Source organism: Mauremys mutica, chromosome 24 (assembly GCF_020497125.1).
Source record: "Mauremys mutica isolate MM-2020 ecotype Southern chromosome 24, ASM2049712v1, whole genome shotgun sequence".
Taxonomy (NCBI): domain Eukaryota; kingdom Metazoa; phylum Chordata; order Testudines; family Geoemydidae; genus Mauremys; species Mauremys mutica.
This window is the reverse complement of record NC_059095.1, coordinates 11,273,505-11,394,227: the sequence shown is the minus strand read 5'-3', so window position 1 is coordinate 11,394,227 and position 120,723 is coordinate 11,273,505. Positions and strand designations below refer to the sequence as shown.

Genomic DNA, 120,723 nt, shown 5'->3' with positions numbered 1-120,723 from the left:
AGGTCACAGCTGACACATCAAGCCCTCAGCTACACACAGGTCTATCCACCCCCGCGGTGGGTGCCTGCACACACCGCTCCCACGGACGCCCCCTCACACGGCCCTGTTCACACAAACGGACCCCTCGCCGTGCCCCTCAGGGTGGGACAAAGCCAAACGCCCCCCGGGCCGGCAGCATGTGACGCGCTGGGATGCTGCCCTGGGCTTCTTCCATCCCCGAGCTCCCCTTCCTTTCTGAGGCGAACCGTTCGACCCAATCCGAGCGAGGGGTGGGGGGCGGTGGGTATGGAGCGAGGCCAGCTGAGAGCGATGCCCCTCACCCACACCCCATGTGTCTTCCCCTCCCCAAGCGCCCCGTGTGCTCTGTTCATACTTGGGGGGTGAGGTTCTGTGCACATGCCTATGTCTGGGGGGCGCTTTGTACCCCGGATTCCTAGTAACACGCCTGTGGACTCCCCAAAACCATCCCTCCCCCCTCCCCCATGGCACTGATACACTCAATTCCCCCTTGTCTCAGAACTGTCCTTGGGCATCGTTGCTCCAGGTGACGCTTTAGCCCTGCCTGGCAAACCAATGATCCACCCACCAGCTCTGCTGCACTTCTCTGCTCTCCAGCCAGTTCTCCAAGAACTTCCTGTGGCGCCCGGGGCTGTAGACAGGGCACCTCCGGGCAGGGGAAATCTAACCCTGACGCTGGGTGGGTCCAGCTTCAATCCCCTGCTCCATCACAGGCTCCCCGTAGGCCCCTAGGGTATGTCCACACTGCACACCCAGTCCAGGCTCTGACTCTGGTTTGAGCCCGAGCCCTCCCTCTGTCCACACACAAGTCAGCTGGGACCAGGGCCTAGGACCCTGTCAGTGGGGTGGGTCAGAGCCCAAGCCTCCCAGCGAGTCAGTCCGAGCCCTGCATTTCGCAGTGTGGACACAGCGCAATCTGGACGTTAGCGAGACCCGGGTCCAGCGACTGAGAGCCCAGGTTTACAAAGCAGTGTGGACGCTCAAGCACAGGCTTGGAAACCCTGATACCACAGACCCGGGTTTACAATGCAGGGTAGGGTACATCCACGCTGCGAAAAACCACAGCAGCACGTCTCAGAGGCTGGGTCAACCGATTCAGGCTGGCAGCACGCGGCTAGGACCAGCCATGTGGGCCATCCTGAGCTCTGAGCCCAAATGAGTTGACCCGGGCTCTGAGACGTGGTGCCGCGCGGGGTCTAGTGCAGTGTAGACGGCCCCTCGGTGTCTGAGCTCCTCTTCTGAGACGTGGGAAGAGCAGCGCGTCTGGAAACGAACCGTTGCCTCCCTGTTTTGTTCGATAAGGTACCGACGGTGCTTCGCGGCTCCCTTTGGGCCAAGCGCGTTCAGATGTTTCGGTTGGATGAAAACACGGACGTAACACGACGCTGTCTTTACAGAGACCCTGGTCAATGTTCTTCCCAGCACGGGGCAGCGTTTCCGCATTATCGAGAGGTCCAAATCAACTTGGTTTGGGAATTTCAGTTTTGCTGAAAACGTCGACGTTTCATCTCGATTCCATACGTAAATCCCCATGTCCAGCCGGCTCTAGCGCTCACACTTCCTACCACACCCCCCACGGCCCCCCCCATTTAAAGGGCCAGTTTTCCACCGCAGCAGCTGTCACCTGCAGGCCTGAGCCGAGGCAGCCGGAATAGCGAAGGGGGCTGGCTGGCCGTGGGCAGCCCTACTCCAACGTAGAACCAACGCAAGAGGAAAGGCCTGGGCTCCCGGGCTCCCATGGGGATAACGCTGGGCTACCTTTTACCTCTCGGTACCCGGGGCCCGAGTCTCCACTGACCTGCGGCCTGTGCAAAGCATCACTGTTCTGCTCTGGAAGCTTTCACACTCACCTCGCACTGCTGTGCTGGCGCACGGCCGCGAGCACCGGAGAGGCAGCTCCCCGGCCTCTCTGAGCCCAAGCGGCTCAGGCTGAAGGGACGTCAGCAGAGCTGGGCGGGGGAGGCTGGATCAGGAGTGAGGAGCATCAGCAGAGCTGGGTGTATGGGGGGAGCCAAGGGAGCCCCCGCTAACCCATGCTGGTTACAAAGGGTCGTTTTTCTTTCGGCGCATCGGCTGCTCCCTGCCCCACCCTCCCTCAGGCAGGGGGGAGTCCAGGCCTGTGTGATCAGCACCCGCCCTGGGCGCTGGGCTGCCAGCTCTCTCTGATCTCCCTGCTGCTTCCTGCTTCCTGCGGGCTCTGCTGACAGTATCACCCCCAAACACCCCTGGGACCCCCTGAAATCTCAACTGAATCCAATCACCCTGCAGGGCTCTCTCACCTCTCCCGACCTGTCCAGGAAGGACGCTGGCCTCCTCTTCTCCCCACGACAGGGCCCCAGGGCTTTGGGAACCACGGCCAAAACTTCTCCCAACTTCTCTGCCCTGGGCTATTTAAGAGGGAGCAGCCTGGGCACCCCTCCGCCTGAGCGGCCACCAGCCAATGGGGCTGGAGGAAGCCTCGGGCCAGATTAGGGATTTGGTTTTCTTCCTCGCCAAAGGGACTCGCAATGGTTTCTAAGCTGAGCTCTGCTCACAGGGGTCCCATTATTCCCCATTCAGGCTGTGGATTAGATGCGGGCAGGGGTGGAAGAATGCAGAGGCTCCTCCCCACCATCCCCTCCCCCCACACCCTTTTCCTGGTTCGGTTGTTCAACAGACGGCAGGTGGCATTGCCTAGTGAACGGGGCAGCCGAGGACTCCTGGGTTCTACTCCACTGGCCTCCCATGTGACCTCGGGCAGACCACTTCCCCTCCCAACCCCACACACCTCCAGGCCTCAGTTTGCCCAGCTGTGGAATGGGCACGGTGAGCACGGGGCTGGGAGTTCGTGTCTGCAGCGTGCCGAGCATTGAGCCCCCTTCCCGGATGTGCTGTGGGGAGAGGGAATGTAAACGCTGCCCCCACACTGCAGGGCCCACGGCAGGGGTGGGGCTGGACTGGAGGGAGTCCTACCAGGGTCGCACATACAAACAGGGACACACAGACACAGGCCGTCGCAGCTAGTGAGGATTTCCGGGTTGGCTAATGAAACAATCGCCCTTCCCCTTCGCCAGCCGCTTTCCACGCAGCCTCTCGAAGCGCCGCGTCAGTCTGACGTTTTACAGTCGTACGTAACAGCCCAACCAAGCCCAGGCGCTGCTCAGGCCCAGAGTGAGACACAGCCCCCACTCCCCCACCCCTGGATCTTCCCAGCCACACGGACAAGACAAAGGACTCACTAATTCACTCCTCTCCTTCGAGGCCAGCAGGGGAACCCCAGGTCCCACGGTGAGTTAGCAGACAGTCCGGGAACCCAGCACCCCTGCTTCCTAGTCCAGCGCCCACACACCCCACATCGAGCTCCCCCGGGCCCCACAGGCATCACCAGCTTATGGAATTTCATACAGAATTTTGTGATGCTTCTTTTTGCATGATTTTGCACCCCCTGAACAACCCTACAATAACAAACCCGTGTACTCAACCTAGATCCCACAAGCCACCCTACAATAACAAACCAGTGTATGGAGGCCACGTTCTTATGAGCAACCCTACGATAACAAACCAGAGAACACATGCCTAGTTCTTATTAGCAACCCTACAATAACAACCCAGTATGCGCAGCCTAATTTTCCTGAAAACATGATGACGGCAAACCAACGCACACAGCCCTGCACACACGACTGACCCTACAATAACACACCAATGCACCTCTGGTCATCTGGGGGCAGGGGAACGGGACAGGGGCTGAACTCAGGGAAATAGATTTGAGTTTCTGAGCTCCACGGTTATTTCCTTTTTTAATAACAATAGACCCAGGGGGATGCACAAACCCCAAATACCTTGACAGCCCCCCCGTCCCCCAAGTGCCCTTTGGAGCTGCCCACACGCCTGGCCCGGCCCCGGCCCCTTGGGCAGCTCTCAGTTCCTACCCACACGCGCTGCCCCCCGCCTGGCTCACGGCGGCTGTCCAGCGAGCCGCTTTCGCCGGCCATCACGCCGGGCGGCCGCTCTTTGGCTGTCAGAGCAAATTAGCTTCCAGCTAAATAATCAATTAGCTGATCCCCTTCTTGACAATCCCTGGCCCTTAGTGAGAGGTGGGATTAGGGGCCAAGGAGCCTTTGTCTGCCAGCCACCCTGGGGGATTAGCAAAGATTTGCTGTTTAAAACGGGGGTGGGGGGTTTACAGGATTTCATCCCAACTTCTCCCTCCTCTGCTGGGCTGGGGGAGGGGAAGGACTCAAGCCACAAAGGTTCTTGTGGGGCAGCACCTCTCCCCTGGGGTGGCCAGGGCAGCCCTCTGTATTCACCCCCCAGCCCCACGCTCTGGGGTGAGACCCCTCCGAGGGAGCAGGGATATTGCGCCTGGCCGCTGAGCTGCTCCCAGTTTGTCCTGCAGGACTTGGTGCAGTGCCTGTGTTGGGAGTGTCTGGGAGCCCTATGTCTCCCGAGCTCCTGACCCAGAGAGAAGCAGGGCAGTGAGTTTTAAGGACTGATACAACAATGGCTAGCACAGTGGGAAAGGACCTGGCTGACAGAGGGCTCAGTCATAAGAACATAAGACCGGCCACACTGGGTCAGACCAAAGGTCCATCTAGCCCAGTATCCTGTCTGCCGACAGTGGCCAATGCCAGGTGCCCCAGAGGGAGTGAACTTAACAGGTAATGATCAAGTGATCTCTCTCCTGTTGTCCATCTGCACTGCTACAGACTAGGGACCGAATGGCTGGGCAGCAGCTCTGCAGAAAAGGACCTAGGGGTTACAGTGGACGAAAAGCTGAATACGAGTCAACAGTGTGCCCTTGTTGCCAAGAAGGCTAATGGCATTTTGGGTTGTATAAGTAGGGGCATTTCCAGCAGATCGAGGGACGTGATCATTCCCCTCTACTCAGCACTGGTGAGTCCTCATTTGGAGTACTGTGTCCAGTTTTGGGCCCCACACTACAAGAAGGATGTGGATAAATTGGAGAGAGTCCAGCGGAGGGCAACAAAAATGATTAGGGGGCTGGAGCACATGACTTATGAGGAGAGGCTGAGGGAACTGATTGTTTAGCCTGCAGAAAAGAAGAATGAGGGGGGATTTGATAGCTGCTTTCAACTACCTGAAAGGGGGTTCCAAAGAGGATGGATCTAGACTGTTCTCAGTGGTAGAAGATGACAGAACAAGGAGTAATGGTCTCAAGTTGCAGAGGGGGAGGTTTAGGTTGGACATTAGGAAACACTATTTCACTAGTAGGGTAGTGGAATCTCCTTCCTTAGAGGTTTTTAAGGTCAGGCTTGACAAAGCCCTGGCTGGGATGATTTAGTTGGGGTTGGTCCTGCTTTGAGCAGGGGGTTGGACTAGATGATCTCCTGAGGTCCCTTCCAACCCTGAGATTCTATGATTCTATGATTTGACAAACAGAGGCTAGGGACACCATTCCTTACCCATCCTGGCTAATAGCCACTAATGGACTTAACCTCCATGAATTTATCCAGTTCTCTTTTAAACCCTGTTATAGTCCTAGCCCTCACAACCTCCTCAGGCAAGGAGTTCCACAAGTTGACTGTGCGCTGCGTGAAGAACACACAGACAGGTGGGTACCAGCTGTACCTGCTTTGTATTGAGGTACATGAGTTGTGAGGATTAGGAGCCAGGAAGTGCTGAGTTCTAATCCTGGTTCTGACGCTCCAGGACCTTAGTCAGTTACACTCACGTTTTCAGAAAGGCCTGGTCCACACTTCAACGTTTTCCTGACATAACTATGTCTGTTAGGAGCAGGAAAAAACTCCACATCCCTGCCCGACACAGCTACGCCAGCAGGAGCTCCAGCGTAGACGCAGCTAAACCAGCCAAATGAGTCCTTCTGTCGGCATAGATGAGTCTGTTCGGGGAACTGCTTTGAGCTACACTGGCAGAAGCTGCATCTCCCCCAGGACAGCTTGTCGCTTTAGCGCTCCACAGGCTTGGCAGGATTCGATGAAATGTCGATTTCACCGAACACGCACACACAAATATCTCCATCAATAACAATCAAAAGTTAGAGAAAGTAAGAAAAATGCTGTTTGAGAACTTAGGGGAGTTTGATTGAAGGGCATTTGCTTTGTATATTTTGCCATGTGATGTTGACAGTTTGAGTTTTAGTGGCTACAGTGTTAACTTTTTGGATCTCAACATCTACTGTTATTAAATCATGATTGTCTGCCCCCCCCTTTAGTAATCTGAACCCCCCCCCACCCCGCCCTAATTTCCCACAACTGCGAAAATTAAAATCCATACAAATCGGGCAGGGTGCGGGTGCTTGAACCCCATAATTTTGCACAACTGTGAACATTTAAATCAGAAAAAAAAGCTTCAAACGGAACGTTTCTATCTGCCAAAATGGTAAAAGATAGAACCTAAATTCTGCCCGGCCTGGTTCTACGGGCGACCCCTTCTAGTGTAGACAAGGCCTCGCGTCAGAGCCCCGTAGGGGACCCAACATTAGACCCCACTTTCGGAAAAGTTCACCTGCTACTACTTTAACCATCCACCCTCTGTACCTCAGTGTCTCTGTGACCAATGACGGTGGGGGGAGCTCCCTTTGATGGACACCCAGCCAGCCAGTTAGCTGTAAAACCCCTCCTGGGGGCTGGTCTCTGCTTGCTTTCCCTGCAAAGGGTTAACAAGCCCACAGGTAAAAGAAAAGGAGTGAGCACCTGACCAGAAGAGCCAATGGGAAGGCTGGAACTTCTAAATTTGGGAAAGAAACTTTCCCCTTGTCTGTTGCTCTCAGGAGAAGGAGCCACAGAGCAGCAATGCTGTGTAAGGCTTGAACCAGGTATGAAAATTCATCAGCTCAGACCTAGAATTACTGACTTGAAACCCCCCCCCAAAATGCAAATAAATCAGGGATGTTTAGCTAGACGCGATCAGGTTTATTTTCTTTATTTTGGCTTGTGGATTCCTCTGTGCTCACCCCAGATGCTTTTGTTTGCTTGTAACCTTTAAGCTGAACCCCCAAGAAAGCTTAATTTTTGTAATTGTTTCTTTTAAGATCTAGCAAAAAGCCTAAGTTCCAGCTGTATTTTTCCCCCTTTTTGTTTTTAATAAAATTGACCTTTTTTAAGAACAGGACTGGATTTTTGGTGTCCTAAGAGGCTTGTGTATGTTGTTTGATTAGCTGGTAGCCACAGCTAATTTTCAGCTCTTCCCCGAGAGGGGGTGAGGGCTTGAGGGTACCCACAGGCAGGAATTCCCAAGTGCTCTTTCCAGGCTTCAAAGGGTTGGTTTTTTTTTCGCATTTGGGTGGTGGCAGCGTTTACCAAGCCAAGGTCAGAGAGAAGCTGAAACCTTGGGAGTTTAATACAAGCCTGGAGTGGCTGCCCAATGGCAGAGTTCACAGGGGGCAGGCGAAGGAGGCTGCACTGCACTTTGAGATCCTTGCCTGGGCATAGCAATGGCAAGACTAGGTCAGAGCAGGGTCCATCCAGCGCAGGGACCTGTCTCCAACAGCAGCCAGCATCAGCTGCTGGAGAGGAAGGTGCCGTGATGGGGTAACCTGCCGCCCAGGACTTTCCCCCACTTCCTTGTACTTAGGGGTCAGCTTAAAAGGGACCATAGGAGTATAAGAGGCAGCCCTTGTGCTGTTCTCTCTGGCACCCTCAGCATCACAGCATGCAAACACCTCCAGGCCCTGATGGGGCTGAGCTGCGTAACCCAACCCTGGGAGGCAGGGAAGTATCCCCCCACTTTACTGAGGGAAACCAAGGCACGGGGCAGCTGGAGTGACTAGGAGTCTGTGACAGAGCCAGGAATAGAAAAATACTGGTGATAATCAGTCTCAGGCTTCAGGGCTGTCTGCAGGGGTCAGGAAGGAATGTTTTGCCCCAGATGCACATTTGGCAAGCCGTATTCTGGGTCGCCTTCCTCTGAAGCATCGGAGATCGGCCACAGCTGGAGACGGGACACCTGCGGGTGGACCCATGCTCTGAGGTGGGACACAAAATCCTCTGTCTAGAGACCTGGCTGCTGGGTCTTGCTCACATGCTCTGGGTCATGTTGATGGCCAGATCTGGGGTCGGGAAGGGATTTCCCCCAGGGTCAGACTGGCCGGGAGCTTGGAAATGCTCTGGTCTGACTAAAGGCTTCGGGGTTAATACAGAGGTTCCGGGTGAAATCCAATGGCCTGTGTTATACCGGCTGCCAGACTAGATGGGCTGATGGTCCTTTCCGGCTTAAAACTTGTGCAGGAGGTCAGACTAGAGGATCATAATGGTCCCTTAAAGTCTATGAGTCTTTGAAACAATGAATCCCTGGGCCCAGTCCACTAAACTCATCCTTCCTCCTCTGAACTCGAAAAAACAAAGCCAGACTTTGGGGGGGGAGGGGACCCACTGAAAACGAAGGGCCGGAGGAAGACGACTGCCTGGGCTGGAGGGTGGACGCAGCAGCTCGCCTGGCTGCGAGGAGGGACAGCAGATGGGTTTGGGGCTCCCAATCAATGGGAGAATGGGCCATGACACACCGGTGTCACTCGGTAAAGAGCTTACCCTCTCCGCCACGCAGGGCAGAGCAGATTTCTCACCAGCCCCTCCAATCTCTGATCAATACTCTCCCGTCTCCCCCTCCCCTTCTGTCACTTTCACGCCCCGGCGTTAGCGGGGCCCCTTCCAGCCGCTCGCGCTTCTTAAGGGACCGGACAAAACGAGCTGAAGGCTTTTTAAAGACGGGATCGATCATCCCCGCTCACCTCTGACCCCGGGAGCCGGTTGGCTCTATGGAAGGAGGTCAGCTGCACAGACGCCCTGTGAAAGCAGCGCGGCGGGGATCCGGCTTCACGCTGAGCCAGCAAGGCCAGCTCTTTCTTTACCAAAGGAGAAATGACACCCCCCCACCCCCCGCCCCCAATTAACCAATCCAGGGAGGTGACAGCAGCGTCCGTCCGCGTGTAACAAGGGCCCCGGGAAGTGCTCCCTGCTCCCTGCCAGCCAAAGGCACTTGGCAAACGTTCTCTGCTTTATAATCCACTTGTTAATCCAATGCTGCCCCCATTTCACGGAGGGGACCCCGAAAGGACGCGGCTCACCTGGCTGGACGCTGGTAGAACCAAGCATTGATCTCCGAGCTCTCTGGAGTCCCAGCCCCCCTGCTTCAGAGGCAGAACCAGTGAATCCACAGTCGTGTACACCGTCATCGCGAGGGAGCGCACGCCCGAGGTCCAGCCCCAGAGCGGCGAGTGGCTATTGCCTGAGCTAAAGCAGCATCTAGTGGGTGGCATCCCTCCGTTAGCTGCTAGCAGTAAAGGGGCTGTGACACACGGGATCGGTTCCAATGCCAGGCAGTAGAGAGCCGCGTGTTTCTCTCTCACTCGCCCCCCACCTCCCCATATAGACAGAATCATACACCCTGTGCTGCATTTGACTCCCAGCCGACGGTTGCTCTGGTGTGAACGACCGCGCAAGGTGCAGGACGAGAGGAAACCAGACTCCGCGTCCCGCAGGCTGGTTGCTAGACAGCGTGTGCCAAGCTGCTGGGGCTCAGCGAGCAGCATTCGCACCACGAAAGGGGAGTGGCACTGACCCCCACTGGGCACTTTAAACGAGGGGCTGAGTGGAAATCGAAAACTCTCCTCCCCTTACCTGCGTCACTTGTATTGCACCCGTCACTACAGCATCCAGAGGCTGCTGCGCCGGGGCAGTTTATGCTGCAGCTGAGGAGAGCTCCGTCTGTCTGGCCACTTGTCCTCAGCTCGCCGGGGGTCAGATTGTATTGATCTCCCCCCGGCACGGTGATATCCAGCACCTTAGAGCTTTTGATGTGTTTATCCTCACAGCCCCCACAGGAGGTAGAGCAGGGCTGTAACTAAGGCATCAAGAGGCAAAGTGACTTGGCCAAGGTTACCCAGAAATCGGTGGCAGAGCAGGGCCTCGTCCCAAGTGCCTAGCTTTCCATGGACACAAACAGCAGCTCGGCCACCACTGAAGCCAGTAGGCTGTGGGCTCCTGGCTTCATCCGTGCTTTGGAAACTCTCCTCCCAGACACACTTTAAAACGATATTAATTCTCTATGCACGGTGATTAACCAGGCAGGAGGGTTAATGACATCCCCAGATCCTTTCAGTAAGGGACACTGTCCCCTTGGATCATGTGCCAGCCCCCCGCCCACCCGCACACGCCGCAGAGACGAGCCCTGACAGCACGATCAATCCCCCAGCAGGTCGCTGCATCCGTGACAACCCCGCGGACAGAGGGCTCCCAGTGGCACGAATTGGCCAGTAAAGAACTTACACTGGGAAATGAACTAAAGACAGACTTTAAGACAGGCTCAGCCTCCCTGATCGATACTCTGCACACGGCGAGGCTCTGGGAGCGCCGGCACGACAGGACAAAGGGGTGGGAGGTTAATGCCGGGGCTTCCCGATCAGCCGGCCTGATCAGCTCCGTCACCTCTGACCTCAGAGGGAGCCCTGATGCCACAATCAACAGGCACAGACACGGGAGACAAGTAGGTTTGTTTTAGCACCTCTTGTCGGAAGACGACACAAATCCTTTCTCCGAGACCCTGTGCTGCGTCTTCATCCTGGCAGGTGCTGTTTGGCCGTGAGTTTAAAACAAGGCAGGCTGCTCCTGTGGTTAACCGCAGAGCCAGGACTCAGGAGATGTGGGTCCAATTCCCAGCTGTGACACAAACTCACTGCGTAACCTTGTATTAGTCTTTTAATCTCTGCACCTCAGCTGCCCACCAGCGAAATGGGAAGAAGCAGCTTTCCTTTCTCTATTCAGCCAGCCAGCTCTTTGGGGCAGGGCCTGGCTTGCCTAGCGGCTGCTGCAAGACACATAATAAATTATTATAACGGTGACTTGGAAAAGGGAGGGTAAAGATGGGTGGCTCTATGTATTTTGCCGCCCCAAGCACGGCAGTCAGGCGGCTTTCAGTGGCGTGCCTGCGGGAGCTCGGCTGGTAACGTGGATTTGGTGGTATGCCTGCGGGAGGCCCACCGGTCCCGTGCCTTCAGCGTACCCACCGCCGAAACCAGCAGACCTCCCGCAGGCATGCCGCCCCAGGCACGCGCTTGGTGCGCTGGTGCCTGGAGCTGCCCCTGGGTAAAGAACTGCTGGAGTTAGGTCTTTTTGTGGGTGGCTTATGAAGAATACAGAACCCCTGACTATATCTGCTCCTGCTTTTTGAACTTAAGAACAGCAGGGAGGTCAGGCCTTCCCTTCCCGGCTCTGCTGGAGAGCTCACTGGAGGACCCAGAGAGATGCATCTTGGGAGCTGCCTTTATCCTTCGTGGAGAGAGGGGGTTCTGGAGGGGTAACAGAGCCCCTTGCTCCCAACTGCTACTCAGGTATTTTGAGTTAAAGGAGTTCGGGTAAAAACAAGCAAAGAACGACAAAGGGTTTTCAACAGCTTGAGTGAGCTCTCCCTTCCCCGCCCACTTAATTGGGTTTTGCAACCACCCAGCACGAGACAGGGTGGACCAGGCTTCTGTTTCTAACCCACATCGAGAACGAGAGCCTATGGACGGTTTGTAAAGCAGGACGGGCTGTTTTTCTGCTCTAGGAGTTACTGGGGGGGGCTGGGCGATGGTCCCAATCCCCCTCATGACCCCTGCTGACAGGACCAGGGACCTTCAGCATCCAAAGCACCAGCCTCTGCCTTTGAGCTAACAGCAATAGAAGGCTGTTCTCCACCGCAGGAGGGTGACCCACTCCATTTGCCCAACGTCATATATAAAGAAGCAAAAAAGGGCAGACTTGGGTTTTGCAGGTCACCTGTAACCCTGACCTACCCGCCCTCACCCCAGGGACACGGTTTCGGTCTCACACGTAGGTAGGCGAACACCCTTCCGTACAATCGGCTTTCTGGAGAGTCAGCCAAGAGCAAAGTACAGACCTGGCCTCGGCTTGAAAAGCTTCTCCGTAGGGGCTAGGGGAGACGGAGTTAGTGCCAGACCCATGAAGGCTGACAAGACGGGGCGAGACACAGACACGGGGGGAGGGGGGGCCCGAGCTCGAGGTGAGCCGTGACTTTTATGGCACCCTAAGTAACCAGTGAGATTATCAAAGCCATAACGAGCGTGTTCAATAAAACGCATTGCCGGTGAGGTCATCTAATGGCCTATTATTTTTAATTCGAACTTTTTGCCTTAACCTTTTCTCAGCGCTGAATCAGCCTCCCCAGCCGGCACTTTAATTTCGCCCCCATTTGGGAGATTGATGGGGCAGGAGTAAGGGAGCGTGGTCGAGTGGCTAGAACAGGGGCAGGGGCTCCGGGGTGAAAACTCCTGGTTGCTCAGCCCAGCTCTGGGACTGGGTGTGAGCGAGTGGTGAGCACAGGGGACCTGGGAGGAGGGGGTGGACTGGCAGGCCGGAGTCCTGGCTTCTATTCCCTGCATTGGGAAAGGGTCTGGCCCACAGCTTAGAGGAAGAGGCAGTGAGGCCGGGCTCCTGGGTTCTGCCCCTAGATCTGGGAGAGACGCAGAGGCCTGGGAGGCAGTGCGCTGGCCTGGTGACCCAGGCAGGGCTAATGGCCCAGCAAGTGCTTTGGGATCTTTGGCTGACGGGGGCAATTCCTTTGGCTTTGATGCTGCAGGGTGTGGTGCGGTGCACGCGGCGGCTGTGTTACACAGGCACCAGTGCCGGGTGGGTGAGTGTCAAGGCCCTGGCACACCGGTCTCCCTATGGCCCAGGGTAAAATCAGGACAGGGCCTAAGTGCAGGACAGGGGCATCTGAGGAACCAGGGGGTGATGCGGGAGCCTTATGCTATGGCGGCACTGAGCTCCACCCTCCCTTCGCCCACGCGGTAGGACAGCAGCACTCCCACTAATACAGGATCGGGGCCCCCGGCAGAGCACCCCACCCCGTGCTGCCCAGGATGACGCCCTCGTGCACAGCCGAGCCTTCCCCTCATGCTGGAGCGCATCACTTAGGCCGTGGTCCCCTCTTATGAAACAGGAGTTTGATGGTGAGGTCAGGGACACCCCACTTCCCAGCTCTGCTGAGCTCCCCTGGGCCAATCACACCCTCGGATTTCAGAGCATTGGTCACTACCGCCTGCAGCTCAGTCCCTCCCCTTCCCCCTTGCTCTCCTCCCCCCAACCCGGGAAATAGCAAATCCCTGCCCCTTACCGCAGAGCCAGGGCCCTTTCCAAACACTCCTCCTCCTCCCAGCCCTCTGTCATCACCCCTTCCATGGTACAGACAGCAATGGGGCTACCCACAGGCACACGGCCGGCCTGGGGCAGGACTGGGAGGGGGACCCAGGAGTCCTGACTGCCAGGGCGAGGCTGGACCTAAAGGCCCAGTGTCTCTGCAGGTGGAAGAGCCGCCACACTCTTTGTACTGCAGCCAACGGTCCTGTTGAAACAGAACCCTGCTCGCCGGACCCCTTGCTCTACGGAGCGCCTCCCTCGCAGTCCCACCGGCTCCAGCTGGGCTCAGAAGGTAGCAGCACTGGCCACAAGTCAGACCCATGTGAGAGGTAGAAGTAAAATCAAGCTGTTGGGAGAGTTAATGACAGAATGGAGCCCCGGGGCCTGAGGTATGAACTGAGAGGGGGAGGGGGGCGCTCTGCTGGATGGGACAAGACATGCTGACCAAACAGCCTACAGGGGGGTTACGGGCAGTTTCTGCTGTTTACTAAATATCATGCCTGGAGTTTCGATTGGACTCTGTGTTCTTTGCGTTTTAGCCGAACCTGTTGTGTGCTGTGCTGAGAAAGGACATTCCACCCCAGAACTGGCTGCATTTCAATCATGGGTGAAACAATCCTTCACTCCATACAGTTCGCCTAGTGATGAAAGCTAACATCACCTTTTATACTTCAGCAAGAAAGAAATTAAACTCCAGGCAGTTTATGGGGTGGACAGTCTCTCAGAGGACCCATGAGAACAGGTGCTCGCTACAGCCACCGAGAGCCCTAGACATACTTAGCCTAGTGGCCTTGGTCAAAATTTACCCTCTTGTGCAGAACACCACATGCTGGTTACCTTCCCTCCACCCACTGCTCTGCGTGGTGCGGAAAGGACACTGTTTGCAATGTACTTTGCAACCCCAGGAGATGACAGATGCTATTCAAATATGCAGTGGTGCCAACTGCGTGACCGGATCACCTCCAGGGATGCGCCGCAGGAGAAGTTCAGCGAGCAATGGGCGGGGCTGTTGGGCATCTCCCACCCATGGTATTGAACTGACAAGAACACAGCAATGGCAGAGGAACAGTTCAGTTTGGGGAGCACATACCCTCCGGGAGCCCCAGAGCAATCAGCCCACGGGTCTATTCAACACCTTTTTATTAAAAAGAATTACAAAAAGGAACAGGTTACAATGTTTATATACAGTCCAAAAATCTATCCCCTTTGCTGTTACAGTGTCCCACGTGCTTCAAAGCATTACGGCAAGGGGGGAGACCCCCATGCCAGCCGGTTACCTGCAGCAGCATCTACAGTATGCCACGTTTCCGGGCGGGAGGTGGGGGGCAGAGAACACAGATGGGGGGGGAGGGAAGAGATAGGGTTAGTAACAATACAGTGAACAAGAGGCCTGGTTTTAATCAGCACAGTGATGACTGGCACCCCAGAGCTGCTTCCTGAAATGGACAGAGCGGGAGGGAGGAAGGAAAGAGAGACTGCAAACGATATAAAGCAATGTGGACTATTCCAAGCCCCTATAACGAACACAGCCAGAAACCTCATTTTAGACCGGCGTCCAGCACGGGCTACTTTACAACTGAAGCCCATCACGGTGGACTGAAAATTGAAGGGAGAACGGAAGATTTCTGCTGCTGGAAACCTGGCGCAACAGGCCCGAGGACTCCATCCTCTAGCCATGAGGGCAGCTCATCCCAGCAGATGTGCCTTCTACCCCTCCTCTCACCCACCCACCCCGCCTCCCACTGCTACATGGGCCCACACGAACATTGTGCAGCCGGCCCAGCTGGGGAATCACCCCTTGGGCCATTTGCCCGCACGGGATGGCGTCCTCTGAGGGGTGGGGATGTCCATTGCCCGGGCCACTTCTGCTCTGGAACAAAGGCACTTGGGCCTTTCTGGGGGAAAGCAGCTGGGGCCAGTTCCCAGCTGGGGCGTGAACGAAAAGCGGAGGTGTTCCAGCCTAAAGGAAAAGCTGACTGGAAAGACGTCCTGAAGGCAAGAACCTGCCTCGAATCCTGCACTGCTCCAAGCTTTATTGCTAAACAGTGCGGTTCCCGGCAGTAACGGGGGCTGTGATGCTCGCCCCTTTCTAGAGCCAGCAGAACAGAACCAGACGGGTAACAGTTCGCACTGGCAATCCGGAGGAGAAGCTCATTAGCAGTAAAGATGGTGCAACCTCTAAGCTGCAGTTCCTAGGAAGTACCTCTGGTGGGGAGAGGGCAGGAGTGGTGAAATCCATTCCTCCCCAGTAACTTCCTACACGTCCCTACCCACTAGCAAAAGACAGGCCTTGCCAGTGCCTCAGAGTCTGGAATAGCAGGTGGCAGGGACGGGGGACAGCCAAGGGGGACTGAGGACACCCCTTTACATGTCCGCCTCCCAAAATGCAGCAAGAATCCAATTCAGCAAGTCCGTGCTCAGCAGAGGGGTCTGCACTGAGGGAGGGGCTGGGACAGGGCCTGTTAGCGACAGGGGAGATGGGCAAAGTGGACTGGCTGAGCCACTTGGGGAGGGATCTTCAGAGAAAGTGGCTCAAGCCCCGTGAGCCTGCTTCCACCACAAGCAGCTGGGAAGGGCGGGGAAGTGATGCAGCCTCTGGCTGATGGCTTTGCTCAGGATTGCAGGTTTCTAAGGGCATTGCTGCAAACGAAGAACCATTGTCACCCCCACCAACCCCCAATGCAAGCAAGGACGTGGGGAAGATATGGGAAATACGGCAGAGGCTGCTGTAGTCGCAGGGAAGCAGCAGGGTTATACAGGCTGCAGTGAGGTTATAATCTATGAACGGCAACTGAAGCTAAAATAGAGAGACTTTACGTGGGGCGGGTGGAAATACATCTCACAATGTATCGGTGGCAAGTTACTCCTTCGGACAGAGTTCATCTGTCGTATTCACAGCAAGCCACTCTATAAAGGGAACAATGCAGCAGGATGTACTGTAGTAACGCAGTCCCACACATCAGCCTGATCGCCCGCAGCGCTATGGCCTCCAGGGAGCAGACGGTCTGTGGGGTAAGGCCCAGCGTGGGAGAACCAGGGGAAGAGAGGGGGTGCGGTATTCACTCTAGAACATACCCCCTGGGGCTGCAGAGGCCTGGAACAAACGGACGGCAGCTAGTGGAAGCGATTTTCCGTGCTGGTCGCTGACGGAGGCGGGGTAAGCAAGGCAGCGTTCTGCCCTTCGAAAAGCCAGCCCTGGCTGGGCTCAGCTGCTGCGCCCACCTCAGCTCAGACAAGATCCTGAGCCAACGACCGGTTCTCTCTCTGAGCCCTGAATGCAAAGGGACTAGAAAGGGGGCGCCATGAATGTGGTACATTTAAAGTCAAGCCATCAAAGCCCTTGCTATTCCTGTGCACTATTGGTTTAGAGTTACTATTCCTCAATAAATATTGATAGTGTATTGAGCAAGTATAGAAACAGATGGGGTGGGGAGGGCTGTAAAAGAGGAGAGAGAGGAAGAGAAAGTGAACTGGGGGATTTGTTTTTTTTTTTTTAAAAAACACCCCAATTTCCGTGAAAACCAGTTTAAAAAGCTCTATTTTCACCTATTGCTTTGATCGTGCTAAGTCAGTCTCCCACTAAAGGGACCCCTGAACATTTTCCTACCCAGTAACAGCCAGTGCTACCACCACCCAGCTCCCATTGGCAACCCCTGAGCCTTGCTTCTGAACACCACAGTGGAGATGCTCTGGCAGCTCAAAGGGTGACCCTGGAGGGAGCCGACTCCTGCCATCCTGCAGTCACCCAGAGGATACAATGAGGCGCACTTGCTGGATGCCACAACCTAGCCAGCCAGAGTGTAAATCAGCCCCTTTAACATCACCTGCCCACCCACCCAGTCAATAAGTGTAAGTTCCTCCTGTCCTTGACAGCTGTAAGTTGCAATATGGCTTCAGAGCCTTCCTCACAGTCCTGTCCACCTTCCTGCTGTAGCACTGAAACTGACTGCAGCAGCAGGTGGTGACGGCTTCCTAGCTGTCCATGGAGCATAAGACACTTCTGGCTTCTTCACCTGTTGCCACCCAGGATCTACAGAGCCCTGCGCTTGTTCAGAAGGATCTGGGCACAGCAACTGGGAGAGTCTGGTGAAAGTCATCACCATCCCTCCTCCTCTTCTGCCCAGCGTGGCTGTTTCTATTCGCTGCCTTTCAGGGGCATGCCATACTCCCTTGCAGCGGGTTCTTGCTACGATCCCTTCTGGGCGACCCAATTCTCTACTCACCAGCCTGTCTGCAATTCACATGCCAGCTACCAAACATTTCCCGTTTCACACCCTTCTTACCCAACTTTTCTGTCTGTTTCCCACTGTCCAGCCACTGGGGGCAGCTGTTTGCTTCAGAAGACAGAGGCAGATGCTGTGCCACCCTTCAAATCTAAATCAGAAATAAGAGAGAGTTGTCTACCTTTAGCTTCATAGAAAAGATCATTTCAGATGTATCCAACGTGCCTCTGAACGCTTCTCCTAGAGAATAAAGAGCCTCTCTCTGGCTGTACTACTCAAAGCAGCCTTGCCATGCCTACAAGGCAACTACCACATCACAGAGCATCTCTCTGGTGGAATCGAGAGGATCTCAGAGCCACTACCCGGCCACGTGACCATTGCCCGCTGAGAGCCTGTACCCTGTAGCTGTGCCAGCAGCAGTCTCTACGTTCCATAGATACCAGCGAGTGCATAGGGGATCTGGAAGAGGGCATGCTGCTGGGTACAGGTGAGCAGTGTTACTCTGAGTATTTATTGCACTGCTTCAAGGAGGCGGAGGAAGAACAGGAGAGAGAACGAGCGCAAGTCATCGTTTCACTTTAGCATCTTCTTTGATCTTCCAGATCATCAGCTCCATGCAAGCGCTGGCGTCCTCGCTGGAGTCATGACCTTCCACTGGGAACGAGAGACACAAGTGCCACAGTTAGCCACAGCGGGACAGAAGGGACAGGCGTCCTAGGCCCGGCTCCTGGGCACAGATTCTAGAGTACATTAGGGGTCCGGGTTCTATGAGAAGGTTGGGGGATTAACTCAGAGACACTTAATTGGGAGCTAGTGGCCTCAAAAGCCCCTGCAGTTACATCATGAGCATTGCTCTAGTTGCACTGGGGCTGGCCAGATTCCATGGTTCAAACAGAGAAATAACGTTGTTGAGTGACAGCTGTTCTACGCTGAGCTAGCCCATCCTTGGAGCACCTTGTGTCAGAGGGAGGCCTCAGGACGGTCTCCTGGAGGAGTCCGGAGCAAAACGCAGCAGAGACAGTTACACTCCTCAGGGGACACTCTGAGCTGACAGATGCCAGCAGGAGTTTCACACACCCGAGAGCAGGGCAGAAGTACAGGGGGGTGGGTATATGGCTCACGCAACTGAATTCCCCTGACATCTCAGCACCACCATCAGCTCGGTTGACCCCTCCGCACAAGGAGAAGGCAACCGCTGACACTTGCCTTTCAGAAACTGGATGTGGGGCCGGCAGACATCTCAGAGGAGCAGCGCCCTCTGGAGCCTGCACCCGCCCCATCAGAATGGCCTGACTTTGGCACCAGAACAAGGCTCAGACTGAGGCATTCTGAGCCTGACAAAAGCGGAGGAGTGGGAAGGGAAATTTAGGACCAGATCTCACCCCTGGCTCCTCAATTCTCCCCTGCCTGAAAGATCAAGAGAGCGCTCTGAAAAACGTCCTACTGCTCTGCCCTGCAAGGTTATTTATGTAGTGCTGAAAACATACAGAGTACTTAGCAACTGCCAGCCCTGATCCCTACTCAAAGGAATTGACAGTCTAGAGACCCCGATGGCTCCCGTGCAGTTAGACAGACCTGTGAACATGGCTCACGAGCAGGCTCGCTACGGGGCTTTTCAGAAGAGGCGCTGCTGTGCTTTAGTCAGTAGGCTGGTCTCAGTGTGAATGGGGACATGACTTGCAGCTTCGAGACAGGGGAACGGTGGCTCAGGAGACGTGGGATTGAGTCCCGGCCCTGCTACAGGCTGCCACTGGCCTTGGGCAGGTCACTTACTCTCTGCCTCATTTCCCATCTGTAACGGAGGGACAGTAACGCTTCCTTTCTCGCACCCTTTGTATTGCCTTGTAACAGTGAAAGGTGTTTGGGGCAAGGACTGTCTGACTAGGAGTTTGCACTGCACCCAGCACAGCGAGGCCCCAATCTCAGCTGTGCAGAGGCAGCTTGGTGGGACACACGTGGTGGTACGGGCAGAAGGGGAGACAGGAGCGGAGGAGCTCGCAGTGGAGGTGGAATTAGATGGGAAAGCAGCGTTCCCGTTTCCCCCGTCTCTGAAGTCTCACCATTGTCCTGGATGATGCGCTTGAGGTAGTCGGCCATCAGCGTCCGGAGTGCTCGTTTGTAAGGCAAACCCAGCCGGTGGGGAAAGACAACGGCAGTATCCACCACTGTGTTATGGATAAGCTGGGGGAGGGAAAACAGGGTGGTTTGTTTTCCCTCCTCGGAGCAGTCAGTGCATTAACTGAGATTAACCACACCCCCCAGGTAAGACCTTGAACACCCTCAGGTGCCACCTCCACAACGCTCCCACCAAACCAGCTCCCCAGGTGGCTCTGAGCTGAACCGAAGTGTCCTGAACAGCACCTTCTGCCAGCCAGACTGCCTGCCCGGCCAATGCACGAACTCCTCTCCACAGGCAAAGCTGCTTCTCTCCAAGTCTCAACTCAGCCATTAAAACTCCTCCGAGCAACAGGGCAGCTAGTCCACTTAGCCTGGCACCAGAGACGCTCCCATGCTTCCAGAGGAGTCTTTTCACAGCTTGTTACACAGTCAGAGCAGCTCCTTGAGAGGGGTCCTTTTACCCAGAATGAGCTGTGCTTCGGAACAGACTTGGACTTAACCCATTACCCGCCACACCTCTGCACAAGCAGACTCTTGCCTCTTTTAAAGACAAGTCCATTGATTTCTAAGTTGGGGCTGGAGTTTTGCAAGGGAATCACTTCTGAGAGTTTCATATTAGCTTGAATGGTTCTGTTCCTGCTCTGTCTGCAGATGGATTTGAAGAGGGCTGGATACTCCGATCATGTGTCGTTTGTAGTTAATGTAGGATGAGACAAGGTGAGCAGATCTTATGGGCAGGGCACAAGCAAATCACTGCAGAGGCCAGGAAGGAATTTCCTGACACACACACACATAACAGGAGCAGAGAGTTCACTTGCCTCTAGTATCAAGCATTGGCCAGAGCTGGAGTCAGGATAATGGCTAGATCAGGGGTCAGCAACCTTTCAGAAGTGCTGGGCCGAGTCTTCATTTATTCACTCTGATTTAAGGTTTCGCGTGCCAGTCATACATTTTAACGTTTTTAGAAGGTCTCTTTCTATAAGTCTATAATATAGAACTAAACTATTGTTGTATGTAAAGTAAATTAGGTTTTTAAAACGTTTAAGAAGCTTCATTTAAAATTAAATTAAAATGCAGAGCCCCCCGGACCGGTGGCCAGGACCCAGGCAGTGTGAGTGCCACTGAAAATGAGCTCGTGTGCTGCCTTCGGCACCCGTGCCATAGATTGCTTACCCCTGGGCTAGATAGCGGGGTGAGTGGTTCAATCCAGCATGACAGAGCCCATGTGCTTTTGAAACAGCACGTGCTCAAGTTTGCTATGCACTGGAGAGCTCCCACGTTCAGTCTCTGTGCTGGCCAGAGGAGCGTTTAACAGGGGCTATGAAGAAGCCAGGGTGAGAGAGAGGTTAAGTATCATAGGGACAGTGCAGCCCTGAGACCAAGGTTAATTTGTACGTCTGGCCAGCGAGGGCACTTCCTGGAGGGCTCTCTTCTTTAGGTTTCTGATTCATGACACAGGATGACTTGAACGGGCCTTTGACTCTCCAGCCGCCCGCCTGCCCCTTACTTTGTCTAGGCGCTTGCTAATGTTGCGTGACAACTTGCAACTTACTCGTTAATCGTTTCATAGCCGAGCTATGGAAATGCTTTAGAACAGCTGCAGTTTAATGGAAACAACCTGCCGCGCTCTTTGAAGTGTAAAACTGCCAAACATTATGGATAATCTCCTCTCTGGCACAGTCAAGTCTGGCATCAGCCCAAGCAGAATAATTACTTATGTAGATCAGGGAGACTGAGGAAAGGGGATAATACAGCTTTAAATATAAAACTGAAATGCTATTGCTATTTGAAGCTTGCTGTGGCCATTATTGGGATGTCTTCTTTACTGCCAGAGCCTTTAGAGATTATGACTTTGCACAGCACTGCCTGTAAAGTTTTGCTATATTGCTTTTGGGTTCGTTCTCTTGGCAGTTGCTGCGATGCTAAGAGAAAATAATGACTTTAAGAGGCCAACCCCGTCATCTTGTGCTGATGAGACCGTAAATGATTTTTTTATTGTGATCACTGATACTTTGAGATCTTGGGAAGGAGGGTGGTATAGAAAGGCAAAGAGCTTACAGGCATGAATGCAGTAAACTTCCCAACGCCCCCATGAGTCGGTAACTATTACCCCTTTATCAAATAGGGCTACAGGGATCAAGGATGGTTTTGTGATTTGTGGGCTTGAACCAAGTGCCAATCCCCTGACCTTGGGGGAGCCACTTAGTCTCTGTGTGTTTCCATTTCTGTACAGTGGGGCAATAGCCCTGCCCTGCCACACAGGGGAGTGGTGAGGATGAAAGCCTGAGGAGCTCAGATCATAGAATCTCAGGTTGGAAGGGACCTCAGGAGGCATCTAGTCCAACCCCCTGCTCAAAGCAGGACCAACCCCAACTAAATCATCCCAGCCAGGGCTTTGTCAAGCCTGACCTTAAAAACCTCTAAGACTGGAGATTCCACCACCTCCCTAGGGAACCATTCCAGATGCTACAGTGATGAAGGCCAGAGAAGCACCTTAGGGCTCGTCTATACTCAAAATGCTACAGCAGCACTGCTGCGCCGATACTGCCTATCCATCGGCATAGGCAACCCACCTCCCTGAGAGGCAGCAGCTCAGTCGACAGGAGAATTCTTCCGTCAACCTAGCCCCGTCTACACTGGGGGTAGGGAAGTTTAACTACACTACTCAGGGTGCGGATTTTTCACACCCCTGAACGACATCGTTAAGCCAACTTAATTTGCTAGCATAGACCTGGCCCCAGATAGACAGAACGGCTAAAATGATTTGATCAGGGTTACACAGGAAGCCAGTGGCAAACCAGGGGCTAGGATCCAGGAGTTCTAGTAGCCAGTCCTCTCCCTCCCGCCCAAAACTCTTACCAAATTAAATAATTCATGTGAACGCAGTCTTGGTTTCAGGAGACAGTTTGACAGGCCAGCCTGTCTCTGGGGTGGTTCCATGACAGTAAAAGAGGGGTTCTCTTTCCACGGCTCATCCAATCCCTGACCGCACTGCTGAGCGCATCAACAAGGGAACAATCTGGGCCACTGGGGATGGTGTTTCTCCTTTCTAACGATGCCTGTCAGCTTAGAGCTCACTCAGGGGCTTAATGGCATACAACCAATCCCCTCCAGCCTCTAACCACTACACCATACTACAAAGCTGCCTCATGGATAGCTCACAGACTCGCAAAGCAACCCCAATCAGTCAGACAGAGCTAGACGGTATCCTTTGGTACAGATCACTAGTGACTTGAAACACTGCTTGTGCCCCTGCTCAACCGATCTAGCAGCCTCCAATGGCTCGGACAAGGCTGTCCTGTGATCTTCTTGCTCTCATGAAGGCAAACTCTTTCTGTAATGGTGAAACGGTAAACACAGATTCAAGGAAAGGAAGGAGGGGGCAGGCTTTGTTACCTTTAGTGCAAATAAATCACTTTCCAAGCTGTGTCCTATCAAAATCGTGTCTGCGCTGAACATGTTTAATAGAACAGCTTGCACGTCTCGCAGGGTGATGCTTGCATTCTCCAGGTCCTCCTCCGTCACACCTGAAAACCTGCAGTGCGACAGCAACAGAGGGCTTCTCCTTAGCGGGGCTGAACCTTCCACGCCCTAGCAACACCCACACGTTTGAGGCAATGAAAACTTTCCATTCTCAAAGTTCTCAAGAAGCTTTCAGCCAAGTGATTCAGACCATTGAGATTTGTAGCACGACATGGTGACAGAGGCACCTTTTGGTACCTGCCCCCATTACTGAAACGGCTCTTGGTTAAGACTGCAGTTCTGGTGCGGAGGTCCTGGTCTTTGTGCTAACTGTGATTCACGTCTGAGACGCTCACAGTGGCAGCTCCTTTGCCCTCAAGGCCTTGCGACTTGGCCAACATGATCACTGGGCCACTTGGGTTTGGTGCATCCCCCACCCAGAAGGAGATGGGCAGGCGGATGCACCAAACCTGAGTAACGTTGCGACCTCATGGGCCAGGTGCAGCCCCACAGGACAGGAGCTGCTGTGGCAGGGTGGGTTCACTCTCCACACCCGTGCAGGACCCCTGTTCCTCCGCTTTCCAAGACACATGCTTGTTTTCCCACACCTCTGCCATGAAATGCAGTAAAATTTTTGTGGATAAAATTGTAGCCTCACTCATGGTTTCTGGGCCAGTTCAGCACAGCTGCTGGTCTGTTACGACAACGTGATCCACTGAAATCAGGGCTTCACCTGAGTGGCAGCCACAATAGTCGGCATAGCAAGTAAGTGGCTGGGCTTGAGGGGAAGTCTTCATGCCCTCCGTATGAGAGGAAAAGCAGCCACAAATGAGCTTTGCAATTTCAAATTCTAATCATAAGCCACACGCTGCAGAGGCAGCGAACTCAGCTGCTGGGGAGGAATAGCTGGAGGGGACTTGAGAAATGGCTTGTCATCACTTCTCGAGCCAGCTACAGAGTGGTGCTGACAGGCTAAGGGGGAGAAGCCATGCCGAGATAGCAGTGTTGGGCTGCTGAAGTCATTTATTATTAAAAACTCTCCCCAGAAAGCAGAGTCGAAAGCCTTTTTAATGGCTCTGGCCACACTCCATCCAGGGGAGGGGTTGCTCTTACCTGGTGTTGTAGTCGACCACTTTGTTGTCAGGTTTGACAAAGGTGTCATAGACCACTTTCAGGTCAGAGCTGATCACGGTTACTCTCGTCAGCTCCAGTCCTTGCTTGGTGTAACACTGTCAACCCCAAACAAGCAAAGAGAGCTGGTCTTAGCATGGTGTTTGCAGCCCAGGTCTTGGTATTTATGTACCACCCATGCGTGTTAGCACTAGCATGTCCTGAATTACGACAGTTACGCTGCTGCACGGCTGGCTGGCATGCACTGGCTAACAATGCCAGGGCCGCCCAGAGGGGGGGGCAAGTGGGGCAATTTGCTCCAGGACCCACAGGGGCCCCCACGAGAGTTTTTCAGGGGTCCTTTACTCGCTCTGGGGGCCTCGGAAAACTCTCGCGGGGCCTGGGCCCTCGGAGCTTCTTCCGCTCCAGGTCTTCAGCGGCAATTCGGTGGTGGGAGGTCCTTCCGCTCTGGGACCCGCCGCCGAAGTGCCAGGTCTTCAGTGGCAATTTGATGGCAGGGGGCCCCCACTGCCGAAGACCCCAGGCCCCCTGAATCCTCTGGGCAGCCCTGAACAATGCTATTTTTTAAAAGAAATTTATCATCTTAAGTATGAACAGCAGCTGACCAATTAAAAATACATCTCCCACTAACCCCCAGAATGTGCTGTGACATCATACAGCCAGATAATCACACTGTCTGCCAAAGGAAAAAAAGAAGAGTCTTCTTTGATGCTAACTATGGCAGGTGAAGGAAAAGTATCTAGGAGTTGTATATGTATGCCACAGCATGGCCTATAGACAGGCAGGTCTACAGTACGTGAGCTCTGAAGCACAGCATCAGGGGAGAATCAGTTATTCATACAGCAAGGGAACCTTCTGGTATAAATATTAATAAGAGTTCCACAAAGAGGATATCTACAATTTATAATCCACTTTTTAAAATAACTTGATACGCGGTGATCCTGAACAGGCTTGCTCTTAATAAACCGTATCAAAAGGATGCTTGAAAGCACTGGATTAGATCGTCCTGATCAGTTACATCCTGAGTCCTGGCTCCTCTTGCAAATGGATTAGAATGTACTGTTCCCACTGCTGATGGATAAGACTCCCACTCAGAGAGTAACTGTTGAACAACATGCAGCATCCCAAGTGCGGCTTTTCTTCTTCTGGGAGACTGACAAGCGGAAACAGATCTCTACAGGAGAGCACCACAGAGAGCTGCCCTGTTCCACCACAAGCTTCCCACCAGCCCTATTTCATGCATGTACCCCTTTCAGTTAGGATTTCTGCTCCCGGATACCCACCATTTCACAGTCTAAAGCATAGATCCCTGGATAGCCATTGGTAGTAGGCAGCTTCTCAAAAGTTTTCACAAAACCCTCCAGGTTCTCCTTCCGGCCATCTTGGACATGTTGCTTTAAAAAGAAATCCACACACACTTGTAAGACAAAAGAAAGTACCTGAAATCCCATCACAAGCCAGACACAAAACTCAAAACTAACTTTCCAACAGATCAAATCTCAGATTCAAATTTCTTTACATTTCCAACAATTACAAATGAAGAATAGTATTGGCTGGCAAAAGGTTTCAACCAAGCAGGTACCCTGTAGAAAGGCAGCAATTACACAACAGCCAGCGATTATACAATTGTACAGGAAAATGTTTCATAAAGCAATAAGCGACCAGCTTGGCTTAACAGTGAAATCCTTGCTGATCTTAAACACAAAAAAGCAGCTTACAAGAAGTGGCAGATTGGACAAATGACCAGGGAGGAGTATAAAAATATTGCTCAGGCATGTGGGAGTGAAATCAGGAAGGCCAATTCACACTTGGAGTTGCAGCTAGCAAGAGATGTGAAGGGTAACAAGAAGGGTTTCTTCAGGTATGTTAGCAACAAGAAGGTGCTCAAGGAAAGTGTGGGCCCCTTACTGAACTGGGGAGGCAACCTAGTGACAGAGGATGTGGAAAAAGCTAATGTACTCAATGCCTTTTTTTTCTTTTTTGCCCCCGTCTTCATGAACAAGGTCAGCTCCCAGACAGCTGCACTGGGCAGCACAGTATGGGCAGGAGGTGACCAGCCCTCTGTGGAGAAAGAAGTGGTTCGGGACTATTTAGAAAAGCTGGACGAGCACAAGTCCATGGGGCCGGATGCGCTGCATCCGAGGGTGCTAAAGGAGTTGGCGGATGTGATTGCAGAGCCATTGGCCATTATCTTTGAAAACTCATGGCGATCGGGGGAGGTCCCGGATGACTGGAAAAAGGCTAATGTGGTGCCCATCTTTAAAAAAGGGAAGAAGGTGGATCCGGGGAACTACAGGCCAGTCAGCCTCACCTCAGTCCCTGGAAAAATTATGGAGCAGGTCCTCAAGGAATCCATTTTGAAACACTTAGAGGAGAGGAAGGTGATCAGGAACAGTGAGCATGGATTCACCAAGGGCAAGTCATGCCTGACTAACCTAATTGCCTTCTATGAGGAGATAACTGGCTCTGTGGATGAGGGGAAAGCAGTGGACGTGTTATTCCTTGACTTCAGCAAAGGTTTTGATACGGTCTCCCACAGTATTCTTGCTAGCAAGTTAGAGAAGTATGGGCCAGATGAATGGACTATAAGGTGGATAGAAAGCTGGCTAGATCATCGGGCTCAATGGGTAGTGATCAATGGCTTCATGTCTAGTTGGCAGCCGGTATCAAGTGGAGTGCCCCAAGGGTCGGTCCTGGGGCCGGTTTTGTTCAATACCTTCATTAATGATCTGGAGGATGGCATGGACTGGACCCTCACCAAGTATGCAGATGACACTAAACTGGGAGGAGTGGTAGATATGCTGGAGGGCGGGGATAGGATACAGAGGGACCTAGACAAATTAGAGGATTGGGTCAAAAGAAATCTGATGAGGTTCAACAAGGACAAGTGCAGAGTCCTGTACTTAGGACGGAAGAATCCCATGCACTGCTACAGACTAGGGACTGAGTGGCTAGGCAGCAGTTCTGCAAAACAGGACCTAGGGGCTGCAGTGAACAAGACGCTGGATATGAGTCAACAGTGTGCCCTTGTTGCCAAGAAGGCTAACAGCATTTTGGGCTGTATAAGTAGGGGCATTGCCAGCAGATCGAGGGATGTGATCATTCTACCTCTATTCGGCGTTGGTGAGGCCTCATCTGGAGTACTGTGTCCAGTTTTGGGCCCCGCGTACAAGGAGGATGTGGAAAAATTGGAAAGAGTCCAGCGGAGGACAACAGAAATGATTAGGGGGCTGGAGCACATGACTTATGAAGAGAGGCTGAGGGAACTGGGATTGTTTAGTCTGCAGAAGAGAAGAATGAGGGGGGGAATTGATAGCTGCTTTCAACTACCTGAAAGGGGGTTCCAAAGAGGATGGAGCTCGGCTGTGCTCTGTGGTGGCAAATGACAGAACAAGGAGTAACAGTCTCAAGTTGCAGTGGGGGAGATTTAGGTTGGACATTAGGAAAAACTTTTTCACTAGGAGGGTGGTGAAGCACTGGAATGGGTTCCCTAGCGAGGTGGTGGAATCTCCTTCCTTAGAGGTTTTTAAGGTCAGGCTTGACAAAGCCGTGGCTGGGATGATTTAGTTGGGGATTGGTCCTGCTCTGAGCAGGGGGTTGGACTAGATACCTCCTGAGGTCCCTTCCAACCCTGAGATTCTATGAACAATTAGTGCTGTTATACTACAGCAAATACACAAAGCTGAAGGCATGGGGGCAGCAACAGACTGGAAAAATGCAGGTATTCTGCAGTCTCACACCACATGGTGATCCACTGCTTCTGACAACTTTACCACAGATGGCAAACCTGGTCATGTACAACCAGAATCTCACATCCACATGGATCTAGAAGTTCAGGCATCACATCCCTAGCTCATGTTTGAGAGACAAGTTACACATTCGGGAACAGGTATTAAATGAGGAGGAAACTCTAATAAATAACATTTGCTCTTTCTCTTTAAAGAAAAAAAGTTATGCAGGGAAATTCCATAGTGAGCATCTCATACTAAACCACTCCAGCTTCAGGCTCATTAGATCATCCCTAGAATCCGTTCTATGGCATCATATCCCTATCTTGGGTGGCTACCGTCTCGATTTAAAGCTATGCATAACATATAAAGAGCCAAGGAGAGGAGCATTCCAGGTATAAGGGAGTGCAAGGAAATCAAGATACTGTGCTCCGTCAGTGCAAATAAGTTACCTTCCTTCAAAACCAGGCCATGCAGACCAACGCACAGAAACACTGACCACGTGAAAAGCAAAGAGCTACTGCCTTCCATTTATCTTCTGGGCCTTAGGAGCAAATTTCCAAAGTGTTAAATTATTGTCCCATTATGAAGCAATAAACTTATTCTGAACTAAAGCTCTAAGATCAAGCAGTTTTAGCCCAGAATACAGTTATTACTGAGTTAGCAGGAAACACCTTCCCTCAAATTATATTGACATGAACATAAGAACAGCCAGGGTCAGACCAAAGGTCCATCTAGCCCAGTATCCTGTCTTCTGACAGTGGCCAGTGCCAGGTGTCCCAGAGGGAATGAACAGACCAGGGAATCATCAAGTGATCCATCCCCGGTCGCCCATTCCCAGTTCTGGCAAACAGAGGCTAGGGACACCATCCCTGCCCATCCTGGCTAATAGCCATTGAGGGACCTGTCCTCCAGGAACTTATCTAGTTCTTTTTTGAACCCTCTCATAGTCTTGGCCTTCACAACATCCTCTGGCAAGGAGTTCCACAGGTTGACTGTGCATTGTGTGAAAAAATACTTCCTTTTGTTTGAACCTGCTGCCTGCTAATTTCATTTGGTGACCCCTAATTCTTGTGTTATGAGAAGGAGTAAATAACACTTCCTTATTTACTTTCTCCACACCCGTCATGATTTTATAAACCTCTATCATAACCCCCCCTTAGTCATCTCTTTTCCAAGATGAAAAGTCCCAGTCTCATTAATCTCTCCTCATACGGAAGCCGTTCCATACCCCAATCATTTTTGTTGCCTTTTTTTGAACCTTTTCCAATTCCAATATATCTTTTTTGAGATGGGGCGACCACATCTGCACACAGTATTCAAGATGTGGGCGTACCATGGATTTATATAGAGGCAACATGATATTTTCTGTCTTGTTATCTATCCCTTTCTTAATGATTCTCAACATTCTGTTCGCCTTTTTGACTGCCGCTGCACATGGAGCGGATGTTTTCAGAGAACTCTCCACAATGACTCCAAGATCTTTTTCTTGAGTGGTAACAGCTAATTTAGACCCCATCATTTTATACGAATAGTTGGGATTATCGTTTCCAATGTGCATTACTTTGCATTTATCAACATTGAATTTCATCTGCCATTTTGTTGCCCAGTCACCCAGTTTTGTGAGATCCTTTTGTAGCTCTTCACAGTCTGCCTGGGACTTAACTATCTTGAGTAGTTTTGTATCATCTGCAAGCAAATTTTGCCACCTCGCTTTTTAACCCTTTTTCCATATTTATGAATATGTTGAATAGGACTGGTCCAAGTACAGACCCCTGGGGGACACCACTATTTACCTCTCTCCATTCTGAAAACTGATAATTTATTCCTACCCTTTGTTTCCTATCTTTTAACCAGTTACCGATCCATGAGAGAACCTTCCCTCTTATCCCATGACAGCTTACTTTGCTTAAGAGCCTTTGGTGAAGAACCTCGTCAAAGGCTTTCTGAAAATCTAAGTACACTACATCCACCGGATCCCCCTTGTCCACATGCTTGTTGACCCTCTCAAAGAATTGGTGAGGCATGATTTCCCTTTACAAAAACCTTGTTGACTCTTCCCCAACAATTTATGTTCATCTATGTGTCTGACAATTTTGTTCTTTACTATAGTTTCAATCAGTTTGCCCGGTACGGAAGTCAGGCTGTAATCACCAAAATCACCTCTGGAGCCCTTTTTAAAAATTGGTGTCACATTAGCTATCCTCCAGTCATTTGGAACAAAAGCTGATTTAAATGATAGGTTACAAACTACAGTTAGTAGTTCTGCAATTTCACATCTGAGTTCCTTCAGAACTCTTGGGTGAATACCATCTGGTCCTGGTGACTTATTACTGTTTAGTTTATCAATTTGTTCCAAAATCACCTCTAATGACACCTCAATCTGCAACAGTTCCTCTAATTTGTCACCTAAAAAGAATGGCCCAGGTTTGGGAATCTCTCTCACATCCTCAGCCGTGAAGACCGATGCAAAGAATTCATTTAGCTTCTCTGCAATGGCCTTATCGTCCTTGAATGCTCCTTTAGCATCTCGATCATCCAGTGGCCCCACTGGTTGGTTAGCAGCTTCCTGCTTCTGATGTACTTACAAAAATGTTGGCTATTACTTTTGGAGTCTTTGGCTAACTGTGCTTCAAATTCTGTTTTGGCCTTCCTAATTATATTTTTACACTTCATTTGCCAGAGTTTATGTTCCTTTCTATTTTCCTCACTAGGATTTAACTTCCACTTTTTAAAGGAGGCCTTTTAGCCTCTCACTGCTTCTTTTACTTTGTTTAGCCACAATGGCACTTTTTTGGTTCTCTTACTATGTTTTTTAAATTGGGGTATACATTTAAGTTGAACATCTATTGTGCTGTCTTTAAAAAGTGTCCATGCAGCTTGCAGGGATTTCACTTTTGGCGCTGCACCTTTTAATGTCTGTTTAACTAATCTCCTCATTTTTGTGTAGTCCCCCTTTCTGAAATTAAATGCTACAGTGGAATTTTCCCCACCACAGAGATGCTAATTTTAATTATATTATGTTCACTATTACCAAGTCGTCCAGCTATAGTCACCCCTTGGACCAGATCCTGTGCTGTATTTAGGACTAAATCAAGAATTGCCTCTCCTCGTGCGGGTTCCAGGACTAGCTGCTCCAAGACCAGGCCTTTAAGGTGTCAAGAAACTCTCTGCATCCTGTCCTGAGGTGACATGTACCCAGTCAATATGGGGAGTTTTTATTTTAATAGCCTCTCTAATCTCTCTGAGCATTTCACAGTCACTATCACCATCCTGGTCAGGTGGTCGCTAATATATCCCTACTGCTATATTCTTATTATTAGAACATGGCATTACTATCCATAGGGATTCTATGGTACAGTTTGCTTCATTTAAAATTTTTACTTCATTTGATTCTATGCTTTCTTTCACATATAGTGCCACTCCCTCACCAGCACGACCTGTTCTGGTCTTCTGATATATTCTGTACCCTGGTATTACTGTGTCCCATTGATTATCCTCATTCCACCAAGTTTCTGTGATGCCTATTATATCAATATCCTCGTTTAATACCAGGCACTCTAGTTCACCTATATTATCTAGACTTCTAGCATTTGTATATAAGCACTTTAAAAACTTGTCACTTTTTAGCTGCCAGCCATTACATGATGTAACTGAATGGGCCTCTTTTTTATTTGACTGTTTCTCATCAGATCCTACCCATATTTTATCATTTTCCATCCTCTCCTCCTTACTAGGACGTAGAGAATCTCCATTAACATATCCTCCTCTAAAGGATGTCTCTGTCTGAACTATGTGCTTCTCCTGTCAGCTTTCCCCCAGCCTTTAGCTTAAAAGCTGCTCTACGACCTTTTTAATTTTAAGTGCCAGCAATCTGGTTCCATTTTGGTTTAGGTGGAGCCCATCCTTCCTGTATAGGCTCTCCCTTTCCCAAAAGATTCCCCAGTTCCTAATAAATCTAAACCCCTCCTCCCTATACATTGTCTCATCCACGCATTGAGACCCTGCAGTTCTGCCTGTCTAAGTGACCCTGCGCGTGGAACTGGAAGCATTTCAGAAAATGCTACCATGGAGGTCCTAGACTTCAATCTCTTATGTAGCAGCCTAAATTTGGCCTCCAGAACCTCTTTCCTATCCTTCCCTATGTTATTGGTACATACAAGTACCACGACCACCAGCCCCTCCCCAGCACTACACAAAGTCTATCTAGATGTCTTGAGAGATCCGCAACTTTTGCACCAGGCAGGCAAGTCACCATGAGGTTCTCCTGGTCATCGCAAACCCAGCTATTTATGTTTCTAATGATCGAATCCCCCCCATAACTATTACCTGTCTCGTTCTATTAACTGGAGTTCCCTGCCCCAGAGTGTGAGAGGATACCATGACATCATCTGGAAGGATGATCCCAACTATGGGATCGTTTCCCTCTGTTCCAGTTGGATGGTCTCCTTCCCTTTCATCCTCTTCAAGAGCACAGAGGCTGTCAGACCAGGGGTGGGACTGTTCTACTGCATCCCGGAAACTCTCATCTATGTTCTTCCCATTCTCGGTTGGCTTCTGTAATTTACTAGGCTCTGCCTGGCTACCACCCTCAACTCTCCAGCTATATGCCCACAACCAACACGGGCTGCCTCAATACCTCATCTCCTCCATACACCTACACACCTCACTTGTCTCTGGCTCCTCCTTGTCCCATGAGGAACTAAATTACATCTGGCACTAGGTTTGGTGACTGGATACAGAGAGTTAGAAGTAAAGGTGGCTGCACAGATGAAGAGATCCAAAGGCAGTAGGCTAATCAAAGCAGGTGTTTAAAAAGGCAGAGTTGCATGTTTGCATAAACAAGTGATTACTGCAAATCAGACACACCCACAGTGCAGGAAACCGCATGAATGGGAATGAACTATGCTGTGCATCAGTGACTGTACAGCACCCTCGCGTTACCAAAATTTCTCCTCAGTATCTGTTTCTTCAAAGCCAACACTATTCCTGTGTACAATAGCTCAACCATTTCCACGCAGTCAATGGCCAGACCTGCCAGCCCTGCATCTGTGCACACACATCAGGTTTCTTTTGCTAAGAAATGGGAGGATGCAGATACTTACAAAGACTGGTCATTGGGTATCAAGTGGGTTTTTTCTCCCTCAACTAGGGCTGCAACATGACTGGGGTCAGTAAAATAATATGCTGGGACCACTGATAGCTAACGGCTGGCTGACTGTGTCACGTGGGAGTTTACTGCCCCATGCTCTCTTATCTCCAGTGTTTAGATGGTGAGGAGAACCAGCCCTCAACAGTTACTGTGAAGTACAGCAGTTCCAGATGCACATTCATAGGAAAGCTAAACCTGTCTGTGCAGCTACAGTCTGCCATCTGCTGTTAGATTTGCTAACTGCAATGCAGCTCATGGCCTGTGCATCTCAAGTATGTTTGGCAGGAAAAGATGTAGAAATTTCACCAGGGCAAAGAACAGCCAAATATCCCATTCATAGGGCCTTGCCTACAGCTACTTGCTGTTTACAATGCCTGCCTTCAGAGCTGCTGAGAACAGCTCTCTTCCCTCTCCTGCCAAACACGCTCATTCTACTTTCCCTCATCACACGCCTGCTGGGGGATCACGGATACTGGCTCTGCCGTCAAGGGATGCTGTGAAAACTCACCCACTTTGATTAGAAAACAGAAAAGAGATGATTGTTGTGTAGCAATAGCAACCAGGAGATGGCGGTTGCAGGAGGATGCCTCAACCCCAGAGAGCCCTGCAGCAGGCTTCACGGGAATAAGAGGCTACTAGGGAGACTGAATATTTCTTGAAAGGCTGTGAATTTTTATGGCTTAAGATGGCCTCAACCAGCAGTACAGAAGCCTTCACAGAAGTCATGTTTCTATAACGTCTTGTCAAGGTCTTCTGGCTTAGCTGGATGATTTAGTTGGGGATTGGTCCTCCTTTGAGCAGGGGGTTGGACTAGATACCTCCTGAGGTCGCTTCCAACCCTGAGATTCTGTGATTCTATGACTTCCCCACACTGTATTTCTCCTTAGAACACTGTCAGATATAACTGATGATTAAGAAACATTGTCTCTTTTCTACTATGTGAGTAATAATAAATTGGAAAGAGCAAAAGCCTAGTAAATCCAGTCTCTGCCCTGAGGGCCAGGGCAGGCTAATTCTGTACAGTACACACCCCTGAAGCCTTTTCTGTTTTGCAAAACCTTGAGTTTTACAGCTGCCCTCATACTTCCTGCCATCAAATATGGCTGCCTTTTGTCTGTTTCTCCTTTGCAAGCGCTAGAATCAGGTTCACAGGATGTGCAGACCTCTCCAGTCATTACTTCATCATTGCTACTGGGCCAGCCAAGGGCCTCAAAAACGGGGCAAGAGAAAATGAGCTCTATTGCTACAGATTTTTAAAGACATGGGGCACATCAGACATTTTGAAGTTGATTAAATTTGGGGCCCAATAAAACTCGATAAGCTCCTTCTGTGTCCCCTTTTGCTTGGTTCTAGACAACGTTTCTTTGTCTGGAAACAAAATATCTAGCAACAAGAAAGTACAGAGAAGCCAGTGAAGCAGATGATTGAGAAGCAGCTCAGCAGACCCAACGGGAGGAGCTGATGGGACAGGGGTGCTCGCTTTAGACAGTCATTCATTCCCAAGACTGGTCCTATGCCAGGGCTAGGATTTCACTTATAAGTTGCACATGGAAAGAGGCACCTTTTACCAACTAAGCCTTTGGGAGCAACATTCTGCTCCCTGGAGCAAGAGAGCAGAGCTTGATTCCTGAGCTGGTTTCTTACCCACTTGGATTTCAGGTGCTAGAACCACTTTCAGTTGCTGCACCCCCAAGATTTGAGCAGCATTTATGGGTTCCAAAGGGACTCTCCCATCCAGTACTTTCCCACAAGGGATGGGGGGGGAGGGAGCGTTGAGCACTGATATGGAGGAGGACAGAACAAGCCAGGGTAATGAAAGTGCCCTGTAGAGGGAAGAAAACCCCATACTCCCCCCGCCAACCAAGAGTGGCTTTTATAGGCGTGTGAGGAAGGGAAGGCCAAGGGAAAATCTGTGTGAGAGAGACAGTAGTTCTGTCCAGGCTGCTTTGTGCCACGTAGCTGTTTCCAAGCATCAGGAATAGCAGTGATTGTACTTGTAGCTCGAGTGCACCAACCTTCTCGGCCTCCCTTTTACTCCAGCTCTAACACACCCTAAAAGCAGACCAGATCGTAACTCCTTGAAGGTGTCACACATGATGGTTTGCCTAGAATCAGTCAGTCAAATTCCAGGCAGAAACCCCTCTCTCGCCTCATGATTTTTTTAAAGAACATTTCCAACCTTTTAATAACCGCGTATGTTGAATGTATAACCGCTTTTCCCAAAGAAAGCGGTGAGTCTTTTGAAAGCGCACACAAGACAGTAAGCGACAGAGGATCAGGGTCATGGAGAGGGAAAAAAAGCACAACTTACTTTGGCCACCTGGCATCCTGGTGAACCCACAGCTCCTGAACAGCAGCTGTAGTGCGTTTCCCAGCCCCCCGGCACTGAAACGGCAAGAGACAAGAGTCAGACGTCGGAGATAGCAGGGAACCTTGTTAGCTAAAGGTACATCTACACAGCAGCAGGAGGCGTAATCCTGATTTGGGGAGGCAGACATGCTAGATCTGCTCGAGCTAATGCCTAAAAAGGAAGGTGTGGCCACAGTGGTACAGTTCGAGGTAGCCACCAGAGTACAATCCCACACGACCCCCCTGGCACGTGCTCGGATGTCTACCTCGAGGTGCTGCTGTGGCCACGCTGCTATTTTTAGGCACTAGCTGGAGCCGAACTAGAGTGTGCATGTCGACCTGAGCTGGGCATTAGGCCTCCCGGCTGCTGGGTAGACGCGACCCAACGCTTTCAGGATCACTTGCTAAAATTTCTAGAGCAGTTAAAGGAAAAGATTGAGGCGTAAAGTCCCCAAACCTAGAGGGTTCAAGTGTTCCCCTCCCAGCCAGTCCGAACCAAGTTCAGCAGCCGGGTGCGAGAGCGCCAGGTATGCTTTGGAGCTTTGTTGTGGATCTGGTTAGCAAACAGGCTTGCGAAACAGAGGCATAGATGACGAAGGCTCTGTGTGCAAAGGGATATTTTGAAAGCTACAGCAAAGATTTAAATTAGAAAGGCCTCTCTCTGGGAAAGAATTTGTTTGAAAACACTGTGCTCTTTGGGGCAGTGACCACTACTCTGTACCGTTCACATAGCGCCTCACAAACAAGGAGCCCGACTGGGGCCTCAGGATGCTACTGTAATAACAGTAAGACTGATTCAGTGGATACAATTAATCCGTCAGGGACCAGCATTATTTCTTAACAGATCCTGTTTTCACCCATCGGTTCCCCTTCCAACAGTTACTCATTCTAGAGATATAACTATCTCTAGACCTGGCTAGTGCATCCTTCTGCTACACACCGCACCCCACCTGCCTTCTAGAAAGGAAATTAGCTTAAAGGCAGAATCCCACGCACAATAAAGATCAGCTGGTTGACCGAGTCAGCTCTGCCCTCACCAGTACAGTACATGCCTTTGCACTGACTCCATACAGATTAAAATCATTTTTAGAGTTGGCCTGACCCTATTTTGAAAGCCCACAAGCCATTATCCTAAAAGGACAATGGGTTTAATAAAGGAAGACATGAGACCTAGGGAGGTGGGGGAGGGGAGAGGATTGCCATAGGGTAATACAAAATCATAGAAATGTAGGATTGGAAAGGACCTCAATAGGTCATCTAGTCGTGCATTGAGGCAGGACTAAGTATTATTTACACCATTCCCAACAAGTGTTTGTCTAACTGGTTCTTAAAAACCTCCAAGGATACATTAGGGAGTTTGTGGAAATTTGTTCTGGTGTTTAATTACCCTGACAGTTAGGAAGCTTTTCCTAACGTCTTACCTAAATCTCCCTTGCTGCAATTTAAGCCCAGTGGCAGCGGTCAAGGAAAACAATTTATCACCCTCATCTTTATAACAACCTTTTACATACATGAAGACTGTTATCAAGTCCCCCCACAAACCCAATTTTTATAATCTTTCCTTGTAGATCATGATTTCTAGACTTTTAATCACTGTTCTTGCTCTCCTCTGGACTTTCTCCAATTTGTCCACATCTTTGCCAAAGTGTGGTGCCCAGAACTGGACCCAGTACTCCAGCTGAGGCCCTATCAGTGCTGAGTAGAGTAGAAGAAGTATTTCTTTAAATTAAATCTTTGCTACAGCTGCAACATTACATTTCATGGATCACACCGCCACCTGCTACCATGGTGTTTTGCCAAGTCCACTCTTTTGTAACGTGTTCCGCCACCAAGTTGCAAAATTACATACCGACAATTTGCAGCTACAATGCACAACTTTGGTGAAACCCACAGAAAACAAAAAAAAATGACAAAGCACAAAACCAAATTGGCTTTTGTAGTGAGTCAAGTTTAATAATAGGTCAGATGTTAAATGGCAAAGTGCAGCTAATGTTTTGCTGATACCTTCATCAGAGCCCTTACCTCGCTGCTTGCGTAGCCTTCCCCAGTGATGGAGACACTCCTCTTTGCGAATGCAGTTTCCAGATGCTGAGACCATGTATTCAGTACCACAGCGGCAGCAAACCCTGCATGAAGCTTTAAAACAAGGGGAGTTAGCTCACGGGAAAGTCTACATTTCAGCCAGTTTAAACAGGGCAATCAGTAAGTTAACTTGTTCCTATTTCCAGTGTCAAAAAGAAACATGAGACAGCTTTGCCTAGTGTTTAGAACAGGGAAGACTGGGAATGAGGATGCCAGAATTTATATGCCCCATCAAAGACTCAGGAGGTGACCTTGTGAAATTCAGTCTCTAGAGCTCAGTTTGCCCATTTATAAAATGGGTACAGTGTCACTTACATATCAACTTAGAGACGTTAATGAGGCTTAATGTTTGTTAATTGCTTTGAACTCTCGGTTCTGGCCTAGTACACACACAGCTTGTATATTTTGAGATAGCTATACAACCACAGAAATACAGGGTTAGAAAATACTATTTTATATATATCTATATCTAGATCTAGATCTATAGATATACACATACATACACACACACACACCATGGCTAAGCCAACTTTGCAGTTGAAATGTTAACCGATTTTCCTGAATCTTGCCTGCTGGAATTCTCAACCTTAACTCTGCATTAATGTTTAGGTTTTGCATTTAATTTCCCTGATTTCACAGAAAAGAAAAAATGTAAACATGAAAAATGTCGCTTTGGTACCATGGCCTGTGTTCAGATGGCCATAAGTATGTATGAGCACTCAAAACCAAAGCACGTGCCAAACACTTTAGAAACTGCATAGCACAAAGATGGAGAAAGGTAGTAAGAGAACATGTGAACATCATGATTCTGAAGTTCCTAAAACTTTATAAATATTGAACCAATTTTCCTCAAACTCAGCTTGCATTCTTCCCTTATAGCAAACTTTAAAACAAGCCTTGTTTGAATCTTCTAAGTAACAGGTACACCTCTACCTCGATATAACGCTGTCCTTGGGAGCCAAAAAATCTTACCATGTTATAGGAGTTATATTGAACTTGCTTTGATCCACCAGAGTGCGCGGCCCCGCCCCCCCGGAGCGCTGCTTTACCGCGTTATATCTGAATTCGTGTTCTATCGGGGTAGAGGTGTATTTGAAAGCACACAGTCTCCAATTAGAATATACAGGGAAAAATGAGTATTTCTCCCACCCTGGTCTCATCAATCCAAAGGGGGTCAAACTTATAAAAAAAATTAATTTGGGGCTGAGACTAAGTATTGTAAGTTTCAGCTCAAGAGGAATTTGAAAAAGTTAAAAACAACTAAAAAGGGGGTGGAGGAGAGAAAAGGATTAGAATGGAAACTTGAACAGTCTTAACTGTTGCATTTCCTACTAAAAATGCTGTAACACTTTTGCAGGCATAGGGAAATGCAGCTCCCTCTGGGGTGAAACATGACACTAACGGCACACCACAAACTAACACCAGAATAGAACTTCACAGGGTATATAGGATAAGCACAATGTTAATTTCACCATTTAGAACTTGGCCCAAATCCCTGGAATATTACCCCTGCTCTTTCCAAAAAATGTACCATAGGATCGTTAATGACCACAAGTGATTAAAAAAAATCAGTTTTGTGCATCACCTGAAAGGAAGAATGCCCAAAACCAGAGTACTGGGTGATTGTCTGTTGTGCTTTCTGCATTGTTCACTATTAAAAGGCTACAAGGGAGATTCCAAAACCAAAAAGTTGATAGCAGGACCTCTAACCTCAATACAATAATTCCTTGCATTCTAGTCTGAACAATTTTCCCAAAAGCACAATATCATTTTAGCTAACAGGTCTGTACACCCTGTGCGTCCTACTTATCTACTTTATATTTTCACTCAGTAGGTTGTAATAACATAATGATGTACGTTTCCAATGGCTTAAGTTACTGACAGCATCAAAACCAAAGCTCCCAATACACCTACAAGAAACTGCAGACACACACTAGGTACTACGAACTCTGGGCTACGTGAGGGTAAGTGATTGGTCAGCTCAGAAGATAAAGCATTTAACAAATACAGCATTAAAGCCAACGAACTTCAATGCAGGATGCAACAGTATTCACAGTACAAAAGTGGATGCAAGGTGTTAAATGGATGAATACTTAACACACTTTAGCCAGCTATCCCTCCATAACCAAATGGCTGACTCCACTGAACAAGATACCTCAAGTCCCTTTTTTGCTCTTATACATTCTGATAATGCATTTATACTTTTCACTTTGGCCTGACATTTTATTCAATCTACAGGACTCTGGTCTCCTCTTAGTTTAAAAAGAAGAAGTTTAAGTCCTCCCAATGAACACCATTTTTCAGAAAATCAGATTCACTGCTTATTAAAGGGCCTTTAAAAATATGTGTAGTGGCACCCAAGTGTCAGAATTTAAAACTGCACTATTCTAAATCACGCTGCAGTGTTACTGGGGACCCAATCAGGCACCTCCTGCAGTTTATTAAACCACCATAGCAGTTCATGGGAGCTACAGCTGTTTGAGTCCCAGAGTACGTCTCCCTCAATTCCCTTGGACATGAACTTGGTTTTCAATGCCCGCATGGAAACCCCTTAAGCAGCTCCATGAAAGACTCTTTGTGAAACAATTTTGTCATTTGCCTTCCTCAGGGATGGCCTGCAAGCTCTGGGATATTTTGAATTCCAACCAGCGATGCTCACTATTTCTGGAGTGGGAAGTAGACAGGTAGCTCAGGGGACCTACGGGACGAGAGGAAGGCCAAGTGGGAACTCAATTAAAATGTGCTCCCCCCTAATGCTGAGGTCTAGATACTTGTTCCCCAAAACACAGAACCTTTGCTGCCCTCAGGATTGACAAAACACCAGCCAAAGCTGGATATCAAATCAGACACCTACATATGCTAACCCCTGAGGAGCGAACAATTTTTAAAAAATTTTTAGGTTTATAACCCAGTAGTGGCTCCACAACGCAGTGGAGAACAAGTGACTGCAATCCTGGCCATCTCCTCTGAGGACGTGAGAGTCAGCAGGCCTAGGAAGGGATACCAAAAGATTCTTGACGCTGACAGCAGCTGGAACCACCATACAAGGCATATGAGGCTGTGGTGAGGTCAAAGGGCATATACCCTGTAGTGAAAATAGCTCTCGAGGACATGAAGCCTTAGGAACCTCTGGTGCATCAAAAAGATAGGGAGTCATTTGCAGCCACCCTCATCTTCAGTATGAAGGGGCAGCCTGCAGAGAGACTGGTCCCAGCATACGAAGTTCTATCCTGATGAAAGCGAATGAGCACATGCTGGGATCTGCAGTGTCCTTGGGCTGCACCTTCGAGGGTGGCTGCAGGCGGCATGGGGCGTACAGGCTGTACTTTGGCTAAGAAACCTTGCTGACCACAATAGCCAGCGGAGCTTACAGTCAGTCGTTTTCTTCTCTTCCACAGTGAAAACGACAGCACGGCCGGCTTTCTCTGGATGTGGCATTGGGTAACCATTTTCCTTCAACTGCTCTTCTGTCAGGAGATACTCCTTCAGTCTTCTGTATAAAGCAGCTCCTAGGTACCAAAGGAAATGCTGATGTCGCAACACTGAAGCAGCAGGAGTACTAATCATTTTCTATGCAGCAGCTGTGCTACTCATCACATCTCACATAGAGTCTCCCATTGTCTCAAACTTGCTTCTACGTCTTCTATTCAGCATTTAAACAATTCTAAGTCCAGGGAAATAGACTCCAAGGCAACACTGGGCACGTACATATATGACCTGATTTGTATAGTTCTTCAGCAACTAATTTTAGGCACCTATGTCTCAAAATTTTGGCCTAGAACTGTTAAGGCATTCCAAAAAGGGTCTGACTGCAGAACATCTCAGTGGCTAGATTGTACACTTGGGAGCTTGATACATTATTTCAATCTTTAAAATGTTTTCACCATTATACGGTTAAGTGTGTCAAGCAACATGCCTTCCACCACATCCCTTGGGAGGCTACCCACAGCCATTTACGATCTTGCTCTCAGGAGTTTTTTCCTTATATTCAGCAAGGTTTTCTTTTTGTTAATTTCATTTTATTATGCCTAGATATAACTCCTTGTACCAAACTCAGTAACTCCCCTCTATGCTTTGTGTTTACACCCTTCAAATACTAGTTCCCTCAGCCTCTCCTTATAAGTCATGTGTCCTAGCCCCCAATCATTTTTGTTGCCCTCCACTGGACTCTTTCCAATTTGTCAACATCCTTTCTGGAGTGGGGGCCCAAAACGGGACACAATACTCCAGATGTGGCCTCACCAGTGCCAAATAGAGGGGAATAATCACTTCCCTCGATCTGCTGGCAATGCTCCTACTAACGCAGCCCAATATGCCGTTAGCCTTCTTAGCAAAGAAGACACTCTGTTGCTTACCTGAGCTACACAGATCCATTTAAGCTTTCCTCATATGTCAATCCCTCCAGCCCCATAGTAGTTTTTGTGGCTCTTCTCTGATTTCCCCAACAGCCTGTCTACTGCACATCTCTTGGCAACTGAGTTGTGCACAACCGATTCGACCCAACAACGATAATGCCAGTGGCACAATCCTTTGCATACAATTGGGCCTTTTAGTACAATGTTGGTAAACCGTTTGAAAGAGAGCCCTGAATACAAACACTGAATACAAACAATCTCCCCTTACGGTGATGGATCCAAAATAACCACATGCAAAGCACACCTTCTGGGGTAAGAAGGCAAAAGCAACTCCCAGTGCTGGAAATGGATGATATGGAGCATCCAAAAGGCATCTGCAAATCCAAACACATCAAACAAGTTTTCTGACCACCTGCTGATGTTACATCAAAACCACCTGGGCAGGATTAATGAACTCACCTCAAAAGTACGGCCCAGAAGAGGGAGGACAGCTAGAGTGCACATCAGCCAGAGGTGGACTCCTTTTTCCTCAAGGGCTGGGGGTGGATGCCAAACATGCCACTGGAGCGAACAAGCCTGCAGCTCTTACATGGACTTCAGCACCCAGTTTAGGTTTTGCACCGTTCGGTAAGTGATAACGTGCAAAGCTTTGACCCGACGACGAAGTCACGTTGCTTCATGGATCGGCAAGATGCCGCCCTCCCCTATTCCAGCTATGTTATATTCTCACCGCTGACTTGCAAGATACGGAACTAGAGAAAAAGGGACTTACCCGTCAAGTCCTCCGCCCGCAAGTTCCCTGACTGGTTTAGCGTAAAGCTCGTCTTAGCAGCGAGTTTCCCCCCGAGCACAGCTTCGTGGGACACCACCTTCCTGTTACTGGTCTCTGCCGAGAGAGGGGAGAAGAGAAACAGGAACAATAAAGGATCAAATCCGCAGCTGCCACCTTTTGACAGTAGAGTCTTTATTCCGGGGGTTGGGGCACGACACACAGAGGGAAGCTTGGGTACAGACAGGTTGGGTAGCTGGAGAAAGGATGGCTCGGTTTACTCTCTTGGAATTTCTCTCTACTTCAGGAGCTGGAATTTGTTGGATGCTTTCAGGGCTGGCCTGTTCATTGGAATACTCCTATCTGTCACAGGAAAACTGCTGCCTATACTGTCAGCCTACTGTGGTTTTCCCAGGGGCAGCCAGCATAGCTGTACCATTCTACAGTATACCCCCGGTAGCCGCATGCTCGCTGCTCTGTACCACACAATCCTGTGCGACAGGATAGCACGATCTTGTTCGCATACAGGGGACATTGCAACCACGCTGCAGGCTTTATTTCAGCCATGGGAACCATGACCTCTGCTGCTGCACAGCACTCCCATTTGGCAGAAACACGCCGCGAGTGAAAGGGGGCAATGCGGAGGAGAACGCACTGCAGCGGCTGTGTAGCTAGGAAAGTGAGGCTGTTTCCTGGAAAAGCTCCCGGGCAGGGAGGAGAGGAAGAATTCATCTCTGCAGCATTTCTGCCAAAGACACCCCCCACCTCCTTTACTGACAAACGGCATCGCCATGGCCCACCAAGAGGGCCAAGGCTGCTCCACCACCAAGTCCCTGCTGACCAGACGTCCACACTGAGGGTTTGTCTACACTTACCAGGGGATCCACGAGCAGTGATTGATGGATTGGCGGTCGATTTAGCGGGTCTAGTGAAGACCCGCTAAATAAACAACAGATCGCTGTCCCGTCGACTCCTGTACTCCACCGGATCGAGAAGAGTAGGGGGAGTCGCTCCCGTCAACATCGCATAGTGTGGACCCCGCGGTCAGTAGATCTAAGCTACGTTGGAGTTACGCTATTCACGTAACTCAAATTGCGTAGCTTAGATCGAATTTCCCCTGTAGTGTAGACAGGGCCTGAATCTTTCACCCTTCTTAAAAAAAGAACCTCGTCGCTTGGGAATATGTGCAACACATTAGATAATGGTTCACAGGTGCTTTTTACTAATCATTAACTGGCAGCCCTCCCAAAGTTCAGCCTAGCTGACTAATGGCTGTGAAAGTAATGGGGGGGAGTGAAGGGAGGGGGCTGAGATCAGAAATTTTTTTCACAAGAACAGCACAAATTGATTGTTTAATGTACCCTCTCAAGAGCCAATAATGAAATGTCTTAACCCTCTTCTTTTCTCTCTTGAAGCTTAATGCGTGTAACAGATTTCTGTGGTGATGGACGAGTCTCTCACTTTGAAGGCACCATGTGAAAGTTACTCCATTAGCAGGATTTTTCATTTTAAAGAACTTGTGCTAAAAAACCCACCCATCCTCCTGGCATTATCTCCATTTAGGTATAGACAGCCAACAAAGCATTGCAGGATTTTCCTCTTGAGGAGATCTATTAAAACTTGCAAGGCTATAAAGCTAACTCGAGTTGCTTGCCTTTCAAGCCTAATGCATCTGAGAAATAGCTCTGTCTTTTCAATGTGTTTCACTCTGCTGGCTCTAATCCCATCATGGTTTTGGATCTGAAAATCCACAGTGCAGTACGTACTGTTTACACAAGGCGGGGAATTGGGCACTAGACTTCTTAGCTTCTTTAATGTGTTCACTGCCACATTCAGGTAGATGTTCCGGCTGGTACTGCGTTCATAAGCCACCTTCTCCTCTGATAGAGCCTGCAAATAACGTAGTCTGTTACCACCTGCTCCTTTAGCGTGTTCGATTTTAGTTGTGTGAGAGCGTGAGTCTTCTTGAACACAGTACCCTCTTGTGATAGCAAAGTGATTATAAAAACATAAGAATGGCCATACTGGCTCAGACCAAAGGTCCATCTAGCCCAGTATCCTGTCTACTGACAGAGGCCATGCAACTGGCACCAACAAAGGGTTTCAGAAGCAATGTGCCAAGATACAAGGCAAGAGACACTAGTTCAGAAACTGTCTTGGGTCCTCCTACTTGTGGGGTAACAGTGTTAACAGCAGGTCATGGAGGGGACGCATTTGAACTCTAGACATTCACAGCTAGATTCACAGCGCCGCCTAGACGCTGTCTTCGTTTTTTGCTCACTAGTCCTCCTGCAGCAGCATGAAAGCACAGAGGTATGAAGCAGGCAAAAAGGGAGGTTATCCAGAATGGCAGATAAGAACCCATTCACCCTCAGAACCACGCCCTGGTTGCAATAGGAACATTTCCTACTGGGAGTGGGCAAGGAGAGATGCCACAAGAAAAATCCTCACAGAGTTAGTTTTGCACCAGACACGCGGGGCATGTTATTTTGAATTTACCCAACTGACCTCAGTGGTTAGGGTTTCTCAAAGTAAAGCACATGATTTTCTCAACTCTGCCTCAGGAAATGCTGATGATATGTTAGCAGGTCACTGTGAGGCTCCTTAAAATCAAGGCACCGAGACTCAATAGTGAGGTAACATGAATGATGAGCTTTACAGATCATGTCTGCAGCATATGCATATCTGTACAGACTGAATCTCCAGAAGGCCTTTACCAGCATGCTCTGGGTTCAGGATAAAACTTGGGAAGGATTTTCTAGAGTCTGGCTCTGGTTGTTTCAAAGTCTCGGCCAGAAACCTGGAAGAGATTTCCCTAGAACCATGCATGGGGGGAGGGATAGCTCAGTGGTTTGAGCATTGGCCTGCTAAACCCAGGGTTGTGAGTTCAATCCTTGAGGGGGCCAATTGGGGAACTGGGGTAAAGATCTGTCTGGGGATTGGTCCTGCTTTGAGCAGGGGGTTGGACTAGATGACCTCCTAAGGTCCCTTCCAACCCTATGATTCTATGCATTGATCTCCCAGCAGGGAGCGAGGTGAAATTCCACTGGAATTGTAATCTTTGCCATTTTTCTATGGATCACATGCATTTTTAACCTACTTCACCCCTGAATAAGTAGCATTGGCTGCAGCACAGCTAGAAAACAAAACCCAAAATGATTATGACAAACAGAAGAAAATCCCCCACTCTAAACTTCATACTGAAAAGCGAATGCCAACACAGACCTTGTCAAATGCTTCTTGGGAGGAAGAGCAGAACTTCAGGCACTCGTCAATGAAGAGATTGAGGTACCTTTGGCGAATGTTGGTTGGGACTTTGGCACCAAACTCAGTGGGAATAACGGGCCTCTTTAAACTAGCGCTCTAAAGAGAAAAAGAAAGGAATAAAAGGTTGTGCAGGGCTTGAGAAACAAATTGCTTTGGGTATCTCATGTTTCCCAGGTGTTATTAATAGTGCTGTGACTTCCTTTCTGAAAACCTTCTCAAACCCCAGTACAACGTGTGTCATTTGCAGTCGCAAAAATAACACTTGCAACTGCTCTGGTCCCCCACAGTATTTTTATTATAAAGAGGTATTGAGATTTTTATGATGTTTTGTTACAGCCATGTGGAATCGGGCCTTAAGATTCCACAAGGCAGCCAAGTAGCCTCAGTGGCATTAGACACAAAGCTAGTATGTCTACATAGAAAAGCTTCCCAGACCATTAAAATAGTAGCACTTACATTAAAAGAGTCAAGGTTAGTGTGGTGACAAAGCATCACACTTCGTATCGGAGACATGACTGTATGAAACCAAACATAAAACCAATGGTCTGTGGTGCACATTTCCGATACTCCACCTGCAAAGAAGGGAAAATGGGAGGCTGGCAACACGCTAAGGGGCTGAATTCAGATAGTTTGGCAACCTAACTGAATTTCCATACTTGCAATTTGGGGTTCTCGTAAGTTTAATTACGCCATTGAATTTCCTGTCTTTGTACATTTTTGTGTGTGCCAACTACAAAGTGCTTGTAAGGACTTTTACCCTTAAGTAACGGATATGCACTTTCTATGCCCTAACGATTTTTGTCTTGGAATACTGACTAAAAATACTCTTTGTATTTGACTAGGGTACAACCAACCACTGCCGTTGTCCTAAAAAGATCCGTCTGCACTGCAATCAGAGGTGTGACTAAAGCACAGGCAAACACACCCAAGCCAGTTTTGAGCTCGTTATCTTGAACAACAATAGCAGAGAAGCCACAGCAGCATGAGCAGAGGTACAGCCTAGTTACCTGGGTACAACCCTGCCCAGGATCCTGCCAGCAGTTAGTCTATGCTGCCATGGCTTCCCTGCTATTGTTGGTCGAGCAGCTAGATCAAAGCGAGTTTGGGTATGCCAACCTGTGCTGCAATCACACCTAATAACTGCTATGTAGACATACTCTAAATGCCAGCTTACATCACAAGTGATATGCTTTTAGTCTCTTCCCACAAACTGTATGCCCACATCACACCACCACCCAACATAAACCCAGGAACATAATAGCCCACGTGCTGTAAGTTAACGCCGAGGTGCACCAGGAGAGACTGGGGGGGTGAAAAGGACCTGCAGCAACAATTGCTCCAATGAGGATGAAAGTTTGTTTTATGGAGTGCCATTGGCCCTGTCTTGATAGGCAGAAAGGGTGCTTCTGTCAGTCATGTTTGTTCAGTGAAGTTAACTTAACACCACTGAAAATCACTCATACTGCTAGTTAAGTGACAGCCTTATCTACATAGGAAACTTTTTCCAACATAACCTAAGGTGCAACTTTCAACAGATGCAGTTATACCAGTATAACTTCCTGTGTGGACACTCATTCAACGTGCCTTTTTCCAATTTAGTTGATGTCACTTGGGAAGGAGTCTGATGGTATTTCTACACAGCGCTGTGACATAGGCAGTGTAGTCATGCTTTATCGCCGGGGGAAAGCTCTCCTGGCGATAAAAAATAACCATCCTGAACAAGCAGCTCCCGGCGATAAAGTGCTGTCTATACTGGCGCTTTTCAGTGCTAAAACTTTCGTTGCTCAGGGGTGTGTTTTTTCACACCCTTGAAAGTCTAAAATTTTAGCGCTGAAAGTGGCAGTGTAGACACAGCCTGAGCTAAATTTAAAAAAGCCACTCTTATTCTGGAATAAGAGTGTCCACAAAGAGAGCTATACCGGTATAACTAGTCCAGTTTAAATTCACACCTTATGTAAAACTAAAAAACACTAAAGCTTTTCTGTGTAGACTTCACTCAAGTGAGCTAACAAGATGAAAATGCACCTTTTTTGCCCAACAACAGAGAGCTGTAGCATAAGTGGCACTTTTCAAACACACAGGATGACAATGTTTGTGCCCCAAACAGCTACAAATCTACACAGACAGTACAGGCAGGGTACAGGCACAAGATGAGAGATTGGTATAAGGTTACAGTATATTTAAACATTAGAATTCGGTTGCAGATACATCCAGGTGGCTTTCAAAAGGTTATTTTTAGGACAGAAACCACTTCTGCCCTCAATGTCACTCTGAGTCGAATGATGAGAGAAGCATTTGCTGAAGTACTTGTATGTTTATACGTTGCTGCCCCACTAAATGTTGCAGTTACGTAATCCTGGGTAGGGCAAACACAGTAAGAGTGGGAAACTCAGTTAGAACATGGAAGCAGCTAGCTGAATCTCACTGCTCCAGGAGCCTGCAGCAGCACACAGTTACATGCAATCAAACCAGTGTGGAATGAAGGGAAAAAACATACTATGGAGATGGGTTTGATATGCCAAGAGTTTGTTTTACCTGTAGACTGGGAGCGTGTGCTATTCTTTTCTGTAAAGCAGTAGTAGTGGTCTTAGACGTCATGCCAGCTAGCGTACGGGCCTTCAGAGTAAGAGCAGGTGCCTCAGAGCCATTGCGGGCTGTAACGCTGCTGACTGGAATGGTTTTCTTAATGCCCACAGTGACTACAAGGTACAGAAAATATGATTTTAGACAGAAATTCCATCCACATTTTTACTTGTCAGACTGAGCACACAGAGCTCAAGGACTGCACTGCACACTGGGATCCAGGAATGGTCGTAAGTTTCATTCCTTGTGCTTATCTGCCATGTCAATGGAGAAAGAACTCAGTGGGCCTGTCAAATTAGGTGATGTGTCCAACCCGTGCAGTGATGACGGTGGAAGTTTCTGCTGCAAAGTGCTACACAGTTAGTCTTTGACTTGGGAGTTAGTGTCAGAATTACAGACATCTTGGTTCCAGTGCAAAGAGCAGTGGCAGAAGTTAAATCCAGTCACACTCCTACTCATTGTGATCCGTGTAAATGCTCTTGGGTTCTTCTTCTTCCACACTACCTGATGTGATAAAATAGTCACTTTTATTTAATAAGGAATGCATGAATGTGATGTCCTCAAATGGGGCCGGAAGAACAGTTAAGAATATAGAATCATAGAAGATTAGGGTTGGAAAAGACCTCAGAAGGTCATCTAGTCCAACCCCCTGCTCAAAGCAGGACCAACACCAGCTAAATCATCCCTGCCAGGGCTTTGTCAAGCCAGGCCTTAACAACCACTAAGGATGGAGATTTCACCACCGCCCTAGGGAACCTATTCCAGGATTTCACCACCCTGCTAGTGAAATAGTGTTTCCTAATATCCAACCTAGACCTCCCCCATTGCAACTTGAGACCACTGCTCTTTGTTCGTTCTGTCATCTGCCACCACTGAGAAGAGCCGAGCTCCATCCTCTTTGGAACCCCCCTTCACGTAGTTGAAGGCTGCTATCAAATCCCCCCTCGCTCTTCTCTTCTGCAGACTAAATAACCCCAGTTCCCTCAGCTTCTCCTCATAAGTCACGTGCCCCAGCCCCCTGATCATTTTTGTTGCCCTCCACTGGACTCTCTCCAATTTGTCAACATCCTTTCTGTCGTGGGGGGACCAAAACTGGAGACAATACTCCAGGTGTGGCCTCACCAGTGCTGAATAGAGGGGAATAATCACTTCCCTCGATTTGCTGACAATGCTCCTACTAATACATCCCAATATGCCGTTGGCCTTCTTGGCAACAAGGACACACTGCTGACTCATATCCAGCTTCTCGTCCACTGTAATCCCCAGGTCCTTTTCTGCAGAACTGCTGCTTAGCCAGTCGGTCCCCAGCCTGTAGCAGTACATGGGATTCTTCCTTCCTAAGTGCAGGACTCTGCACTTGTCCTTATTGACCCTCATCAGATTTCTTTTGGCCCAATCTTCCAATTTGTCTAGGTTACTCTGGACCCTATCCCTATCCTCCATTGTATCTACCTCTCCCCCCATCTTAGTGTCATCTGTGAACTTGCTGAGGGTGCAATTCATCCCATCATCCAGATCATTAATAAAGATGTTGAACAAAACCAGCCGCAGGACCAACCCGTGGGGCACTCCGCTTGATACCAGCTGCCAACTAGACTCTGAGCCATTGATCACTACGCATTGAGCCCGACAATCTAGGCACTTTTCTATCCACCTTATAGTCCATTCATCCAGTCCATACTTCTTTAACTTGCTGGCAAGAATACTGTGGGAGACCGTATGAAAAGCTTTGCTAAAGTCAAGATATAGCACATCCACCGCTTTCCCCATATCCATAGAGCCAGTGAATAAGCCCTAACAGCATCGGAAGGTGTTCTGAAGAGTCTCAGGTGGGCTCATTCATCACCTAACCAGAAGAGTTCTTGACTGCTGTTGGAAGTACCTGTCCACGTCCTGAAATAATGCCTTCTGTGATACAGCAAGAGGGACGGGCTCAGAGAGGCTAAGCTAAGGACTCAGTCACTACCATGGACACTCAGATACCAGAAAAGCCATTACAAAAAGATCTCAATGATGCCACAAATGCAGGAGAGGAAGGACACAGAATACCCTGACATCTGCAACATGAAAGCTAGGCAGCAGAAACCACTTCATGATGAGTCAATATTATGGTAACAGAAAAGCAATAGGGTGAACACACTGGCGGTGAAATACCTTCCCCCAACGAAATCAATGGCAAACCCCCCATTGACTTCAGTGGGGCCAGAATTCCACCTTCTGTATTCCCTTCAATACAGTTGGCAATATTCAGCTGAGCTTATTTCATATTATGTCTCACTTGTGTAATGATTTGAGTCTTGGAAAAAAATATATGCCAACATCCCTCTTAACCCCAAGTTTATTAACAACCTTAGTGGACTAAGAAGATTGTTTTGTAGTTCCTCTTCCCCAAAAACAGCCTTTCTAAAACACACCTGCAAGAAGAGCGTCTTGCCACTAATATATTGGGGCAATTTTCCCCCCTTTAAAATGCTGTTTGAGGATGTTGCTTTCACACCACACATGGAGAAGTGGCTGGCTTTCTTTTCACACATGGCAGGATAGATTTTGTAGGCAGAAGGAAATAGATGTCAGAGTTTGTTTTTCCAAGAAACAACCCAATAATTTTTAAAACATCTTTTCTCACCCAAAAACTCCTAAATAGAGGATTCTAGATTATAATCTCCAGATCTTCTTTGCAGTCAGCATGGGCTAAGGATATCTGTAGTACTGACAATACCCAGGAGGGTCTTACAATGGGAAAGTAATGCTTAGAGTGCTGTGAAAACTTTTATCCAGAAAAAAAGTCAACTCAGATTTTTCTACTTTTTGAACTTGCGCCATTCTGAAGTATTTATGTGAACATGGAATGGACAAAGTCATTTGTGACTGGAGAGAGAAGAGTATCTAGCGGGAGGATTCAATGGTCCCTGAATGTTGAAGAGAAGGTGGTAGGTGGAGTTCTGAATTGTTTGGAAGCTTGGTTTGCTAACTAGCTTTAGAAAGAGTCACACTGACAGATGCCCTGCCTAGTGGTACTCTATACACTGACATGCAACTAGAACTAGTATGTTGACATTTCCAACGAGCATGAAAACTTAACAACGCATAATGCACGTTTTATGCATACAAGGGACTCAACAGAAAGGCACTACATTTTAAAAAGTAGATATTTCAGGGGGGCTTGGGAGACTACAGGTGGATGATACCACTGTCAGAGCCTCAGTGAAAATTTGGCTTGAACAAATAAAAAAAATTGGAACTATACAAAAATAAAATCAAAAAGCCATTCAGAGAAATTACAGAACCTTTTCATTATTTTGCCAATATTACTGATCCCAAATACAAAGGTTATAGGTTAAACCCCTGAACAGGAGAAGTGGCTAAATCATGGCTGGTGGAACGTAAGTTCATTCCTTCTCTTCCAGCATTTAAAACTGAAGATCCAGATTTCTACCCCGTAACTATGATTGTGAAGGCAATAGTGCCACTGGTCACTGAATTAAAATGATGGAAAACTGAGGAAGTAAAGTCACAGAAGACAGGACCAACCGCATTCAGAATTTTGTCAATTTTTAGAAGATCTGAACTACTGTTCAACCAGCTTAGCATGAGTCCAGCATGCTTTTAGGATATTCAAATTGTCTTGAACTTTGTTTGTTAGATCAGGGGTCAGCAACCTTTCAGAAGCAGTGTGCCGAGTCCTCATTTATTCACTCTAAGTTAAGGTTTCATGTGCCAGTAATACATTTTAACGTTTTTAGAAGGTCTCTTTCTATAAGTCTATAATATATAACTGAACTATTGTTGTGTGTAAAGTAAATAAGGTTTTTTAAATGTTTAAGAGGCTTCATTTAAAATTAAATTAAAATGCAGAGCCCCCTGGACTGGTGGCCAAGACCCGGGCAGTGCGAGTGACCCTGAAAATCAGCTCATGTGCCGCCTTCGGCACACGTGCCATAGGTTGCCTACCCGTGTTAGATACTGAAAAAGCAAATAAGTTGGTAAAAATGTATCGGTATGTAAGGGCAGAAACAAAAGTGCATTAGATCTAACTAGTCAAGGGAGAGGAAAGTTACTAACAGCATTCTTGTTTTGCTAAGAGAATAGCAAAGCTTTTTATTTTGGACAACATGGTTGAGGAATAAATACACTTATGACATGGATCACGTAGCATGCATTTTGTTTCATTTCATAAAACGTGTGTGCGCTTCGTAAAGTCTCTTACTTTTGAGAAAACAAACAATGAACGTAAGAACATAAGAATGGCCATACTGGGTCAGACCAAAGGTCCATCCAGCCCAGTCTCCTGTCTTCCGACAGTGGCCAATGTCAGGTGCCCCAGAGAGAATGAACAGAACAGGGAATCCTCAAGTGACATCCCCTGTCACCCATTCCTGACGAATAGCCATTGATGGACCTATCCTCCATGAAATTCTTTTCTGAACCCTGTTAAATGGGATTTTTCAGTTTGGAGGAGAGGGGAAAGGAAAGGAAAAAATCACAACATTCCTGACTTCTGGCCCAGCACACACAGATCTGAACTTGGCTAATGCTACCTCAAATGGAGGAATGTTTCCATTTTCCTGTATTCTCGCTGCAAAACACCTGGCGCTTTTATTATCTTTAGCACATTCTCTTAAGGAGACAGTGTCATTTTAATAGGAGAAAGGCAAAGGACAGCGGTTAATGGAGCGAGCGGTGACTTACTCTGCTTTGCTGCTGCGGAAAGCGCTACATTTGGCACGTGAGCAATCCTTTTCTTTTCTCCTGGCAAGGCAAGAGAAGCCCTTCGGACTGCCACAGCCAGCTGTGCCGCCTGCTGCTGTGCCAGCTGAATCCGCCGGTAACAGACCTCCTGGGCAGTTGGTGGGCGGTACGGCCGGATGACTGGCTTGCTTGGGACATCTGCCTGTACAGATACAAAGTATTCTAAAATCAATCTGTTTGCCCGCTGAAGTCCAGACCCCTGGCCTTCATTCAGAGTAGAAAAGGGTAGAGGCTCTTTTACAACTCTAGGTCCCAGGATTTAGGCTATGGCTATTCTATGGAGCTTACACCAATGCAGCTGCACCGCTGTAGTGCTGCTAGTGCAGACGCTCTAAGCCAACGGGACAGAGCTCTTCTGCTGACTTAATTGTTCCAGCCCCCGCAAGCGGCGGTGGCTATGTCAATAGGAGAAACTCTCCTGCCGACATAGTGCTGTCCATACCGGCGCTTAGATCGTTGTAACTTACGTTGCTGAGGGGGGTGGCTTATTTACACCCCTGAGCAACATAAATTATACCAACCCAAGCTGTAGTGTGTACATAGCCTTCTTTTGTTTATAAAGGTTTGTGTGTCAGCTGATGGAAGTGGAGGTCATGGTAGTCTTCCAGAATAGTTATCATTACAGGCAGCTCCCTTCAGTTTACAGCATCAGGACAACTAGAATTCAGAGGTCTGTTCACACATAGGAACAGCACCCTTCTGAAAAACAATACTCATGTACAACAAAGTTATATATGCATTTTCTTTGATGTGGGAATTCAGTATGCAGGAAAGGTGGCAGAATGGACAGCAGTGAAGACTGAAACCTTCTAGCAAGAGAACAAATACCAAAGAGGCAGTAGCAATGCAAACTTCCCCGCCAATGGACCTCAAACCTGACTCTCGATGTCCACATCTAGTGTCTTTCAGAAGGGAGGGCAGTCTCTACAACCCATTAATTACCTGGCCTTTTTGCTGAGACTGCAAACTAGGGAGCAAATTAGTGTCTTCTGGAAACTGGTGTCAGAGTAAACAGAGAACAGACGATAACTTTAGATTACTACTGAATTGGATGTGAATGGCTTTCTACCTCCTCACCAGTCCCTTCATTCTGCACTCAAACTCAACTAAAAGACACCCCCTTTTTCTTCTGCTTCTACTTAAGTTCTTGAGATGTAAGTGGCGAGGAGCACAATGCATACAATACCATTTGGATGCATGTAGCGATATCAGGAATCTAACTCTGCATGCATACACATAGTAAATGTTTTCTGACATTAACAGGAGAAGTTGAGGATCCTATGGCATGACATGAAAGCAGCAGGCAATAACACCACCTCCTAGTCAACATTCTCTTTATACATCAGGTTCTGATGTCCAAGTCTGGGTGCAAACCGTTGCTGAGCACACCAAGACTGCTGTTTGCCTAGACAGTGACTGCACTATGGCTACCTCGCGGCTCTGAAAAGTGCTTTGGGTCAGAAGCTGCATTAAGAACATTTATCTAAAGATACATAACTGCCTAACGTGTACATATTTACAATGAATATTTGAGTTAATGAATTTCCAACCCATTTACTTCAATCTCTTATCTCCTTAGTTTATAAAAAAGAGCCTTATCAAACATGCGAACTGGCTGAAGATATGTAATTAACTAAAACGCATTGCACTGACCTCAGGGCTTAAAAGGTTAAAAACACCCTTTTCCAGACTGCGTGGAAAGGAAAAAATAATTCATTTTGGAAATCCTGGTTAGATCAATGCTTAAACCTTCATTCTTCTCCTGCTGCAATATAAAACTGAATAATGTGTCTTCAGCAGCTGGAGGGAAAAACTATGGCAAACAAATGAAAAATCTGAATGAAAGAAAACGATGATGTCTTTATGGCCTATTCTCTTGTTTTCTGAAGATACTTTAAATTCAGATGTGTAGAAAAGAGATGTAAAATGAGATACTCAGCTGGTTAAAATGGAGCAAATACAAACAAGGAAAACAACCCCTCAGATTTGCAGTGCTTCAGACTCAGGCAAATATGCTATGTTAACCTTTTTGCTTTCGCAGGACAAAACCTTAATAAGCTTTCTTAAATACCCAGGGTAACCTGTGTACAGTTAACTTTGATCTAATGAAGCTACATTTATGCTGACGGAACACGAAAAATCTTAGACTGTGTCAGTGCATCACAACATGCAGAATGCAATTCCAGTTTCAGGGCTGGTACCTGTTTCTGCTGAAGGCCAATGGGAGTTTTGCCATTAACTTTACTGGAAGTCAAACTGTATTTCAGAGCGAAGTTATTCAGGGGGGAAAAGAAAGAACTTCCACATAACAGGGTTCCACTGCAAATATATCACAGTCAACTTCCCTATGTTTTGGTTGTTTCACCTACAGCCTGTGCTGTTTCCCAATACATTGTGGTCATATGATGGGAAAGAAATCTTATTAACACTTTTGCCAAATTGTATTCTTGTTAATGAGGTTTACACTTACGTTTCCTTGCTTGGCAAGGTGAGAGATCCTCCTTTTTTGGCCAGGAAATAGAGTGGTTAAAGCGTCATCCACCTTTTCTTCACTTGCCTCTTCTTTCAGTGGCTACAAAGCAAAAGAGCAAACTTCCAAAATTGAATCGACTCAAGTTTCTGCTCCATGGGGATGTTTGGAAAGCCTCCCTCTGGGATAATGGAATCATAAAAGGAAATTGCTTCCAGACAGCAGGTGAATACAAACTACTACCAGCTGCTAAACTACTGAAAGAGAACCAGCTTTCAAAATAAGAGGCACCAACCAGTGAAGCAAATGAATAACAGCATTACTGTTCCCACCCATGCAGCCCATTCACGGACCTTACAATAGGATGCCTTGGTATAATCTATTACAGACACTATTCCATTGGCCGCCCTTAAAGATTGAATGCTTCAGCAGTGCTGGTTACCTGCCAACCGCTTACATACCTCAATGTGTTAGCAACATTTTTAAAGCCCAGGAATTTAATTAAACTCTAGATTAGTTAATTTCTTGGTCCCACATAATGATCTCTCACAGAGCAGGCCCTGAAAAGCTGCAGAGCACTGAGCCTCAATGTCACTATTCTGCATTTAAGAAACAATGCACCCCTGCAGCTACATACAAGACTAATCCATCGAGGGACTGGGGTGCTAAAGGCAGAGATGCTTTGTTCACAAGGTGGAAACCCAGGATAGAACAACAGCTTTGCAGTAGAGAAGATGCTTTTTTAATGCTGCTGTTTCCAGACGCTTGATTTGATCGATAAAAAGCCACTTTTGGGCTGACTCCTCAGGCTTGATCCCAGCAAACAAACCAACCTGTTTAGAAATGTTGATAAAACTCACTTTAGCTGTTTGAGTTTTACAGGCATGTACAATGAGTGTTGCACAGATTAACTTTTTTAGAGCCGTAACCATGCTCTGATCGTTCTTATTTTTAACACTCCAAAAGTGCCACTAGCAGAGTTCTCAAAGGAGCTAAGTTTGACATTCACAAAGAAAATTTAGTTTAGACAAAGCTATAGACGTGATCTTAGGAAAAGCTCAGTTCTCACTTAAGCATCTAAACAAGGGCCAGATTTTCAAAAGCGCTCAGCACCCAGCAGTTCCCACTGTGACATTTATGACCAGGTTTTCAAAACTGATCAGGTCCTAATTACTTAGGGGCCTCAAGAGGAGATTAAATTTTTTTCTTAAATCTGACCACTTAGAGTTCCACAGCGTTTAAGGCCAGTAGACACCTTTAAATCATCTAGTCTGACCTTCTGCATATCACAAGCCATTACATTTCATCCAGATACCCCTATATTAAGCCCAAATACTTGAGTAGGACCAAAGCATTTCAGTCCTCGAGAGACTAAACTGTGTGCCACAGACAGAGAACAGGAAAGACCTATGCCCGAGGCCCCTGCAACGGCAAGGAACAGATTAGATGAGATATATGCAGATAATCCCAGCAGGATGATCCTGTTAGATTCCTAAATAGGAGCTGTTGAGTGCTGAGTTCTTTTAAAAAACTGGCCCTATAAATACCTTCAAAATTAACAACTCACTGAGATCTGGGGCTCTGGGCTGGTTTTAGAAGCCAGAACCCACCCACCCCCTGAAATAAAAATAGGTGTTATTTCAGTGTGCAATCTTACATACATACTACATATAGATATAATGTATATTCATAGCAGCAAAGAGTCCTGTGGCACCTTATAGACTAACAGACGTATCGGAGCATGGGTGAATACCCACTTCATCAGCATGCATCCGATGAAGTGGGTATTCACCCATGAAAGCTCATGCTCCAATAGGTCTGTTAGTCTATAAGGTGCTACAGGACTCTTTGCTGCTTTTACGGATCCAGACTAACACGGCTACCCCTCTGATGTGTGTGTGTGTGTGTGTGTGTGTGTGTGGAGAGAGAGAGATTTTTTTTTAAAGCAGAACACACCTAAATAAGCACCTACTCAGAGGTATTTCTCTCTCTTAAAAGACAAATCTTCTCTCCTCTTAATCTTCAATAGCTATGGGGTGCAAGGGAAGGAATCCTTCTCCAAAAAGGGAAAATTAAAGCCTTGATGAAGGAATATAAAATGCTGTGCGTGCAAGGACCCGTTAGTTGCTGTGAGAATGTTGCCCTATGGACATTTCCATTCTGCGCCATAACACTGCATTTGCACAGTTCCATTGACGTGAATTAGAGCCCTCATTTCAGTACTTTTTCAAGGGAATAAGAGTTATAAGAACGCCACCATTTTTGCACTATGCAACATTTGGAAAGCTCGAAGAAGATGATAAACCTTCCTTGCTATAAACAAACTGGCAGGTTGTTAAACTCCTTTCATTTAAAATTGGCACTGTAAAGTTTATTGCTATTGTTGGGACCTTCTTATTAAAGCGTGAGGCTTTTGACAATGGGAACACAGACAATTAAACAACTCTCACCTACCCTTTCCTAAATACCATCAAAAGAACGCCTGTGTTTAAGCAGTCATCATTTTCTTCTGAACTATTAAACCAGCAGAATCAAGTAACAGGGAAACCTCCTTTATAATTTCTTCCACCAAGCCCCTAACATCAGTGTCACAAATGTCATTACCTGTCAGCAAGAGAGAACATTAGGCTCTGAACAGTGCCATTACAGCAAGTAATATCTAGAATCAGAAGCTTTATTAGCCAATCAGTCTTTCATGGGGCAAGAGTCTCTTCTCCATACAGCAGTTGTGGCTTCAGTTGAAGCCAATCAGCAAGTTTTCAGGTGCTTAGGAGCATTTGTCTTTTAATATCATGCTTTGTTCAACACATGCTGAATGCATCTAGTCATCTCAACTTCATCTACAAAGCCTTAGTCCGGACACAGTGAGCCCGTACAATACACCTGTCTCAGCTAAATGCAACTCTTTGGTATTCTCCATTGCAGTCAGATGGGCCTAAAATATAATATTGGCAATAAAGGGTTTTTGAATAAAGGAAGTCAGGTTTTTTCTAGAGTCTATTCCCAGTTTGATTTCCAGAAACACCTGCTATGGAGCAAATGAAGTGATCCCCAATAGAAAACTTAACAGCATTATGTTTGACATGAAATCTAGTGCTTCTGTTCATTTACAGCCAGCCACACATTTAGCTGAGGGTTTGTTCTCATTGTCTCGTTAACTCAGATGTCAAAAAGATGGAGGATAAGATTAATTTATTTCTACCCTATCATCCCAGAGGCCACTAAAGGATTATTACTGACAGCGTGTTTTCTAGTTCTTTGCCCTACTTAGTTTTAAATGTCTCCATGGATGGGGCTTTCCACACTTAATTAAGAGACCATGCCACAACCATAGGGATCTCACTGTTATGCAGCTTTTAAGAGAAATGTTCTTTTTCTTTATTTTATCCCATTCCTCCAAATACCTTGTGTCTCATGCTGAGTAATTCTTCCCGCCACTTAAGTTTACACTATTCATGGATGGATGGATGGGAATCCTTATGCAGGAACTGAACTATGAGAGTTTAAAATGGCAAACATGTAGGCTTTCAGAGGTTCCCTTTAAAAGTATCAACTAGATCAGTGGTTCTCAAACGGTGGGTCAGGTGGTGGGGCTCAAGCTTGGTCTCCCCCCTGAGGTGGCAGGGCTCGGGCGTGCTCAAGCTTTGCCCGCCCCACTCCCCCTGGGGTCATGTAGTAATTTTTGTTGTCAGAAGGGGGTCACAGTGCAATGAAGTTTGAGAATCCCTGAACTAGAGAATATCCCAATATCCAATTAAATATTGGTTATGGGCTAGGAAATGCTATAGGAGGGAGTAGGCCGCCGCCTGGCTGAATTGTCTAGGTCCCTGGGTTTCCTACACACCAAATCCCTACCTGGCCAGTTGCCTCCTCACTAAGGAGGGCTCTTTTTTCGTTCAGTCCTCCACTCAATTCAGTAAGCGTCAGCCATACTAGCCTACTTTCACCATCAACTTATTGCCTTAGAGGTTGCCCTGCTGTTTCTGGTCATGCTGCATTCAGTGGAACCTGTTGCATGAAGGAGTGGGGGTCTCCTGGCTAACAGCAACGATGCTGGCCTGGGTTACCTCTGAAAGGCCCAGAAATTCTCTCTGAAACTTTTGATGTATCCAGCTAGACAGCTGGGGTTGTCATTACACTTGCTGGAGACCCAAACACCTGCCAATTCTGCTAGGGCGAGGCACATCAAAACTGATGGATGTCAAAACACAGGCCACGTCTACACTACCGCTGGATCGGTGGGTAGTAATCGATCCATCAGGGATCGATTTCTCGCATCTTGTCTAGATACGATAAATCAATCCCCGAATCGACGCCCGTACTCCACCTCGGCAGGAGGAGTAAGCGGAGTCGACGGGGTAGCCATGGCAGTCGACTTGCTGCCGTGAGGAGGACCAGGTCAGTCGAACTAAGATACTTCGACTTCGCGTAGCTGAAGTTGCGTATCTTAGATCGATCCCCCCCCAGTGTAGACCAGCCCTCAGATTCCAGTGCTGTGTCCATCTTGTGGCAGGAAGGAACCATCCCCCAAAGTTCTGGTTAGGTATAGCAAAACACCGAAAAATAGTAACTAGATAATACTTCCGATACCCAATTAACTACTGGTGGGATGGAAATGGAAATAGATAGCACACTCAAGCCATAAATACTTTCAAGCATTGGTCAAAATTATAAATGGAACAGCAATTTAAACTCTTTGGGGGGGAAATCCCCACTCTCCCCTCCCCCCCAACTCCTTGGGATGGGTAACAAAAATAGAATAATGACTCTAAAGCCAGTTGGTTTAACATCTAGATTTGGAGGCAGGGGAATGACTGACTAGTGCTGAATTCAGAATGAGCATTACCTGCTTCCGTGGCCTTCCCTTGTCTTCTGTTTTCACATCCGTGGATTCGTTAAAAATTCTGAGGCACTCTTCCATGGGGTCAGAGTCATAATCCAAATCTTTCTCCAGGACGGAATAATCAATGTCATCAGAGGCTGAGGAGGATGAAGATGACTTGGACAGCTTGGAGCGCTGAACGGTCTTTGTCCCTTCATTATCACTCTGAAAACCATAGGAGCCATCATCTCCATCGGAGTCTGAGCTCACGTTTGGAAATGGAGCCAGAGATTGGCCCACCTTCTCCTCCTCCCCACTCTCATCTCCAAACAGGTCAACGTGGCTCAACGTCTGCTGTTTTGGCTTACACTTGCCTTTTGAGTTCCCCACTTTCGCAGGGTTTGCCTTCTTTTTTGGACGATCGGAGGCAGAAGTCTTGCCCCCTTTGTCTTTGTGTTTATCACTAGAGGCTTGTTTGCCATTCTTCAGATCAGCTGCCTTTGGCATGGAGTCCTTCTTGCTACCTTCCAGCTTCTCTGTGCTAGCTCCCTTACAGAGCCCCTCATTCTTGCTTTTCCCTGAGCTGGCTGCACAACTGGTGGACTTAGACTTCTCTTTCTGAGCCACTTTTTCCAATTTCTCTTTTTCAGATTTCTTCGAATTCCCGTCTGGTTTTGCTTTGATACTTTTCTCTTTACAGTTTTTTTCTCCATTTTTAATTTTTAATTTTTCTTCTTTCTTGACTATTCTCTCTTTCTTTGTGTTTTTACTTTTCTCCTTCTTTCCAATCTCTTTGTGGCAAGGGGGCTTCCTTCCATCTGTTTTTTTCTTTTTCATTTTGTCTTTTGCAATCTCTTCGCTGTCTCTCTCTTCAACATCCTGATCATTCTTGCCAGAAGATGCCTTTGCCAATTTTGTATTCTTCTCCGACAAGTCTTTGACAAGATTTTTCCGTGGACTTTCAATATCTTCCATGTCATACTGCACTGCCATTTCTTTCATCTCCCGGGAATTTAGATCTTCCAGTTTGGTGCTCTTTTCTTTGATGGACAACCCATCACTTGATTCATTTTCAGAACTGACTTTAGATTGTAAACGGCTAACAGAGGTTGGCTGATATTCCAAGTCAACATCCTCTTCAGAGTCAGAGAATTTGGCATACGTTCCATAGTTACTGGATACATTACAGTGCTTTTTGCATGAAGGAGAATAAGATTCTCCACGACTAGAGACCTTTCTCCTTTTGGTCCCCTTCTGCTCCTTTGTGCTGGCTTTGCTCAAAAGCCTTGCTGAGTAATTTGAAAGAGGGTCATATTCCAAGTCCGTAGAAGGCTTGGAGTCATCAATCACATACTTATTGTTCGTGACAACGCTACTGTATTTTTTAGGCTGAGCCACAACCTTGGGAACGTATTCCAATGAACTACCTTTGGATTTTGCATTATCAAAAGTATCCAAGGTGTATTTACTTGAACTAGCAGCAGCCAAAGGCGTAGGGTTGTAGTCTGTGTTATTATTCAAGTTATAGCTACCTGGGTTATATTCTAAAGAGTCTGTTTTTGTCACAGCAGCTGACACAGGTGTTTTGGAAATAAGCGAAGTAACCTCAGATGTGCTGTATTCCTTTGTTGTCTCCAATAGCTCCTCATACTTTTTCTGCTCTCTCTCGACTTCATATTTTACCTCTTCAATGGCCTTGTTGACCAACTCCAGCTGCAGAATGCTAGGGGTTGACACTGTAATGTCACCTAAAGCACCATTCGCTATTTGGGTTGAAGGCTTGGGAAGCTCAGGGTTATATGGATCATAACCAAGCTCTGTAAGGGGAGAAAAAAAAATATCTTAGATCCAGCAATTTTTCTAAAGTAAGATTATTCTTGATTATGTATGAAATGTCTGTTAAAGTCTAAAAGAGAAGTTCCACTATCATCAGAACCCAGCATTGGAAAAACATGTAACAAAACAAACCAAAAGCATGCTCTTGCATGCGGAATGGGACACACAAGCTGCTCAACATTCTTCAGCTTGTGTGAAGCAGGAGGTCAAACTAGGTGATCATAATGGTCCCTCCTGGTCTTAAAGCCTATGAATAATGCACCGTTGTGACTCCAATGCCTTTATTACTTACTACGGTTTTGAAAAGCTCTATAGGTAAAATTTTCATTTGTGAATTTAAAGTTCAGTTGTCATCAAAATAACTAAAACTCTATCTTGTTACTGCACATATTTGCTCCTTCTATTTCTCTGTGTCCTATCTATTTAATTTAATGAGTTTTTAAATTATTTTTATTACTGCAAGCACTGCAGAGCGAACATGGTTGCACAAGAACTGTATTTTATTGTGACAAAAATTGCCAACCAAGTTTTAATTATTTTTTTACCGTTGATGCCAGTGTCTGAAGCATCAAACATCTCCAATTTCACTTGTAGTCCACTGAGGTTTGTGACTGGGAGGGAGAAAACCTTACCCTGGCTGATAAACTGAGCAAATGTGACACAGAAGTCACTGAAATGGAACAAAGTACCACTATTAACGGGTCCTTTAGAAAGGTAAAACTACACTTCAATTTCATAGAGCAAGGATATTAAGACAGGTGTATTAAGTACTCTCACAAAATTTAAAAGATAACCAGAAATGTTTGACTTTTGTCTTTCCACAAATCTCTTTTCAGATGTTGCAATTTCCTCAGATAATTATAACATTAAAACTGTGTGAGAATCTTGGAGCACGCAGGCTCTGCACAATGCACCTTGGCATTTAGACTAATTGCGGCGACATCCTACCACTCCATTTTATCTTTTACATAGAAATAGAGACGAAAGAATTGCTGGGGAGATTTTTTGGTGAATGCATTTCTACTCTTGCTGTATAAGTAGTTTGCACATCACTTGAAAATTTTACATCTATTTATCCAAGTAGGAGATAGCAACTTTCAGCTGAGACATGAAAGTCAAAGAAAACCAGTAAAGCACAGCCTGATGTCTAATCCGATCACAAGGCACCCGTGTTCTAACCAGTGTACATAATCTTGTGGCAATTATGTAGTCAGCAAGCAACTTGCTCCCTCGTTAAGTACGAGGCACAGAGAAAGATAATTTTCTCCTCTGTAATTAACAGAAGTTCATGATAACAATCATGATTCAGGGCCACTAAGTGCTACTAAACTGGCCTGTTCATCCCCATACGTTTCTAAAAAACGAACCAAGATCTCAATCAAAATGATTCTGCTGAACCCACGACATTAACTTAAGAAAAACTTACTACTTTATACCGAAAGCAGGATGTATTTTAAAAATAAATCAATAAAAATAATAAGTTTGGTCACGTTAAGAAACCACTGGCTAAGCTTTTGTGCAGAACATGGCTAGAGCTCAGGGCTCTGCAGAAATGAAAAACAAGATGGTTTTTCATGTTGCTTCCTGAACAAGGGCTACTCAAGGCAGTCCATTAAAACAAACTGCAAAAACTGAAAATGCATGAACGCGAAGACTTAACTTAGGTTTTAATCTTGTCAACTGACTCAAAACTAAAAGAGACAGAATCTTCTTTCATGGGATTTATTGTTTATGGCCAATTATAAGAATATCAGAGTTGCCCTACTTGGTCAGACCATGGTCCATCCTGCCCAGTATCCTGTCTCCGATACCATACCACACCAGAGTTTCAGGGGAGTGTACAGAACAGGGCAATTATGCTTTCCACTCCCGGGATAAATCATCTTTTTTTAATCCCTATCATAGGATGGAGGCAAATCCTAGGTAATGAACTCTTTGGAAGATCAAAATTTGTCAGCTACTCTCACGCTATTAATCCGGGGTGGGCAACTTTTTGGCCCAAGGGCCACATCTGGGTATAGAAATTGTATGGAGGACCATGAATGCTCACGAAATTAGGGGTTGGAGTACAGCAGGGGGCGAGGGCTCCGGCTGGGGGGGTGCAGGCTCTGTGGTGGGTCCAGAAATTAGGAGTTCAGAGTGTGGGAGGGGGCTCCGGGCTGGGGCAGGCGGTTGGGGTGTGGGGGGAGAGGGAGGGAGGGCTCTGGCTGGGGGTGCTGGCTCTGGGGTGGGGATGAGAGTTTGGGGTGCAGGAGGGTGCTCCAGGCTGGGATCAAGGGATTCGGAGGGCAGGAGGGACAGGGGGTTGGGGCATGGGAGGAGGTGGTCAGGGTACAGGCTCCGGGCAGTGCTTACCTCAAGCGGCTCCCAGAAGCAGCGGCATGTCCCCGCTCCAGCTCCTACGTAGAGGCACAGCCAGGCAGCTCTGCACACATTGCCCCAATGGGAGCTGCGGGGATGGCACTTGGGGGGGGGCAGCATGGCAAGCCCCTTGTAGGAGCCGGAGGGGGGTCATGCCGCGGATTCTGGGAGCTGCGCGGAGCCACAGTACAAGGAGCAGGGCAAGCCCCCAACCCCGCTCCCCGACTGGAGCAAGCCCCAGACCCTGCTCCCCGGCGGGAGCTGAAGGGCTGGATTAAAATGTCTGAAGGGCTGGATGCGGCCCCCCAGGCCATAGTTTGCCCACCCGTGTAATAATCTGTTTCCAAAGTCCTGTTATACACGTTTTCTGCTGGTTATTGCCAAGTTAGTCATATTGCTCACAGTATGAGCAAATGTGACATTGCTTCTCAGGCAGCGTGGAAAAGGGATGGCATTTACTACTGTGCACCTTAGAAACGGAATGGATTTTGGCAACGTTGTATTGTTACTTCTGACTGTGCTGCACAGCACTTCCTTTTGGAAAGTGCAGTTCCACCCTATGAAAACATGGCAACAGGAGTAGCCTTTGCAACACGATACATTTCCAAAATGACAGGTCAGCCCGTGGACGGGGTTGCTCTAGCAGAGGAAGGAGGAGCAACCCAGAGGACAGAGGAAGAGACACAGATGGTTGTCAAACACCTACGCCTCTCCTCGGTGCCAGATCTTCAATGACAGGAACACACATTCCTCTCCAGCCACTCCCACAGGCCTATCCCATCCCCTGTGGAAAGATGAGGTTTTATATCTTTCACATAGGCAGCATTGGCAAATCCATAGGTGCTCTTCCCCTCCGCCCCCCTTCAAAACCAGGGGATCCAAATTTGGCACACTTTTCAGTGGCAGGTTCGGAATACTACACTTTGGCACACAGCTTCACAATTTTAGCTGTGGTGAACTTGCTACTATAAATAAAAAACACAGTCAATTTTACAGATTACTTGAAGCTGCAGGTAAGTTACGCAAATTGGGTGCAGCCCTCTGGCTGCTGACAAATCGCCACTGTGGCTCTCTTGTGAAACCTGGATGCTCTTATTCTAAAGCAGCCCTGTCCTGTTCTCCTTCACCAGAGGGACGCTAACAAAGCTGGCTCTCACGGGTGGGTACATAAAGGAGGTGAAAATCAGGGCCCTAATAGTGATGCATAGGAATCACAGAATCAAAAAAAAATAATAATTTGAACAAGTCGATATGGGCAATTTCCATCTCTTCCTCAAACGCTTACAAGCCTAACCATACAAGGTTGTGTGCTTCCTCTGAAAGGTGCTGAGCTCCCTTATCTCCCACTGAAAGTAAGAACTAAGGGTGCTTAGCACCTTACAGAATGAGCCCACGAGTGGGTGGAATAGAGAGACGAGTTTTATGAAATGCCTTTCACACTCCAAGTCTGTCAAAGCTTTTTACAAAATAATTAGTCTGAAAGCGCAGGGACTGTGTGGGCAAAGGCGGTATGTCACTATGATCCAAGTGACAGCTCAAACTGTCTTCAGCATTAGGAACGCAGGGCATTACTTTGAAAGAATATTATTTTACATTTACATAGCATCCTCCCCCCTGAAAGATCCCAAAGTGCTTTACAAACCAAATAGAGGCAGCGCTTCTGCAACGCAGCCAGCTTTGGGTAAGGGTGGCAATCTACCAGCCGTAAAATCTTTCACGTCCACACATGGTGGACAGAACTTCTGTGTTTAATACGTACCTGAGAAGACAGCTACACCACGTGAACTGAACTCAATTTATCTTCCTCGGGAGGAGGAAGGGCTGAGTGAGCCCTACGGGGATTTTAAAAGGTGATTATGGCGAGTCTCACACTAAGACTATACTTTATGCTACAGCGGCAGCGCTGTAGCACTTCACTGTAGACACTCACTACAACAATGGGAGGGGTTCTCCCCTCCCCGAGAAGTCGTAGCTAGGTCAGCAAAACAACTCCACCATCGAACTAGTGCTGTGTACACCACCCCTGATAGACGCAGCTATGCTGATGTAGCTTTTCTGTGTAGATGAGGCCTGAGTGTCCCCTTCTCCAAAGCAGAAGACACCTCAGAGAGAGGTAGTACATAAAACCAAAGATAGACAGAGACCAAATTCTCAGGTTCTGTCCACACTACAGAGCCTATGCCAGCATAGCTAATGTTGGCCTAGCTGTGTCGGCATAGCCCCCTAGTGGAGACGCAGCGTACACCAACACAAGGAGTTTTTCTGCCAGCAGAGAACACCACTTCCCCAAACGATGTTAGCTGCATCTACATTGGGGGTTTGGTCAGCATAGCTATGTTGCGTGGCGGGTGGGGAGTGGCACGGTTCACGCCCCTGAGGCCAGTATACGTTTTAAGTGTAGACCAGGCCACAATCTAAAGAGAAAAAACTGGGAAGAGACTTGGGGCATGGCTACGCCTGCAGATGTAGAGCGCTGAGAGTTAAACCAGCCCTCGGAGAGCGCAGCAGGGAATGCACTGCCGTGTGGTCACACTGACAGCTCTCTGGCGTGGCCACATTTGTGGCACTTGCAGCGGCATTGGGAGCGGTGCATTATGAGCAGCTATCCCTTAGATCACCTCTTCCCATTCTGGCGCTGTGGCTTATGGGAAGGGGGAGGGAGGGTGCGGGGCATTCTGGGTCCTGTCCCAACACCCCCTGATGCATCGGTTCACATCCCAGCAATCCCTGTGCTTCCGTCCACATTTGGCACCATCTTTCAACTTGTTTTGTGCTGCACGCTCTGTCTTCCCTTTTGGTCTGCGGGAATGTAGCCCGAACTGCTGAGGAATATGCTGATGGGCCTCGCCAGCACGTCACGAATAGCAGTCGAGTTACTCCTTAAGATCCAAAGTGACAGTGAGGAGTCTGACGATGTCGACTCACCTCACCTCAATGGAACGCCGCTTTTGGGCTCGGGAAACAAGCGCTCAGTGGTGGGATCACATCGTCATGCAAGTCTGGGATGACGAGCAGTGGCTGCAGAACTTTCAGAGGAGAAAAGCCACTTTCATGGGACTGTGTGAGGAGCTCGCCCCCACCCTGCGGCCCAAGGACACCAGATTGAGAGCTGCCCTGACAGTGGAGAAGCGGGTGGCTACTGCAATCTAGAAGCTGGCAACTCCAGACAGCTACTGATCGGTCACTAACCAGTTTGGAGTGGGAAAGTCGACCGTTGGAATCGTGTTGATGCAAGTTTGCAGGGCCATTAATCGCATCTGGCTCAGAAGAACTGTGACTCTGGGTAACGTGCATGACATTGTGGCTGGCTTTGCACAAATGGATTTCCCTAACTGCGGAGGGGCGATAGATGGGACACATATTCCAATTCTGGCACCAGCCCACCTAGCCTCCGAGTACATTAATCGGAAGGAGTATTTCTCTATGGTTCTCCAGGCACTTGTGGATCACCGTGGGCATTTCATTGACATTAACACAGGCTGGCCCAGAAAAGTGCATGACGCACGCATCTTTCAGAACACTGGCCTGTTCAGGAAGCTGCAGGCCGGGACTTTCTTCCCAGACCAGATCAACACCGTAGGGGAAGTCAAAATGCCCATTGTGATCCTTGGAGATCCCGCTTACCCTTTAATGCCGTGGCTCATGAAACCCTATAAACAGGGAGACTTGACAGCAGCAAGGAGCAGTTCAACAACAGGCTGAGCCAGTGCAGAATGACTGTGGAGTGTGCTTTTGGCCATTTAAAGGGCCGCTGGCGCTCTCTGTATGGGAAGCTGGACCTGACCAATGACAACATCCCCATGGTTATATCCACGTGCTGTGCCCTCCATAACATTTGCGAAGGAAAGGGTGAAAGATTCACTCAGGGATGGAACTCGGAGGTTCAACACGTGGAGGGTGAATTTGAACAGCCAGAGAGCAGGGTTATTAGAGGGGCCCAGCATGGCTGCAAGGATTAGGGATGCCTTGAGGGAGCAATCTGAGGCTGAAAGCCACCAGTAATGTCTGGTGCCCTGCATGGGAATGAAGTGCAGTGGTTCCAACGTTAGTAGGAATCTGTGTTTGCTATGCTGACTTGCAGTGCCTGTTGCTCTCCTGGGCTAAGGTATCTTACTTAATGCGATAATAAAGAATGTTTTCAAAGCCAAAAAATCAATTTATTGAAAAGAAACACAACTGTTTGAGAAACAGAAAGGGCAAGGGGGTGGGGTGGGGAACGGTACAATCACAGATTTGCGTATGTCCCGTTATCATACTCAGCCTTCCTGTCTGGAGTGCTGTGCAATGAGTGCTGCACTTCAGGCTGGCTGTACTGCATGGTGATGGGGGTTGAGTGCAGTGGGTAAGGGTGGTAGTTTGCAGGGCTGGGTGGTGATGCTACAGGTGTTGGAGGCAGTTGGTGGTGATAAGAACCCGGATGTGGGGGAAAGTGGGTTGGAGGTGACATGGGGGCACAAGGGAAAGAGTTTTGGGACAAGGGCTGCCGGGGGGTGGGGGGGTGATAGTGCTCTGCCTACATTGCTACAAGTGCCTGTATCGAGTCCGCTTGGCGCTCCATAATGCTTAGCAGCCGCTCCTTGCTTTGGTGCCGGCAATCCACATTCTGCTGGCAGACCCTGCTTTCACTCTCCCGCCACTCCTGTGCTTTTTGATTTTTATTACGTGACTGCTGCATTACTTCATGCAGCATATCCTCTTTGCTTCTACGTGGTCTCTTCCTAATTCTTTGGAGTCTTTCGGCCGGTGATAACACGGACGGCTGAGATCTCAAGGTTGCATCTGTAAAGCCAAAATGCAACACTTAACAGAAGCAGCATTGTTCACACCAGACAGAGCAATGATTCACCTGTACTTAAAGACAAGCACAGTCTACACAATAGGAGAATTTGTCCAAACTAAAGCGAGCGCACATAACCCACAGGAGCCCCAAAATGGTAAGCACAGGGGCAAGGGAGACTGATTGTTTCACAGCCGTACTGTCCTCTGGGTTTCTGTACCTTGGGGAGAGCTAACAGCTGCAGGGGGGCCCTATACTGAACACTGTCCTCACATTTTCCACAGGAGTTTGTCCTGGAAGATATCTCGCTGCTGAGGGTGACCTGGGAAGCAGGGGTGGATCTTCCACTACAATGCGGCTTCCGCCCTGGCCCATATGCAGCTTGCCTGTGTGCAGCAATGGCCCCCCCACCCCTCACGGCACAGTGACGCAGACTGTTAGCCTGACTGGGACAAGGACCACAGTAGCTCTGCCAAGGACCTTGTGCAAGCGCATTGCCCAGCTTCTGCATGAGACCTTTGAAGAGATCAGTGAGGCCGATTACCACAATGTGAGAGCACATTCTGCATCTAGGCATGCATGCAGCCCTAACCCTCCTCGTGCCAAGAGCCTGCATCAAATAACTTCCTTTCCAAAATAAAAGCCGCTTACCAGACACCTCCTCTGGTGTTTGTCTTTCCCCACTGCGACTGGCTACCTTCCTCCTGGCTTGAGAACGGCTCCTGGCTGCATGCATTTAGGGATGCCGGGCTGTCTCCCTCCTCCTCAGCACCCTCACTCCCGCTTTCCTCCTCCTCCTTCTGCCTTGTTGAACTGGGCTCTGAAGTGTGCATGGTGGTCCTCCGAGTGGAGGTGGGGTCACCCCCAAGTATCGCATCCAGCTCTTTGTAGAATCGGCAGGTCGCAGGGGGAGCACCCGAGCGGCCGTTTGCCTCGCTGGCTTTGCAGTAGGCATTCCGCAGCTCCTTCACTTTAAACCTGAAACAGAGTGCGTCCCGATCATGGCCCCTTTCCATCATGTCCCTTGATATCTGCCCGAAGGTACTGTAATTCCTATGGTTGGAGCGCAGTTGGGACTGGACAGCTTCCTCCCCCCAAACACTGATGAGGTCCAGCACCTCGCCATTGCTCCATACTGGGGATCACCTGGCGCGTGGAGGCGTGGTCACCTGGAAAGATTCGCTGAGACCACTCCACATCTTGCTGAGCAAACAGGAAGGGGATTTTCAAAATTCCCAGAAAATTTAAACCCTGATGGTTGGTCACCTGAGGGCAGGGCAGTAGAGTTCAAAGTGATGACCAGAGTGGCTAGGACAGGCATTGTGGGACACTTCTGGAGGCCGATCAGAGCGCATTAATAGACAGGGCATCCACACTGGTACCACGGTGCTCCAGCCGGGGCACAGCAAGCATTATGCTTCTCGTCTAGGTGGATTACCAGGAGCGCTCCAGCCATGGAATCCAGGCACTCCACGTGCCTTGCCAGTGTGGATGCATCGTGAGTTGGGGTGCCCGGGGCTGCTTTAATGTGCTCTAACTCACAAGTGTAGCCAGGCCCTAAGCTAGACTGGCATAAGGCAGCTTTATGCCAGGATAACTCATCCACATCAGGACTGTATAAGTAAAAACCACCCCTTTAACTGCAACAGTTACACCAGTACAAAAATCTACGTGTCACCCAGGTTTTCGACGAACGCAGTTTGTATTGTGATACTCTAATGTACAAATCAGTTTATTTATTTATTTATTTTTACACATTTTACTTTACTGGAACGATCTTTGTGAGCTACAGAATCAACCCTGAAAATATCAAGGGTCTTGTGAGATTTCCTCTTAAAAGAGCTCTTTTGTGTGTCGGTGGATGGCTTGATTGGATTACACAGAAAATGAGGTATCTGATCAGCTTTAGTCCTATATAAGGCACTTGCTTAAGTGAGCTCCACTATAGTAATTAGGGCTGTTACCTTCAGTCGTGATGTGTTTGCAGATAAAAAAAATCTTTGCTTTTATTTCTAGTGCATTAAGAGTGAATGTCTAGAGTAAGGCAAACTAAATAAGCTGCCTCAAGTCAGGCCACTAAGGGCTGGTCTAAACTGGGGGGCGGGGGGGGGGGAATCTATCTAAGTTACTCAACTTTAGCTACATGAATAACATAACTGAAGTTGACATACTTAGATCTACTTACTCCGGTGTCTTCATTGTGGTAAGTCAACAGCTGACGCTACTCCATCGACTCCACCTCCAATTCTCACTCCAGTGGAGTACCGGAGCCGACGGGTGTGCTCAGCGGTCGATTTATCGCGTCTAGACTAGATGCAATAAATCGACTCCCACTGGGTCGATCGCTGCCTGTCGATCCAGCGCGTAATGTAGACAAGCCCTTATTTAAGCACCATACTGTAGACTTAATATGGAACCTAACTTTAGATGCTTAAAAATCTTGGACATTGTATTAAATGCAAAAAGAAAAAAAAAATCTTCATTTGCTTTTGTATTTGTTACTTTCAGTTCAGTACATAAAACATTTAAGAAAAATCTTTATAGTTAAGGAAGATAACTGCAAAATAAGTTCTCGTTTCTGCTATTTCAGCTATACAATAACCCTATAATAATTCTGTTAAAACAAAATTGGCAGATTAAAGGTATTACTTAATGAAATTTCTCTTTTTTGATGAGACAAAGAGAGATTCCTCCCAGGAATATCACAGAGCAACCAAACCTGAGATAGCAATTCCCTGTCTGACTGTTAGTTTAATTATGATCAAGACACTTTTTTAAAAAAAAATCAAATTATTTTAAGAATAAATACATCTTAGAACGAATAAAATACATCTTCCAGTGCATCAAAATTAAAAAGAAAAAAAATCATTCCTTTTAAAAACCATGTTATAGCCCTATATAAATGCTTATCACTAAAACCAGAAAATGTACTAAACTCAGATATATTCCAGAAGAAACTAGTGTGCTCTGAAATGAATCCCGCTTAAAACAAACAGCTTTTCTGGACAAGAAGAATAGAAAATATGGAACAGGCTTCCACAGAAAGTTAGGGGTTTTTTTTCCCTTTAGTTGTAGTAATGATGGTGTTGTTGGTTTGTGGGGGGGAGGAGGGTTAGGGGGATGCCAATTCTGCAATGGCAATGTTATTCAAATAGCTTCATTTAGGCTAGGAGCAAAAGGCTGCAGCATCTTCTCCAGTATAATGGTCATTCTAGTTTTTGCAACACAGATGAAGATAGTAAACAAAGACTGACATTATTTATTAAACATAATGCAGCCAGTACAAGGTCGCCTATTTGATTTAAAAACTTATTTTACAATGAATCATTCTGCATCAATAGATGCTTTGTTTAAAAGCAACCTAGGAGTGTATATATAACATTCACCCACGAAAGCTTATGCTCCAATACATTTGTTAGTCTATAAGGTGCTACAGGACTCTGTTGCTTTTTACAGATCCAGACTAACATGGCTACCCCTCTGATAAGTAACACCGAACGTGTCTAAGTGAAAGATTAGAGAAATATCGCTATATTTTTTTCAAGTTTGCTTACCTAGCCCATCTGACAGCACTTAGTGTATTGTAAGTTCCATGCTTTTTCCTGTATAGACAAGCAGTTTCTCCTGTTTGTGTGGATCTTTCACACAGCAACAGGAAACAGAGAAACACAATTATTTTTTAAAAAGGCAAAGTGTAATTGTAAAATCATTGGCAGGGGAGTCTGGGCAGACACAGTATCTAATTTATTTAACTTATGTTTTAAACTGAGTAGATTTCAAAGTGGCAGCACCCCCTTTAAACTCAGGCTTCAAGGGTGCATCTGTGACGGGTTCCCCCCAGGGTGCCACCTGGAACTGGGGTACAACTGAGCCCCCTAACCCACCAGCCTGGGCTCCCTTCTTCACTGTACAGTACTGCTATTGACAAGCTGCCAAGCCTTCCAGGCTTCAGCCTGCACTTTCACCAGCATACATACAGGTAGAGACACACCCAGCTACAGTACATGCAGACAGGTTCTTTAACCAGCCCCTGCATGGGAAGGTTTCAGCTAGGGCACCTCCCAGTTCCTAAGGAACACACCTCCTCTGGAGTATAAACCCAAAATTATACTGTCTTGTGCTGCACCAGGAACAGTACAGCGTAAGCTCATAACATTCGCCCCCTCCCTCAATGTGGAGAGGGAATATGCAACAGCTTTCTCCCCGAGTTATGATTCCCACACTGGTTTCAGATAAAGCAAAAACAAGTTTATTAACTACAAAAGATAGATTTCAAGTGATTCTAAGGGATAGCAAACAGATCAAAGCAGATAAACAAAAATGCAAACTAAGCTTAATATACTAAACAGACTGGATATGAAGAGCAGATCCGCACTCTAAGTGGTGACACAAGCAGGCTGCAGATTCTTAAGGGGGAAGCTACACTTGCTTACAGCTTGGAATCCCCAGGTGTTCCAGTCACAGGCTAAAAATCCCATTAACCTGAGCCCAGCACTTCCCCCAGTTCAGTCTTTGTGCCTCAGGTATTTCCAGGAGTCTTCTTGGGTGGGGAGTCAGTGGACAACCAAGATAATGTCACTCCCCTGCCTAATGTAGCTTTTGCAAATGGCAGGGACTCTTTGTTTCAAAGTTTGGTTCCCACGCCAGTCAGTGGAAAAATACTGACATCTCAAGATGGAGTCCAGCACCAGGTGACCTGGTCACATGTCCCACAGCCATTCCCCATGGGCTGTTTGGAGCACTCACAGGAAGGCTCACCAGGTGGGAGCTAAGCTTCTCCTAAGGCCTATTGTTTCTTCCTAATGGCTCATTAACCCGAATGGGCCCTTCCCAGCCAGCCATCTAGAGTGAGAGCATTTTGCCTAGTGGCCGTTGCCCAGGAATAGCTACATGTGAAATAGATACACAGACAATATTTATAACTTCAGATACAAAAATGATACCTGCATAGACATAGGCTATCATATTCAGCAAACCATAACCTTTCCAATGACACCTCACATGCCTGACCTTGAATAAAATACATAATTATGATATAATTAATCATACTAGTATCACTATGAAGAATATGGGGTGCAGTGTCACAGCATCCACACTAGAAAAAGCTTAGTTTGCATCTCCTCCTCCCATCTTAGTTAACTTACTGTGGACAAGGCAGGGTTTTAACATGTTAGCAGGTCAAAATAAACGTTGTATTTTACCATACGTTCACTAACACGTGGTGAAAAGCCACCTTTTTTCCTAGTGCAGATAAGGCCTAAGAAGCCACCAAAGGGAGCACGGTCAACAGTCTCTACCAAGAACATCTCCGTGACAGTTCTCTTTTTGCTTCCCGTTCACAAGAGGGCATATCTAACCAAGTGCTTGCTTTACTCTCGTGGCACATTCAAAGATAATACTGGAGTGAAAGAGGCTGCTGCATTCTATGCTGCCTCACACAGACCTCCTCAATGTCAGCTAAATCTTTACTGCTAAAAGATGCAAGAGGTCAAAATAACAGATACAAAAATAACTGACAGCTTCCATTGTTTGTCAGGCATATACAAAACAATAGTTTATGCTCCTTCCATTGCAGCAGTTATTAATGTCCCTGAGCTGTGGTGATGTGAATGACACAAGTATACAAAATCCACCAGATTAACGTCAAGCTTTATGGCGGGAAAAAATCTTTCCAAAGAGGAGACTCACAGTAAGAAGGAAATTTTCAAAGTTGGGATAGAACATCACAAAGCATTTAAATATAAAACTATATTTAAAGAGTGCTAGTGTACTTAACAGAAAAAGAGTGCACAAAGGGAAGACAAGTAAATACTGGGACTTTTGCCCTTGGATCAAAGTGGCCTTCCTACCCTAATCTTTCGTACCAGACAGACTAGTAGTTGTCTGGTAACTTTTTTACGCCCTGTGACAGGATCTTAAATATGTTTACATTCTTAAAAAGCAAATCTAAAGAATTCCAATTAGTCTAGCTTAAAAACAATTATTTTCCCTCCAGTATTAAAAAACTAAAGTTTAAATTAACTATTTTGAAAAAGCATGAACTGAGAGTAATTTTCTCCGATTCCAGAAAACAAGAGCACCTGTAAAGTTTTCAGAGCCCACTACAGAAGCGGCATGTCAACTTAAAGCAGCTACTTCAAATAATTATTAGTACGTTACAATTAGCGGAACCAAAATAAGGATCTTTTAAATATTCTGATATCTTCTCTTCTCATTCAAGTATCTCCTAGAAGTTCATTTTTGCCACAACAGCCACCAGAAGCAACAATTTTTTCTCTGTTTAATCTTCAAAATCAATTCCTCCCTGTGGGTTTCTCATTATGTCCTTTCCTCTCATTATCTGCTTTTTGTTTTTTAAACTCTTTACGGCATAAACAACCTTATTTTCTATGTTTTGTGCAGCACTTAATTAAAAAGATGTAGTACTTCAGTGGAAAGTCAGTTATTCAGACTTCTAGAAGAGCAAAACTAAAGTTAACTGACATATTAAAAAAGCAGTTTTCAAACTTGAGAGTGTTACCTTGATTTTTTAAAAAATGTATCTATGAAAAAGTCTGACTAAAAACAAAACTCAAACTGTATAAAAGACACCACATGTTTCACTGACTCAAAGCCTATATTAGAACAAAGTAACTGATTTACAATTTTCAAACACCTGCAGCTCAAACTTTCCAGATACCACAATTAGTAAGTACAACATTCTTCACGTGGTTTTAAGCATGGAACCTATGAGTTAGTTTCTCAGAAAAGGGTCAGATCTTTAAAAAAATGGGAAATATTATATATCTATAACCTCCAGAACAGGACTGAGGTTTTGGGTAGTTATTTATTTAGACGTGATTCTATTCTGAGTGATAGAAGTATGATGTTAATACACAAAAATACTTCAACAGACAAAAGTTTGCTCGTAGAAAGTATTTCTCTATAACTGGTTCATGTACTGAAATCCACATCAAATCACAAGCCAACTCCAAATATACAATAATAAAAAATGTCAAAGAATTACCTGATTTCTCCACGGTTAATAAATAATGAAGATATTTGTTCATGTTTTGCTTGAGGATTTTAATATCTAGTTTGTATAGTCAAGGCACTCAAACTAATGCTTATGTCACAATGTGCTGCTGACCAGTATACTGACAGCACCTTCTGGGTCGCAAAGATAATTGTGGCAGGAGGGCAGGACACAGTAACTTGCTGAAGTCCCGCCCTCACCCTCATTTACTCTAAAGCAAAATTATCATTTCTACGACAGTTTCTCCCGCCTCCTGCCCAGCCCCCTGGTTTCCTTATCAGTGTTATTAATATCACCTAGGGGAATTTTTAAAAATCTAATTTATTTTCAATATTTACTCTACTTACTTTTTATGTCACTCAGCTTAGACACTGAAAATTGACTAGTCAATTTCACCTCTTGGTTGTCATGCATTAATGCAATGTCGCAAGGTTTGATCTGTGAAAATTACACGGGAACCATTTAAGTATGAAGCAAAATATTTCTAATTAGAGGGATCTATAAAAGCCTTTTTGTTAAAAAACATGCACAAAATCTAATTACTGAGCTTAGATTACCTGAAAGTGTGTCCATTTAACATCATACAGGCAGGTCTCAATTGACAACAAAATTACAAAATGTAAGCACAGTTCTATTGAGTTCAATGGAACTAGTTGCCTAAGTAAAGCTACGGGATGCATGTACGTGTTTGGAGGACTGGAGGCTAATTAATGGACCTTTTACAATGCATAAAATAAATTTAGGATAACACCTCTGATAGTACTGAATAAATGCTTCCAAATGAACATTTGCCAAAAAAAGTCTTTAGAACAATCAGAGCTGGACTGTGCCTGGTTTTATGCAAGTGTAAAAAGGGAGAGGGTATGAGGGACAAAAACACAATGAGCCTTCCTCTCCACCACAGCCCTACAGCCCTGAGAAGAGGCTGCACATAATCTGGTCCTTGCATGAATCTAAGCACAAGGACTTCATGAGGTTAGCTGTGACAGCAGGACAAATCTCTCCCAAGTGGGTGGGGAGAGCCAGGGATCTGCCTCCACCAGTGGAGACTTCCCTGGGGGGGCACGTATTGCACGTTTGCAAAAGGTGGCACAGTAGTAATGCTTCCAGGAACTGCAGACCGCATCATGTCTGTACCAGCTGAAGAAATTTTGCTTCAAGTAAGTTTCACATTCTAGCAGAGATCAAACATGGAAGATTTCATCCCCCCAAAATAAACAGTTTAGGAAGTTACGAACATGTGAAAACAGAAGTTTGAATGGAAATTGTTTTGCATCTTTACCAAATGAGGGCACTACATGCAGCCACTCTGAAAAGTGAGGTATTTTAAAAGCTCCGTATCTTGACATTCCCCGTTCAGGGGGAAGTGAGAGACATTACAAAAGAATAAAACATTCCAAGGGGCAAGTAACATGTTGAAATCGCAACTGTTTTGCCATGTAACATTGCTACATAATTTACCCTGTCTGGCAATATAATGAAATGACAAGAAATCTCTGACTACTGGAAGACCAATATTAAGATCAGTTTATTAAATTAAAAGACATGCTCTTGACCTTGCTATCAAGTGGTTTTTCCAGTCTTCATTTCACAAATCACAGCTGTAATCATTACCTATCTTAAGTTGACAGTATTTTTGAACTACTTTCTTGAATGCTGACAGATACTAAGCCTTTGGAGCTACCAGCCAGCATGATTTTCTAGTCTTTAGAGAGCCTTGTCAAAAGATTCTACCCAGTCTTGGAATCCACTTAAGTATGAACATCCACAATAAAAGCCTGCATTTAATTGATCTGAACTCTAGTCTACAGCTACATGTACACTACGAGCTAAGGGAGTGATTCCCCTGCTCGTGTCCACATGGTAGTGGGAGTACAAACAGGAGCATAGCTGCAGCAGCACCAGCACGGGCAACAGAACCAACGCTTAGCTGTGCCAAGTTCAAACCCACCTAAAACCAGCGCCCATGTCTCTGCTGCTGCCAAACGTGCTACTGTGGCTACACTGCTATTTATACTCATTACGGCTTGATGAGAGCTACTGCAAGTATGTGTCCACAAGCAGAGGAATCACACCCCTCGCTTGTAGTGAAGACGCAGCCTACGTTTGTTGCAAGAGAAAAGTTTACCATTTCTGTTCATTCTATTTCCCTTTCCATATGGTACCTAAAAAAAAGTTTCCTAGGAAAAATAAAAAGGGCATTCACAAAATACGTTACTGAATGTAATAAGCCCACAGAATATTAATTCAGATGCCATTGCAATATGTGATGTATTAGAAAACAGAGAAATCAGACAGATAAAACAGAGGCCTCAGTCCTGTAAACATTTATGCATGTGCTTGGGACTACTTACACAAGTGAAGCTAAGCACATATGTAAGTGTCTCCAGAATCAGGAAAATATTTTGCATTTCGCAGCATGCTTTTGTGGATTTTCTCACTATTCATGTTTTTTCCTCCACAAGGAATACAAGTTTTTTTGTTTGTTTTTAAATGTGTGCATTTCACTCACTTCTTTCCTAAAGTTTATAACAGGTTTAAGAAAAGTATTTAATTTAAATGTATAGGAAAGAAATGCAAAGGTGTGTGTCATCAAGCTTGTCCATGCAAGCAGCAGCTAATTCCCTGCTCTCTATCCCACTGAAAGATATAAGTAAAGTGTCTTAAACTTCTCACTTGTGTTACTAACACATCAATTGTTAAAATAAAGGATTTAAATTTATTTCTCTCTTTCCAATTCTTCATTTCACTGAGCTAGGTCACTAAAACCAGGTTAATTTAACGTCTTGGTTTTTACTTTAGCAAAATGCTACAAAGTTTCCAGTACACACACTGCAGGAAATGGTGCATGTATTTTCATGGACATTCTTTAAATGTAGCAATAATATTTCTATTAATAGTTTTATCCTTTAATATTTTGTATATTTTGGTAATATGCTGCTTCTATCACCATAGCAACCGAGAACCTTCTATGTAAAACTGATTGGCAACAGCAGAGTTTCTAGGCAACTTCATGAATCCCTTTTTGCTTTATTAAAATTTCTGCTTGGGGTATGGTTAGGTTTTTGGTTGGTTGATCTATTAATTCTGGGTGTCTGTTCTTGTTTTTGGGAGGGGGTTTCAGGGAGAAGGGGCAGGCAGAAGGAGGGGTTATTATGTCATTCTTGTGATGACTGAAAGGCTTTGCCAAAATGGAAGGTTCTGCAGCATCTCCTAAAGGGAGACTGCCAAGTTCTTTAAATATTTAAATTATCACCCTGCACTTCTACAATCTAAGCCTCTGGCATTTTATAATTAACCCTCAACTTTCATGTGAGGTAAGTATTTGTTTTAGATAAGGAACCTGAGGAACGGACATGAAGTGAAGGGCACAGGGCATCAGTGACAAAGTCAAGAAAAGAACTAAACAGTCCTGGTTCCTACTGTCCGCAGCTTTAATCACTAGACTATACTCCCTCCTTTAAAGGAATTCTCAAGGTTGCATATTTTATCTAAACAATTTGCAAAATCCTTGGAAGCATTCTCAATATATAATCCACACAGCACAAGAAACCACCACAGGTTTTTTATCTTTGTTTAGCAAAGAGACTTTCTCTTGGCTTAGCCTGGTCCACTACCATACAGTGGTTCTACACAACGTAACTATCCATATGTATTGTTCTAATGTAACTGCTTCCAGGCTAGATGCTAAAACTTCTGCTCTTTCAATCCTACTCTGATAGCAGAATCACATAGGTGATGAGAAACTTAGAAATCCATAGCTGGATTGTAGCTTGGTTTTGAACCCAGCAAAGAGAGCACCAATCTTCTGAGCATGGTCTTGGCCTGATCAAAAAAGTCAAGTAGAAAATAAGGTTTAGTTAAATGTTCACAAGCAAAATCTTTGTTATGCTTTATGTCTTTTCAGCTCACACAAGCTCTAGACTTTCACAAAACAGAAAAACTGAACAAATAGTTGCGGGGAGGGGGGGGGTTCCCCCAAACCACAGCTATAGAAAGCAATGCTTTGGGGAAAAAGACAGTTCTTTGCTTCCTACATTTTCAAAGCACTTCACAAACATTCATTAATCCTCACACGCCCTTCTAGTCTTTAGAGAGCCTTGTCAAAAGATTCTACCCAGTCTTGGAATCCACTTAAGTATGAACATCCACAATAAAAGCCTGCATTTAATTGATCTGAACTCTAGTCTACAGCTACATGTACACTACGAGCTAAGGGAGTGATTCCCCTGCTCGTGTCCACATGGTAGTGGGAGTACAAACAGGAGCATAGCTGCAGCAGCACCAGCACGGGCAACAGAACCAACGCTTAGCTGTGCCAAGTTCAAACCCACCTAAAACCAGCGCCCATGTCTCTGCTGCTGCCAAACGTGCTACTGTGGCTACACTGCTATTTATACTCATTACGGCTTGATGAGAGCTACTGCAAGTATGTGTCCACAAGCAGAGGAATCACACCCCTCGCTTGTAGTGAAGACGCAGCCTACGTTTGTTGCAAGAGAAAAGTTTACCATTTCTGTTCATTCTATTTCCCTTTCCATATGGTACCTAAAAAAAAGTTTCCCAGGAAAAATAAAAAGGGCATTCACAAAATACGTTACTGAATGTAATAAGCCCACAGAATATTAATTCAGATGCCATTGCAATATGTGATGTATTAGAAAACAGAGAAATCAGACAGATAAAACAGAGGCCTCAGTCCTGTAAACATTTATGCATGTGCTTGGGACTACTTACACAAGTGAAGCTAAGCACATATGTAAGTGTCTCCAGAATCAGGAAAATATTTTGCATTTCGCAGCATGCTTTTGTGGATTTTCTCACTATTCATGTTTTTTCCTCCACAAGGAATACAAGTTTTTTTGTTTGTTTTTAAATGTGTGCATTTCACTCACTTCTTGCCTAAAGTTTATAACAGGTTTAAGAAAAGTATTTAATTTAAATGTATAGGAAAGAAATGCAAAGGTGTGTGTCATCAAGCTTGTCCATGCAAGCAGCAGCTAATTCCCTGCTCTCTATCCCACTGAAAGATATAAGTAAAGTGTCTTAAATTTCTCACTTGTGTTACTAACACATCAATTATTAAAATAAAGGATTTAAATTTATTTCTCTCTTTCCAATTCTTCATTTCACTGAGCTAGGTCACTAAAACCAGGTTAATTTAACGTCTTGGTTTTTACTTTAGCAAAATGCTACAAAGTTTCCAGTACACACACTGCAGGAAATGGTGCATGTATTTTCATGGACATTCTTTAAATGTAGCAATAATATTTCTATTAATAGTTTTATCCTTTAATATTTTGTATATTTTGGTAATATGCTGCTTCTATCACCATAGCAACCGAGAACCTTCTATGTAAAACTGATTGGCAACAGCAGAGTTTCTAGGCAACTTCATGAATCCCTTTTTGCTTTATTAAAATTTCTGCTTGGGGTATGGTTAGGTTTTTGGTTGGTTGATCTATTAATTCTGGGTGTCTGTTCTTGTTTTTGGGAGGGGGTTTCAGGGAGAAGGGGCAGGCAGAAGGAGGGGTTATTATGTCATTCTTGTGATGACTGAAAGGCTTTGCCAAAATGGAAGGTTCTGCAGCATCTCCTAAAGGGAGACTGCCAAGTTCTTTAAATATTTAAATTATCACCCTGCACTTCTACAATCTAAGCCTCTGGCATTTTATAATTAACCCTCAACTTTCATGTGAGGTAAGTATTTGTTTTAGATAAGGAACCTGAGGAACGGACATGAAGTGAAGGGCACAGGGCATCAGTGACAAAGTCAAGAAAAGAACTAAACAGTCCTGGTTCCTACTGTCCGCAGCTTTAATCACTAGACTATACTCCCTCCTTTAAAGGAATTCTCAAGGTTGCATATTTTATCTAAACAATTTGCAAAATCCTTGGAAGCATTCTCAATATATAATCCACACAGCACAAGAAACCACCACAGGTTTTTTATCTTTGTTTAGCAAAGAGACTTTCTCTTGGCTTAGCCTGGTCCACTACCATACAGTGGTTCTACACAACGTAACTATCCATATGTATTGTTCTAATGTAACTGCTTCCAGGCTAGATGCTAAAACTTCTGCTCTTTCAATCCTACTCTGATAGCAGAATCACATAGGTGATGAGAAACTTAGAAATCCATAGCTGGATTGTAGCTTGGTTTTGAACCCAGCAAAGAGAGCACCAATCTTCTGAGCATGGTCTTGGCCTGATCAAAAAAGTCAAGTAGAAAATAAGGTTTAGTTAAATGTTCACAAGCAAAATCTTTGTTATGCTTTATGTCTTTTCAGCTCACACAAGCTCTAGACTTTCACAAAACAGAAAAACTGAACAAATAGTTGCGGGGAGGGGGGGGGTTCCCCCAAACCACAGCTATAGAAAGCAATGCTTTGGGGAAAAAGACAGTTCTTTGCTTCCTACATTTTCAAAGCACTTCACAAACATTCATTAATCCTCACACGCCCTCTAATGTGCCAAGTGGATATTGCCCTCATTTTACAGATGGAAAAGTTAGAGCAAATCATTTCACTTAAGGTCACACAGCTAGTCAATGGCAAAGTCAGGATTAGAACTCAGGATTTCCTGATTCCCAATCCTGCGCTCAATCCTTCACACAATGCCTTCTCCCAAGAGGCATATCTGATATACTATTTCAAGTCTATTACACATCACCCCCAGTAACTTACCCACCTTCCAGACAATATTTTAGAGATACTCCCCTCAAACCAGGCACTATTTCTATTACTGCACAAATGGACCCTAATGGTTAATAAATAGAAATTAATATTTCTACTCCAACTATTCATATACTTCAGTATCCAGTTCAAACATCCCTTCACTGGGCCAAATCATAGAATCAGAGAAGATTAGGGTTGGAAGGGACCTCAGGAGGTCCAACCCCCTGCTTAAAGCAAGACCAATCCCAACAAAATCATCCCAGCCAGGGCTTTGTCAAGCCGGGCATTAAAATCCTCTAAGGATGGAGATTCCACCACCTCCCTAGGGAACCCATTCCAGTGCTTCTCCACTCTCCTAGTGAAACAGTGTTTCCTAACAGCCAACCTAGACCTTCCCCACTGCAACTTGAGACCATTGCTCCTTGTTCTGTCATCTGCCACCACTGAGAACAGCCTAGCTCCATCCTCTTTGGATCACCCCTTCAGGTAGCTGAAGGCTGCTATCAAATCCCCCCTCACTCTTCTCTTCTGCAGACTAAACAATCCCAGTTCCCTCTGCCTCTCCTCCTAAGTCATGTGCCCCAGCCCCCTAATCATTTTCATTGCACTCCGCTGGACTCCTTCCAATTTGTCCACATCCCTTCTCTAGTGGAAGGCCCAAAACCGGATGCAATACTCTAGATGTGGCCTCACCTGTGCCAAATAGAGGTAACGATCTGCTGGCAATGCTCCTACTAATGCAGTCCAATATGCCGTGAGCCTTCTTGGCAACAAGGGCACACTGTTGACACATATCCAGCTTCTCGTCCACACTAATCCCCAGGTCCTTTTCTGCAGAACTGCCGCTTAGCTAGTCGGTCCCCAGCTTGTAGCAGTGCATGGGATTCTTCCGTCCTAAGTGCAGGACTCTGCACTTGTCCTTGTTGAACCTCATCAGATTTCTTTTGGCCCAATCCTCCAATTTGTCTAGATCACTCTGGACCCTATCCCTACCCTCCAGCGTATCTACCTCTCCCCCAGCTTAGTGTCATCAGCAAACTTGCTGAGGGGGCAATCCATCCCATCATCCAGATCATTAATGAAGATGTTGAACAAAAACAGCCCTAGGACCGACCCCTGTGGCACTCCACTTGATACCGGCTGCCAACTAGACATTGAGCCGTTGATCACTACCCGTTGAGCCCGACAATCCAGCCAGCTTTCTGTCCACCTTATAGACCATTCATCCAATCCATACTACTTTAACTTGCTGGCAAGAATACTGTGGGAGACTGTATCAAAAGCTTTGCTAAAGTCAAGGTATATCACATCCACTGTTTTCCCCATATCCACAGAGCCAGTTATCTGATAGAAGGCAATCAAGTTGGTCAGGTATGATTTGCCTTTGGTGAATCCATGTTGACTGTTCCAGATCCTTCCTCTCCTCCAAGTGCTTCAAAACAGATTCCTTGAGAACCTGCTTCATGATTTTGCCAGGGACTGACGTGAGGCTGACTGATCCTTAGTTCCCCAGGGTCTTTCTCTTCCCTTTTTAAACTATGGGCACTATATTTGCCTTTTTCCAATCGTCCGGGACCTCCCCACATCACCACGAATTTTCAAAGACAATGGCCAATGGCTCTGCAATCACATCAGCCAACTCCCTCAGCACCCTCGGATGCATTTCGTCCGGCCCCATGAACTTGTGCATGTCCAGCTTTTCTAAATAGTCCTGAACCTGTTCTTTCACCACTGAGGGCTGCTCACCTCCTCCCCATACTGTGCTGCCCAGTGCAGCGGTCTGGGAGCTGACCTTGTCTGCAAAGACTGAGACAAAAGAAACATTGAGTACTTCCGCTTTTTCCACATCCTGTCACTAGGTTGCCTCCCCAATTCAGTAAGGGTCCCACATTTTCACTGACCACCTTCTTGTTGCTATCATGCCCTTCTTGTTACCCTTCATATCCCTTGCTAGGTGCAACTCCAATTGTGCTTTGGCCTTCCTGATTACACCCCTGCATGCTCAGGCAATATTTTTATACTCCTCTACAGTCATCTGTCCAACTTTCCACTTCTTGTAAGCTTCCTTTTTATGTTTAAGCTCAACGAAGATTTCTCGTTGAGAAATCATAGGTGTGTTTTCCCAACAAGTAGGGGGACAGGAAACTCCCCAAGTTTCCATTTGCTGGGGTGCTTTCACGTCAGGGAGAAAACGATTGGCATTTGCAACCTCTGTGCAAGACTGAAGGGGGTTTACCCTTACAACCTGCAGATATTAGAAGCTCTTCTTCTGGAGGCCAGGGCTCCTCCATTTGTCACCCTTCAGAGGGCAGGAGTCCAGCCCACTGGGAGTGCGCTGTGTAAATTACAGATATTTTAACATTATCCCCATCAACAATTCAGGGGGGGGAGGGGAACACAATACTACCTGTAGTGGAAGAGGGAAGGGGAAAGATGCCATGAAGCAGATATTCCCTCGTATGCCCTCCCTTCACCTAGGTCTGCCTGGGGTCCATATCTTCTACTAAGATGATTTGACCCCTTGTTTTAAAAGCTCCGTGAACTGCCTGCAGTCAGTCAATCGGACTCACTCTCTTCCTCCCTCCACACCGTGATCTGCACTGGATAAACTACCCAATATTTTTTGGGTGGCACAATAGTAATGGCAGGCCCAGTGTACTCCTTGGGCATCATGGTTGACCTCAACCTCAGAAGCAAACACCCTCTATACGCTGGATTTGTTAGAGTATATTATTCTTTACCCTTGATAGCACCCTTGGGAAAAAAACCTATTTGCTTGCAGGCTGCTTTTTCACTGCTCTTCTTGCCCAGGGCTTACAAAATATATGGTTTTTAATTTTATTTAGTAAACATCATGACATGGGCACAAAAGGAGATACTGCGTCTGGCCTCATGTTTTCATGATCTTTTGTAAGGCTCCTTTAGAATACAAGCAATTTAATTGACAGACAGCAACTCATTGTGAATAAGAGAAACTGTCTGATCTCAAAAAGATGGTTGCTTGCTAAAGAAAGTCAGAATACAACAGAGAAAACACCACCCTCTAGTGTAAATTTTAAATGTAACCTCACAGATCAGGGGAACTACAATACTGCACATGAAAGGAAACTAGCTAATGTTTTCACCTCTCTACTAAATCAAAGCATAGTCTCTTTAGTCTAAATCCATCTCCGATCAAATGAGCTAAAACAAAAGGGTTGTTCCCTCCCTCAGATTTTAAAAGCATAGAGTACTTTCTTCTTAAAGACATTACACACGCTAACAGTAGCAGTACCTCCTATTAAAGCTAGTGCCTTGGAGTCGATTTATAATTACTCTTCACTTCTCAACCCAAATCCACATATATAAAAGGGTTCTGCTGAAAAGAATCCCTCACAAGAAGAATGATCAAAAAAGCAAGGTTATCTTTCAGACATCATGCTACATGAATGTACAGATCCTCTATCACCCAAAAGGAACTCTAAGTGCTGTACGTACTACAAAAATTACTTCACATACCACTGCACAAATACCTGAATAAAGTTGGGTCTGGATTGGGGGGGGGAGAGGGAGGAGCAGAGAGTTGGTCCCAGGCACCTAAATCAGTTAGGCTCTTTCGAAAATGCACACAAACGGATGGACAAACATTTCCAATGATAATAATCGAAATGTACAGATAGGCAAAGAAAGAAAAATGCTGCTTGAGAACTTATTAGAGTTTGATTTACGAATATTTACACTGGATTTTTTTATTGTTTTTGCACATTGTGATGTGGCAATTAATTTTTTAACAGTTATAAAGGGTTAATCTTTTGAATCTCAACATTTACTGGCATTAAATAATTACTGTCTGACCCCCCCCCATAATTTCCCACAACTGTGAAAATTTAAATTAATTTAAAAAAATGCTTCAAACCCATAATTCTGCACAACTGGGAAATTTTAAATTGATAATCAAAGATGCTTAAAAATCAACCTCAAGTGTATCCACTGAAATTATAACAAAATAAAAATTGACTTCTGCGAAGCCTAGGTATATAGAAAGGTCACAAAAGCAGCAGGACGAACAGGTCTCCTCTATGCTTATCACCTGTATAATGATTAATAAAGGACCTTGGAGCATAACAGCGTGGGGGCTACCCTGAGTGGGGCTGCAGTTAAGAAGTGAAAGAAAACTGTCCCCTCAGCTGACCTGTAATTAAGGACAGGGTCACCGTATTTCAGGGCGGTAGGGGGGGTGAGAGAAGGTACCAGTTGCTACATATTAGTGGGGGAAAGGAAGGCACCTGTCATTATATGGGGGGGGAGACACTTGTCGCAACATTTCGGGGGGGGGTGGCACCTGTCGCTCCTTTTTGGGGGAGGGGGAGGGAAGGCACCTGTCGCTCCTTTTTTGGGGGGGGGGAGGGAAGGCACCTGTCACTACATTTCGGGGAAGGGAGAGGGAAAACACCTGTTGCTCCTTTTGGGGGGAGGGAAGGCACCTGTCACTGCATTCTGGGGGGGGGGGGGGAGAGACACCAGTTGCTATATTGGGGGGGGGCAGACACCGGTCACTATATTTCAGGGCAGTGAAGGGAAAACATCGGTCACTACCGGGGGGGGGGGGGGGGGAAGGCACCTAACACCACATTTCAAGAGAGGAGGAAGGCACTGGTCAGTATATTTTGGGAGGTGGGAGAAAAGATGCCTGTCAGTATATTTCAGGGTTGAGGGGAAAAGTGCCTGTCAGTATATTTCAGGGGAGGGAGGTACCTATCAGTATATATCACGGGGGCGGGGCATCAGTATATATCATGGGGGGGAGAAGAAGGCAGCAGCGGTCAGTATATTTTGGGGTAGGGGAGGAAGGCACCGGTCAGTATATATCGGGAGGGGGGAAGGAACCGGTCAGTATATTTCACCAGGGAGGGGGCACGCCTGTTGCTACATTTCAGGGGTGGGGGGAAAGGCTCCTGTCAGTATATCATGGGGAAGGGGGAGGGCACCTGTCTGTATATATTGCAGGGGCGTACCAGTCAGTATATTTCAGGGGGGGGGAGAAGGCAGCTCCAGTCAGTATATTTTGGAGTAGGGGGAGGAAGACACCGGTCAGTATATATAGCAGGGGGTGGGGAAGGACCGATCAGTATATATTGGGGGGGAAGGAGGCACCGGTCAGTATATATCATGGGGGGGAGGGGAAGGACCGGTCAGTAGATATCGCGGGGGGGAGGAGAGCAAGGCACCGGTCAGTAGATATCGCGGGGGGGAGGAGAGCAAGGCACCGGTCAGTAGATATCACGGGGGGGAGGGGAGGAAGGCACCGGTCAGTAGATATCGCAGGGGGGAGGGGAGGAAGGCACCGGTCAGTAGATATCGGGGGGGGGAGGAAGGACCGCTCAGTATATATGGGGAGAAGGGGAAGAAGGCACCGGTCAGTATATATCGTGGGGGGCGGGGAAGAGGGGAAGGACCGCTCAGTAACTATCGCAGGGGGGAGGGGAGGAAGGACCGGTCAGTATATATCGGGGGGGGAGGGGAGGAAGGCACCAATCAGTAGATATCGCAGGGGGGGAGGGGAGGAAGGACCGGTCAGTACATATCGGGGGGGAGGGGAGGAAGGCACCGGTCAGTATATATCGGGGGGGGGGGGGGAGGAAGGCACCAATCAGTAGATAACGCAGGGGGGGGGGAGGAAGGACCGGTCAGTAGATATCACAGGGGGGAGGGGAGGAAGGCACCGGTCAGTAGATATCGCAGGGGGGAGGGGAGGAAGGCACCGGTCAGTAGATATCGGGGGAGGGAAAGGACCGGTCAGTATATGGGGGGGAGGCACCGGTCTGTATATATCGGGGGGGGAGGAAGGACCGCTCAGTATATATGGGGAGGAGGGGAAGAAGGCACCGGTCAGTATATATCGGGGGGGGGAGAGGGGAAGGACCGCTCAGTAGCTATCGCAGGGGGGAGGGGAGGAAGGACCGGTCAGTATATATCGGGGGGGGGGAGGGGAGGAAGGCACCAGTCAGTAGAAAACGCCGGGGGGGCGGGGAGGAAGGACCGGTCAGTACATATCGGGGGGGGGAGGGGACGAAGGCACCGGTCAGTATATATCGGGGGGGGGAGGGGAGGAAGGCACCAGTCAGTAGATATCGCAGGGGGGAGGGGAGGAAGGACTGGTCAGTACATATCGGGGGGGGGAGGGGAGGAAGGCACCGGTCAGTATATATCGGGGGGGGGAGGGGAGGAAGGCACCAGTCAGTAGATATCGCGGGGGGGGGGGGAGGGGAGGAAGGCACCAGTCAGTAGCTATCGCAGGGGGGAGGGGAGGAAGGACCGGTCAGTACATATCGCGGGGGGGGGGAGGAAGGACCGGTCAGTACATATCGCGGGGGGGGGGCGCCTGTCGCTCCGTTTCGGGGGCACAAGGCGCGGGGGGCGAGGCCCGGGGGGTCGCGGGGAGCCGGTACCTGCGCCGAGCTTGGCCCCGGGCTCCGGGGCGGCGCCGCGCGCGGCCGGCGGGTGGCGGAAGTGGCAGTGCGGCCTCCTGCAGGGCGGGCCCCGGCCGCCGGCGCCGAGGAAGGGGCAGTCGATGCCGCGGAAGTAGCCGCTGGGTCGCAGCATCGCGCCGGCTCCGCGGGGCGCCGGGCGGCTCCGTCCCCGCCTCACACGGACAACCCGGGCCGCGGCCCCGCCAGCGCCGCCATCTTGGGGAGCCGGGCCCGGCCGGCCGAGGACCCCGGCGAGGCCGCTGCCAGGAGAGGGCTGCCCGCGGCGCGCCTGACTGGAAACCCGCCCGCGGGAGGGGCTCAGGGGGCGGGGCGGGGCGAGATGAGGGTGACCGGGATTTCCCACCACTCCCCCATCCACCCCCACACTCACCAACCAGCCCCCCCCGTAAATTCGAACACCCCAATTCTTGGGGCGAGCTCAGATGGGTGCAAGGGGGAGGGAGATGGGATGCGAGGGGGACATGGGGGTGCAAGAAGGAGGGGAAGGAAGGGGGAGGGGGAGATGGGGTGCAGGGGGAGGGGAAGGGAGGGAGATGGGGTGCAAGGGGGAGGGAAGGACGGGAAAGAGGGAGGGGGAGATGGGGTGCAGGGGGAGGGGAAGGGAGGGAGATGGGGTGCAAGGGGGAGGGAAGGACGGGAAAGAGGGAGGGGGAGATGGGGTCCAAGGGGAGGGAGGGGAGGGGAGATGGGGGGGAGGGGGAGGGGGAGATGGGGTGCAGGGGGAGGGGAAGGACGGGAAAGAGGGAGGGGGAGATGGGGTGCAAGGGGAGGGAAAGGGGGGAGATGGGACAGTGCGATTGGGAGGGGGAGGGAGAGGCAGAGCAAAGGGCGGGGAGGAACAGGGAGGAAGAGGGGGCAGATAAGAGGGGAGAGGGGCAAAAGGCTAAGGGTTTGGAGTGGGGGAGGGGGAGTCTCCAGCCCATAGGATCAGAAGCAGCCAAAGCAGGGCCTGCTGCACTAGGGGGGGAAGAGGGGAAATGAGCCCCACAGCACCCCTCTGGATCAAGGACTACAGATGATTCCCCCCAAGTCTGGGGGCACTAGGAGCCAAGCAGCATCTTCCCCCTCCCATCCCCCCAGCCATGGGGGTTTGGAGCATAAGCTGCACAAGAACCCACTACAATCTCCAGCCAGTTGCACAACAGTGTCCAAGTTTCACTCCAGATCATCCCGTCCTCCCACAGGATGGGGAAGGGACATGACTGCTGCAGCCCTGAGGTCGCTGTGTATTTCCCCGCGGGGCAGGGCTGGAACCTGGTCTGAGCCCTTTACATGGGAAGTCATGCAGGAGAATTATGTGACTGTGGCCTCGCTGGGATCCCCCATCCCTAAACCCAGCTTGATCTCGCTCATGGAGCAAGGGGACAAGCCATGACTCCAGATCTCTGGGGGGAGGGAGATCCTGAGAGGCACCAGTGCAGCAGGTGACCGGATGGCGAAATCCCCAGCCAGGACAGCATGAGCCAGCAGAACCACACAGGACAGTCTTGGGAAGGTGCAAGGGGAACATCTGCCAGGAAGAAAGCTGCAAAAATCAGGGAAGGTTGGAGAAGCAGCAGGGAAATTCACCCAGGAAGAGCGAGGATAAATCCACTCCTGAGGAAGGAAGTTTCAAGGAACTTGAAGAGTTCTTAGTGCTTAAGGAGAAGTACAACGGAGAGACAGAAAATGCAAGCACTGAAAGTGGACGGGGCTGGCAGTGATATGTCAGGGAACCCACGATGGAGAGAGATCCTATAGATGTGGGGAAATCCTCCAAAAGAACTTCAGAGCATCCCCATAGGAGAGACCCTCCGTCAATGCCCCAATTGCAGGAAGAGCCTCCGTCAGAGCTCAGAGCCTGCACATCAGAGCATCCCACAGGAGCGACACTCGATGGCTGCCCCGACTGGGGAAAGTTTTCACGGGCGGTTGCGCTTTCTGAAACATCAGAGAGTGCACACGGGGAGGGAGATCTCCCGAGTGCGGGAGAAGTATCTGTGCCAACGTGGCCCCTGATGGCAATCGGACAACCCGCATGGGGAAAAAAAAGCTTCGGTCACATCTCCAGCCTTATTACACATGAGAGGCCCCGCTCGAGTGAGCAAGTGTGTTGACGGTGGGAAAAGCTTCAACCACTGCGCCTACTTGGTGTGTCCACGTGGGAGAGAAGCTACGAATGCACCGCAGGCGGGGAAAGTTCTGTTGTGCACTCGCTGTTCTAGATGAGAACTAAGAGCCAGCACCAGCATTAGCCCAGTTACGGGAACTCAGTACGGTCCCATCCACATTACAGATACAAAGTGTGTTGGATGTAGCTGAGCTGGGGGAAAGCATCTTCAGTCAGGTGTCCTGTAGTGTAGATACGATCCCGTTTCTACCCCATATGGTTGGCAAGGAAGAGCTTCTGTGTGTGACTTGATGCCGTGCCATTGTCTTGAGTCTACAGAGATTGAGTTCTGAGAGACATGAACTATCCTCATTCATATCAGTCGGGTGTTTACTCTGAAGCTTAATAACTACAATTTAGCTCTCTGTTAATTCTTTCTCTTTTCATCCTGTTATTGGAAATATTGAGTCTCTGTGGGAGTGTGGGTGCTTTAAGGGTTGTCAGTAGATTTTGAGTAAAGTGCCATCAAATTGTCCACGCAATCAGCACTCTCAATATAGTGATGTTTTGCTACCATTTAGGGCTGTGTCGAGGAGGCCCACCCCTATTTCAACTTCTGGGTCTTCAAGTCCAAGACTGTGAGATGGGCGCGCCCGATACTAGAGCAGGTCAAAACCCACCAATTGTTTTTCACAGGAACTTGCAAAAAAAACTTGTTTTTCAAAAAGAAAATCCCTGAAAATGTTTCATTATCCCTCATTAAAAATGAAACCAAAAATGTTTGGTTTTCGAAAACCATGATCAGTAAAAATAATCAGTTTTAAAACCCCAAAACCAATTTTTTTCCCCAAAAGACAAATATTTTTACTAAAAAATGTCCCAGGTCCCTGTTTTTCATTTCAAAAATAAAATATCAAGCAAACTGACCATTTTCTGCAAATACTGTTGAAAAATTGTTTTGATGAGAAATGTTGACTAGCCCTACTCAGCACGCAGGCGAAGTTGCTAGTTCAGATTGCATCCAACTCAGGTGTGGCCAGACTGGTTGTTCATTAAAGTGGCTTGTGTGTCATTAGCTGGCTGCATCAGTTCAGTTTCCCAAGAGTGCATAGCACAAAAACATCCCCGAATGGAGACTAATTTGCAGTCTCAACTCCTGAGAGACAGAGGTATGTATCTTACATGGTTCTCCATTATTGCAGTAGCTGAGCACCTGACAGCCTGTGATGTATTTATCCTCACAACCTTCCTGTGTGGCAGGTCAAGGCTATTATCCCCATTGTACAGATGGGAAACTGAGGCACAGAGCAACAAAGTGACTTGCCCAGAGTCATACAGTCAGTCTGCAGCACAGCAGGGAATTGAATCTGGGGCTCAGACTAGTGCTGGAACCACTGGACCATCCTTCCTCCCCTTTAGGGCTATTGCCTCCAGCTCAGGTTGGAGGCACGTGGATGGGACGGCGGGGATGAACGCACCCTGGCACGCCCCAAGCTGCGCTTGTCTCTGGGAATGACCAGAGGACATTAGTCCTCCAGGCAGTTTTGGGGGAGCTGAATCAACAGATGGGGTTCTGTACTTGGACTGTTGTATTTTTATATCATGCACCACCACCGTTGGTGTCTGGCCAGGCAGTTTCATAAAGCACTGGTCATGGGGCGTCTACGGGCTGACTACAGGGTTAAAAGATGCCGCCCAGTGGCCCAAATGTGCCCCCTGTTCCTAGCTCCTCCTGCAGCAGGGGTATGCTTACCAGGCCTCTCTGTCTTCTTTGAGCAGGTGAAGTCCAGAAAGGCCCTCTCTTATTCATTCTTCTACCTCATCCCCTGCCACCTCGCCCCCGCCTGCAAAAGAAAATGAATCTCCCTACCCCGGACACAGTCAGGACATTTATCCTTCAGGAGGCTGCCTGGGTTAGGGGTGCCAGGCATCCGGTTTTCGACCAGAACGCCTGGTTGAAAAGGGACCCTGGCGGCTCAAGTCAGCACAGCTGACCGGGCCGTTACAAGTCTGATCGGCCCCAGGCAGGCTGGGGCCCGGGAGTGGGGGTTCAGGGATTGGGCTCCAAGCAGCACTCACCTCAGGTGCCTTCTGGGAAGCAGCGACATGTCCCTGTGGCTTCTAGGGCAAGGGTGGCCAGAGAGTCACTGTGCCCTGCCCCTGGCTCCGTCCCCGCAGCTCCCATTGGCCATGGTTCCGGGCCAATGGGAGCTGCAGAGCCAGCACTCGGGATGTCACATCCTCCCCCCAGCTCTACCCCCGCAGCTCCCATTGGCTGCGGTTCCGGGCCAATGGGAGCTGCAGAGCCAGCACTCGGGATGCCACATCCTCCCCCCAGCTCCACCCCCACAACTCCCATTGGCTGCAGTTCCGGGCCAATGGGAGCTGCAGAGACGGCACTCAGGACTCCACACCCTCCCCGCAGCTCTACCCCCGCAGCTCCCATTGGCTGCGGTTCTGGGCCAATGGGAGCTGCAGAGCTGGCACTCGGGACTCCACACCCTCCCCCCAGCTCCACCCCCACAACTCCCATTGGCTGCGGTTCCGGGCCAATGGGAGCTGCAGAGACGGCACTCGGGACTCCACACCCTCCCCCCAGCTCCACCCCCACAACTCCCATTGGCTGAGGTTCTGGGCCAATGGGAGCTGCAGATCCAGTGCTTGGAACTCCACACCCTCCCCCCAGCTCCACCCCCGCAGCTCCCATTGGCTACAGTTCCCAGCCAGTGGGAGCTGTAGAACCGGCGCTCGGGGGCAGCGCACGGAGCCTCCCTGGTCATCCCTGTGCCTAGAAGCTACAGGGACATGTTGCTGCTTCCCGGGAGGTGCCTGAAGTAAGCGCCGTCTGGAGCCCACGCCCCTCCCTGCCCCAGTCCTGAGATCCCTCCTGCACCCAAACCCCCTCCTGGAGCCCACACCCAACCCTTTGCCCCTGCCCATAGCTCCCTCCTAAACCCCAAACCCCTAATTTCTGGTCCCACCCTGGAGCCTGCACCCCCAGCTGGACCCCTCACCCCCTCCCGCATCCCAACCCCCTGCCCAGTGAAAATGCGCAAGTGGACGAGGGTTGGGGACAGCAAACAACAGAGGGAGTGAGAGGGGCCTCGAAGAAGGGGCGGGGCCTTGGGAAGGGGCGGGGCAAGGGTGTTCAGTTTTCTGCAAATAGAAAGTTGGCAACCCTAGTTACCGCAGGGCATCTTGCTCCCAAGCAATGGAAACCGCGGCTCGCCGCTTGGTATTCTGCAGCTGCGGCAGTCGGCAATCCTCCGCGAGGCGGGAGATGCCAGGAAGTAGCCGGAGATTTCAGAGCCGCTCTCTGAAGTGGTGCTGAATACACAATGCGTGTGTAGGTGGACCTGACAGTTCCCTTATCGTCTGGAGCCACCAGATAAAAATAGATACATCCTGCTTGTATAACAGACATTTCCTGCATACAAGTGGTACTGTTCTCCATTCTCCTTTGGGCTGCGTGGAACATATGAAATAGGTGATCTCAGTTAATACGCTGATTAGAGAGTTCTCTCCTGCTTTCTCACTGGGGGGGTGGGCTTTCCCTCGTGGGTTATGTTCCCTCAGATCCAGGGTAAAGTTTGGGATAGTTGCTGCTTTTGCCGAGCACATACCTGCAATGGCACATCCACATCCCAGATATTTAAGTCTTAAAACTGTGGCCAGCCATTTTTCACACACACAACACAGTGATACATCTCTGGGCACCTACCAACTTCCGGGTTGTCGCTGTGCTGCATGCCGGAACAACACAACAGTCGTGGCAATCGAATCCAGATCCTGCTGGCTTGCGAACAGAGGCCTCAGGAGCCGAAGGAGAATCACCATTAGCGTTTAGCGGGGTAGAACCTGTGACACCTCGTTGAGTGGTTCAGATTCTACCCAGTAGAAGGCAGGGCTGTACACTATGAAAGGGTGTTGCGTATTGCCCTTGGTAGGCAAAGAATGACTGACGAGGCTTCAGAGGAGTTTTTTACAGGGCCATCAAGTTGTCTCCACAATCGTGGGAACAGTTTAAATTGTTCTCACCAGCATTTACAGCCATTACCTCCGTATCTGGGCAGAATTCACATGGTTTAAAACCGAGTCAATTAACTGGATCCCAGGCTCTCCTGCTGCGCCCGGCATTGAATCACAGAACTGGACGGGACCACGAGTCCCTCTGATCTAGACCATCCCGGACAGGAGTTTGTCTCACCTGCTCTTAAAAATCCCCAATGACGGAGATTCCACAACCTCCCTTGGCAATTTATTCCAGTGCTTCACCACCCTGACAGTTAGGAAGCTTTTCCTAATGTCCAACCTAAACCTCCCTTGCTGCAGTTTAAGCCCATTGCTTCTTGTCCTGTCCTCAGAGGTTAACGAGAACCATTTTTCTCCCTCCTTCTTGTAACAACCTTTTACATACTTGAAAACTGTTATCATGTCCCCTCTCAGTCTTCTCTTCTCCAGCCTAAGCAAACCCAGGTTTTTCAATCTTCCCTTCATAGGTCATGTTTTCTAGACCTTTCATCATTTTTGTTGCTCTTCTCTGGACTTTCTCCAGTTTGTCCACATCTTTCCTGAAATGTGGCCCCCAGAACTGGACACACTACTCCAGTTGAGGCCTAATCAGTGCAGAGAATTCAGGAACCTAGCTGGGAACCTAGATGAATGGTTCAGTTAACACAACAAATACTCCTGCTGTGACGGCACAGGCCCTAGTCACTCAGGTGGGTGGTAGACACTTCCATAAACCAGAGCCGGCTTTAGGAAGTGTGGGGCCCGATTCGAATACCTGGCGGCGGTCCAGGTCTTTGGCGGCACTTCGGCGGTGGGTCCTTCACTTGCTCTGGGTCTTCCGTGGCACTGAAGGACCCGCCCCCGAAGTGCCGCCGAAGACCCGGAGCGAGTGAAGGACCCGCCGCCGAAGAGCCGCCGAAGACCCGGAGCGAGTGAAGGACCCGCCGCCGAAGACCCGGAGCAAGTGAAGGACCCGCCACCGAAGACCCAGAGCGAGTGAAGGACCCGCCGCCGAAGCGCCGCCGAAGACCCGGAGCGAGTGAAGGACCCGCCGCCGAAGTGCCGCCGAAGACCCGGAGCGAGTGAAGGACCCGCTGCCGAAGTGCCGTCGAAGACCCGGAGCGAGTGAAGGACCCGCCGCCGAAGTGCCGCCGAAGACCCGGAGCGAGTGAAGGACCCGCTGCCGAAGTGCCGCCCAAGACCCGGAGCGAGTGAAGGACCCGCCGCCGAAGCGCCGCCGGTGAGTAAAAATTAAAAAGGCGCCTAAGTTAAGCGCTCGTCTTTAGGGCACGGGGCCCTCTTCGGCGTGGGGCCCCATTCGGGGGAATCGGTCTAAAGCCGGCCCTGCCATAAACTCTGAGCAGCATGTTAGCCCACCGCAAGCAGCCCGTCGGTTCTGATTCCGTCCAGGAGGGGGCAGTGGTGCTAGGCCGTGCGCTGAGAGCTGTATTTCGGGGTGCAGCTCTGAGGGGCGCTGTGGGTGTTTCGGTTGGATCGTGGACAAAGGAAGCCAGTGGTGAGAGGGGTTAAACTGTCTTCTTCACTCAAGCAGATACACCCAATATCACAGCTCCCACCTGCGGGTCTGCTCCTGTACCTTTCCATCGGCGCCCTCTAGCGTTCCCAGGTCTGTACTGCGGTTTTCCTCATCCCTGGGCTGTTCTCATGGGAACACGGGCGTTGTCAGACTGGATCCAGTCCTGTACGCTGTCCCCAGCTGAGACCAGAGGAAGGTGCAAAAACCCCTGTAGTGGCAGTTAGGGGGTAACCTGCCCCCAGAGAAAGAATCTTCCTGACATCCCTTAATTGGAAGTCAGTTTGTGCCCTGAAGCAGGAGGGTTTAATCTCCCTGCCAAATTCTTGATTATTTTTAATATTTACAGTTCTAGCTGTTTGTCCTCATCATCCATATCAACCCCTTTTTGGAATCCTGCTAGGCTCCTGGCTTCAGGGAGGTTTTTTGGCAAGGCGTGCCACTAGCTAACTGAGCATTGTGCAAAAAGCTAACCTAAGCCACAATATTTTACCCTATACTGGTTCCAGTTCAGAAAGTTTATCCGAAATTTAACGATCAAGGATGCCTGGCCTTCTACTGCTTCCTTTCCAAGGAGCGGAGAAACATGAGGATTTGCCATTCTGGGTTAGATCATTGGACCATCCAGTCCAGCATCCTATCTCCAGCCGGGGCCGCTGCCAGATGTTCTGAAGAAAGGAAAAAAAACCTCCCATCCCTGGTGCCCAGATATGGTGATCAGGGCATCAGTGTCTGGATCACATGTGGCCATTTTGTGTCCCTGTTCTTCCAGGCCAGATCAGCGAAGTGTGCAGCATACTGGGTCCTAGATTTTCAAGAAGGACTAATGCTTTTGGGTGCCGATCCAGTGCAAATCAGGTCCTTTAAAGTGCTTCTAGTCAGGCACTTTGGCCAAAATAAGCTCTAGAAAGAGCCAAACTACCGTTCAATCTTACACTCAAACGGTGGTAAGTCAAATTCCTCGCAACAATGCCTAAATTCCTCTTTGGGTTTTCATTTCTCCTTCTTTCCCTTTTCTCTCCCCATTCTCCACTTTTCCTTCTAATCATTTTTCTCAGACCAAAATTCCAGGAAAAGCAGAACTTCCTGGCAGACATTTTGGCTTTGACTTAAGTATGGTCTGAGCCCACTGCCAGGAAACCTTGAATTCTACTTCCGCCTCCAGTGCTGCCTCTGTCTGTGACCTTGAAAAAGTCGTAGGACCAAAGCAATTGCCTTGTCAGATCGGACTCAGGGTCCATCTACCCAGGTGTACTGTCTCTGACCACGTGCTTCAAAGGAAGGTGCAAGAACCCCTCAGTAGCAGATGCGGCGAATCTGCCACCCACCCACCTCATCCTGCTCTCTAATAGAGCTTGGGTTAAGCCCTGAAGCATGAGGCTCAATATCCCTTCCAAATTGTCTGTTGCCATTAATTATATCTTATGATGTTCTTGGCGTCAACAAATTCCTGCAGCAAGGAGTTCCACAGTTTAATCAGATTGCGTCAAAAAGTCACACACACAAACACCCCTTGCCATGCCTCAGTTTCCCCATCTGTAAATAAGGGGTAATATCACTTACATTAATTAATGTTTGGAAAGTAATTAGGACATACTTCCTAATAGTAATAAAATGAAAACTTGGTGATGAGGCCACTGGTTATCTTCATTAATTTTTATCTGTATAGCACCATTCTTAGGCCAGTCATTTTATGGACAGGTTTGAAGCCTTGATTCCTGCCCTGGATAGCTTGCACTGTATTTAGGGAGAATAGCTCTGAGAGAAGCAGGATGGAATGATTTGTACATAATTAATTTCCACCGAGTCATGGTTAGCAATAAATATGAATGGCTTATTTTTTGCAGCGAGTCAGACTCGTTACACCCATTGTCCAGATGGGAAAACTGAGGCACAATACAGTCTGACTCCAGAAAGTGACTATGGAAAAAATGGCATTGTGGGACTGCATGCTCATTGCCCCTTGGTGACTGACAGAGAAGCAAAGTGACTTGCCTAAGGTCACACAGTGACAAGAGTTGGGAATAAAACCCAGACCTCCTGACCCCGCCAATCTCACTCTAGCTATGAGGTGGAGAGGCCCAGCCTTTGATGTGGCAGACTTAGGTACTGTTCCCAGCTCGACTACCGGCCTGGCCTGCTGGGTGACCTCAGGCAAATCCTTCTCTCTGTTGCCCCTCTAATCCTGGCTCTGTTTTCTTTGGCGCAGAAGCCTCCAAGGCAGGGGTTGGCTCTGACTGTGCATATGTTCAGCAGCTAGCACCGAGGGGTATCTGAGTGCCACTGTCGCCATGCAAACACCAGCTCGCGTCCATGGTTTAAACATCGCGTGCTAATATCAAAGAAGGGGAAGTCAGAATGCACCAGCTGGCGAGACAGATTTAGGTTGCAGGCCCCAAGGGACCCGCTCCTCCTCCGAACCGAATTCCACACTCAGCTCAAGTTGGCTTTGCCCAGAGACGCCCAGGAGCCGAATCTGCCCCCCCCCGAGTACTGTGGAGAGGGGAGGGGTCCAGTAGGAAACCCCCTTAAAGCCTCTTCCTTGGAATCCCCTGCAATGGGATGAAATGCAGCAATTCCCCACTGCCCGTTTCCTGCACACCGTGGCCAGTGTGAACAGGGCAGACAGCAGCACGCTGGGGAACTTCTGGAGCAGCCTGGCTCCGGAAAGGATGCGGGCCTTCATGAGCCCAGAACCCCGTGGCAGCCAGCCCCCTTCACTCCCAATCCCCATTACACTTCAGCCAACCCTTGGTCACTCAGCCTGGCCGTCAGTGGTTTAATCTGCACCTGTGGGTCCTGACCTAGCTCCAGGGTTTGTTTGTATCGATGCTTGGGGGGGGGGGGGGGAATTTTCTGCTGCTCCAGTAAAATCAATGCCACCTCCCTAGTAGTGCAACAGTTCTGGCCAGTGAGCTGGAGAGAGGCGCTTTGCAGCAGCGTTATTGTCCTGAGCGGACTGATGACACCCATAGGAGCGCCTGTCCCGAGGCACAACTGCCCCCAGGCTTGGGGGAGAGCGTAAAGCGTTAGCTCCACCGGCTCGTCACAGCAGAACCTTTGTGGGTGTAGATCAACTGGCACAAGCTAAATCAGTCTCACCCCTTTTAAACCAACAGAAGAGTCCACACACCAAAGCTGCTCTGATTTAACTAAACCAATTTAGATGTCACGGGTGCAACCTGTGCGTGTCTAGACGAGCCCGAGGGGGCAGCGCTCAACCCGTCCCACCTCTGCAACAGGCGAAGGCGGCTTTCAGTTGCCTAGCGATAGGCGAGGGAAGCCTGCCTGTTGCCTAGCAGAGGAGACGCGTGGGTGACACTTTCATGCAGGAAGGAGAGAGACTCAGGCTATGTCTACACTACAGCCGCTATGGCAGGCCAGCGGGAGTGCCACAGTGCAGAGGCGGAAAGGGGGGGGATTCTGCCGATGTAATTAATCCCTCTCTCAGAGGGACGGCAGCTGGGTCCACAGAAGGGTGGGTGCTCAGGGCGCACGACCAGTCACAGCCGCGGGCGACATTGCTGGGTCAAGCCAATCTGGAAGCACAGACGAGGCCTCGCTAGTGAGCCGCTGCGCACGCCGGGCTCGCTGGCGGAGGTGGGATGTTCCTGCTTCTGGAGTCGCTCGAACGTGGCACCAGTTTTCAGACCCCGCCGGCTGGAACCTGGGGCTGACGCACCCCGGAACGGTTCAGGAACTGCCGTGCAGAGCTTTTACAGGGAGCCAGGCAAAGGGTCTTGTGTGCGACTGAAAGACACTGGCCCGCCAGGACAGGCCCATCCGGCCGGCAGCAGGGCAGGCTTCCCCGCTCTGTGCTCAGACTTGCCTGGGGCGAGAGGGCCTCTCTGTGCCATTTGGGCCCTGGCCTCCCTGCGCCAGATCCTGGGTGCTAAGTCTGCCATTGGAAGGGGCAGTTTGCACGTGGCGACACCTCTCGACTGGGAGCTGCCTGAGACCAACGGACTCTTTGTACGCAGGCCTCTGGGGGCCGCTCCTTGCAACCCCTCCTGAATTCCATCTGGTGCCCTGGAGTTCTTCACCCAGGAGCCGTTCTCCCAAGCAGCCAGGTCCCAGCCCCTCCCCGGTTACAGGGTCCCCCTCTGGGGTCTTTGCTCTGCACTTGGAGGTTCAGCAGACCTGAACGTGGCCAGCTTTTGAGCTGCATTTGCCAACCTGGACGATGGTAAAGTTTTCTGTGGGGCATTTTCTAGGTTCATCTTTTAAAATGACCAGGATTCTTTCACAGGGTGCAGGAAATCTCCTTCTGCTGCCCCCGGGAAACAGTGTAAGCTCATGTATCTGTGTTTGGATCAGACCCATCTCTAGCTATAAATCTCAGCCACCTAGCAGCAGCATGCACTGGGTAACCACTCGGGGCACAGGGTGGGCTCCACTGACGGGCGCTAAAGTACTGATATGGCCCCCAGTAATCATGGTGTATTTATCCACAGTGCCCCATGAGGAGGGGAAAGTATCCCTGGCAGTGGAGATGCTGAAGTGCAAAGAGTCTGAGGATCTAGATACACAAAAGGGTTCAGTGTCTAACTGCCATTTTAGGCACCTAAATCCCAGAATCAGGCCCCACTGGGATTCACAACACACACACACACACACGATCAGCTGCTGCTGAACCCTGTAAGTGCCTAAACCTCCTTTTATAGATAGGGAAACGGAGGCATCAAGCAGTGAAGGGATTTCTCAAAGCTGCCACAGCCTCGCTCTTTAGAGCTAGGAACAGAACCCAGTGACCCAACTGCCTTCAGCCCCACTGAAGTGAACAGGGCAAGATGCTCAGCGGCTTCCAGGAGGTGCCTGGTGTCTTCGTTCCCCAGGTGGAGAGGGCCTGTCCCACCCCCATTTCCCATGGGGAATGCTGTTAGCCACTGGCACCACCTGGCCTTCAAAACCAAAACCAAAACACAACAGTTGTATAATGGCAGGGCTCCATATGCAGGTGCAGAGCTGTTCCGCTGACTCACGCCAAGAGGCAGAGCAGATGTGTCCCATTATCCCCACTCCATTCCAAAGGCAGAAGGTCTTGGAGCCAGGAGCTGGAGACAGTAGGTCCTGCAGAGAGAAATGCCACTGAACCTGCTCAGAAAGTAGCTGCAGGGCTCAGGGGTCTATCTGCCAGCCAACTTCTACCTTGGCGATTGGTTACTATCATTAAGGAGGGGTTGCCAATGTCTTCAGCTTCTGTAGCCAGAGCTGATTATCCATAGTAGGGCTCCTTATGTTCCTCCATTTCCCCCCTCACACCCCGCTCTATTTCAGGGACTCCCTGCACTTCCCTTAATCTCTCCCTGGCCAGGGGTTTGTGTGGCCCCTCCTCATACCTCCTCCCATACCCATCTCATCCCCTGTGAGCAGCTGTGTGCACCCCCATTCCCCCAATGGCAGGGTCCCCCATGGTGCTGTGTGGCCCCCATTCCAGCCGCATCCCCCATTTCTCCCTCCATGTCAGGGGCTACGTACACCCCTGATGGTGTTCAGAAGTCATTGCATTACAGACTTACAGAGAAGCGCCATCCCGCTGAGGGTGAGGCCTCATGAGCTCAGTCAATGGGAGCTCGGCCAGCAAGGTGGGCAGGCACTCGAAAGAGGGCAGGGCTGGGTCCGATCAATCTCCTTTGGACTGGGGCACTGCCCTGCTGGAAGGAGGATGTGGGAAGAGGGAACAGACAAGCTCGAAAGGAGCATCCCAAGAATTAAACGTAGTCACGAGTCAAAATATTTCACTGACTTCTTTTTTTTAATAAAAAAAAATGTATTTTTAAAATACAGCACCAAGACAGTGCAACGTTTTCAACCCATCCTTCCAGGCCAGCGACCTGAAGAACAGACACCTGGTTAAAAAAGGGATCAACCGACCAACCAACCCCACGTTTTGCAAAAGAAAGTTCCCAGGTCTGCTCCCTCCCAGCGCCCCGCTCCCGCCTGAGAAGAGGACACTGGCTCCCGCTGTCCTGGCAATGCCCAGGACGGTTCCCATCCGAGAACCAGCAGGCCAGTGACGGATACATTCCTACAGCGCTTTGGGCTGGATCGGCCCGAGTTCCACCAGCCATCCCGCAGCTCCGATTCTCTTCCCCGGCCTGCGCCCGCATCGCCGTGTTCTGAACTGAACGTTAAACGGGGTCGGGGGGGACCCCGCTCGTTACGGCATCTGTGCTAGTCACACTTCACTCAGCTCAGCCCCCGTGAGTTTCGCTTGCTGGCTTTTCAGGGATCAGCACAAGATCTGGGCTCAGGACATTGCAAAGGGTCTTGTTTTGATATATCATGTCCTCCCCTGAGCAGAGCTCCAGGGGGAGATGGATGCGGGAGGCATGGACTGGAATCCCACCCCCCGCTGGCCAGGGAGCACGAGCGCAGCCTCCTGCAAACCCTACATGAGCCGATTAACCACACCACGTGGGTTCCACCCACTGGCTTCTCACCCGCACAGGACACATATGGGAGCGCAACACCCACTATGCTTCCCAGAGTCCATTCCCCCTTCTCCACTCCCCCAAACAGCAGAGTTGCCACAGTCAAGCAGTACGGTTTGACCCACAAACTGCGTGTTAGACAAAATCTAGAGCTTCCAGCTGGCAGCATCAGAGAACCCATCTCCTTCCAAAGTGGCAGGGATCCTCCCCGCTCGCAGCTTGGTCCTGAACAGGGAAGCTGCTGAGAAGAGAATCTGCCACTGGGTGGGGAGTGGGAGGTCAGCCGGCAAAGGGAAGTTTGGTGATGCAGCAACCAGCTCCTAGCACAGCGTCCACCAGCTTCCGCTGCAGCCAGAGACACCGAGAAATAGAGGGGAACCATCAGTGGCCCCCAGCCAGCCTTTTCGACTGCTTTTCTCCCCCCGCCTCGTTTCAACCCACCATCCCTCGCCAGCCCTGACGAGACAGGCAGGCCAGTGTGAAACCCAGAGCCCCCTGCGTCAGAGATTGAGCCCCCCAACCTAAGCTGGGTTCAGCAAACAGGAGAAAGGCCCCGTTTGCCCTGCCATGAGGATTTCTTGTGGCCTCTAAGCAAACTCGGAGCCAGTCCCGTTGGAGCGTTAGAGGAATTTCTGAACCGACACTGATCCAGTGGGCTTGAAATGTGCCAAACCAAGGTCATTCTGCCCTCGCTGAGGTGTGGACGTCAGAGATCGCAGCCTGGTGGCTGGGTTTGGAAGCAGCTGGCAGGGGGTTGGACTAGAACCTCCTGAGGTCCCTTCCAAGCCTGATGTTCTAGGATCCTGGTGAGGCTCCGCCCGTCTGTCTTAGAAATAACCAGTTGCTAGAAACGGAGGCGAAAAGGTTCTTTTACCCATTCCTAACAAGGAAGTGATTTGGCAACAATAAACCACTCCCCAAAAGCTCTGCCTGCACCCCCGCCCCACCACGCAGGGCCTTGGCTTTGTGGCTCTTTAAATAAACACAGAGAAGGACCAGACCAATTAACCAGATTTCTCTTTCCTGCTCCCCGTGGAAACGTCCAAACAGGATCCAGTTCTCCCCCACAGCTCACTGCCCCTCACGTGCTCCGTCGCTGACGGGAGCAGCTTTGGTTGCCCAGACACACAGCACCTGTCGTTTTGCAGCATGGCCGAGCGCGGTGCAAACTGCGCCCAGGGATCCCTTCACCCGCCTCCTAGGGCGACCAGACAGCAAGTGTGAAAAATTGGGACGGGGGTGGGGGGGTAATAGGAGCCTATATAAGAAAAAGCCCCAAATATTGGGACTGTCCCTATAAAATCGGGACATCTGGTCACCCTGCCGCCTCCTCCACAAAGGAATGGGGCAGCGATTGGGAAGGGAAGTGAAAACTACCTCTCCCTGGCAATGCCGCTCTGGGCGCTTCAAGGGGGCCGAATGCAATGACTCCAGTGGGAACGTAGCCAGGACGCCAAGATGAAACCTCTGACTCTCGCCCTTCTAACAGGGAGAGTAGCCACTAGGACTTGGGATACCTGGGTTCCCAGTTGATCTTAGACAAGTCACTTCCCCTCTGTGCCTCAGTTTCCCCATGTATAAGATGGTCGTGATACTGACCCTCCTTGGTCCAGTGCTTTGAGATCTAGGAGGATAAGAGCTACAGGATTATTCTCATAAGGGCCACGGGCTCTCTGCTGAGCATGAGGCGCCAGGCCTGGGTTTTAGGTCTCGTCCCAAAAGAGGGCTCCTCCGCCAGCACAGTTCTCCTTAACGGGCCTGCAGCGGGCTCGGAGGGAAGGGCGCCACCCATTGCCTCAGCACTCCCTAGAGATCCGCTGGCCTCCAATGGCGCCAGGTCGACGCTCGTTGGCCAAGAGGCTCATGGGAACAGCGCCCTTAGGCCAGGGCCATGCTAACCCCTTCAGTCCTCCAGGCCAGTCGACATTAGTAGTCAGCCCCTTTCAGTCCTCCAGGCCAGTCGACATTAGTAGTCAGCCCCTTTATGGCCCTTTGCATCCGAGGATCCCAAAGCACTTAACCCCGGCTTCCAGGGGACGACCATCCCAAAGCACTTAACCCCGGCTTCCAGGGGACAGGGGACGACCATCCCAAAGCACTTAACCCCGGCTTCCAGGGGACAGGGGACGACCCATTCATTTGTGGCTTGGGGGTCTGAAATGCTCTTCCTTTTCTATACCCCGTGTCCCGAGGCAGAAGGGGAAGGGCCACGCCCTGAAAGCAAGCAGTGGGTCAGGCCGGGAGATTGGAGAGAGGATGGGACGGGATGCAGCGGAGACCCCCTACGTTCCGGAGGCGGGCCAGGATCAGCTGGGCTGTAGGAAGCGGGGTCTAAGCTCTACGGCATTTCTGCCGTTCACTAGAGACGGGAGGTCATTTTCTGTCCGTCTTTGGCACGGGTGCGAACGCTGCTAGACTAGCGTGCCCGGGCCTGCTGTGCACAGTTCAGGGAAGATGCTGCTACACTGGAGAGGGGTCAGAGAAGAGCCACGAGGGTGATTGAAGGATTAGAAAGCCAGAGTGACTCGGTCACAGCCACTAAGTGTCTGCACAGGGAACAAACACTGACTAACGGGCTCTTCGCTCCAGCAGAGGACGTCGCACACGACCCAACGGCTGCAAGTTGAAGCGAGACAAATTCCAACTGGAAATAAGCGGCACGTTTTTAACGGTGAGAGTCATTAACTATGTGAACAACTCCCCAAGGGCTGTGGTGGCTTCTCTGCCAGACTATTTTAAGTCAAGAGTGGCTCTGTGTCTACAGGATCTGCTCTAGGAATCATTTTGTAGCCAGTCTCTGGCCTGTGCGATGCAGGAGCTCAGACCAGATGACCCCAATGGTTCCTTCTGGCCTTTACATCAGCAGAACATAAGAGCGGCCAGACTGGGTCAGACCAAAGGTCCATCTAGCCCAGGATCCTGACTTCTGACAGTGGCCAATGCCAGGTGCCCCAGGGGGAATGGACAGAACAGGGAATCATCAAGTGATCCATCCCCTGTTGCCCATTCCCAACTTCTGGCAAACAGAGGCTAGGGACACAGTTCCTGCCCATCCTGGCTAATAGCCACTGATGGACCTGTCCTCCATGAATGTATCTAGTTCTTTTTTGAACTCTATTATAGCCTTGGCCTTCACAATATCCTCTGGCAAGGAGTTCCACAGGTTAACTGTGCGTTGCGTGAAAAAATACTTCCTTTTGTTTTAAACCTGCTGCCTATTTATTGATCCCTAGTTCTTGTGTTATGAGGAGTAAATAACACTTATTTACTTTCTCCACACCAGTCATGATTTTATAGACCTCTATCATATCTCCCCTTAGTCGCCTCTTTTCCAAGCAGAAAGGTCCCAATCTTATTAATCTCTCCTCATACGGAAGCCGTTCCATACCCCTAATCATTTTTGTTGCCGAACCTTTTCCAATTCCAATATATCTTTTTTGAGATGGGACAAACACATCTGCATGCAGTAAGTAGAAGCATTTGAAAGGTCAGGCCCAAGGACACATCTGGTGCTTCTCTGCAACCAGAGGTCAGAAAACATTACAAAAACCTTATAGCCCCAGCATGAGGTTAAGTGTCACCCTGCTGCCAGTGTACTGAGGGGAAACTGAGGCACAGAGAGACACTGCTTGCCTGAGATCTCACAGCAAGCCAGGGGCGGAGCTGGGAATAGACCTTAACTCCCAGGCATGCGCTGCAATAGGCAGAGCTGTACAGGCTGGCAGATGGGGTGCAAACAGAGGAAACTCCAAATTAAGTGTGGACCAGGCCGGGGGCAGATCTAGCTTTGAAATTCCCCTGTGTGTAATCCTGCAGCTACGAGCCACTGAATACTCCGAAGACCTAAGCACCAATTATGTCCTGTTTAAGCCTAAGCCACATGGTTGATCTTCTGCCTTAGGGGTCAATTTCACATATAAAAAGGTGCCACCTCTTCTTATCTCTACTTAGCAAGGGACTCTGGGACAAGCAGATCCGATTTCGGACCTCTCCCCCTGTGACTGGGGATGGGGGGTGTCAGGATAGGAGGATTTGACTTAACCCAGAGGCTACACTGATTTTTTTTTTTTTAAAAGACAGGAAAGAGACAAAAGAACCGATCAACAGCTTTACCTCCAGCTGAAATATACAAAGCACAAAGAACCGCTTTCCAAAACACCCCCACACCCTCCCCCTGATAGCACGAAACTCGAGCTCCCAAATCACGGGCGCCAGCTGGCTCCTTGTCACCCAGTCAGTCGTGGTTCCGAACCGCTATAAAAGTCACACTAAAAAAATAAGGGTTTTTTTTCCCCCAAAAAAAGCAGCAGCAGCATTTTATTTTACAGTATATAGAGATCTATTTATACAACTCCAGCTCCGATAGAGAAGAGACTCTGCAGAAATATCACACGCACACGGAATAACATTATTCTCTCTTGTAAGAAAAGAAACCCTCTCGCCACGCTTATTAAAAATCACAAGCCAGAAAAATACCCACTTTGCATGAATCTGGGGAGCCCAGATTTAAACCTGTATCTTTCGATTGCTCTTGGTTGAGACAGATCTTGGTTACACTAGATATGGGCTTCTCAAACGGGGGGTCGGGACCCCTCAGGGGTCACAAAGTTGTTACATGGGGGGTCGCGAGCGGTCGGCCTCCACCCCAAACCCCGCTTTGCCTCCAGCATTTATAAAGGTGTTAAATATATTAAAAAGTGTTTTTAATTTATAAGGGAGGGGGTCGCACTCAGAGGCCTGCTATTGGAAAGGGGTCACCAGTGCAAAAGTTTTGAGAACCTCTGGGAGGGTGAAGGGATTGGGTCTTTTCCATACGGGAACCACCCTCCACTTTAACTGGGACCCATCCCCCCTTTCCATTTAGCAGTACGAGAAGAGGGCAGAACCCTCCGGAAAAAGGATCCCCGACACCCCTGTAAATCCAGAGTGACTCCATTGGAGTTCTAGATTTACTCCCCATGTAATCAAGATCAGAATCCAACTGCATAGGCAGAGAAATGGGGGGGGGGAGGAAAGTTGGGGAGGGGAAGATCTAGGGGCCAGACCTGAATGGGAGCTTTGCATGAGTAAGGACCGCAGGGGTGGGCCCCTTACGAGGGATGCTCCCAGGAACAGCAGCTGCAAGGAGATTATGCCCCCGTGACAATGGAGATTGCTCCATTCCCTGCCTCCCTCCCCTCCCCGACACTGGTGCCTTGAGGAACCTCCCAGGATAAAGGGACTGGATTAATAGACATTGAAAACCCACCAGCCCTTCACCCCCAAGGAAACACCAGGGCGGGAGGCAGAATACAGAGGACCTACAGTATCAGAGGGGCAAACACACTGCAGCTTGCGGCAGCCTACGGCAGCGTCTGGGGCCCCGACTGCATCGTATTTCTAAAGGGCCTAGAAAAACCACCACTGTCGGGCGCCAGAGAAGCTGCTCCGCTGCCGGGGCAGAGCATCCAGGGAGCCGGGTTCGCCAGCCAGGAGAGGTGGCATGAAGCCGTGTTACTAGAGATGTCCCAGGACAGCCTCTCCACACACCCCCAGGGCAGGGGGGGGCAGCCAGTCCGAAACGCGTTTGCCTCCAAAGCGGGAGCCGTTCACCGGGGCGGGGGAGGAGAATGACCCATTCCAGTTCAACTCCTTGGGGGAAAGGAAGAAATCAGTAATAAATAAGGAGGAAATAAGTGCATGGAGTCCCGATCTAAGTCCCTGGCTGCATATGGGCCAGCAGGGACCCAGAGCAGCCCACAGGCTTCAGCAATGCTTCCTGGGGTCTTCGCAGGTGCCGTCTACACTAAGCAAAACCAGCCCAGCCTACAGGTCCCCCCCTACACACACAGGAAGTTACCCCTGAATCCACCCCCCCCTCCAGCAGTGATGCCAAGTCCTACAGGACAGGAGCATCGGGGATCCCAGAATGCACTGGGGCAGCCCAGCTAAGGCGGGCTGGGTCCGAACTGCTCCAGGGCAGGGCTACGAACCGGGGACACTGCCGGCTGCTGCAGAGCAAGTGACAGCCCTGCACCCGGCGCCAGTCTCACCCGCACCGGCTCAGGCCACGAACCGCTTCACGCCCCAGCCACGGAGCCCCTCCTGAAAGGTGGTTTCTAGATCACCTGCTTTAGCCCTCTCCTCACGGGTCCATTAACTGCCCCCCCTTTCCTCTCCTCCTCCACCCACTTAGCCACTCCGTCCCCCCCACCCCCATCCCAAGGGCCCTGGGACTGCCCCAGAGAATAGTCACCCAGCGACACCTTTGCACGAACCAGCTGGTAGGAAAGGTTGGGCTCCTTCAACAGTTCTCGCTGGAAACAGGTCTCCCTTGAGCTTCAGCCGCGCAAGCAGGAGAGAGCCGGGCAGTTTGACAGCTGCAAAGCCCAGCCTGACGGGCACAGGCAGGAAAGGACGCTGAGCCCCATTGCACGACACTGACGCGAGAAGGGACACGCTGGCTAATGCAGCACGTTTCAGTGTATTCTACCCAAGGTGGCTGGCGTCTCTCCCCGGCAGCTCTGAGCCTCCTTGTGCCCCAGTTCAGGAGGCGGGAGACAAGGTCCAACCAGAGGAGCTCCGCACAGTCCTCAAGCGCCGACGCCGGAATCCCGGCTGCTGCCAGATTGGGCCCCAATCCCAGCAAGCTGCCGGGTCCTTCGAGACAGTCCCACGACCTGGGCCATTTGAGCCAGTCCGACAGAGACTGATCCCGCAGAGCTGGGACCCAGGGGCCACGCGGAATACGGAGCGGGGGCAAAGGAGGCCAACTCCCAGCCGTGCCAAGCTTGAGGGACTCTCAGCAGACCCATCCCAGACACGTCTCTGAAGCGTTCCAGGGGACGAGGTTCTCTCCAGAGAGCCCAGGGAAAGCACTGGGGGGCAGGGGGTTGCACGGCTGGATTGAGAGAGGCGTGGGGCAGCCTATCCCCGTAACAGGTGCGGCGTGGGCGTTGGAGGGGCCAGTTCCCTCCTTGGTCCAACGCAGGAGGGGAGAGCCGGGCCAGCCACGCCGATGGCTTTGTTACACAGGCAGCGGGACCCCGGGAACTGCCAACAAACTCGTTCCACCAAGGCCAATCGGCTTGGGCTCAAGCGCCGTAGGGAAAGCCGATGTTCAGCCTTCTGGCCAGCGGCACGGCGCTGCACACAAGAGGCCAGGCCTATCCCCAGCGCAAGCAGAACACCCGCGTCTATAAAATCAGCATCACCCACGCCAACGCGGGGATAGCGCCTTGTCCCCCTCTAGTGGTCAGACCCCAGAGTCCGCTACTGCGACAGAACTAACGGAGCTGGGCTCTTAGCTCAGGTGACAAACTCACTGCTTTTAGAGCCAGAGGTCCCAGGTTCAATCCCTGCAGCTGACTCAACCAGGGGCATTACTGCACCCCACCCCACCCCACCCCACCCCACCCTGCAGCCCTGACCTACCTCAGGGCTGGGTCTACACTGGGACCTTACACCAGCACAGCTACGTCTCTGATGGGCGTGAAAAATCCACTCCCCTGAGCGGTGTAGTTCAGCCGACCAAACCCCTGGTGCAGACAGCGCTAGGGTGATGGAAGAATTCGTTCGTCAACCCAGCTACCGTCTCTCGGGAAGGTGGATTGCCCATGCCAATGGGAGAACCCCGGCCTAGGTGGGGTCGACACCCAAGTGCTCCAGCAGTGCAGCTGCAGCAGGTTAAGTGTAGACACACCCTTAGTGACTTCAGTGCACCTAGTTGCAGCAGAATCAAATAGAGCGTCCCACTTGGCTGAGAAAGGCTGCTATGTAACCACTGCTGTACCAATAAACTAGTCCACCCTGATCCATGCACTCGACCTAGTGCAGTTCTGGGACAGGCCTGCTCGCGATGGACTGAAGGCACTTGGCCCTATATTTCCAGCAGTGACTAGTGATTTTTTGGGTGCACCACCTGACCCACCTCAAAGGGACCCCCCGTGTCTTTAAAGTGCTGAGCACTCTCTGGAAAAAAAAATTAAATTACAAGTTTTCAGGTAAATCCGCAGCACCCCCCAAATCACCAAGAACCGAAATGCAGGCCAAGCTTGCTATAAAACAGCTGCACACAGCCAGGTTCCAGCAGCAATATGCTGCGTAGACAAATACTCAATCCGCACCCGCTTCAGAGAGGCTGGCTGGGGCGCCTGTCACCCCCCTCTCTTTATACCCCTCCACCCCGATTCCACAGCTATAATAACCGATCTTGTCCATAAATAGATTCCTGCCTAAAAAGCCCAGCCCTGTCCCATGGCAGGGGCTGGACGGAGAGTCACTCGAAAGGTACATCCCCCCGACACTGCAGTCAGGCTGTCTCCACTGGCCAGATACTCACGGCTTGCAGAGACCTCAGAAGGTTGCAGCCGGAGGCGCGTCAGTCTGTATAAATAAATATTCAGAACTCCCCTCTGGGGGAGGGGGAGAGGAATACATATATATATATATATACACATATATGTTGGGCTTCCCTTGGAGGCAGAGGGGAGAATTTCAGGGCAGCAGGTCCTGGTGTCCAGAAGGAGAGGGGAGGGGAAGTGGGAGACGCAGGGGACTTCAGCCACCGGCCATCTCCTCCCTGAGCAGCCTTCTGTCCCAAGAGCGAAGCAGCCATGGCCTCTGGGGACGGGAGGCAGAACTGGCCTGGTTTAAGCTGCCTTCGTCAAGGGGTCCCCAGGGTGCAAGTTGGAACCATCCCTAGGGTGCCCCCTGCTGGGGAACTGTCACTGCACCAGCACCAGGAGGGTAAACCAGAGAGGCGGCAAGGGGCCTTGATTGGCCCTCAGCATCTCCAGGGCGAAACAGCCCCGCCCGAGTCGAGCCGGTAGAGTCTGGCATCGTGGTAGCTGGGGGTTCCCGGAGAGGCGCCACCTCCCATCACCATGCGGGAGTCTGCCCAGGAGAGGGGCAGCCAGGGCGAGGTCGTAGCCTTCCCCCCGCCCAGCTCCTTCCACAGCCGCCCAGGGGGAGCGGCACGGCCTGCGGGACTGGACGCCCGACCGCTGGGCCACGCAGGCCGGGGATGGGGGATGCTGGACGTCACCACGAAGCCAGGTGGGGAGAGGCTGCTGCTCGAAGACACCCAGGACACAAGGTGGAAGGGCCCCGTCGGGGTTGAGCGGACGGTTCGTTCGTCCCACAGATCCAAGGGCAGCCTTGACACCGGGCACTCTCGGCGGCTTCCCGGGCTGGCCTGGGCCAGGTGGCACCTTTTGGGGTCCGTGCCACTTGGTCCCCGCTCGGAGCAGTGCCGGCCCCTACAGGAACTTGGCCGGGCTGGGGGCAGGGCTGGCGACGGGGCTCCCCGCCAGGCTGCCGGGTGCTGAGTCGCTGGGGCAGCCCTGCCGCTTGACCATGGAGGGGTGGAAGGTGGGGTGGCGGCGGGCATGCTTGGTCAGGTGGTCGCTGCGCATGAAGCGTTTCTCGCAGAGCGGGCAGGCGAACTTCTTCTCCCCGGTGTGGGTGCGGTAGTGCCGGGCCAGTTCATCCGAGCGCGCAAACTTCTTGGAGCAGTCGGGCCAGGTGCATGGGAACGGCCTCTCACCTAGGGGGAGCGGGGAAAAGAGGGTGAGACACAGCCAGGAGCCGAGGGGGGGATGTCCCCATGCCCCCTTCCCCGACCCCTTCGGACTCCCCCAGACAGTCCCTGTGCCCCCCCACCTCTGACCCCTTTGGGCTCCCCCGTCCTCCTGCTCCAACAGCACAGGCTCTTAACACTTCAGCTCAAGGAGAATCTCCACCAGCCATTTACACTATAGGGCCTATGACACACAGCTGAACAGTTTCAATTCCACCCAGTGGAGGGCAGCGTTCCACAGAGCAGTCCAATAACAGTGTTGGACAAACAACCCAGGTGCATTGTGAGCTCCAAGTACTGGGCATTTTGCTCTAGCCGGGGGCAGCTGGCTTGGCAGGCCAGTGACAGGATCTCATGGAGCACTGTGTGAGCTCCGAGTCCCTGGCCTGACCTGGGGAAGGGCTCAGAGCTCGAGAAAGATGCAAAGAGAAAGGGAAAGTTCATCATTCATTTCAGCTCCTACCCCTCCATAACTATCTCCCGTGTCCCAGCTAGGTGGCAGCAGGCTAATTACAGACCGTGACACACAGCACGTTTCCCTGGGTTTGGGGATATTTCTGCCACGTGAGCCTTTTCCCCAGCAGAGTCAGAGCGCGGATCCCGGACAGCTGCGATCAGCGTCTCACGTCTTGCGTTACCAGGGGACCGGGACCGCATGCGCCTTGCTCTGCTCCCGGTGTCCCCGAACCGCCCTGCAGCAGAACTGGGGACTCCGGGAGGCACTGAACTGGAACAGCAGGGGGGCTGCGGGTCAGAGCCAGTTCAGTTCTCCTGCAACTAGGGTGACCAGACAGCAAGTATGAAAAATTGGGACAGGGGGTGGGGGGTAATAGGGGCTCATAGAAGAAAAAGCCCCAAATATCGGGACTGTCCCTATAAAATAGGGACATCTGGTCACCCTACCTGCAACAGACCCACCTCCCCGGCTCTGGGCTCTGCCACTGGAGCAGGGCTTGTGCGCTAGAGAGAAGCTAGGGGGCGCTGTGCTGGGACAGGCCCCTCCACGGGCAGCCCGGGCACGAGACGTGCACAGCAGACAGACTCAGCCGAGGGCTCCAAGCCCACCCAACCCCCAGGGGTTGTTTTCTGGTTCTAATCCGCCCCCATCTGCCTAATCCTGATGCAAAGCAGCTGACTGAGCAAGAATAAAAACAGACCCAGAGAGGACGAAGGCAAAATTAAAACCTCAGATTAAGATGCTGCCGGCTCCGGCCTCCCCAGAGACTAATTAGACGCTCGTCACAGGGCTTCCAATCTAGCCCCCAGTTCATCAATCTCTCGCCACCTGCAGGGACTGCTGCCTCTCTTCCTAGGGCTCCCCCGGCTGGTCAGGTGCAGACTATGCCGCGTGCCTGGACTCCGGAGCTGAAGGTCTTTCAAAGAGAGCCGACACCCCACTGAGATCGGGGAGCCAGGAGCCTCAGTACCAGAGACACAAGGGCCGGGTGTTCCTGGGGGCACAGTTGGGCTGACAAAGCCGAGAGCCACTTGCAATGAGACGCCAAGAGAACCCCAGGGCTTGATCTGCCCGGGCTCCGTTCCGGGTTACGGAAGGTTCTCGCAATCACAAGCGTGGCAGGATCATCACCGGATCAGTAGTGAGCGAAATTCCAACACAATCTGCCACTTGGATCTCTGGCCTTTCTTCCGGCTTAACCCACCCAGCCCCTCACGCCCAACAGACTGGTCCCAAGGCCCAGGAGGGGAGTATCACGGCCTGGACCCATGGCTGTTTCAGGTCTGACCCTGCCTGACTCCTCCATGCCACGTATCAGCGGGTTACCACTGTGCAGTTGAACAGTTATTGAAACACCTGCATCTACAGTTGCAGAGGCAGAAACTAGGGCCAAGTTAAACTTCCTTAAACTTTTTTTTTCCACAACGTATGACACAGGTGGACTGCAGAGGAATTGCCAGATTGGATCAGATCAGGGACCCTTCAAGACCAGTCTCCCGTCTCCAACAGTGGCTAGCACCAGCTGCTTCAGCAGGAGGAGCAAGAAACTCAGCAGTGATGGGGTCATCTGCACCCAGCAAAGCTGGCTCCTGACCCCTATGGCTAGGGGACAATTCATGCCCTGAGTTGGGTTTATCTTTAAACCATACTGTTCAACTCTGGGTGATCTTTTTTTTTAATTCTGCAAAACTCTTGACCCCGGTGATCCCTTGTGGCAAGGAGTTCCACAGGCCGGCAAGAAGATACTTCACCCATCTATTGCTGGTCGAACGATGGGGTGTCAAGGTTTTAACGTCAACATAAATTTGGGGCGACCAGCCTCCCCCACTCACAGCTTCGCCCCGGAATGCGACAAGACCACCCCACGCTTACGACTATGAAACATTTAAACCATATCACCCTGCTCTGTGAATCCCGCGCACGAGAGGCTTTCCCCTGACTGCACAATCACCAGTTGGCACAATCTTACGCAGCCGTTTTCGACAGGAAAAAGCAGCCCCCGTCACTGGTTACAAATAGCTTCTGACTACGTAAGCCCAGGGCGAAGGAGCGAGGCGAGTAAAGGAGTCAGAAACAGCTCCAATTTCAAGAGCTTTTTCCCAGCGCCAGCGTGAGTCACAGCCCAAGCTTGGCAGAGGAGCGTGGGATGTTCAGGGGACCCTTTCAAGGTAAAATGAAATCAAAGTCTTTGCTTATTCCTGTCGCCCCTGACCCTGCAAACTGCTCGTGGCAGGCTTAACTGGGCTCCCTTTGACTTCAGGAGGGCTCCTCACAGCGTCACACTAAGCACACAGGTCTAACAGATGTTTTGCCATCACTGGCCTGAATTTAACAGATGTGTGGTTTATCCTTACAATAGAACCTGGTGGCACCAATCAGGGGCCAGGAGCTAGGGTGACCCTACCTCCCGTTTTGGCTGGGCCAGTCATAGATTATCAGGGTTGGAAGAGACCTCAGGAGGTATCTAGCCCAACCCCCTGCTCAAAGCAGGGCCAATCCCCAACTAAATCAGAAAAAAAAAACAACCACTTATGGCACATTCCCAAGCACCAGGCGTTTCTCTAGCGGTTACCAGCCCACAGGGAAACATCAGTCCCCCTTTTTAAGCCCCATCCCAGGCGTCCCGACTTTTTTGGCAAAACTGGGCCTTCGTCCTGTTTGCTCTGACCAACTGATCATCAGCTGGCAAGAGCAAACAGGTCCACGCGGGTAGGGGGCAGACTCGGGCCAGCCTTGCACAGTGTCCTGTTTTCACTTTGGGAAATACAGTCACCCTAGCCAGGCCCCACGGCAGTAGGCACAGAAAGCGAAGGTCCCTGGCCCCGCCTGTGATGGATTATGTGGCTTGTTCTTGCTGCCCGGAGTTTGGTACCAGGACCACCACCGCAGAGGATTAATAACGAATGCCTCGAGAGTCTGGTTTGCTTGTCTGTATTCCCATCCCCGCACGAGCCGCTGACCGCTTTCACGTTGCGCTTCTCCAGGGCCAGCTCCTTCGCCCTCTTCATTAAAATACTTCTGCTCAGCTCAGATTCTGCACAAACAAGAGGGACTCGGGGCAGCAGCTAGATGGGCGAGGGGCTGTAAGAATTCCTGGCTCTACCACCAACTGCCGGCGTGACCCAGGGCAAGTCACGGCCCTCCCGTGCCTCAGTTTCCCCATCTGTGAAACAGGGATATCACTGCTTCCCCTGTGTTTTGAAAAGCTTTGCTCCCTGACGGCTGGGACGTGCTTTGAAAACCCCGGCAACGCGGCGGGAAAGGCGTTCGGCTGCTCTGCGCCCACTAAGACGGCAACACGCAGTGCGAATCGGTGGGGATGCCTACTCTTACACCGGCAACGGGAGGGGTTCTCCTGTCGCTGTGGTTAATCCCCCGCCCCGAGAGGCAGTAGCAGGGTCAGCAGAATTCTTCCGTCGCCCCAACGCTGCCCACGCCTGTCTCCCGGGGGGTGGATTTGTCACACCCGGAGAGACGTAGCTAAGCCGACGTAAGTTTTCAGTGCAGACCAGCCCTAAGAAACTGGTCAGCGTCCCTTTGAGTTCAGATCCCGCCCTGGACCCTGCCTCTCCCTTTGTTACACAACCTGAGCCCTGCCGCTCCTCCCCAGCGCACGAAGAGAAATGCCCGCTGCCAATCCATGCCCACTCGCGCCTCCCGTCAGACCCAGCTGGCGCCCGAGCGCAACGCGGCAGCTGCTTCGGTCGTCCTGCCTCCAACTGGGGCGAGCCAGACGCTCAGGGCAGGAGGCAAGGGCGGGGGATGGGAGAGCACACTTCAGGCCCCAGGATGTGCAGCCCAGCCCCCCGCCCTGGAGAACAGCTTGTGTCACGCAAGAGGCCGGAGAGCCGCGCGGTGGTGGAGCCGGCCCATCGCTCCGCATAAGCGTCAAAAGCTCCTCAGGTCAGGCGTAACCTCCTGCCCCTTCCCTGCCTCCCACGCTGGGCCTGCTGTCTGCACCAGGGGGAAGCCGGGGGACAGCATCGCCAGGCAAGCGGTGGGGGAAATCCGCTACGGCTGGGTTTGCCGGCGGGCGGTGGCTCAAAGGGGACACTGGCCAGGATAGCCACCAACGGAGAGCAGGGTGGGCTGCTCTCTCTGCAGGGATGCTCCCCGGCAGTGCCGGGCCCGGACGGTTTTTGGAACCAGATTCCCGTGCAAGGAGCTAAATCCGGGAAGCTCTGCTCTGATCCACGTTCATTTCACCACCCCTCCCCGCATAAAGCCCACGGTCCCTCCCGGCGCATCCAGCCCGTACAGAGCATTCCCACAGCACTGTCTCTGCAAGGCACTGAACGGACGCTGAATTGCACCAAGGTGGGCAAATGCCACTGCCGCTTAGCCAGGGGCGGGACAGCGGCCCCAAGGTCACCCGCTCAAGGTCACAGCAGAGCCGCTAACGGGACCAAGGCATCTTGGGTTGCGGCTCGCTGCCCCGAGCGCACTCCCGGCCTGCCTCTGCTGCCACGTGAGCAAAGCTGCCCGCGGTTTGCCAAGCTAAACACTTGGGTCTCCCGTTGGCTACGGCCAGGGAGTCATTCAGTGCCAGGGGGCCCAGGTGAGGGGCGGAGAGGAGGCGCTAAACTTTGAACTTCAGAGGGCGTGAGACCAAGCCCACCCGGCTAATTCAATGCAACCCTCCCCCCCACACCCAAGAGTAACTGCATGGCCCCCTCCCCCGCAGCTCTCAGGGGCTGCTGAAAGGCTGACGCAAGCAGCATGGGGACTGCCCCATGACTCATCCTGCCAGCCCAGCTCAGCAGGGGTTGGGTGCAGGCGCTGGGAAACCCTTTTGTCTTGGAGCAAAAACAAACATTAAAGCCAGGAACAAAAAACCTCCCACAAGGCGCCAAAGGGCCGAGCCCCAGGCCAGACATTGCAGCTCAGGCTGATCCTCTCTAGAAGGGGTGGAAAGAGGAGGCCCAAAGGGCAAGAATTCAATGCAGGGACTAGAGCGAGAGCAGGGCCCTGGCTCCGGGTCGGGGCAGAGGTCCCAGCCCAGTGGCAGCGCCAGTTTTGGGTTCACAGAGGCAGGGTTAGTTCCTGGCAGGGGAGTTGTGGGTGGGGAGGGTGGGGGGCAGTGCCAGCAGCTGCTTTGGGAACTCCATGGGTTAACGCCACATGCAGGCAACTCTCTCTCCCGCAAGCCGCGCTCCAGAAGAGACAGGCACACGGGCTCCTGCAGCCGGGGAATCTCACGCACCATCTGTGCTGCCAGCGCCAAGCGAGCTCAGTCGCAGCAGCGGGGTGAGACGAGGACAGCAGCTCCGTCGGCACGGGATCTTCCGGCTCTGCGGCACAGCCAGCCCTCCCAGTGCATGGAGGCTGCCCCCTCCCCCACACCCCGGGCTTTCACTCAGCGGTTCAAACCCTGCTCCAGATCCAGGGCGTCCGGGGAGGCCGGGACTGTGCCCGCAGGATGGTCAAAAGGCAGAGGAGAGGGAGGGGGGGCAGGTTCTGTCGGAGCCTAACCCAGGCATCTCAGGGCAGCTCCAGCCCCTGCAGTTCAGCCCAGTGCAGAGATAATCTCGCCACGCCAGTGGTTTCCTAACAGCAGGGATTTAAAGGGGACGTCGTCGAGCAGTTTAGACCCCAGATTCCACATCCCTCGGACGCTGCGATCAGGCACCCTCCGTACTCGGTACCAATCGTGCCACCTCCAGAGAAGCACACACCAATTGCCACACTCTTCCTACATCCCCCCCCCCCCCCCCGGCCATGGAAGTACCAGCTGCCCGCCTGCTGCAGGCGGGGCGTGCAAAGGAGCCACAGGAGTCAGGTGTCCACATCGCACTGAAGGTCCGGGGGAGTTGAGCGTAACTCCCTCAGGTGCTTTGAGAATCGCAGGCAGCTCCCGCCCAGCTTCATTTACCTGCAGGACCTAGTCAACAAGGCAGGAGGCTGGGAGCGAGAACGCCTCCATTCGATCCCTGGCTCTGCCACCGACTCACAGCACGATCGTCAGTGAGTCACCCAACCACGCTGAGCTTCTGGGGAGGGGCGTGCAGCTGTGGGCGCCCCGAGAGGCAAACGAGGCGTCCACAACAGGGGGCAGGGTGGCCTGGGACTCTGGAGAGCTGGAGTCACCGTGGTGTCCAGGGACCAAACGCAAGGACTTCCAGCTGGATGGTCTCTGTCCCCCTCCACACTGGGGACAGTTGTTCTGTAGGTTCTCGCCAGCACAGAAGGCCGGTGTCTGGGCATCTCCCACTCGCTAGGGTGCTACCGGAGGAGAGGCCTTAGCAAAGGGCAGGCTCTGACATTGATCCACGTAGAGGCCTCAGCCTTCCCTCCTCCGCTCCGGAGCTCCCTCCTGCCACACGGGCCTATCCCTGGCAGTTCACCCTCTGGGTCCAGCCCTCTGCAAAGGCCGAACTAACTCCCCCAGCAGCCTCGCTCCAGCCCCCCACCGCCCACAGGGGACCTGGCTTCTCCCCACCTCCCTCCCACCACCGGCTCAGGTTACAAGAACCCTCGAAACCAGCCACTCTCTAGCTGTTCCTTTGTAGAGGACGGGGAAGGGAGGCTCCGCTGATGTCCTGAGCTCCCACCCCCCGCCAAGTGCCCCAGCTCCTAGTGCCTCTATTTCAAACCCCGCCGCCTCGCCAAGTTCAAACCGTCCCGAGTCCAGCCATCATGCCACAATGGGGCCTTTCATCCCCCAACGACGCGACAGCAGGCCCCGCACACAATGCCACGGGCCCGAGCCCGGCTGCCTCTCCGCGGGCACGCCAGAGCCAACCTGCCGGGTGAGCAAAGCCCCCCCGGGATGCCGGCTTGGGGTAAGCGAGACACACACAGTCTGCCCCGACACAGGAACCCGTGAGGCGTAGCCGGCTGACAGGGGCGGGGGGCGTCCCTCCCGGCAGGAAACTCGAGTCCACCTCAGCGAGATCTTGCCCAGGACTAGCCATGAGGTGACTTCCCAGGTGCTAGCCGCCCTCTGGCTCCACCTTTCCGGTTATTGGCGCCAGGCCACCTTGCAGATCTCCAGTTCAGGGCCAGATTCCCAATACGAGCTGAGGCTCAAATTTTCAAATGCTCCGAATCCACAATCGAGGCCTGACTTGCAAAGGATTTCAGCCCCCAACACGTGGGGGAAAACCAGGACCCCACTGTGCCAGGCGCTGCACA

At 49.6% G+C, this 120,723-nt stretch overlaps 2 protein-coding genes across 3 annotated transcripts in view; both read right to left on the bottom strand.

The window, feature by feature from the left end:
* Positions 1-14,232: 14,232 nt before the first annotated feature.
* Positions 14,233-89,709, bottom strand: REXO1 (RNA exonuclease 1 homolog). 2 transcript variants are annotated; one of them, XM_044998727.1, is made up of 16 exons: positions 89,464-89,709; positions 60,394-62,186; positions 55,548-55,649; positions 53,018-53,219; positions 48,281-48,444; positions 45,704-45,841; positions 44,245-44,368; positions 42,482-42,595; positions 40,726-40,863; positions 37,295-37,408; positions 35,235-35,308; positions 25,327-25,437; positions 24,026-24,141; positions 22,847-22,985; positions 19,393-19,513; positions 14,233-17,986 (listed from the first exon to the last, which is right to left on the bottom strand). In XM_044998727.1, exons 1-16 carry the CDS (start codon positions 89,615-89,617, stop codon positions 17,898-17,900), a joined length of 3,693 nt encoding a protein of 1,230 aa, XP_044854662.1. In that variant the 5' UTR covers positions 89,618-89,709; the 3' UTR covers positions 14,233-17,897. The 2 variants fall into 2 exon arrangements, with proteins under 2 accessions (XP_044854662.1, XP_044854663.1); XM_044998728.1 differs by lacking the exon at positions 89,464-89,709 and adding an exon at positions 76,350-76,407.
* A 21,257-nt stretch (positions 89,710-110,966) lies between these two features.
* The window catches only part of KLF16 (Kruppel like factor 16), a 12,783-nt gene continuing 3,026 nt past the window's right edge, over positions 110,967-120,723 (bottom strand). Inside the window, exon 2 of the mRNA XM_044999017.1 lies at positions 110,967-113,099. Coding sequence (XP_044854952.1) covers positions 112,813-113,099 — 287 coding nt within the window. The 3' untranslated portion in view covers positions 110,967-112,812. The remainder of the gene's footprint in view (positions 113,100-120,723) is intronic.

What these genes read in the sequence shown, in the direction of transcription:
- REXO1 (XM_044998727.1), bottom strand. Translation starts at nt 89,617, where the DNA reads ATGCTGCGACCCAGCGGCTACTTCCGCGGCATCGACTGCCCCTTCCTC. An exon ending in AGGGAAGGCCACGGAAGCAG is followed by an intron (nt 55,650 to 60,393) that starts GTAATGCTCATT and finishes TTTGCTTTGTAG; the next exon opens with CCACTGAAAGAAGAGGCAAG. An exon ending in GCGGGCGGAGGACTTGACGG is followed by an intron (nt 40,864 to 42,481) that starts GTAAGTCCCTTT and finishes TTTGGTACCTAG; the next exon opens with GAGCTGCTTTATACAGAAGA.